This window comes from Staurois parvus, unplaced genomic scaffold (assembly GCF_062004578.1).
Source record: "Staurois parvus isolate SC_StPar_1 unplaced genomic scaffold, SC_StPar_1.0 ptg002753l, whole genome shotgun sequence".
Lineage (NCBI taxonomy): Eukaryota > Metazoa > Chordata > Amphibia > Anura > Ranidae > Staurois > Staurois parvus.
In genome coordinates this window covers 3,585,334-3,687,232 of record NW_028320549.1, presented here as the reverse complement: position 1 = coordinate 3,687,232, position 101,899 = coordinate 3,585,334, and the positions used below count along the sequence as shown (strand labels likewise).

Genomic DNA, 101,899 nt, shown 5'->3' with positions numbered 1-101,899 from the left:
GAGCTGTGCTGAGGTCAGACCCCACAGCCAAGGTCCCGCTGAATCCCCGTTAGCCTGATGTTGTCCCTAGAAAGCTGTGTTGGAGCTGTGCTGAGGTCAGACCCCACAGCCAAGGTCCCGCTGAGTCCCCGTGAGCCTTATGTTGTCCCCAGAAAGCTGTGTGGGAGCTCTGCTGAGGCCAGACCCCATAGCCAAGGTTCTGCTGAGCCCCTGTGAGCCTGATGTTGTCCCTAGAAAGCTGTGTGGGAGCTGTGCTGACCCCACAGCCAAGGTCCTGCTGAGTCCCCGGGAGCCGGATGTTGTCCCTAGAAAGCTGTGTGGGAGCTGTGCTGAGGCCAGACCCCATAGCCAACATCCCGCTGAGTCCCCGTGAGCCTGATGTTGTCCCTAGAAAGCTATGTGGAAGCTATGCTGAGGTCAGACCCCTAGCCAAAGTCCCGCTGAGTCCCCATGAGCCAGATGTTGTCCCTAGAGAGCTGTGTGGGAGCTGTGCTGAAAGTCCCGCTGAGTCCCCGTGAGCCCGCTTACCGTGAGTGTCCGTACAAGCCGTATGTTGTGGAGTGCCATGAACTGTTCTGATTGAGTGCCTTTCATAGTTCAATAAAGCTTTGTGTGTTTACCATCTTCTTTGTGCATTCTGTCCTGCCTACGCTTCTGTTCCATGTACACTATGTCTTTTACAGACAGTTGAGTTTACAGTCGCTTTTTTAAATGCAGCAAACTTGCGTTCAGGAGTAGATTTTATTAGCGTTTCAAATGCTTGTAAACGTGGCTAACTGCATTTAAAAGCATTTTTTGACAGGTCCATATCCAGGGCACAATGCACTAAGCGGTATCCTACCGCATCTGAGTATGCGGTAGGAGACCGCATAGCATTTTTTTTTCAAAACAAATTTGAATCCACTAAAAAGGACTACTAAAATACCGCAGGAGTTATTTTATCAAGTCATGCGGTATTTTAGTAGTGAAAAGCATGCATCACGTTTCAGCTGTTAGCGGGATTCCCACTGACAGCTGAATGTAAGAAAGAATTGCCGGCAATTAAAAAATAATTTAAAAAACCGGCGTGGGGTCCCCCGTCCTGTGCACACCAAGCCCTTCGGGTCTGGTATGAATTTTAAGGGGAAGTCCCACGCAAAAAAAAAAAATGGTGTGGGTTCCCCCCCAAAATCCATACCAGACCCTTATCCGAGCATGCAGCCCGGCAGGTCAGGAAAGGGTGAGGGGGCGAGTGAACGCGAGTGCCTCCCCTCCCAACCCATACCAGGCCACATTCCCTCAACATGGGGGGTGTTTTGTTGATGGGGACAAGGGCCTCTTCTCCACAACCCTGGCCGGTGGTTGTGGGGGTCTGCGGGCGGGGGGCTTATCGGAATATGGAAGCACCCTTTAGCCCCCAGATCCTGCCCCCCACGTGAATGATGTTGGATCTACTTCGGGGAACATTCTTTTATTAAAGGGCTTGTCAAAGAATGACTCCTTTTTTCCCACACTACAGCTTTTTTTTTGTGAATGGGTAGCGGTACCATGTACCCCATACTCATTCATGTGGGGGGGGGGGGGCGGGATCTGGGGACCTCCTTGCTAAAGGGGACTTCCAGATTCTGATAAGTCCCCCACCCGCAGACCCCCACAACCACCGGCCAGGGTTGTGGGGAAGAGGCCCTTGTTCCCATCAACATGTTGAGGGCATGTGGCCTGGTATGGTTCGGCCCCTCTCCTGACCTGCCGGGTTGCATGCTCGGATAATGGTCTGGTCTGGTATGGATTTTGGGGGGAGACGCACGCCATTTTTTTTGTTTTCATTTTGGCTTTGGGCTTCCCCTCAAGATCCATACCAGACTTGAAGGGCTTGGTATGGACTGGAGGGGGGACCCAACGCTGTTTTTTTAATTATTTTTTAATTGCCGGCAATTCTTTCTTTTTACATTCAGTTGCAAGTGGGAATCCCGCTGACAGCTGAAACATTAATGCATGCTTTTCACTACTAAAATACCACATGACTTGATAAAATAACTCCTGCAGTATTTTAATAGCCTTCTTTAGTGAATTTACTATTTTTCAGTGCATTCTGGGCATTTGGGTACGTCTCCTGAGGTTATCTTTTAAAAAGCTTCTAAATGCAAACGTGCATAAATGCAGCTAAATGCGTTATGCAAATGCAGCAAAACTGATGTTTTTTAACCTACGTTTTCCAGCAGTCAGTTTCCATCATTCAAAAGAGTTTTGCAAACGCCCCATGTACATGACCCCTTAGCTTCAGGGACACCGGGGTAGCTGTGCCCCTCCACTTTTGGCTTGTGCTGTTACCATGAAGACAGAAAGGATGCTGTACTGGAGCTCAGAGAAGAAGAGCCCAACATCCCATATATCCAATCTAGAATACCGTCGCAGCCATCTGCCTGAGCCTCTCATTCACATTAGGATCCATTCACACTTCATCATGTTAACCACTTGCCCTCCAGAGGATTTAACCCCTTTAATGACCAGGCCTCTTTTTTCTATTCGGCGCTGCACTAATTCAACTGATAACTGCGTGGTCATGCCATGCTGCAGCCCAACAAAATTTACATCCTTTTTTTTTTTACACAAATAGAGCTTTCTTTCAGTGGTATTTGATCACCTTGGTGCTATCCTGGCATTTCAGGGCCTCCGAAACTGTGATAGGTAGTCAGGAAGTGTACTGAGGAAATAAAGCCCTTTGAAAACCTGAAGGTGCTTATTGGATTTTGGGGTCCTGTACTTGGCTAGACTGTCAAGATGTTTCTCACATGTGGTACTCCAATACTCGGGAGAAGTAGCAGAATGTATTTTGGGGGGTGATTCCACATTTATTCATGGCATGTGTGAGCAGTAAATCATTTGAATGACAATTTTGTGTAAAAAAAAAATAAAACTTTTATTTTGTCATTTTCCAAAAACTTGTGGTAAAAAAATAAATTCATCTATTGAGTCAACATGCCTCTCAGCAAATAGATTGAGGTGTCTACTTTCCAAAAAGGCCACACATCACTCACTCTTCTAACCACCTGAAGATCAAGCCTTTTCTGACACTTTTTGTTCACATGAAATAATCTGAATTTTTGCTAGGAAATTAATCAAAACCCCCAAACATTATATATTTTTTTAAAGCAGACACCCTAGTGAATAAAATGGTGGGTGCTGCAATTTTTATACTAGAAATTCTGAAGGACCCTCTGCACACTGGTATATACCCTTTCAAGCAATCTATGCAATAAATAGGGATATTTAGTTCACACATATTGCAATACATGCTGGTTACACAGCTTTAGCACCTGATGGATAAATACATGCACTAGCTGTTGGGATTTGAGCACAGGGATCTCTTGTTTGCTGCAATTTTTTATGTCACATAGTACTCTCACAGCAATTTTTCAAAAGCAAATTTTTTAAAAATACACTTTTTTTTACTTTTAATGCACAAAAACACAATATATTGGCCAATTATTTGGTAAAATATAAAAGATGATGGTATGCCAAGTAAATAGATACCAAACATGACATTATTTAAAACTGTACATGTGCCGCGCAATGGCAACAAACTGCATACGTTTTTAATATCCATAGGCAACATTTTAAAAGCCTTTACAAGCTACCATTTTAGATTTACAGAGGAGGTCTAGTGTTAGAATTACTGCCCTTGATCTGACGTTCACGGCGAAACCTCACATGCATGGTGTCTACATACTGGCACAGGGTCAATGCTCGTGCACACAGGTGTGCGCGCGTGGGAGGGCAAGGGTGCTTTTCCCTAATAAATCCAAAACTTATAAGTATAGCCTGTTGCCCTCTCACAGGTCTTCTACATCTTGACCCCATTACTGGCACGCTTGCTGGGGAGAAATTGTTGAAATGCACGGCGGCCAGAAAAATTAATCAGGGACTCATCAACGCAGATGTTTTGCTGGGTAGTATAGACATCTGCAAATTTTTGGTTAAGGTGATTTACGAAGGGCATAATTTTGTGGAGCCGGTCAAATTCAGGGTCACCTCGAGGATGACAGAGTGTATTGTCATTGAAATGCATAAAACACATTATATTCTCATATCTATGTATGGCTATGGCAGCAGAGAACACGGGCATATGATGAATCGGGTCTGTGGACCAATACAACCACAATTAATTTTTTTATTAATGCCCATGTTGAGGGTTAGGCAGGGTTTGTGGAGCCGGTCAAATTCAGGGTCACCTCGAGGATGACAGAGTGTATTGTCATTGAAATGCATAAAACACATTATATTCTCATATCTATGTATGGCTATGGCAGCAGAGAACACGGGCATATGATGAATCGGGTCTGTGGACCAATACAACCACAATTAATTTTTTTATTAATGCCCATGTTGAGGGTTAGGCCCAAAAAAAATGTAAATTCGGAAACCGTAATGGGTCATCAAAATTTACCGGCAAGTGCCAGCAGAGATCAGGCCTGATTCTGCGAACACTGCTGTTTTGTGTGCAATGTATCAAGAGACAGTGACCTACTGACATTGCACTTGCTGGGGGAGAAGGGGGGTAAGAGTAGAGGCTAAACGCAGGTGCTGCAAGGTGCCGCGGCTGATCCCGCTAACGCTGCATTCTTGGGGACACAATACTAATGTGAACGCTGGTATAGTGCTGATCTGATCAAAGATATTGATCCGTTCAGACACTATACTAGCAATGGAGGTTTATTGTGTATGAGCGTGTTCCTGGCAATCAAGGGGTTAAATGTGATTACTGGTGTACTGAGGGGCAATCTGACGCTATCTGGGAGGGGTGTGAAAACCAAGGCAGTGAGAATCACATATATATATGTAATTTATTTCTGCTATAGGTTGGTCAGGAAGTGGTTACAGAAGCGGATTGTGTTATGGCACTGCGTTACTTTAACTAACAATTGTGCAATCATGCAATGCTGCACCAAAATAAAATTTACGTCCTTTTTTCCCCACAAATTGAGCTTTCTTTTGGTGGTATTTGATTGCCTGTGCGTTTTTTTATTGTTTGCGCTATAAAAAAATAGGCTGACAATTTTGAGAAAAAAAACTATATTTTGGACTTTTTGCTCTAAAACATGTCCAGTAAAAAAATGTAAAAATCAAATTTCATCATAAATTTAGACCAAAATGAATTCTGCGACATGTCTTTGCTAAAAAAAAAAATCCCAATACGTGTAAATTAATTGGTTTATTGGAAAGTTATAGCGTTTACAAATGACGGTATATATACTGGAATTTTTTTTTATATACTAATAATAACAATCAGCGACTTATGGCGGCGATCAGCGACTTATGGTGGGACTGCGGCGAACATTCTGACACTGGGGGGGAACTGACTTGCGGTCACTGACATCCCCAGTGACACCAATACAGTGATCAGTGCAAAAAAAAAAAACACAGACACTGTACTAATGGCACTGGGGAAGAAGGGGTTAACTTTTGGAGGCAATCAATGGGTTAACTGTGTGAGGGTAGGGCTTTACTAGGGGGTGGGGTGTGTGTCCTTCACATAACACACTGATCCAGAAAAGTGTGCTGGAAACTGACAGGGAGGAGAGCTGCAGTGTAAGCACTGCAGCCTTCCTCCCTGTCAGTGTTTTCTGGTAATTGCCAGGCTCTGGCGGGTAATCAACAGATGGGACCCACTGACTGACACCCACAGCCGCGATTGACGGCGCGGGTAGGGCGGTCACGCGCTTCCTACCCGAAATGCAAAATCATGTATATATGATAAATGAAATGAGGAGGAACAGCGAAAATCGGACACTGCCATTGCCCCACTAACAGTGCGAAAATCGGCCAATTATTCTTTCGGACGAAAAATCGGCTGATAAACAAACCGTCTATAGCCTGCATAAGACTACTATGCACAGCTGTGCCAGATTTTACACTCTCCAATTTAATCAATCCCATGGTGTTCCTGTGCATAAAACAATTCCTGCCCTAGAGCGGCTGCGCTCACTCCTCCACTGTATTTATGGAAGGAGTCATGGTTGCCACCCACGCTGGACTTCAATTACTACTGCTTTTGTTCATCTCCATTACATAGAGCATGGGAGTGCGATTTGAATTGCCCGACACCCGGGACATGTAGTTCTGAGCGCCAGGTATGTGGATTTTTTTTGTTTGTTTGTTTAGCCCTGCAGCGGGCAAGCAGGTTTCTTTTTTTTGGGCCCTGCATGTCTTAATAAAGAGAACCTGTCATGAAAAATAATCACAGAGGGAACTTTGTCCCCTATGTGATGCAGAAAAAAAAGTTAAAGTGGATACATTTTTTTTGGATTGTAAACAAATGAAAGTTACATCCAAGCACATAACCCCCTCCTCCCTGAAAGTTTTGAGGCCCCCCCAACATATACAGTTTGCACATATGGACATAAACGCACACGTCGGACACCTACGAATGAAAACATCACTTGTGACACACGTTACACATCGCCGGGCACGCCGGATTGAGAGCAATAATTCTAGCACTAGACCTCCTCTGTAACACTAAACTGATGACCTATAAGGGGCTTTAAAAGTGTCACCTATAAAAAATATAGGGTACTAATGTTTGTCGTCATTTCTCAAGCACATGCAAATTTAAGGTTTGCCATGTTGGGTATCTATTTACTTGGTGCAACCTCATCTTTTATATTCTACCAAAAAAATGGGTAATACCGTATATTGCCTTTTTGTCCACTAATACTAACTTAAGTGTGTTTTTTACTAAAATTTTGCATTTCCTAGACCTCTGTGGTAATAACGTGTGGCATAAAAAAATTGGAACTACCAATATTTTATTCTCTAAGGCATCTGCTTTCAGAAAATATATAATGTTTTGTGTAATCTTCAGGCCTAAAATGATTTTTTAAATGGGTGCACAAAACACAAAAACGGCTCTTACAGCAAAAGGGATAAAAGATAAGCTGATAGCGGCCTGTAGTACTCTACAAACGGCTCTTGAAACGGCATTACAGCAGGCAATAGCATTCATTGAGTGGGCCTGTGCTTTGCCTTGCAATATGTTACGGATGGTGTCTCTTTTGAGCTTGTACAGGACTCTGCTGCTGAGATGATACTGCCATCTTGTGTTTAATCAGTGCATCACCGGATCTTCATCATACCTGGTGCAAAATACACCTCCGGAACATGTATTTCATATGTTTTAATTGATGAATAAAAGTTTAAAAGGAGTTCTTTTTAATGAGGAATACAGCTGATGCAAAGACGCTCATCAGGAGGGAGCATACTTTGCAGTCTTCATTCAGCAAGCTGATCTTCTGAGTCCATATGGGACCAAAAGTGCTTTTAGACCGTAACATTGTATAATGTGAGGTCACACTGCGTGAGGTGAGCAGATATATGGTGAAGGATGTCTTTGCATGGGAATTGATGACAGATGCACATATTTTTTGTTATCCAAAGGAGGGTACACTGAACGAACACTTTATTGATTGAACTTGATTTTTGGCTTTTATTTGATTCATACTAAATATATTCTGTATTTTTATATTTTATTTTTGTGTGGTTATATATTTATTTTTTATTTCAATAATATTTTTTCTACTACTAGTTTTTCTTCTAATAATTCTTTATTATTTTTGCACTTTGTTTTTTTGGTAATATAATGGTTTGTACCATTGGTTTGTGCAGAGCAGCATTTTTTCACGTCACTTCATGATTCCTAAAAGTACCTCAGATTTACAATGCCTTGAAATAGTATTCATACCCCTTGAAATTTTCCACATTTTGTCATGTTACAACCAAAAACGTAAATGTATTTTATTGAGATTTTATGTGATAGTGGAAGGAAAATGATAAATGATAAGTGTGGCGTGCATTTGTATTCGGCCCCCTTTACTCTGATACCTCTAACTAAAATCTAGTGGAACCAATTGTCTTCAGAAATCACCGAAGTAGTAAATGGAGTTCACCTGTGTGTAATTTAATCTCAGTATAAATACAGCTGTTCTATGAAGCCCTCAGAGGTTTGTTAGAGAACATTAGTACAAAATAGCATCATGAAGGCCAAAGAACACACCAGACAAGTCAGGGACAAAAATTGTGGAGAGGTTTAAAGCAGGGTTAGGTTTAAAAAAATATCCCAAGCTTTGAACATGTCATGGAGTACTGTTCAATCCATCATCCGAAAATGGAAAGAGTATTGCACAAATGCAAACCTACCAAGACATGGCCGTCCACCTAAACTGACAGGCCGGGCAAGGAGAGCATTAATCAGAGAAGCAGCCAAGAGGCCTATGGTAACTCTGGAGGAGCAGCAGAGATCCACAGCTCAGGTGGGAGAATCTGTCCACAGGACAACTAGTAGTCATGCACTCCACAAATATAACCTTAATGGAAGAGTGGCAAAAAGAAAGCCATTGTTGAAAGAGAGCCATAAGAAGTCCCATTTGCGATTGCTAGAAGCCATGTGGAGAGGACAGTAAACACGTGGAACAAGGTGCTCTGGTCAGATGAGTCCAAAATTGAACTTTCTGGCTTAAAAGCAAAACGTTATGTGTGGCAGAAAACTAACACTGCACATCACCCTGAAAACACCATTCCTACTGTGAAACATGGTGGTGTCAGCATCATGTTGTGGGGATGCTTTTCTTCAGCAGGGACAGGAAGCTGGTCAGAGTTGACGGGAAGAGGGATGGAGCCAAATACAGGGCAATCTTAGAAGAAAACCTGTTAGAGTCTGCAAAAGACTTGAGACTGGGGCGGAGGTTCACTATCCAGCAGGACAATGGCCCTAATCATACAGCCAGAGCTACAATGGAATGGTTTAGATCAAAGCATATTCATGTGTTAGAATGGCCCAGTCTAAGTCCAGACCTGAATGCAATTGAAAATCTGTGGCAAGACTTGAAAATTTCTGTTCACAGACACTCTCCATCCAATCGGACAGAGCTTAAGCTATTCTGCAAAGAAGAATGGGCAAAAATGTCACTCTCTAGATGTGCAAAACTGGTAGAGACATCCCCAAAAAGACTTGCAGCTGTAATTTCAGCAAAAGGTGGTTCTACAAAGTTTTGACTCGGGGGCTGAATACAAATGCACACCACACTTTTCAGATATTTATTTGTAAAACATTTTGAAAACCATTTATCATTTTCCTTCCACTTCACAACTATGTGCCACTTTGTGTTGGTCTATCACATAAAATCCCAATAAAAAACATTTAAATTTTGGGTTGTAACATGACAAAATGTAGAAAATTTCAAGGGTTATGAGTACTTTTTCTAGGCACTGTAAATATGGCTTGCTTACAATTTTTTTTTTTATCTGGACAAGTAGATTGGGACCCCGATTTAGTCCCTGGACAAGTAGTTTTTAAAAAACTTCCCACACCCCTGATAGAGGATGGGTATAGTTTACAGAAAAAAAGTAGACTGTTTTGTCTGCAATCCCAAAGTGCTCTACAAAAATGACAAATCACACAATGCCTGTTTGGGTGCCATTCATTTTTAATGGCACCAAAATGCAGTGCAGTTGTGCCATGATTGTCAAGCGATAAACTGCACTGCAATTACAGCAAACTGCATCACACGAAGCTTGTCAGCTGACTCTGTCACATCCTCTACAGAATGACTACTGGCAGGATTTTCAAATATGAAGAAGCATACCTATAGAAACCTAATTGTACATCCGTTTGGGTGACTCTTACATTTCATGTATTTGTGTCTTCAGCTTTCTTGCCAACCAAATGGAAGAAGATGACCACTTCTACTATTCCATCTACACCGTGGTCAAGAAGTTCATCGAGATCCCACAGTTTAAAGCTGCAGCAAGGGAGTGCATCAGGAGGATGAGGATGAAGGCCTGGGTCTCCCTGGAAGAATGCCAGCAAGACAGTAAAAAGTCTAAACTCTTAGAATAGCTCTGACAAATAAAACAACCCTCCAAAAGTCATATAATGTTCCCAAAATTGCCCACAAAATGGAAACACTTGTTCAGTGCTGTTATAGACTAACTTTGCCCTAGATTACAATGGCCAAAAATGGATCCCCTGATTCCACAAAGGCCCCATGACGTGTTGTTAGAATACCCAACAATGTAGATTTTAGTGCATTGTGCAACTGCCTAAGATCAATGTCTGGATGCCATGTTCAGAGGGTTCATTTACACTTGCTGTAAACAGTTGGGGAGGAGGCAACCTAACACCTCCTTGCCATCTGTCAAACATCCTCTGACAAGCAAACCACTGTGGATCACTTTTCAGAGGGTGACACAGGCGTACACTAGCCCTAAATTCGCTATCCACCTAGTACAGCTTGAATCAGAATTTGGCAAACTAGGTAGCAATGATCATCAAGAGTCCACTGAGTGTATATGAAAAATATCTTCACAGCCATAGCACAAAATGTGAACTTGCCATATATGATATGGAGCATAAAAAGGTAAGACAGATATAGCATGATGGAGGCTGTATCATGTAGTGGTGAATAGATCTGTCATGCATTTGTAAAAAGGGGTGATGTAGGTGTGGCTTTATTACCAGACTTTCATCATTTGTATATGGTTTCTTGTGATATTTCCAATTTAATGAACAGAAAACCATTGCATTGGTAAAGTAAAGGGAGAATGATATTTATGAAGCACCCTAAGACAGATATAAGTATGTAAGTTAGCCAATGTAATAAAATAAAAGTTGCTGAGTTGTCCCAAGTGAATGGCAGTAGCGGTTTCAAATTTCCATCTGTACCTTGAAATCCATCATCCTGAATGTTTCTGCGGCCAATTGATGTTACAATCATTTCTACAGACTGCATTATACTGAACACATTTATGGTTTTACAGGTCATGGAAGGACAATCCCACAAAGTTTGGAAAAGAGAGAGTTTGAAGAACATCTCGGGTAAGACTTGAAGACCTGCAAGTATGCAGCCTATGTAAGATCACCAGGGCAACAATTATTTTCAGCATATTGCAGATAATGTCAACTCCAGCAACTGCCATCCGGACATGTCAAAAATACTATTTTAAGTCAGCAACTATTTTATACATGTTAGTGATTACATCACCAATTTACTGGCTGCCTGGCTGTAAAATAGTGTATAGTAGTGTAGTATAGTGTAGTGATGCGTAGCGTAGTGTAGTATAGTGTAGAGTAGTGCAGAGCAGAGCAATTTAGTGTACTGTAGTGTAGAATAGAGTACAGTTGTGTAGTATAGAGTAGAGAAGAGTAGTATAGAGAATAGTAGAGAACAGTAGAGTAGTGTAGTGATTGTGTACAGTACAGTAGAGGAGAGGAGAGAAGAGTAGTGTAGTGTAGTGTAGTGTAGTGAAGAGTAGAGTTCTGTAGTGACTGTGTAGTGTCATGTAGAGTAGATTAGTATGGAGTATAGTAGTGTAGTATAGAGTAGCGTAAGCTAGTGTAGTGATGTGTAGTGTAGTGTAGTGTAGTGTAGGGCCTTGCCAGAAAGGGATTACTTTGACACAGTTGGCCAGCTTAAACATGTATTGAAATGCATGTCAACTAAAAATCCATGTTATTAGTCAAAGGCTGCTAGAAAGGGTGTATATTGGTGTCTATTGTATAGTGCAGGTCAGTGACCAGATCTGAAACTGTCGCTCGCCTGCAGTCTGTGTCCATTTGCCCTATATTGGAACTATATCTACTGTAGTACATGAAGTATTTTGAATTTTGCAGAGCAGAGTAGGGGCTGGCCAGAAGGGGATTACTGTGACACGACTGGCCAACCTAAACATGTATTGCAATGTATGTGAACTAAAAATCCTGGTTTTTTATACATAGATGGCTAGAAAGGCTGTATAGCAGCGTTCAGCAGGTGCATTCAAATTTTTTTGTGTTAATATGTAGCCACACCCCTTTATCACCTGATGGTAGGACATATATGCAGTATATCGATTTGTTCATCTTATTTCTATTGTATAGATTTTCTAGGGGACCGCACACTTTTTTTTTTTTTTTTTGCATGAGGGACCCCCTTAAAATCTATACCAGACTGAAAGCATCTGGTACGCATTTTGTGGAGACTCTCCGCAAATTTCTTTGCATTCTTGCCATAGAAGAGCTACAGCTAAAGTGGTATGTACAAAGAAAAAAAAATGATACAGTTCAAATTGCAGACATTTTCTTTTTACAGAAAATAATAGAACACACAAACCACTCCCATGTTCCACACAATACATAACAGACCCTTAAGGGACTGCTATGTATTTTGGGGGACCTTTGGGGTCTGTGTGTAGGAGAGAGATGCAGAAGAAGCAGGAGAGAGATGTCATTTGCCTGTATTTTGTTTTCTTCCTTTGTAAATGTCAGCCTTAAAAAAAAACAAAAGAAAATCACTGCTTTTGGACACCCCTGTGCATAAACCTAGGATGTACTTGTATATAAGAGTGTTAAGGTAAAACATATTGGTTATCACCACGCTTGCTAGCATGAGAGGAATATTCTAGGGCCTTTTTTCATGGGTAATGCTAAACCAATGAGCTGTAAAGATTTTAAAGCATTGCCTATGATAAATTTTGAGTATAATTTTTGAGGACAATTTATATTCCACACAGTCTCTTCTTTTAAACATTACACAAATTGGGAATTATATTGTGTTGGTGAATATTAAACTTATTATAGTGTAATGCTACTCCCAAAGGAGCTGCTGATTGAGATGGGTCCTCTGATGCTGGCCTCAACCTAGTCAAAACCCCCAGCCTCTCTGACTCAACCGGCTGAGTACACAAACACTAGTCCTCACAAGAAAATCACTAAAGTTAATCTTGCATTCAGCAATAATGCTACTTTGAAAGAATAGACAGCAAAACAATCATTAAAGGCAAACTTTGTGTATTGATGTACAGTAAGGGGTAAACAATGTAACATGAGAGTAACAAAAGAAAAAGGCATTAAATGACAGAGATAATAGTACAATTAACATACAGAGCAGTAAACAATGCTCTGTATGTCAATGGTCTGTCAAACGGTCATGGTAGAAAACCAGCATCCAACCGGTATCCAATGGCTGCCAGTGCTGATCAGTGTGTTTCATGAGGGGGGGTCGGAGCAGTCCCTCTGTCAGAATACAATAGCACAGCGGGGGAGATCTGCACACTAACATGGCTTGTGCTAGTACAGCAATCTCTCAGGTTTTTTTTTTCGTTCAGCCTGCTGGGTTGAACAAAGAAAAACGTATAGTGTATATCCATCTTAAATTTATACCAGCCACCCAGGGCAGCTTGTGTTAGTACAGCGATCTCTCAGGATTGTTTTTCGTTCACCCTGCTGGGTTGAACAAAGAAAAACATATAATGTGTACCCAGCTTAAATTGATACCAGCCACCCAGGGCAGCTTAAACAGTAACGCCATCCCCTGAAGTGCAACAACGAGCCGCAGTAAAACCAGATGTGTATAAGACCCCATAGCTATACTGCCCAGATGCACAAGGCTGGCTATGCTAAACCAAGAATGCCTGAAGGACACTGTCCAGGCCTAGGCGGTCCAGGGTAAGTAACAGAAGGTGGTATATGGGCAAATTTGAGTGTAGTAGGGGGCAGTCCTTAAATTGTTTCTTCTTCTGGCTACCATTGGGTAGCATCCAGTTAGGGTATGCTAGCGAACCAGTGTAGTATTTGGCTCAGTTGCAAGATAGTTAGGGAACAGAGACTGAATAAAATCAAGTCAGATATAAGAGCAGTTTTAAGAAGTATTTTGTTATCTTGAATATGAGAGCTGTATGAGAGCCTGCTGCAAGATGTATGTAGCAGGTCTGAGTGTATGTGCAAAGTGTATGGTGGATGGCGGCTTTCTGGATAACTCAGTTCCTACCAAACAGTACAGATAGCAGCCTGACAGCCCTCTCCCCAGTGCTACGGAACAGCATTTGTGGCAGAAGGTCTCTTTCTGTGTCTCTGGCGATCAGAGCTGTGGGTGGTGTTGTGTGGTCTCTTTATCTCCCTCTCTCTTTGACTATTCTGCAGTGGCAAGGTGAACAGTGCGGCTGTAGACCACCCTCAGGTAGTGATGGTTTAGGGCATAGGCTTTCCCATTGGCTGGGATCCCGAACAGCTAACTCTCCATCGTCCCAGCGCCAACTGCCATGACCTTTCCTGGGCAGTTTGGTATGTATGCCTCTGCCCCACCCTCAGTGTCCTGTGGCTCCTTGGGAACGGTAGTCTTCTCCCTGCTCCACACAGTACAATATCACCTTCACGGGACTACACGTTCCAGAATGCCATTCGTGGCTGTGTCTTTCCCTTGGCTGCCCTTTGGGCTTAGCAGCAGCTGGATGGAAGGGAGGAGGAGAGAGAGAGGGAGCAGGCATAAGTGAGACCTACAGCTCCCTGTACTAAGTGGCTCCAAGTATTGAGTGGGAACAGACCTGCCAGCACCTGGTTACATTCAAAATTTAGGTTTGACAAAAAATTGCGGAAATATAGTGCAACATAAAAATTGCAACTAGCTATTCTTTCATTCTACAGGTTCTCTGCTTTATATATAATATTTTGGGGTATTAGGTCATTTTTTGTCTCAAAATGCACATTATAACATGAAAAGAATTGTAAATGTAAATTGTTTTGTATGTTTTACTAGGAGAAAACAATAACTGGGTTAGAAGAAACCTGTCATGTCTAATAAAAATTCACAACTAAGCAGGCTGAATGAGGTAAAGCCCAGATGAATTTTCAGTTTAAATCTTAATACATTATTATTATTATTATTATTATTCAGTATTTATAAAGCGCCAATAGTTCGCTCAGCGCTGTACATTACAAAGGGGGACAGAACATGTGACAGAACAATACCAATACAATGCAAAACATGAGGGGATCGAGGGCCCTGCTCTTTCGAGCTTACAATCTAGGAGGGAGGGGATGGTGGCACAGGAGGAGATAGCTGTGGGGGATGGAGTGGTAGGAAGAGTGGAGGAGGTCGGCAAGTTAGCAGGGGGCGGGGTAGGCTTCCCTGAAGAGATGGGTTTTCAGGGTGCGCCTAAAGGAGAGGAGAGTAGGTGATAATCTGATGGGTTGGGGCAGGGAGTTCCAGAGGATGGGTGACACCCTGGAGAAGTCCTGGAGGCGGGCATGGGAGGAGGAGACCAGGGAACTAGAGAGAAGGAGGTCTTGTGAGGAGCGGAGTGTGCGTGCTGGGCGGTACTTGGATATTAGGTCAGTGATGTAGTTCGGGGCAGTATGGTGGACAGCTTTGTACGTCAGCGTTAGGATTTTGAATTTGATCCGTTGCGCAATCGGAAGCCAGTGGAGGGATTGGCAGAGGGGGGTGGCGGAAACGGAGCGGTTGGAAAGGTGAATGAGTCTGGCAGCCGTATTCAGGATGGACTGAAGCGGGGATAGCCAGCGGCGAGGCAGGCCAGTGAGGAGGGAGTTGCAGTAGTCGAGTCGCGATATGATGAGGGAGTGGATGAGCTGTTTAGTGGTTTCTGGAGTTAGGAACGTGCGGATTTTGGCGATGTTGCGGAGGTGGAGTCTGCATGAGTTTGTTAAAGAGTGGACTTGGGGCTGGAAGGATAGGTTGGAGTCCAAAATGACACCAAGTACTCTGGCCTGCGGGGCGGGTTTGATGGTGGCGTTGTTGGACATGATGGAGAAGTCAATGGGGGGTGGTGTCCGGGCTGGAGGGAAGACAAGAAACTCGGTTTTGGAGAGGTTCAGTTTAAGGAAGTGGAGCGACATCCAGTCTGATATGTCGCTCAACAGGTGTGTGATTCGGGCGGAGACCGAGGGGGTGAGGTGGGGGGTTGAGAGATAGATTTGTGTGTCGTCGGCATAGAGGTGGTAGTTGAAGCCGTGAGAGTGTATGAGTTGGCCAAGGGAGGAGGTGTAGATGGAGAAGAGAAGGGGCCCGAGGACAGAGCCTTGGGGGACCCCAACAGAGAGGGGGAGTGAGAGGGAGGTGGTGGCATTATAGGTAACGCTGAAAGAGCGTTGTGACAGGTAGGATGAGAGCCAGGAGAGAGCAGAATCTCTGAGGCCGAGGGAGTGTAGTTTTTTGAGGAGGAGGGGGTGGTCGACTGTGTCAAAGGCCGCAGAGAGGTCAAGGAGTAGGAGCACTGAATAGTGGCCATTAGCTTTGGCGGTTAGCAGGTCGTTGGAGAGTTTGAGTAAGGCAGTTTCGGTGGAGTGTAGGGGACGGAAGCCGGACTGTAGGGGATCGAGGAGGTTGTTGTCGTTGAGGTGAGAGCATAGGCGGGTGTAGACTAGGCGCTCGAGGAGTTTAGATGTAAATGGGAGCAGGGAGATGGGTCTGAGGTTGTTCGGGTCATTGGGGTCCAGGGAGGGCTTTTTAAGTATGGGGGTGATGTGTGCATGTTTCAGAGGGGAAGGGAAAGTGCCGGAGGAGAGGGAGAGATTGAAGATGTGGGTGAGGGAGCGTAGGATGGAGGGGGAGGGAGGTTGTAGGAGTTGTGTGGGGATAGGGTCAAGGGGGCAGGTGGTGAGGCGGGCATCAGAGAGGATCTTGGAGACTTCTTCGATGGTAGTAAGGTCAAAGGTGCGGAGTGTTGGGGGAGCTTCAGTATGAGGAATGTAGGGTGGGGTGGGAGAGGAGGTCAGAGCAGTGGTGGGGCCGTGGGAGAGGGGTGTAGAGGGGGTAGCTGAGTGAGGGGGAAGGGGGTTGGAGGGAGTTTGAGCAGCGACGAAGTCCCTGTGGGTTATGTCGAGGGGGAGGGGGGATGAGGGGGTAGCTGTGTGAGAGGGGACGGGTTGAGAAGGCGTGTGAGTTGCGGCAATGTCCCTGCGAATTGTGTCAATCTTGTTTTTGAAGTGATTGGCAATCTCAAGGGCAGTGAGTGAGGTGCTGGGTGGAGGTGGGGGTGGCGAGAGTAGAGAGTTGAAGGTGGAGAAGAGTCGGCGAGGATTGGAGGAGAGGGCCTTGATGAGGGTCAGGAAGTAGGCTTGTTTGGCAGTATGGAGGAAGGAGGTGTAGGTGTGGAAGGCAGATTTGTATCGGGTGAAGGCTTGTTGGGATTTGGTTTTGCGCCATAGTCGCTCCAGGGCACGACTGTGTCGTTTGAGGGTTTTGGTGTGATCAGTCTGCCAGGGCTGGAGCGGTCGGGGTCTGATGTTGCGTGTGGTTAAAGGCGCTAGTGAGTCAAGGGCTGTTGACAGCGCATTGTTGTAGGCGGTCATAGCCAAGTCGGGGCAGGACAGGGGGAGGATGCTGTCATGGAGTTGATCAACTGCGGAGTGGAGGGAGGCAGGGTTAAGGTTGCGGAGGTTACGGCTGGTAGTAGTGTGACATTTGGAGGGGTAGGCGTTGGAGGATGAGGAGATAGAGAAGGTGATCAGGTTGTGGTCAGAGAGAGGGAAGGGGGTGTTAGTGAGGTTGTGGGGAGCGCAGCGGTTGGAGAAGACAAGATCAAGGATATTACCGTCGGAGTGGGTGGTGGATTGTATGCACTGTGCAAGTGCAAAGGAGGAGGTTAAGTGGAGGAGACGGGCTGTGTCCGGGTTGTCGAGGTTGACAGGGATGTTGAAATCCCCAAGGATGATAGTGGGTAGCTCAGAGGAGAGGAAGAAGGGTAGCCAGGAGGAGAAGTCTTCCAGGAAGCGGGTTATGGATCCAGGAGGCCGGTATATCACAGCAATCTTCAGGGGGGTTGGGGAGAATAGTCGGACGCAGTGGGCCTCGAAGGAGGAGAAGGATAGGGAGGGGGGGTTTGGGAGGACTCGGAAGGTGCTCAGCGGTGATAGGAGCAGGCCAACCCCACCACCTTTACGACCGTTGGGCCTGGGTGAGTGGGTCCAGGTGAGACCGCCGTAGGAGAGTGCAGCAGGGGAGGTAGAGTCAGTGGGCTGGATCCAGGTTTCCGTAATCGCCAGGAGGTTGAGGGAGCGGGAAACAAAGAGGTCGTGGATGGCGGTAAGCTTGTTGCACACCGATCGGGCGTTCAGGAGTGCACATGAAAACGGGGGGGAGATTTTAGGGAGCAGGGGGATAGATACTAAGTTGCGGGGGTTGTGGCAGGACGTGGAGGTGGGAGGGTTTTGTGCGGGTGAGGGAGGTGGTGGAGGGCCAGGATTCGGGGAGATGTCCCCCGCGGTTATGAGGAGGAGAAGGGTGAGAAAGGTGGCATGGGAGCGGGATGTGCAGGAGCGTGAGAAACTACTAGTGGAGGTGTTGGGGTCAGTGGGAGAGTGGAGTAATAGGAGGAGGTGGTGGGTGCCATAAATGGGTGAGGGAAGCAGTGAGGGCACAATATACAAATGTTTGGGAGGAGCAGAGGGATATAGTGAATGGATTTTGGGAACAGAGGAGAGGAAAATGAGAAGGAGGAGTGGAAGAGGCATTTTGGGGAGGTGATGAAAGCAATAGTAGGGAGATGATAGCAATGAGGGGGAGATGTACAAGTTTTGGGGTGGAGCAGAGGGGTAAAGAAATGAGATTTGTGAACAGAGGATAGTAATATGAAGAGCAGAAGAGGGGTGTATTATATAAAGGTACACGGAGTGGGACTCAGGTGTGTAAGAGATGTTTCCCAGGGTGTTTCCTTGCAGTCTGTCCAGCATGCAGTAGAGTTTCTTGCTGTTGTTGTGTCTTTCAAATGCATCAACTATGTGGGGTTTCATTGTGTTAAGGGAGGGAATGATCTGGCATCTGAATTTTAAGGGGGCATATCTGGGGGCTTAATATGCAAAAGGTTGCTGACCTGGGGTCTGCATGTTAAGGGAGCTTATCTGGGGTCTGAATATCTTACGAGGGACTGATCTGGGTTTGGAATATGTTAAGGGGGGTGATCTGGGGTCTGCATATGTTAAGGAATCTGACCAGTGGTCTGATAATGTTAATGGGGCTTATTTGGAGCAAGAATATGCCAACAGGATTTATCTGGGGCCAGGATACGTTAATGGAGTTTATCTTGGTTCTGCATGTAAAGGGGGCTGATCAGAGGTCTGAATATGTTAAGGGAACTAATCTGGGGATTGAATAGAATAGGGGGATTGCATGAGTCTGCTTTACATGAGCCTGTGATTCTCTGTTATTTTGTGAGTGTATTTTTATGAATTTTATTAATATTTCATAAATGTTACAGCTCTATGGGAAACCTTCTCCTCTCTTTGAGCACACATCAGTCCAAGTACTTTAAAGGGTGCACACATCTTGAGCCTGTGAGATCCTGGGTGCCTATAAGCAGAAGATTTCTTATGTACAGCGCATCCAGAAAGTATTCACAGTGCTTAACTTTTGCCACATTTTGTTATGTTACAGCCTTATTCCAAAATGGATTCAATTCATTTTTCCCCTTAACATTCTACAAACAATACCTCTTAATGACAACATGAAAGAAGTTCATTTTGAAATCTTTGCAATTTATTAAAAATAAAAAACAAAAAAACCCATGTACATAAGTATTCACAGCTCTTGCCATGACACTCAAAATTGAGTTCTGGTGCATCCTGTTCCCACTGATCATCCTTGAGATCAGGGGCGTATTTGCCGCGAGGCAAACAAGGTGTTTGCCTAGGGCGGCACATTTTAGGGGGGTGGCACGGCGGCGGCTCCGCCGCCCCCCCCCTTTCCAACAGAAGGGATACTTAGTACATGGGCGGGCTGCTGTGTCTTACTTGGGTCCGCGACTCCATGTCCCAGTCCCACGTCAATCCGGTCCACGAAGTGCTGCTGGAGGAGGGGTAAAGAGGTTATCCGGTGTCTTCATTTCCCTGGATTGCGATGTGTGAGCGGGATGACATGCCGCCCCTGTCATCTGGCCACACCCCCAGGATCACTCAACAGCCTAAGGCAGCTTGTCCCTCCCTCTGCAAGCTCTGCCTCCTTGCCGGTGATTAGCTGCCTAAATTGTAGCTCAGGAAAGGCACACAGGTGGCCAATCACCAGCGAGAAGGTGGAGCTTGGAGAGGAGGAGCCGAGCGGCAGCGCAATGATCAAAGAAGGTCTAGTGAGGGAGCAGCCGAAGTGAGTGAAGAGAGTGGCCGGAGAAGGAAGACAGCTGACCGGTAAGTGTCTGTCCCGTGCAGATGGTGCTGCTGCAGCCAGGTATGCTGGCTGTAGATGGGAGAGAGAGGGAGTGAGCCCAGGCTGGAGCAGGGGTCAGCAAGGTAAGTATCATTGGTGTCAGCAGGAGGAATAGTGCCCCATCATTGGTGTCACTGATACCAATGATGGGGCACTATTCCTCCCACTGACTCCAATGATGGGGTGCTATTTCCCCCCCCCACTGACACCAACAATGGGTCACTATTTCTCCCCCCACTCACACCAACGATGGGTCACTATTCCTCACCCCACTGACACCAACAATGGAGCACTATTCCTCCCTTCACTGACACCAACGATGGGGCACTATTCCTCCCTTCACTGACATCAATGATTATTATTATACAGTATTTATAAAGCGCCAATAGTTCGTTCAGCGCTGTACATTACAAAGGGGGACGGAACATGTGACAGAACAATAACAATATAATGCAAAACATGAGGGGATCGAGGGCCCTGCTCTTTCGAGCTTACAATCTAGGAGGGAGGGGACAACAATGATGGGGCACCATCGTTTGTGTCAGTGGGAGGATTAGTGCCCCATCATTGGTGTCAGTGGGAGGAATAGTGCCTCATCATTGGTGTCAGTGGGAGGAATAGTGCCCCATCATTGGCGTCAGTGGGAGGAATAGTGCCCCATCATTGGTGTCAGTGTTGGAGGAATAGTGCCCCATCATTGGTGTCAGTGTGGAAGTAATAGTACCCCATCGTTGGTGTCAGTGGGAGGAATAGTGCCCCATCATTAGTGCCAGTGTGGGAGGAATAGTGCCCCATCATTGTTGTCAGTGGGAGGAATAGTGTCCCATAATTAGTGCCAGTGTGGGAGGAATAGTGCCCCATCACTGGTGTCAGTGTGGAAGTAATTGCACCCCATCATTGGTGTCAGTGGGAGGAATAGTGCCCCATTGTTGGTGTCAGTGGGAGGAATAGTGCCCCATCATTGATGTCAGTGGGAGGAATAGAGCCCATCGTTGTCAGTGGGTGGAGCTCTAATAGGAAGAGGTGGAGCCTAAATAGGAAGGGGTTGGGGTTACAGATGAAGGGGTGGATCTTAAACAGGAAGGGGTGGGACAAATTTAGATGCGGGTTGGGTGTCCGATTTTAGTCTTGCCTAGGGCAGCACAAAACCAAAATACACCACTGCTTGAGATGTTTCCACAACTTGATTGGACATGATTAGGAAAGGCATAAACATGTCTATTTAAGGTCCCACAGTTAGCAGGGCATGTCAGAGCACAAACCAAGCCAAGAAGTCCAAGGAATTGTCCGTAGACCTCCGAGACAGGATTGTATCAAGGCACTGATCTGGGGAAGGGTACAGAAAAACTTCTGCAACTTTGAAGGTCCCAATAAGCACAGTGGCCTCAATCATCTGTAAATGGAAGAAGTTTGAAACCACCAAGAATCTTCTTGAGCGGGTCGCCCAGCCAAAATGAGCGCTCGAGAGAGAAGGGCCTTAGCAAGGGAGGTAACCAAGCCCCCAATGGTCACTCTGAAAGAGCTCCAGTGTTTCTCTGTGGAGAGAGAACCTTCAAGAAGAGCAACCATCTCTGCAGCACTCCACCAATCAGGCCTGTATGGTAGAGTGGCCACATGGAAGCCACTCCTCAGTAAAAGGCAAATGGCAGCCTGCTTGGACTCTCAGACCATAGAAACAAAACTCTCTGGTTTGATGAAACAAAGATTGAACTCTTTGGCCTGAATGCCAAGCGTCATGTTTGGAGGAAACCAGGCACCACTCCCCACCTGGCCAATACCATCCCTACAGTGAAGCATGGTGGTGGTAGCACCATGCTGTGGAGATGTTTTTCAGCGGCAGGAACTGGGAGACTAGTCAGGATCGAAGGAAAGATGAATGCAGCAATGTACAGAGACATCCTTGATGAACACCTGCTCCAGAGCACTCTGGACCTTAGACTGGGGCGACGGTTCATCTTTCAACAGAACAACGACCCTAAGCACACAGCCCTCATAACAAAGGTGTGGCTACGGCTAACTCTGTGAATATCCTGGAGTGGCTCAGACTTGAACCCGATTGAACATCTCTAGAGAGAATTGAAAATGGCTGTGCACCGACGCTCCCCAACCAACCTGATGGAGCTTGAGAGGCACTGCAAAGAAGAATGGGAGAAATTGCCCAAAAATAGGTGTGCCAAGCTTGTAGCATCATACGCAAAACGACTTGAGGCTGTAATTGGTGCTAAACGTGCTTCAACAAAGTATTGAGCAAAGGCTGGGAATACTTATGTACATGTGGTTTTTTTCATTTTTTATTTTTAATAAATTGCAAAGATTTCAAAACAAACTTCTTTCACGTTGTCATTATTGGGTATTGGTTGTAGAATGTTGAGGAAAAAATGAATTTAATCCATTTTGGAAGAAGGCTGTAACATAACAAAATGTGTCAAAAGTTAAGCACTGTGAATAGTTTCTGGATGTAGTGTATGCTGGTTCTACATATATTGGTCATAAATCACTGGTCACACCGCTGCGATTTAAAATCACACGATTTGTGTGCAATTTCAGAAGACTTTATTGCTACTTGTGAAGATCAATGATTTCTTGCAATTGGCAGTGCAATTTCCATTATATTCTATGTATGTGAAATCGCAACAAAACTGCAGAAATAGTAATGCAAGAACTACTTTAGAAATCGCATTGCAGCAAATTGCAAACGTTAAGACGCTGACATTCACCAGATGCGATCTCAATTCCCATATCACACTGGTATGTCCGGGCACTAAGGTGAGCGTGCACACCTGATGGTGAAGGAGCACAGTGGTGTAGTATATTGAAGATTCATGGGTGTCATATTAATTGAAGGTCTACCTATCCTTTTTGAGAAGTGGGATTATCTTATACACTTGGATCCAACACATAGGGATGGGCTCACTGTCTTTGGATTTTTTTTTAACTATATGATCTGTATATTTATCTTCTACTTATTCTAGTACACCTTTTGTTTTTACTTGCATGTGTGTTAGTAGGACAGCATGTTGGTATTTATATGTCTTTGATTTACGTATACATACATATGCTTTATATAGTAGGGTAGCACTGTGTTGATATACATACTTTTGCATACCTGGTATTAGTGATTATATTGTGTCACATTGTCATACTGTGCTAGTAGGGCAGCAAGTTGTTTATGTTTTATTTATGCCTTATAGATCCTGGTGGCACTGTGTTGATATATTTATTTTACATAATTTTATATCTTCTATCACATTTTTATTGGGGAAGGTATTAGCAATCCAGCATTGTTTTCATTCATTTTTGACATTTTTTTTTCGATGTGGGAATACATTTGGGTGTGTGCTCAGCTTAAATTGGCAATTCTTATCATTTAGATATTTTTTGAGATTAAATTCTTTTTTCTCAGGCTCACATCATTGCTTGTCCCAGCTTGATACTCTACACTAGTGGTCTCCAAACTGCAGCCCTTTGCTTGCTTTTATCTGTCCCTTGGGGCACTATTTCTCCCACTGATACCAACAATAGGGAATTATTCTTCCTACTAACATCAGTGATGGGGTATTATTCTTCCTACTGACATCAGTGATGGGGCACTATTTCTTCCATTGACACCAATGATGGCTCACTATTCTTCCCACTCATACCAATGATGGAGCACTATTCCTCTCACTGACACCAATGATGGAGCACTATTCCTCTCACTGACACCAATGATGGGGCACTATTCCTTCCCTTTATACCAACAATGGGGCATTATTTTTCTCACTAATGCCAATGATGGGGCATTATTTTTCTCACTAATGCCAATGATGGGGCATTATTTACTCCCATTAATGCAAGGGCACTTTCTACTTACAGTGGCCACAGTCCAGCCTCCTCAAAGTCTGACAGACAGTAAACTGGCCCTTTTTGTTTAGAAGCTCATGCTCTACACCATACAAATAAGACCATGTGAGCCACACACCCATTCTAGTCCCAAAAAAAAAACCTTTATTTAGACCACCTGGATTTCTTGCACAAAGCTTAGCACACCTTCCTTAGAGAGGAACTGGACCTCACCAGTTTTGTGATTATGTACTTCAAACTGCGGTGAACTGTCCAAAGCCTTTTTGCCCACTATAATTATATATGGATAGCCCATTATATGGGCTTCCCTTAACCTTTTTCCTATAGTCAAATGGTCCCGATTATCTAGAACTACCTCATCTCTCAAATGATGGACTGAACATAAAACGTCATAGAGCTTATCTGCTACTGGTAATGCTGCAATCTCTTTGCTTCCTTTTTTGGGGGAAATTAAACAGATCTGATATGGGGCAATTAGACCCGGCCAGTGAACATCCTCCTCAGTGGAAAGGACTTCTATAGATGCTGCCAAAAGTCTTGATATGCCAACGCCATAACATCCCATTTGTGCAATGGTGGGTTTGCTCTGTGAATCATAACAGACTGCATTAAACATAAGTGAGTATTTGGTTCCCAGGTAGAATGTGTGCCTAATCTCAATGCCTTTGCTCTCCACCAATTTTCCTGAACATACCGGACAGTCCTCCTCCTCGACTTTCAATGTCTCCACATTTGCTGCAAAGTCACAACTTCCACACAACATTAACCTGTCTTCGCCAATGCTGGCAGGTAGGTGGAATCAATGTGTATCTGCCTGTACTTTCACATACTGTAGGCCAAGAGTGTGGAAAATCTTGCAGTAAGCGTTGCACATGTTGTTGTACGTTTGGTAGGCAGCTTCTTCAGTCATGTCAAACGTATACAGTTGTGTTCAAAATAATAGCAGTCAGACATCACTAACCAGATCAATCACTGTTTTTGGTAGAAATGATACTTCTACATGGCAAATAATTTACTAGCAGGTGTAGTAGACTAATAGAAATCCAACAGACCCAACAGTCATGACATGGATGCTGCTGATTCTGTGTAATTGAATCACTAATTGAAAGGGGCATGTTCAAAATAATAGCAAAATAATAGCAGTGTGGAGTTCTATTAGTGAGGTCATTCATTCTTTGAAAAACAGGTGGCAATTATTGCCCTTATTTAAAGAAGGAAGGCAGCAAATGTTGTACATGCTGGTTACAGTGCATTTCTCTCTGAAATTCTGAGGAAAATGGGTCGTTCCAGACATTGTTCAGAAGAACAGCGTACTTTGATTAAAAATTGATTGGAGAGGGGAAAACATATAAAAGAAGTGCAGAAAATGATAGGCTGCCCAGCTAAAATGATCGCAAATGCTTTAAAATGGCAACCAAAACCTGAAAGACGTGGAAGAAAGCAAAAAACTACCATTCGAATGGATAGAAGAATAGCCAAAATGGCAAGGACTCAGCCAACAATCAGCTCCAGGAAGATCAAAGAAGGTGTAAAGTTACCTGTGAGTACTGTTACAATTAGAAGACGCCTACGTGAAGCCAAGCTATCTGCAAGAAGCCCCCGCAAAATCCCACTGTTGAAAAAAAACACATGTGCTGAAGAGGTTACAATTTGCCAAAGAGCACATTGACTGGTCTAAAGAGATATGGCGCAACATTTTGTGGACTGTAAGTAAGATTGTTCTTTTTGGGTCTAGTGGCCGGAGACAGTTTGTCAGACGACCCCCAAACACTGAATTCAAGTCACAGTACACTGTGAAGACAGTGAAGCATGGTTGCGCAAGCATCATGATATGGGGATGTTTCTCATACTACGGTGTTGGGCCTATTTATCGCATACCAGGGATCATGGATCAGTTTGAATACATCAGAATACTTGAAGAGGTCATGCTGCCTTATGCTGAAGAGGAAATGCCCTTGAAATGGGTGTTCCAACAAGACAAGGACCCAAAACACACCAGTAAACGTGCAACATCTTGGTTCCAGACCAACAAGATTGACGTTATGGAGTGGCCAGCCCAATCCCCGGATCTTAAGCCATAGAAAACTTGTGGGGTGACATCAAAAATGCAGTTTCTGAGGCAAAACCAAGAAATAGAGAAGAACTGTGGAATGTAGTCCAATCATCCTGGGCTGGAATACCTGTTCACAGGTGCCAGAAGTTGGTTGACTCCATGCAACACAGATGTACAGCAGTTCTCAGAAACAGTGCCTACACAACTAAATATTCATTAAGTGATTCAAAGGAAAGCAAAATTTTCAAACATTTTTCAGTTTATATAGTGAATGTTTGAGTTTGTAAAAAAGAATACAAACACTGCTATTTTTTTGAACAGTCTAATATTCACTTTTCTTCCATTTTTTTAGAGGAACAACACAAATTTGATATATTTTTCTTCATGTTTTGATTTGGAATAGAATGTGTAGTGTTCCCAATGCATTTGTGTGTATGGAAATAAAAGCTATTAGAAGGATTTTGAGCTTTATTCACTTTTTTCAACACACTGCTATTATTTTGAACACAACTGTACATGTCCTTCATGTAAAACTCCCTGCCTCGCAGCAAGCCAAAGCATGGCCTCTTCTCATCTCTAAATTTCCGAGTAATCTGGTAGAGCAGCAGAGGAAGCTGTTTTTGGCTAATGCCCCCTTCTGTGGCAACAAGTTGGGTAACAGACTCTTCATGTGTTGGCCCCAAGCAGTATTCCTGGTTGTGTCTGTCCATCAGACAGAACAGTTCCTTTGCAACTAAATCCCAGCGTCCACTTTGTCTCCAAAGCGCAGCAGAGCAAAGAGTGGTCATGTCCATCTTCTGTCCTCCAATCTCTTGCATGGCATGATCGACAAGGCAAATTAGCTTCTCCATGGCTCGTACTGTGTATGGCATGTAATGGAAACAGCCAGGGCTAGAGGGATGTATTAAGCCAGCTTTTGTCATGAGTCTTTGACTCCTGCTGGTGGGCTCATTGGATTTTTGCTGCAGTTCTGAAGAACTTTCTTTCCACAGATTTCCTGGATTATAAATCTTAGAGATTAAGTGGTGCCTTCTTTCACCCGCATTGTGGCAATAATATCTGCTGGCCACAAGGTGGGAAAATGATATTCTCAGCAGTCTCACCATTGTGGGTTCCCTGTGAAAGACAAGCATAACATTTAATTTTGCTATTTCTCAGCACAGTATACAATTCATGTTTTTGCAGCTACAAAGTTTACGCCTAAAATGTAAACTGAACTCCGAGAGCTAAACACCACAGTCCAAAAACATATACTGAACTTGCTTGCCTGCCGAAGGATGTGTAATTCTGCCCTATCTTTTGATCCAGGCATATATCAGAGCTAGTTCCTTAACTTCTGCTGCAGCAGCACTGCTTAAAGTGGTTTTAAACCTCAGAAATGAAACATGAACAAATCACATCCTTCTATAGTGTGTACTTGCCTCTGTCCAAAGCACTGAGTGTGATTCCTCTCTGTTGACTCGTTCCTCAGTTATTAGCAGTCACTTCTGACAGGTTTTCCCGACCCCAAGAGATACAAAAGTGATGGGGAGTAAAGCTTCGGCACACAGCCTGTGATTCATATCCTTAGCTCTGCATGTTTTCTGTGTGCTGTGTGAAGGGGGATGTGTCCCTTCCCTACAATCAGGATTCAGGGCTCTATTCACTGAGATCTGCAATGTGAGACTTCAGATCCCCACTGATAGCGCTGAGAAAAAAATTATTTAATCGGTGTGTTTTTAGAACAATCTACAGAAGAGAGGGCTGAAAATGAGCAAGTACAACTTGTGTAGGAGGATTGGTTTCATCTTGGTGTATCATCTGAGGTCAGTCACTTCATGGAAGGGTTTTCAACCGCTTTAATCATGAACATAATCCCTGCCTGCTGATTGGATAATGAAGGCACAGCAGCAGAATAATGAGCTCACCTCTGTGTTCCTCTATAACATGTTCCCAAAGATGAACTTATCCTTTAACCTTAACCACTTCCTGTCTGGCCTATTGCAAAATGGCGATTGGGTGGGACTTTTGTCGATCTGGGTTGACATCTTCCCGAAACATGTCATGCGGGCACGATCTATTAACGTGTGACAGATCACTGTGCTGGGCCGCTGCTGTTACCATGTGATTGCTGTGACCAATCACAGCAGATCACACGACAATTGTAAACAATCAATGGCTTTGATTTTGCGTGGGCACGATAGCCCATTCATTTGAATGGACTCCCGTGCCCCGGGACATGCAGGGAAGAAGTCCCTGCACTTCTTCGGAAACCGCAGCCCACACAGGAGTCTCAGTTCCCAATGTCGTCGCAATTTCTAGTGCGGGCAGCGTGCCATTAGAATTAATTGCACCCGTCCGCGGGTCTGCATTCTTCTGTGTGGGTGATGCAGCTCCATGGATTTTTGTGTGGATCCGCAGCGGCACCACCCGCACATATGTGAACCAAGCCTTAAGGAAGAGATACCAGCAGAGGTGTGTTCTATTGACCTTAGTAGTAGATGCCAAATGTTGTATTCCTACAAGCTCCAGTGATGGAAATACAACCAAGAAATATCACTAGTCCAATAAATCCTTTTTTGAATGTTAATAAATATAATACACAGAGTTAGTTTTAAAACCCAGAACAAATATTTGAACATTGCGTTTGCTGTTTATTTTATAGATCTCATTGGAAGAGAAAAGGAGCTGGTATTTCACAATGGCCTCTCTCTGTATGCGGTAAGTCACTTCCAAGTAAGACTACATTTTGGTATGGGTGGGTTGGTTCCATAGCAAATGTAGGATCTAGCTTGTAAAAAGATTCCAAGACATCGAGTAAGTGTACCTTGTGGAGTCATTTTGGAGGGCCTGGTATTCCATAGTTGGCACAACCAATATGCCAGGTCTTTGTGACTAGTATTTTGCAGGGGAGTATGGGGGCGGGGGGGAGGGGGGATATATGAATTTAGAGCTATAGGTAAATGTTTTCTTAGAGGGTACCTCAGGTTTTGGGCTCCCAGGTCAGAAAAACTACAAGAAGTTTTCAGTGCCTGATTTTGACTTTTAGGCCCGACTTCACACCTATGCATTTCAGGAAATTACATCAGCATGCAGTACTTTGTGTGATGTGTTGCAATGTCATTAATTTAGAATGGCACCCCAACACACATGTACAGTAGTCTCCAAGCTACTTACATGCCATGCATTGTAGTGCACTGCGTTAACATGCTGTAAAGTTCTTTCATTGCTATGCTTTGATGGCCCATTCTAAATAAAAATAGGATGCCTTAAAGAATATGTAAACCCAACATTTCATATTACTGATACGTGCCTGCTGTACCATGTACATGTGTGAAAAGGTATCCTGTTCTCTTTGTATTGCTTCCTTTGCATAAAATTCCTGGTGTTCCTGCCAGTCCCTCTGCTTTCCTATTAAAAACTGACTACACTAGGCATGAGAGCACAGCGTGGTCAGCTTTCTAGCTGTGCTGGGAACTGAGCTGCCTGCTCTCCTCCAATGATCAGACTTGTCCTGTACCCCCCCTCCCCTGCACAACCATTCACTGAGAAGATCAGTGTGATGCTGTTTCTCCTTTCCCACCTCTCTGTGCAGCTGAGAACAGACAGCATGTGATCACTTATAAAAAAGAGAAAGAAAGATATTTGTTTTTTTATATCTATACAGAAATGTTTTGCCTTTCATTTCAATTGTAAATTGAGTTTACAAGGTGAGGGTTTACATATACTTTAACACTATGCATGTTAACATGACTAATACTACACAATGAAGCCAAAATAAACTTGTATTTTAAATCAGCTAAATACATGCCAGAGCATCAAAAAAGGTGTACAAAGTCTTACAAATATTTTCTTTAGATAACAGTCACAGCCTACGCAGAAAGGTCTGGTCCCTGGTAGCATGCTGTAGGGAAAAAAACTCTTGCATGCTGCCTGAAAGCAGTGGGCAAAGCCCCTGCAAAGTCACAGCTAGCACTTTCCCATCAGCAGGGAGCATGAGCTTTGCTGATTTTAGAACTTTATTTCTGACTCAATAGGGGGAACGTTGGACATCCGCAGAGAGACCACTGCTTCTACACAGAGAGCAAAGGGCATTTTCTGTAATATGCTCACAGGGGAGATGCTCTTGTGCTCAGGCTGTAATTACCTTACAGAAAAAAAACCAAAGCAGGATGGGCTGTACACCATTTTCATTGATGCACCTGGAACATCATTTAGGTCATTTACACTGAAGGCTTATCTGGGCTTTAAAATGTATGCAGTAATGCACTGCAACAGAATGGACAAGTGTGAAGTCTCAATACCCGATTTACACACCCAGCCACTAGGCTGTACTGTAATCATTGCCATTTGCTGGAGGAGATTGGTGCAGTCACATAGTATTTAAAGGTTCTAGGACTCTGAAAGCAAAGTTCATATTAGTGCTTATTGATTATACTTCCTGATATAAACTCATTTTAATTTTAATTATTTTGCAGTATTTTTAATAGAGTATTTCCATTTTTAGGTTGGATGAAATCTTCTTGAAAAAACTAGAACCTGAACAAAGCCGACTGTTATTTTTTAACAAAGCATTGATGCTGCTCCGTGAAGCTGTGAAGTCCTCCCAAAGTCATTACAGAGGTAGTGGGAGCTTTGTCTGTCTCACAATGGACACAGTGTCTGTTATGACAGCGGCAGGTTTCTCTTTATATAGATCCTTTTGTTGTGTTACATTAGGCTATTTGAGGTCAGATTAATTCTTTCTTTCAGTATAACAAAACCAAACCTCCAACTGATAACAGAATTTACACAGACAAGGGCAGTCAGGGCTGGTGAGGTGGAGTGGTCAGGCAGGCTGAGCCCACAGCAGGGATTTCCTCAGGGCGCGGGGTCTAAGTCCCAGCCTGCTGTTCACCAGGGCCCCTGATGGTGGGGATGGACTTGGTGCAGACTGGAACCAGTGATCCGTGCGGGATGGATGGATCGTCGGGTGAAGTGAGCGTAGTCAGGCAGGCCAGGTCGGTATCGTGCGGGCAGCGAGGTACAAGGAGCAGGCGGAAGCGGAGTCAGGAATAGCCGAGGTCAGGACAGGCAGAGTTCATGCAGAATCAGGATTAAGCAGGATCAGGAAGGAAGCAGACAGGGTACAGGGGCTCATGGGAAACATACACCAAGGCCCTGAACACAGGCCTGGCCATTCCTTAAATACACCTGTGTAATCAGTTTCAGGTGCTGGCTCATTGTAGGAGTGAGCCTCTGGTTGCTGAGAGCACCCGCTGGCCAGCCCTGGTACTGCAGCCAACAAGGCAGGTGCGTCCCACCACTATTGGTGAGTCCATTCCTGACAGATCTCTTGTTAAGCATGATGAATAGACTGGTTCCAGAAAAGGCGCTGAAGCGCCCACATTGGAGACCATCCTGGGATGGGAACAGTTTGGGTACATATATATACAGTAGCAATCACATTTGAGCCTCATTTAGGAGTGTGTCAAAAGGGAATTGTCTATTTTGGCTCACAGTAAACTTTTTTTTATCCAATTATCATATTTGAATGCAGGTTTTAATTTGATTTGTTCCTATAGAACAGGGGTCTCCAAGCTATAGCCCACAGGTTGGATGTGGCCCTTTGCCTGCCTTTATTTGGCCCTTGGAGCATTATTCATTCCACTGATATAAGGCACTATTCCTTCCACTGACACCAAAGATGGAGCACTATTCCTCTAACTGATACTAACAATTGGGTATTATTCCTCCCGCGGACACCAGAGATGGGGAATTAATACTCCCACTGCACATAATATAATTTGATATTCATTGTATATTGAATATTCATTTGTAAAGTTGATCCAGGAAATATCTGATTGCCTCTTAATGGATCAGGAAGGAATTTTTTTCCCCACTTGAGCAAATCGGACCATGCTTTATTGGGTTTTATGCCCTGCCTCTGGATCAACTGCAGGTATTGGATAGTGTATATAAAGGATTTCTATTTGTGTGTGTGTTGTGTTTTTTGTTTTCTTCTGGTTGAACATGATGTATCTTTGTTCAACCAGATTAACTATGTAACCAATGATGGGGCGCTATTCCTTCCACTGATACCAATGATACATAGTTTTTTTTTACTCCCACTGACCACCAAGCCTGTGCCATTATTTACTCCTACTGGCCACAGTCCACCCCCATAAAGTTTGAAGCACAGTAAACTGGCCCTTTGTTTTGAAAGTTTGGAGACCCCTGCAGCCAATGAAAATGTATGCAAAGTGCAACAGTGAACTTCACTTTTTTGGTCCCTCTTGGGGGGGGGGGGGTTGTAAAATGGTAAAATATGGGTAGTTGAGCCACAGTTTTACCACCTGACTGCCCACCTAAAGCCTACCATACAGCAGGAGCAGTGCCTGTCAACCTTAGGACAAGTTTGTTGTCCCTTGTGACAACAATACCCCTCTCCTCTATCTTATGGAAGACAGGGGGAAGGGTCTGTAGTCCTGTCTTAAAGTGACAACACTGCTGCATAGATACTGTAGAGTGATTGAATGTTGTCACCCTAGAACAGAAAGTTTATTGCTGGCAGGATCACAAGCTGAAAATAAAGGGAAAAGCCTTGAAAATACAAGCACAGCTAAGGATGTGGTGAAGTTCTTCCACAACCATTACAGAGTTAGTGTGAGCAGCTTTGTCTCTCTTACAATGGACACAGTGTCTGTTGTGACAGCAGAAGATTTCTGTTTGTATAGAACCTTTTGTTATGTTGTATATATATATATTTCTTTGAGGTCAGATGAATTCTTTCTTTCATACTTTCCATTCATACAGTATTATCTAGTTGATCTCTTCTCAAAGTGGTTCTGAAGTCTAAGCAGTTTGTAACCTTGAAGTGATACTAAACACACAATATTGGATTTACATGATCCCTTCTCTTTAAGTATATGGATGATGACACTACACTTATTTTAATAAAAACACTGTGACCACAATTATACCCACTAATGCGAATCGCATTTCAGAAGGCAAAGCTTGTATGAATGAGCCCTTAGATCTTCAAAATTAACCTATGCTTGCCCGATGTAGCACAGGAGATGAACGTGAGAGAAATTTGTTCTTTTAACCATAATAATTATGTAAATATTGTATACTATACATTATCCAGCATGCAACCCATACATGGCCCAAAGAACTCTAGGTGTGTTGACACTACTGCAGATATCAGAGTTCTTTCTACACCCGCAACCAAAGTGGGCTGCTCTTTAACCCCTTGGCACCGGCGCCTCCTGACCCTTTAAGGGTTTCAGAAGTCGGGAGGCGGGGCGGGGTTTTAGGGTCATGTGACCGCCATGATTCGCAGTCACATGATCGGGAAAGGTCCCGATCGTAAGAGGAGAACGGGACCTTTCCGTGAGTAACAGACATGTGTGCTGGTAGAGCGCAGGGCGCACGCTCTCAGCACATGTTTTTCTTAATTGCACGCAAATGCGCGGCCGCTTGGCGTCAAGGCCCAGATGTCGGGAGGCCGCACATTTGCATGCAGCCGGCGCCAAGAGGTTAAAAATGTGCAGGGCTCATAGTCCAAAAGCACCATATTATTTTCCTATTGCTGCATTTTCTTAAAATGGAGCAGGAACTTATTTCCTGCATGAAACGCAGGCACAGCAGCCAATTCAGTGCCCGTTCGCATATATGCGGATTGGATGCAGTTTGAACGGCATCTAATCCGCATGACATGTGGAAACACATTGCTTCCTATGGTGCCTGTTCACATATGTCCGGTGCACTGGTGGTGCAGATTCAGTGCAGTTTTAAAGAGTCCTGTACAATTTCTGAGCAGTGCAGTCTGGTACAGGTGTGGATTACAGGCTATTGACTTCTACGGGAACCGTTTCTAAACCGCATATGTGTGAACAGCTAATCCTGTCCTGAACCTGACGTGAACAATTACTGTATCAATTAGCTGTGAAACCTGAGCTTCAATCCGCACCACATGTGTGAATCAGCTCTCAAATTAATGGGCTACCATGCTTGTGCAAATGGGGCTTGAAGAGCTGCAATAATGTGAACCTAGCCTTAGGATGGATCACTGTCAAAAAATGGCTTGTTGTTGTATTAAGTCGACAAAAACATTCATACTTGTGCAGAGATGTTTGTGAGCTGCTGCAGCCATGCCTGGAACCTGCTGCTTATTAGTTTTACAATGTGTAGGTCAGTGACACTATGAAGGTACAATGAGTTGTCATATGTTTTTTACACATAGTTCTAATTCTTGTTTAGCTTTGTCATGGTGCTACATTGGGATGATGCTGGAAAAACAACAAACATTCTCCATCACGCCGATGGGACTGCTTTAGCAAGGTTTGATGAATATGGTTTTCTAAATTTTATGTATTTATATTCAAATTCCAATTTTTTTTGTTCCTTTATCTTGGTTTGGTTTGCAAAGAGAAGGACAAGAGATTTTCAACACTCAACAAAATCTAAAAGTGGAATTCCAGGCTATAGCCTAAACCTCTGAACCTGTAAAATGAGCCCTTCACCATTAACTGCCAAACACCCCTCTCCAACGCTTACCACCAAGTATCAGTCCATCCAAAATGATTTCAGCTTTTCATAGACACTAGACAGCTGAACCACCTGAGAGCTTCTTAAGCTGGGTACACACTGAGAGAAAATCAGATGAAAAATTACGAGGAACGATCATTCGATTATCTTATAGCCCAAAAGGCTTCATCTATAAGTAAAATATCTTTTTTGGGCAGCACAGTGGCTAACTTCCACCTGGCAGTACTAGGGTCATCGGTTCGAATCCCAACCATGGCACCACCTGTCAGGAGTTTGCATGTTCTCCCTGTGCCTGCGTGGGTTTCCTCCGGCTACTGCGGTTTCCTCCCACCCTCCTAAGACATGCTGGCAGGTTAATTGGATCCTGTTTAAATTGGCCCTAGTATGTATACGTATGAATGTAAGTTAGGGACCTTAGATTGTACACTCCTTGAGGGTTTGGGACTGATGTGAATGTACAATATATGTATGTAAAGTGCTGTGTAAATTGAAGGTGCTATATAAGTATATGAAATTTATAAATAGCGTACACACAACTTTCTACATCTGATTCAGACTTTCCAAGCAAAAATTTCCAAATGGACAAACTCCAAATTTTTTTTCTTACAGAACTAATGATTTTTGTTTCATGCGTTCTGTTTTCATATCAGAAAAATGGGATATGAAAGACTGCACATGATCATAAATAAACAACAAAAAAAAGCCTTTGACGTTTGAGAATTTTCATACAATTAAAACCAATCCTTAGTTTTGACTTGCTGTGAAACATCGAGGAAAACCAGAAGATCGTTTGTCCAGTTTTCTTATAGTGCATACTGGGCTTTAGGCAGGCCATACATGATCATTTTTTTTTCCGTTCAACCAGCTCGTTGAGCGAAAAATAAAAAAAATGATCTGATTCCCCAGTCCACACATTCGAAAAGGATGGGGGAGTCACACCCACTGAGCTATTGTACAGGTGAAACTCAAAAAATTAGAATATAGAATAAAAATATAAATAGAATAGAATATCGTGCAAAAGTTCATTTATTTCAGTAATGCAAACTAATATTTGAGACTCATTACATGCAAAGCAAGATAGGTCAAGCCGTGATTTGTCATAATTGTGATGATTATGGCTTACAGCTCATGAAAACCCCAAATCCACAATCTCCAAAAATTAGAATATTGTGAAAAGGTGCAATATTCTCGGCTCAAAGTGTCCCACTCTAATCCGCTAATTAAGCCATAACACCTGCAAAGGGTTAGTGAGCCTTTAAATGGTCTCTCAGTCTGGTTCAGTAGGATTCACAATCATGGGAAAGACTGCTGACCTGACAGTTGTGCAGAAAACCATCATTGACACCCTCCATAAGGAAGGAAAACCTCAAAAGGTAATTGAAAAAGAAGTTGGATGTTCCCAAAGTGCTGTATCAAAGCACATTAATAGAAAGTTATGTGGAAGGGAAAAGTGTGGAAGAAAAAGGTGCACAAGCAGCAGGGATGACCGCAGCCTGGAGAGGATTGTCAGGAAAAGGCCATTCAAAAGTGTTGGGGACTTTCACCAGGAGTGGACTGAGGCTGGAGTCAGTGCATCAAGAGCCACCACACACAGAGGGATCCTGGACATGGGCTTCAAATGTTGTATTCCTGTTGTCAAGCCGCTCCTTAACAACAAACATCAGAAGCGTCTTACCTGGGCTAAAGAAAAACAGACCTGGTCTGTTGCTCAGTGTGATTTGGGGAGCCATGTCATCTGCTGGTGTTGGTCCACTGTGCTTCATTAAGTCCAGGGTTAACGCAGCCGTCTACCAGGAGATTTTGGAGCACTTCATGCTTCCTTCCGCAGACGAGCTTTATGGGGATGCTGACTTCATTTTCCAGCAGGACTTGGCACCTGCTCATGTCAGGATCGCAAGATCGCCACCACCAACATGCGACAATCTCACGATCGCGACGTCCAATATGTCACTGTCGCAGCGTCAGACCCCAGACCTTCTCACCAAACTGGTGACCAAAGGACTAGCCAATCTACAACCGCGATGTGACGTGCGTAACAATGCCACGCCCAGCTGCACCTTGCACAACGATTTTCCAGCTAATGGATACAGATTGATGTACCGACAGCCTGAGCGATTGTTACTGGGTCGGGTTAATTATGCAACTAACCCGCCACACTGCCACCACCTCCTTCTTGTACAGAGAAAGAAGAAACTCGCGTTATCAGTTATAACACTATATTGATTGAAATAATCGTCTGTATAAAGCGGTCCGCAGGCCGGTTATAGAGGTTTAAACAAACAGTAGCGTCTCTTCAAAGGCAGGGATTCGTAAATTGCAATTAAGAGCTGAAGAAACAGTTCAACACTTTCAGAAAGAAAGATTTATTACTAAAAGAGTCACACAGGTGCAATAAAATTATTTACAGAGAAGATGTAACTAAGATATATATACCCACATGGGTGCCAATACCAGAACCCTAAGACCAAAAGAAGGGTCCCGATGCCTGCACCCTCAGACCCCTAGAAGAGTCTCACTGCCAGAACCCTCAGACCCCTAGAAGGGTTCCGATGCCTGCACCCTCAGACCCCTAGAAGGGTCCCGATGCCTGCACCCTCAGACCTAAAGAAGGGTCCCGATGCCTGCACCCTCAGACCCCTAGAAGAGTCCAGATGCCTGTACCCCAAGACCCCTAGAAGGGTCCCGATGCCTGCACCTTCAGTCCCCTGAAAGGGTACCGATGACTACACCCTCAGACCCCTGGAAGGGTCCCGATGCCTGCACCCTCAGACCCCTAGAATGGTCCCAATGCCTGAACCCTCAGAACCCACGTGGGTCCCAATGCCTGCACCCTCAGAACCAACGTGGGTCCAGATGCCTACCCCCCAGACCCCTTGAAAGGTCCCCATGACTGCACCCTCAAACCACTAGAAGGGACCCTAAGCCTGCACCCTAAGATCTCACGTGGATCCCGATACCTGCACCCTCAGACCCCTAGAAGGGTCCCGATGCCTGCACCCTCAGACCCAAAGAAGGGTCCCGTTTCCTGCAGCCTCAGACCCAAAGAAGGGTCCTGATTCCTGCACCCCCAGATCCAAATAAGGGTCCCGATGCCTACACCTCCAAACCCCACGTGGATCCTGATGCCTGCACCCTCAGACCCCTAGAAGGGTCCTGATGCCTGCACCTTCAGGCCCCTAGAAGGGTCCTGATGCCTGCACCTTCAGGCCCCTAGAAGGGTCCTGATGCCTGCACCTTCAGGCACCTAGAAGGGTCCTGATGCCTGCACCTTCAGGCACCTAGAAGGGTCCTGATGCCTGCACCCTCAGACCCCTAGAAGGGTCCCGATGCCTGCATCCTCAGAACACACGTGGGTCCCGATGCTTGCACCCTCAGACCCAAAGAAGGGTCTCGATGCCTGCACCCTCAGACCAAAAGAAGGGTCCCGATTCCTGCACCCTCAGACCCCTAGCAGGGTCTCTATGCCTACACCCCAAGACTTCACGTGGATCTCGATGCCTGCACCCTCAGACCCCTAGAAAGGTCCCGATACCTGCACACTCAGACCAACAGAAGGGTCTTGATGCCTGCACCCTCAGACCCAAAGAAGGGTCCTGATGGCTGCACCCTAAGACCCAAAGAAAAGTTCCGATGCCTACACCCTCAGACCGCTGGAAAGGTCCCGATCCCTGCACCCTCAGACCCAATAAAGGGTCCCAATGCCTGCACCCTGAGACCCAAAGAAAGGTACCGATGTTTGCACCCTCAGACCCAAAGAAAGGTCCCAATACCTGCAGCCTAAGACACAAAGAAGGGTCCCAATTCCTGCGCCCTCAGACCCCTAGCATGGTTCCGATGCCTACACCCCCAGACCCCATGTGGATCTCTATGGCTGCACCCTCAGACCCCACGTGGGTTCCAATGCCTTCACCCTCAGACCCCATGTGGGTCCCGATGCCTGCACCCTCAGACTCCTCTTGGGCCCTGATGCCTACACCCTCAGACCCCTAGTAGGGTCCCGATTCCTTTCACCCCCAGACCCTAAGAAGGATCCCGAGGCCTGCACCCTCAGATCCCAAAAAGGGTCCTGATGCCTGCACCCACAGACCTCACATGGGTCCTGATGTCTGCACCCTCAGACCCAAAGAAGGGTCCTGATGCCAGCATCTCAGACCCCACATGGGTCCAGATGCCTGCACCATAAGACCCAAAGAAGGATCCCGATATATGCACCCTAAGAACCAAAGAAGGGACCTGATGCCTGCATAATCAGACCCAAAGAAGGGTCCCGATGCCTGCATCCTCAGACTTAATGTGGGTCCCGATGCCTGATCCCCCAGAACCCTAGAAGAGTCCCGATGCCTGCACCCTCAGACCCCTAGAAGGGTCCCAATACCTGCACCCTCAGACCTCTAGCAGGGTCCCAATTCCTACACCCCCAGACACCATGTGGGTACCGATGCCTGCACCCTCAGACGCCTAGAAGGGTCCCAATGCCTGCACCCTCAGACCCCTAGCAGGGACCTAATGCCTAAATCACCAGACCCAACGTGGGTACCGATGCCTGCACCCTCAGACCCCTAGAAAGGTCCCAATGCCTGCACCCTCAGACCCCTAGAAGGGACCTGAAGCCTGCACCCTCAGACCCCAAATGTGTCCCAATGCCTGCATCCTCAAACCACTAGAAGGGTCCCGATGCCTGCACCCTAAGACCCAAAGAAGGGTCTGGATGCCTGCACTCTCAGAACCTAAGAAGGGTCCCGATGCCTGCACCCTAAGACCCAAGGAAGGGTACCGATGCTTGCATCCTCAGACTCCTAGAAGGGTCCCAATGCCTGCACCTTCAGACCCCATGTGGGTCATAATGCGTGCACCCACAGACCCCTAGAAGGGTCCTGATGCCTGCACCCCCAGAACTCAAAAATGGTCCCTATACATGCACCCTAAGACCACTAAAAGGGTACCGATGCCTGCACCCTCAGACTCCTCGTAGGTCCTAATGCATGCACCCTCGGACCCCTAGAAGGGTCACGATGCTTGCACCTTCAGAACCCTAGAAGGGTCCCGCTGCCAGAACCCTCAGACCACACGTGGGTCCTGATGCCTGCACCCTCAGACCCCTGGAAAGGTCCCGATGCCTGCACCCTCAGACCCAAAGAAGGTTCCCGATGCCTGTACCCTAAGACACAAAGAAGCATCCAGATGCCTGCACCCTCAGACCCAAAGTAGGGTCCCGATGCCTGCACCCTCAGGCCCAAAGAATGGTCCCGATGCCTGCACCCTCAGGCCCAAAGAAGGGTTCTGATGCCTGCACTCTCAGACCCAAAGAAGGGTCCCAATCCCTGCACCCTAAGACACAAAGAAGGGTCCCGATTCCTGCACCCTAAGACCCCTAGAAGGGTCCCGATGACTACACCCCCAGACCCCACGTGGAGCTCGATGCCTGCACCCTAAGACCCCTAGGAGAGTCCCCATGCCTGCACCCTCAGACCCCACATGGGTCCCAATGCCTGCACCCTCAGTGCCCACGTGGGTCCTGATGCCTTCCCCCCGTCAGAACCCTAGAAGGGTCTCGATGCCTGCACCCTCAGACCCAAAGAAGGTTCCCGATGCCTGCACCCTCAGACCCAAAGAAGGGTCTCGATGCCTGCACCCTCAGACCCAAAGAAGGTTCCCGATGCCTGCACCCTCAAACCCAAAGAAGGGTCTCGATGCCTGCACCCTCAGACCCAAAGAAGGGTACCGATGCCTGCACCCTCAGAACCAAAGTAGGGTCCCAATACCTGCAGCCTCAGACCAAAAGAAGGGACCCGATTCCTGCACCCTCAGACCTGTAGCAGGGTCCCGATGCCTACACCCCCAGACTCCATGTGGATCTCGATGCCTGCACCCTCAGACCCCTACAAGGGTCCCAATGCCTGCACAGTCAGACCACTAGAAGTGTACAGATGCCTGCACCCTCAGACCCAAAGAAGGGTCCCGATGCCTGCACCCTCAGACGCAAAGATGGGTCCCAATACCTGCACCCTCAGAGCCAAACGAGGGTCAAAATACCTGCACCATAAAAACCAAAGAAGGGTCTTGATGCCTGCACCCTCAGACCCCAAGAAGGATCCCGAAGCCTGCACCCTCAGATCCCAAAAAGGGTCTTGATGCCTGCACCCTAAGACCCAAAGAAGGGTCCCGATGCCAGCATCCTCAGACCCAACATGGGTCCAGATGCCTGCACCAAAAGACCCAAAGAAAGGTCCCGATATATGCACCCTAAGAACCAAAGAAGGGACCTGATGCCTGCATAATCAAACCCAAAGAAGGGTCCCGATGCCTGCATCCTCAGACCCAAAGTGGGTCCCGATGCCTTCACCCCCAGAACCCTAGAAGAGTCCCGATGCCTGCACCCTTAGACTCCTCATGGGTCCCGATGATTAAACCTCAGACCCCTAGAAGGGTCCCAATGCCTGCACCCTAAGACCTCTAGCAGGGTCCAAATTTCTACACCCTCAGACCCCACGTGGGTACCGATGCCTGCACCCTTAGACCCCTAGAAGGGTCCCAATGCCTGCACCCTCAGACCCCTAGCAGGGTCCTAATGCCTACATCCCCAGACCCAACATGGGTACCGATGCCTGCACCCTCAGACCCCTAGAAAGGTCCCAATGCCTGCACCCTCAGACCCCTAGAAGGGTCCCAATGCCTGCACCCTCAGACCCCTAGAAGGGACCTGAAGCCTGCACCCTCAGACCCCACGTGTGTCCCGATGCCTGCACCCTCAGAACACTTAAAGGGTCCCGATGCCTGCACCCTCAGACCCAAAGAAAGGTCCCGATGCCTGCTCTCTCAGAACCAAAGAAGGGTCCCGATGCCTGCACCCTAAGACCCAAGGAAGGGTACCGATGCTTGCATCCTCAGACTCCTAGAAGGATCCCGATGCCTGCACCCTCAGACCCAAAGAAGGGTCCCGATGCCTGCACCCTCAGACCCAAAGAAGGGTCCCGATGCCTGCACCCTCAGACCCAAAGAAGGGTCCCGATGCCTGCACCCTCAGACCCAAAGAAGGGTCCCGATGCCTGCACCCTCAGACCCAAAGAAGGGTCCCGATGCCTGCACCCTCAGACCCAAAGAAGGGTCCCGATGCCTGCACCCTTAGACCCAAAGAAGGGTCCCGATCCCTGCACCCTAAGACACAAAGAAGGGTACTGATGACTGCACCCTCAGACCCAAAGAAGGGTCCAAATACCTGCAGCCTCAGACCCAAGGAAGGGTCCCGATTCCTGCACCCTAAGACCCGTAGCAGGGTCCCGATGACTACACCCCCAGACCCCACGTGGAGCTCGCTGCCTGCACCCTAAGACCCCACATGGGTCACAATGCCTGCACCCTAAGACCCAAAGAAGGGTACCGATGCTTGCACCCTCAGACTCAAAGAAGGGTCCTAATACCTGTAGCCTCTGACCCAAAGAAGGGTCCCAATTCCTGCACCCTCAGACCCCTAGCTTGGTCCCGATGCCTACACCCTCAGACCCCACGTTGATCTCTATGGCTGCACCCTCAGACCCTACGTGGGTCCCAATGCCTTCACCCTCAGACCCCATGTGGGTCTCGAAGCCTGCACCCCCAGAACCCTAGAAGGGTCTCGAAGCCTGCACTCCCAGAGCCCTAGAAGGGTCTCGAAGCCTGCACCCTCAGACCACTAGAAGGGTCCCGACGCCTGCACCCTCAGACTCCACGTGGGTTCCGATGCCTGCACCCTCAGACCCCTAGAAGAGTCCCAAAGCCTGCACCCTCAGACGGTACGTGGATCCCGATGCCTGAACCCTTAGACCCCTAAAAGGTTTCTGATGCCTGCACCCTCAGACCCCTAGAAGGGTCCCGATGCCTGCACCCTCAGACCCCTAGAAGGATCCCGATGCCTACACCCTCAGACCCCAAAAAGGGTCCTGATGCCTGCACCCTGAGACCCAAAGAAAGGTACCGATGTTTGCACCCTCAGACCCAAAGAAAGGTCCCAATACCTGCAGCCTAAGACACAAAGAAGGGTCCCAATTCCTGCGCCCTCAGACCCCTAGCATGGTTCCGATGCCTACACCCCCAGACCCCATGTGGATCTCTATGGCTGCACCCTCAGACCCCACGTGGGTTCCAATGCCTTCACCCTCAGACCCCATGTGGGTCCCGATGCCTGCACCCTCAGACTCCTCTTGGGCCCTGATGCCTACACCCTCAGACCCCTAGTAGGGTCCCGATTCCTTTCACCCCCAGACCCTAAGAAGGATCCCGAGGCCTGCACCCTCAGATCCCAAAAAGGGTCCTGATGCCTGCACCCACAGACCTCACATGGGTCCTGATGTCTGCACCCTCAGACCCAAAGAAGGGTCCTGATGCCAGCATCTCAGACCCCACATGGGTCCAGATGCCTGCACCATAAGACCCAAAGAAGGATCCCGATATATGCACCCTAAGAACCAAAGAAGGGACCTGATGCCTGCATAATCAGACCCAAAGAAGGGTCCCGATGCCTGCATCCTCAGACTTAATGTGGGTCCCGATGCCTGATCCCCCAGAACCCTAGAAGAGTCCCGATGCCTGCACCCTCAGACCCCTAGAAGGGTCCCAATACCTGCACCCTCAGACCTCTAGCAGGGTCCCAATTCCTACACCCCCAGACACCATGTGGGTACCGATGCCTGCACCCTCAGACGCCTAGAAGGGTCCCAATGCCTGCACCCTCAGACCCCTAGCAGGGACCTAATGCCTAAATCACCAGACCCAACGTGGGTACCGATGCCTGCACCCTCAGACCCCTAGAAAGGTCCCAATGCCTGCACCCTCAGACCCCTAGAAGGGACCTGAAGCCTGCACCCTCAGACCCCAAATGTGTCCCAATGCCTGCATCCTCAAACCACTAGAAGGGTCCCGATGCCTGCACCCTAAGACCCAAAGAAGGGTCTGGATGCCTGCACTCTCAGAACCTAAGAAGGGTCCCGATGCCTGCACCCTAAGACCCAAGGAAGGGTACCGATGCTTGCATCCTCAGACTCCTAGAAGGGTCCCAATGCCTGCACCTTCAGACCCCATGTGGGTCATAATGCGTGCACCCACAGACCCCTAGAAGGGTCCTGATGCCTGCACCCCCAGAACTCAAAAATGGTCCCTATACATGCACCCTAAGACCACTAAAAGGGTACCGATGCCTGCACCCTCAGACTCCTCGTAGGTCCTAATGCATGCACCCTCGGACCCCTAGAAGGGTCACGATGCTTGCACCTTCAGAACCCTAGAAGGGTCCCGCTGCCAGAACCCTCAGACCACACGTGGGTCCTGATGCCTGCACCCTCAGACCCCTGGAAAGGTCCCGATGCCTGCACCCTCAGACCCAAAGAAGGTTCCCGATGCCTGTACCCTAAGACACAAAGAAGCATCCAGATGCCTGCACCCTCAGACCCAAAGTAGGGTCCCGATGCCTGCACCCTCAGGCCCAAAGAATGGTCCCGATGCCTGCACCCTCCGACCCAAAGAAGGGTTCTGATGCCTGCACTCTCAGACCCAAAGAAGGGTCCCAATCCCTGCACCCTAAGACACAAAGAAGGGTCCCGATTCCTGCACCCTAAGACCCCTAGAAGGGTCCCGATGACTACACCCCCAGACCCCACGTGGAGCTCGATGCCTGCACCCTAAGACCCCTAGGAGAGTCCCCATGCCTGCACCCTCAGACCCCACATGGGTCCCAATGCCTGCACCCTCAGTGCCCACGTGGGTCCTGATGCCTTCCCCCCGTCAGAACCCTAGAAGGGTCTCGATGCCTGCACCCTCAGACCCAAAGAAGGTTCCCGATGCCTGCACCCTCAGACCCAAAGAAGGGTCTCGATGCCTGCACCCTCAGACCCAAAGAAGGTTCCCGATGCCTGCACCCTCAAACCCAAAGAAGGGTCTCGATGCCTGCACCCTCAGACCCAAAGAAGGGTACCGATGCCTGCACCCTCAGAACCAAAGTAGGGTCCCAATACCTGCAGCCTCAGACCAAAAGAAGGGACCCGATTCCTGCACCCTCAGACCTGTAGCAGGGTCCCGATGCCTACACCCCCAGACTCCATGTGGATCTCGATGCCTGCACCCTCAGACCCCTACAAGGGTCCCAATGCCTGCACAGTCAGACCACTAGAAGTGTACAGATGCCTGCACCCTCAGACCCAAAGAAGGGTCCCGATGCCTGCACCCTCAGACGCAAAGATGGGTCCCAATACCTGCACCCTCAGAGCCAAACGAGGGTCAAAATACCTGCACCATAAAAACCAAAGAAGGGTCTTGATGCCTGCACCCTCAGACCCCAAGAAGGATCCCGAAGCCTGCACCCTCAGATCCCAAAAAGGGTCTTGATGCCTGCACCCTAAGACCCAAAGAAGGGTCCCGATGCCAGCATCCTCAGACCCAACATGGGTCCAGATGCCTGCACCAAAAGACCCAAAGAAAGGTCCCGATATATGCACCCTAAGAACCAAAGAAGGGACCTGATGCCTGCATAATCAAACCCAAAGAAGGGTCCCGATGCCTGCATCCTCAGACCCAAAGTGGGTCCCGATGCCTTCACCCCCAGAACCCTAGAAGAGTCCCGATGCCTGCACCCTTAGACTCCTCATGGGTCCCGATGATTAAACCTCAGACCCCTAGAAGGGTCCCAATGCCTGCACCCTAAGACCTCTAGCAGGGTCCAAATTTCTACACCCTCAGACCCCACGTGGGTACCGATGCCTGCACCCTTAGACCCCTAGAAGGGTCCCAATGCCTGCACCCTCAGACCCCTAGCAGGGTCCTAATGCCTACATCCCCAGACCCAACATGGGTACCGATGCCTGCACCCTCAGACCCCTAGAAAGGTCCCAATGCCTGCACCCTCAGACCCCTAGAAGGGTCCCAATGCCTGCACCCTCAGACCCCTAGAAGGGACCTGAAGCCTGCACCCTCAGACCCCACGTGTGTCCCGATGCCTGCACCCTCAGAACACTTAAAGGGTCCCGATGCCTGCACCCTCAGACCCAAAGAAAGGTCCCGATGCCTGCTCTCTCAGAACCAAAGAAGGGTCCCGATGCCTGCACCCTAAGACCCAAGGAAGGGTACCGATGCTTGCATCCTCAGACTCCTAGAAGGATCCCGATGCCTGCACCCTCAGACCCAAAGAAGGGTCCCGATGCCTGCACCCTCAGACCCAAAGAAGGGTCCCGATGCCTGCACCCTCAGACCCAAAGAAGGGTCCCGATGCCTGCACCCTCAGACCCAAAGAAGGGTCCCGATGCCTGCACCCTCAGACCCAAAGAAGGGTCCCGATGCCTGCACCCTCAGACCCAAAGAAGGGTCCCGATGCCTGCACCCTCAGACCCAAAGAAGGGTCCCGATGCCTGCACCCTTAGACCCAAAGAAGGGTCCCGATCCCTGCACCCTAAGACACAAAGAAGGGTACTGATGACTGCACCCTCAGACCCAAAGAAGGGTCCAAATACCTGCAGCCTCAGACCCAAGGAAGGGTCCCGATTCCTGCACCCTAAGACCCGTAGCAGGGTCCCGATGACTACACCCCCAGACCCCACGTGGAGCTCGCTGCCTGCACCCTAAGACCCCACATGGGTCACAATGCCTGCACCCTAAGACCCAAAGAAGGGTACCGATGCTTGCACCCTCAGACTCAAAGAAGGGTCCTAATACCTGTAGCCTCTGACCCAAAGAAGGGTCCCAATTCCTGCACCCTCAGACCCCTAGCTTGGTCCCGATGCCTACACCCTCAGACCCCACGTTGATCTCTATGGCTGCACCCTCAGACCCTACGTGGGTCCCAATGCCTTCACCCTCAGACCCCATGTGGGTCTCGAAGCCTGCACCCCCAGAACCCTAGAAGGGTCTCGAAGCCTGCACTCCCAGAGCCCTAGAAGGGTCTCGAAGCCTGCACCCTCAGACCACTAGAAGGGTCCCGACGCCTGCACCCTCAGACTCCACGTGGGTTCCGATGCCTGCACCCTCAGACCCCTAGAAGAGTCCCAAAGCCTGCACCCTCAGACGGTACGTGGATCCCGATGCCTGAACCCTTAGACCCCTAAAAGGTTTCTGATGCCTGCACCCTCAGACCCCTAGAAGGGTCCCGATGCCTGCACCCTCAGACCCCTAGAAGGATCCCGATGCCTACACCCTCAGACCCCAAAAAGGGTCCTGATGCCTGCACCCTGAGACCCAAAGAAAGGTACCGATGTTTGCACCCTCAGACCCAAAGAAAGGTCCCAATACCTGCAGCCTAAGACACAAAGAAGGGTCCCAATTCCTGCGCCCTCAGACCCCTAGCATGGTTCCGATGCCTACACCCCCAGACCCCATGTGGATCTCTATGGCTGCACCCTCAGACCCCACGTGGGTTCCAATGCCTTCACCCTCAGACCCCATGTGGGTCCCGATGCCTGCACCCTCAGACTCCTCTTGGGCCCTGATGCCTACACCCTCAGACCCCTAGTAGGGTCCCGATTCCTTTCACCCCCAGACCCTAAGAAGGATCCCGAGGCCTGCACCCTCAGATCCCAAAAAGGGTCCTGATGCCTGCACCCACAGACCTCACATGGGTCCTGATGTCTGCACCCTCAGACCCAAAGAAGGGTCCTGATGCCAGCATCTCAGACCCCACATGGGTCCAGATGCCTGCACCATAAGACCCAAAGAAGGATCCCGATATATGCACCCTAAGAACCAAAGAAGGGACCTGATGCCTGCATAATCAGACCCAAAGAAGGGTCCCGATGCCTGCATCCTCAGACTTAATGTGGGTCCCGATGCCTGATCCCCCAGAACCCTAGAAGAGTCCCGATGCCTGCACCCTCAGACCCCTAGAAGGGTCCCAATACCTGCACCCTCAGACCTCTAGCAGGGTCCCAATTCCTACACCCCCAGACACCATGTGGGTACCGATGCCTGCACCCTCAGACGCCTAGAAGGGTCCCAATGCCTGCACCCTCAGACCCCTAGCAGGGACCTAATGCCTAAATCACCAGACCCAACGTGGGTACCGATGCCTGCACCCTCAGACCCCTAGAAAGGTCCCAATGCCTGCACCCTCAGACCCCTAGAAGGGACCTGAAGCCTGCACCCTCAGACCCCAAATGTGTCCCAATGCCTGCATCCTCAAACCACTAGAAGGGTCCCGATGCCTGCACCCTAAGACCCAAAGAAGGGTCTGGATGCCTGCACTCTCAGAACCTAAGAAGGGTCCCGATGCCTGCACCCTAAGACCCAAGGAAGGGTACCGATGCTTGCATCCTCAGACTCCTAGAAGGGTCCCAATGCCTGCACCTTCAGACCCCATGTGGGTCATAATGCGTGCACCCACAGACCCCTAGAAGGGTCCTGATGCCTGCACCCCCAGAACTCAAAAATGGTCCCTATACATGCACCCTAAGACCACTAAAAGGGTACCGATGCCTGCACCCTCAGACTCCTCGTAGGTCCTAATGCATGCACCCTCGGACCCCTAGAAGGGTCACGATGCTTGCACCTTCAGAACCCTAGAAGGGTCCCGCTGCCAGAACCCTCAGACCACACGTGGGTCCTGATGCCTGCACCCTCAGACCCCTGGAAAGGTCCCGATGCCTGCACCCTCAGACCCAAAGAAGGTTCCCGATGCCTGTACCCTAAGACACAAAGAAGCATCCAGATGCCTGCACCCTCAGACCCAAAGTAGGGTCCCGATGCCTGCACCCTCAGGCCCAAAGAATGGTCCCGATGCCTGCACCCTCCGACCCAAAGAAGGGTTCTGATGCCTGCACTCTCAGACCCAAAGAAGGGTCCCAATCCCTGCACCCTAAGACACAAAGAAGGGTCCCGATTCCTGCACCCTAAGACCCCTAGAAGGGTCCCGATGACTACACCCCCAGACCCCACGTGGAGCTCGATGCCTGCACCCTAAGACCCCTAGGAGAGTCCCCATGCCTGCACCCTCAGACCCCACATGGGTCCCAATGCCTGCACCCTCAGTGCCCACGTGGGTCCTGATGCCTTCCCCCCGTCAGAACCCTAGAAGGGTCTCGATGCCTGCACCCTCAGACCCAAAGAAGGTTCCCGATGCCTGCACCCTCAGACCCAAAGAAGGGTCTCGATGCCTGCACCCTCAGACCCAAAGAAGGTTCCCGATGCCTGCACCCTCAAACCCAAAGAAGGGTCTCGATGCCTGCACCCTCAGACCCAAAGAAGGGTACCGATGCCTGCACCCTCAGAACCAAAGTAGGGTCCCAATACCTGCAGCCTCAGACCAAAAGAAGGGACCCGATTCCTGCACCCTCAGACCTGTAGCAGGGTCCCGATGCCTACACCCCCAGACTCCATGTGGATCTCGATGCCTGCACCCTCAGACCCCTACAAGGGTCCCAATGCCTGCACAGTCAGACCACTAGAAGTGTACAGATGCCTGCACCCTCAGACCCAAAGAAGGGTCCCGATGCCTGCACCCTCAGACGCAAAGATGGGTCCCAATACCTGCACCCTCAGAGCCAAACGAGGGTCAAAATACCTGCACCATAAAAACCAAAGAAGGGTCTTGATGCCTGCACCCTCAGACCCCAAGAAGGATCCCGAAGCCTGCACCCTCAGATCCCAAAAAGGGTCTTGATGCCTGCACCCTAAGACCCAAAGAAGGGTCCCGATGCCAGCATCCTCAGACCCAACATGGGTCCAGATGCCTGCACCAAAAGACCCAAAGAAAGGTCCCGATATATGCACCCTAAGAACCAAAGAAGGGACCTGATGCCTGCATAATCAAACCCAAAGAAGGGTCCCGATGCCTGCATCCTCAGACCCAAAGTGGGTCCCGATGCCTTCACCCCCAGAACCCTAGAAGAGTCCCGATGCCTGCACCCTTAGACTCCTCATGGGTCCCGATGATTAAACCTCAGACCCCTAGAAGGGTCCCAATGCCTGCACCCTAAGACCTCTAGCAGGGTCCAAATTTCTACACCCTCAGACCCCACGTGGGTACCGATGCCTGCACCCTTAGACCCCTAGAAGGGTCCCAATGCCTGCACCCTCAGACCCCTAGCAGGGTCCTAATGCCTACATCCCCAGACCCAACATGGGTACCGATGCCTGCACCCTCAGACCCCTAGAAAGGTCCCAATGCCTGCACCCTCAGACCCCTAGAAGGGTCCCAATGCCTGCACCCTCAGACCCCTAGAAGGGACCTGAAGCCTGCACCCTCAGACCCCACGTGTGTCCCGATGCCTGCACCCTCAGAACACTTAAAGGGTCCCGATGCCTGCACCCTCAGACCCAAAGAAAGGTCCCGATGCCTGCTCTCTCAGAACCAAAGAAGGGTCCCGATGCCTGCACCCTAAGACCCAAGGAAGGGTACCGATGCTTGCATCCTCAGACTCCTAGAAGGATCCCGATGCCTGCACCCTCAGACCCAAAGAAGGGTCCCGATGCCTGCACCCTCAGACCCAAAGAAGGGTCCCGATGCCTGCACCCTCAGACCCAAAGAAGGGTCCCGATGCCTGCACCCTCAGACCCAAAGAAGGGTCCCGATGCCTGCACCCTCAGACCCAAAGAAGGGTCCCGATGCCTGCACCCTCAGACCCAAAGAAGGGTCCCGATGCCTGCACCCTCAGACCCAAAGAAGGGTCCCGATGCCTGCACCCTTAGACCCAAAGAAGGGTCCCGATCCCTGCACCCTAAGACACAAAGAAGGGTACTGATGACTGCACCCTCAGACCCAAAGAAGGGTCCAAATACCTGCAGCCTCAGACCCAAGGAAGGGTCCCGATTCCTGCACCCTAAGACCCGTAGCAGGGTCCCGATGACTACACCCCCAGACCCCACGTGGAGCTCGCTGCCTGCACCCTAAGACCCCACATGGGTCACAATGCCTGCACCCTAAGACCCAAAGAAGGGTACCGATGCTTGCACCCTCAGACTCAAAGAAGGGTCCTAATACCTGTAGCCTCTGACCCAAAGAAGGGTCCCAATTCCTGCACCCTCAGACCCCTAGCTTGGTCCCGATGCCTACACCCTCAGACCCCACGTTGATCTCTATGGCTGCACCCTCAGACCCTACGTGGGTCCCAATGCCTTCACCCTCAGACCCCATGTGGGTCTCGAAGCCTGCACCCCCAGAACCCTAGAAGGGTCTCGAAGCCTGCACTCCCAGAGCCCTAGAAGGGTCTCGAAGCCTGCACCCTCAGACCACTAGAAGGGTCCCGACGCCTGCACCCTCAGACTCCACGTGGGTTCCGATGCCTGCACCCTCAGACCCCTAGAAGAGTCCCAAAGCCTGCACCCTCAGACGGTACGTGGATCCCGATGCCTGAACCCTTAGACCCCTAAAAGGTTTCTGATGCCTGCACCCTCAGACCCCTAGAAGGGTCCCGATGCCTGCACCCTCAGACCCCTAGAAGGATCCCGATGCCTACACCCTCAGACCCCAAAAAGGGTCCTGATGCCTGCACCCTGAGACCCAAAGAAAGGTACCGATGTTTGCACCCTCAGACCCAAAGAAAGGTCCCAATACCTGCAGCCTAAGACACAAAGAAGGGTCCCAATTCCTGCGCCCTCAGACCCCTAGCATGGTTCCGATGCCTACACCCCCAGACCCCATGTGGATCTCTATGGCTGCACCCTCAGACCCCACGTGGGTTCCAATGCCTTCACCCTCAGACCCCATGTGGGTCCCGATGCCTGCACCCTCAGACTCCTCTTGGGCCCTGATGCCTACACCCTCAGACCCCTAGTAGGGTCCCGATTCCTTTCACCCCCAGACCCTAAGAAGGATCCCGAGGCCTGCACCCTCAGATCCCAAAAAGGGTCCTGATGCCTGCACCCACAGACCTCACATGGGTCCTGATGTCTGCACCCTCAGACCCAAAGAAGGGTCCTGATGCCAGCATCTCAGACCCCACATGGGTCCAGATGCCTGCACCATAAGACCCAAAGAAGGATCCCGATATATGCACCCTAAGAACCAAAGAAGGGACCTGATGCCTGCATAATCAGACCCAAAGAAGGGTCCCGATGCCTGCATCCTCAGACTTAATGTGGGTCCCGATGCCTGATCCCCCAGAACCCTAGAAGAGTCCCGATGCCTGCACCCTCAGACCCCTAGAAGGGTCCCAATACCTGCACCCTCAGACCTCTAGCAGGGTCCCAATTCCTACACCCCCAGACACCATGTGGGTACCGATGCCTGCACCCTCAGACGCCTAGAAGGGTCCCAATGCCTGCACCCTCAGACCCCTAGCAGGGACCTAATGCCTAAATCACCAGACCCAACGTGGGTACCGATGCCTGCACCCTCAGACCCCTAGAAAGGTCCCAATGCCTGCACCCTCAGACCCCTAGAAAGGACCTGAAGCCTGCACCCTCAGACCCCAAATGTGTCCCAATGCCTGCATCCTCAAACCACTAGAAGGGTCCCGATGCCTGCACCCTAAGACCCAAAGAAGGGTCTGGATGCCTGCACTCTCAGAACCTAAGAAGGGTCCCGATGCCTGCACCCTAAGACCCAAGGAAGGGTACCGATGCTTGCATCCTCAGACTCCTAGAAGGGTCCCAATGCCTGCACCTTCAGACCCCATGTGGGTCATAATGCGTGCACCCACAGACCCCTAGAAGGGTCCTGATGCCTGCACCCCCAGAACTCAAAAATGGTCCCTATACATGCACCCTAAGACCACTAAAAGGGTACCGATGCCTGCACCCTCAGACTCCTCGTAGGTCCTAATGCATGCACCCTCGGACCCCTAGAAGGGTCACGATGCTTGCACCTTCAGAACCCTAGAAGGGTCCCGCTGCCAGAACCCTCAGACCACACGTGGGTCCTGATGCCTGCACCCTCAGACCCCTGGAAAGGTCCCGATGCCTGCACCCTCAGACCCAAAGAAGGTTCCCGATGCCTGTACCCTAAGACACAAAGAAGCATCCAGATGCCTGCACCCTCAGACCCAAAGTAGGGTCCCGATGCCTGCACCCTCAGGCCCAAAGAATGGTCCCGATGCCTGCACCCTCCGACCCAAAGAAGGGTTCTGATGCCTGCACTCTCAGACCCAAAGAAGGGTCCCAATCCCTGCACCCTAAGACACAAAGAAGGGTCCCGATTCCTGCACCCTAAGACCCCTAGAAGGGTCCCGATGACTACACCCCCAGACCCCACGTGGAGCTCGATGCCTGCACCCTAAGACCCCTAGGAGAGTCCCCATGCCTGCACCCTCAGACCCCACATGGGTCCCAATGCCTGCACCCTCAGTGCCCACGTGGGTCCTGATGCCTTCCCCCCGTCAGAACCCTAGAAGGGTCTCGATGCCTGCACCCTCAGACCCAAAGAAGGTTCCCGATGCCTGCACCCTCAGACCCAAAGAAGGGTCTCGATGCCTGCACCCTCAGACCCAAAGAAGGTTCCCGATGCCTGCACCCTCAAACCCAAAGAAGGGTCTCGATGCCTGCACCCTCAGACCCAAAGAAGGGTACCGATGCCTGCACCCTCAGAACCAAAGTAGGGTCCCAATACCTGCAGCCTCAGACCAAAAGAAGGGACCCGATTCCTGCACCCTCAGACCTGTAGCAGGGTCCCGATGCCTACACCCCCAGACTCCATGTGGATCTCGATGCCTGCACCCTCAGACCCCTACAAGGGTCCCAATGCCTGCACAGTCAGACCACTAGAAGTGTACAGATGCCTGCACCCTCAGACCCAAAGAAGGGTCCCGATGCCTGCACCCTCAGACGCAAAGATGGGTCCCAATACCTGCACCCTCAGAGCCAAACGAGGGTCAAAATACCTGCACCATAAAAACCAAAGAAGGGTCTTGATGCCTGCACCCTCAGACCCCAAGAAGGATCCCGAAGCCTGCACCCTCAGATCCCAAAAAGGGTCTTGATGCCTGCACCCTAAGACCCAAAGAAGGGTCCCGATGCCAGCATCCTCAGACCCAACATGGGTCCAGATGCCTGCACCAAAAGACCCAAAGAAAGGTCCCGATATATGCACCCTAAGAACCAAAGAAGGGACCTGATGCCTGCATAATCAAACCCAAAGAAGGGTCCCGATGCCTGCATCCTCAGACCCAAAGTGGGTCCCGATGCCTTCACCCCCAGAACCCTAGAAGAGTCCCGATGCCTGCACCCTTAGACTCCTCATGGGTCCCGATGATTAAACCTCAGACCCCTAGAAGGGTCCCAATGCCTGCACCCTAAGACCTCTAGCAGGGTCCAAATTTCTACACCCTCAGACCCCACGTGGGTACCGATGCCTGCACCCTTAGACCCCTAGAAGGGTCCCAATGCCTGCACCCTCAGACCCCTAGCAGGGTCCTAATGCCTACATCCCCAGACCCAACATGGGTACCGATGCCTGCACCCTCAGACCCCTAGAAAGGTCCCAATGCCTGCACCCTCAGACCCCTAGAAGGGTCCCAATGCCTGCACCCTCAGACCCCTAGAAGGGACCTGAAGCCTGCACCCTCAGACCCCACGTGTGTCCCGATGCCTGCACCCTCAGAACACTTAAAGGGTCCCGATGCCTGCACCCTCAGACCCAAAGAAAGGTCCCGATGCCTGCTCTCTCAGAACCAAAGAAGGGTCCCGATGCCTGCACCCTAAGACCCAAGGAAGGGTACCGATGCTTGCATCCTCAGACTCCTAGAAGGATCCCGATGCCTGCACCCTCAGACCCAAAGAAGGGTCCCGATGCCTGCACCCTCAGACCCAAAGAAGGGTCCCGATGCCTGCACCCTCAGACCCAAAGAAGGGTCCCGATGCCTGCACCCTCAGACCCAAAGAAGGGTCCCGATGCCTGCACCCTCAGACCCAAAGAAGGGTCCCGATGCCTGCACCCTCAGACCCAAAGAAGGGTCCCGATGCCTGCACCCTCAGACCCAAAGAAGGGTCCCGATGCCTGCACCCTTAGACCCAAAGAAGGGTCCCGATCCCTGCACCCTAAGACACAAAGAAGGGTACTGATGACTGCACCCTCAGACCCAAAGAAGGGTCCAAATACCTGCAGCCTCAGACCCAAGGAAGGGTCCCGATTCCTGCACCCTAAGACCCGTAGCAGGGTCCCGATGACTACACCCCCAGACCCCACGTGGAGCTCGCTGCCTGCACCCTAAGACCCCACATGGGTCACAATGCCTGCACCCTAAGACCCAAAGAAGGGTACCGATGCTTGCACCCTCAGACTCAAAGAAGGGTCCTAATACCTGTAGCCTCTGACCCAAAGAAGGGTCCCAATTCCTGCACCCTCAGACCCCTAGCTTGGTCCCGATGCCTACACCCTCAGACCCCACGTTGATCTCTATGGCTGCACCCTCAGACCCTACGTGGGTCCCAATGCCTTCACCCTCAGACCCCATGTGGGTCTCGAAGCCTGCACCCCCAGAACCCTAGAAGGGTCTCGAAGCCTGCACTCCCAGAGCCCTAGAAGGGTCTCGAAGCCTGCACCCTCAGACCACTAGAAGGGTCCCGACGCCTGCACCCTCAGACTCCACGTGGGTTCCGATGCCTGCACCCTCAGACCCCTAGAAGAGTCCCAAAGCCTGCACCCTCAGACGGTACGTGGATCCCGATGCCTGAACCCTTAGACCCCTAAAAGGTTTCTGATGCCTGCACCCTCAGACCCCTAGAAGGGTCCCGATGCCTGCACCCTCAGACCCCTAGAAGGATCCCGATGCCTACACCCTCAGACCCCAAAAAGGGTCCTGATGCCTGCACCATAAGACCCCACATGGGTCCTGATGCCTGCACCATAAGACCCAAAGAAGGGTCCCGATGCCTGCACCATAAGACCCAAAGAAGGGTCCCGATGCCTGCACCCTCAGACTCCTAGAAGGGTCCTGATGCCTGCACCCTAAGACCCCACATGGGTCTCGATGTCTGCACACCCAGAACCCTAGAAAGGTCTCGAAGCCTGCACCATCAGACCACTAGAAGGGTACCAATGCCTGCACCATCAGACATCTAGAAGGGTACCAATGCCTGCACCATCAGACCCCTAGAAGGGTACCAATGCCTGCACCATCAGACCCCTAGAAGGGTCCTGATGCCTGCACCATCAGACCCCAAATGGGTCCTGATGCCTGCACCATAAGACCCAAAGAAGGGACCCGATATATGCACCCTAAGAACAAAAGAAGTTTCCCGATGCCTGCATCCTCAGACCCAAAGAAGGGTCCCAATACCTGCACCCTCCGACCCAAATAAGGGTACCGATGCCTGCACCCTCAGACCTAATGTTGGTCCTGATGCCTGCAACCCCAGAACCCTAGAAAAGTCCTGATGCAAGAACCCTCAGATCCCTAGAAGGGTCCCGATGCCTGCACCCTCAGACCCCAGGTGCGTCCCGATGCCTGCACCCTCAGACCTCTGAAAAGGTCCCAAATCCTCACCCTCAGACCCAAAGAAGATTCCCGATGCCTGCACCCTCAGTCCCAAAGAAGGGTCCCGATGCCTGCACCCTCAGACCCAAAGAAGGGTCCCGATGCCTGCACCCTCAGACCCAAAGAAGGGTCCCGATGCCTGCACCCTCAGACCCAAAGAAGGGTCCCGATGCCTGCACCCTCAGACCCAAAGAAGGGTCCCGATGCCTGCACCCTCAGACCCAAAGAAGGGTCCCGATGACTGCACCCTCAGACCCAAAGAAGGGTCCCGATGCCTGCACCCTCAGACCCAAAGAAGGGTCCCGATGCCTGCACCCTCAGACCCAAAGAAGGGTCCCGATGCCTGCACCCTCAGACCCAAAGAAGGGTCCCGATGCCTGCACTCAGAACCCAAAGAAGGGTCCCGATGCCTGCACCCTAAGACTCAAATAAGGGTCCCGATGCCTGCACCCTCAAACCCTAAGAAGGGTACCGATGCCTGTACCCCAAGACCCAAAGAAAGGTTCCAATGCCTACACCCTAAGACCTCTGGAAAGGTCCCGATGCCTGCACCCTCAGACCCAAAGAAGGTTCCCGATGCCTACACCCTCAGACCTCACATGGGTCCCGATGCCTGCACCCTCAGACCTAAAGAAGGGTCCCACTGCCAGAACCCTAAGACCCCTAGAAGGGTCCCGATGCCTGCACCCTCAGACCCCTAGAAGGGTCCAGATGCCTGCACCCCAAGACCTCTAGAAGGGTCCAGATGCCTGCCCCCCAAGACCCCTAGAAGGGTCCCACTGCCAGAACCCTCAGACCCCTAGAAGGGTCCAGATGCCTGCACCCTCAGACCCAAAGAAGGGTCCCGATGCCTGCACCCTCGGACCCAAAGAAGGCTCCCGATGCCTGCACCCTCAGACGCAAAGATGGGTCCCAATACCTGCACCCTCAGACCCAAATGAGGGTCAAAATACCTGCACCCTAAGAACCAAAGAAGGGTCTTGATGCCTGCACCCTCAGACCCCAAGAAGGATCCCGAAGCCTGCACCCTCAGATCCCAAAAAGGGTCTTGATGCCTCCACCCTCAGACCCAAAGAAGGGTCCCGATGCCAGCATTCTCAGACCACACATGGGTCAAGATGCCTGCACCATAAGACCCAAAGAAGGGTCCCGATATATGTACCCTAAGAACCAAAAAAGGGACCTGATGCCTGCATAATCAGACCCAAAGAAGGGTCCCAATGCCTGCATCCTCAGACCCAATGTGCATCCCGATGCCTTCACCCCCAGAACCCTAGAAGAGTGCCGATGCCTGCACCCTTAGACTCATCATGGGTCCCGATGCTTCAACCTCAGACCCCTAGAAGGGTCCCAATGCCTGCACCCTAAGACCTCTAGCAGGATCCCAATTCCTACACCCCCAAACCCCACGTGGGTACCGATGCCTGCACCCACAGACCCCTAGCAGGGTCCTAATGCCTACATCCCAAGACCCAACGTGGGTACCGATGCCTGCACCCTCAGACCCCTAGAAGGGTACCAATGCCTGCACCCTCAGACCCCTAGAAGGAACCTGAAGCCTGCACCCTCAGACTCCACGTGTGTCCCGATGCCTGCATCCTCAGACCACTAGAAGGGTCTCGATGCCTGCACCCTCAGACCCAAAGAAAGGTCCCGATGCCTGCACCCTCAGACCCAAAGAAGGGTCTGGATGCCTGCACTCTCAGAGCCAAAGAAGGGTCCCGATGCCTGCACCCTAAGACCCAAGGAAGGGTACCGATGCTTGCATCCTCAGACTCCTAGAAGGAACCCAATGCCTGCACCCACAGACTCATAGAAGGGTCACAATGCCTGCACCTTCAGACGCCATGTGGGTCATAATGCGTGCACCCACAGACCCCTAGAAGGGTCCTGATGCCTGCACCCCCAGAACTTAAAAATGGTCCCTATACATGCACCCTAAGACCACTAAAAGGGTACCGATGCCTGCACCCTATGACTCTTCGTGGGTCCTAATGCATGCACCCTCGGACCCCTAGAAGGGTCCCGATGACTGCACCCTCAGACCCCTAGAAGGGTTCCAATGCCTGCACCCTCAGACCCCTAGAAGGGTCCCGCTGCCAGAATCCTCAGACCACACGTGGGTCCCGATGCCTGCACCCTCAGACCCCTGGAAAGGTCCCGATGCCTGCACCCTCAGACCCAAAGAAGGTTCCCGATGCCTGCACCCTCAGACCCAAAGAAGGGTCCCGATGCCTGCACCCTAAGACCCAATAAAAGGTTCCGAAACCTACACCCTTAGACCCAAAGAAGGGTAACGATGCTTGCACCCTCAGACCCAAAGAAGGGTCCTAATACCTGCAGCCTCAGACCCCACGTGGGTCCTGATGCCTGCACCCTTAGACCCAAAGAAGGGTCCCGATCCTGCACCCTCAGACCCCAAGCAGGGTCCCAATGCCTACTCCCCCATACTCCATGTGGATATCGATGCCTGCACCCTCAGACCCCTAGAAGGGTCCCAATGCCTGCACAGCAAGACCACTAGAAGGGTCCAGATGCCTGCACCCTCAGACCCAAAGAAAGGTCCCGATGCCTGCACCCTCAAACCCAAAGAAGGGTCCCGATGCCTGCACCCTCAGACGCAAAGATGGGTCCCAATGCCTGCACCCTAAGACCCAAATGAGGTCAAAATACCTGCACCCTAAGAACCAAATAAGGGTCTTGATGCCTGCACCCTCAGACCCCAAGAAGGATCCCGAAGCCTGCACCCTCAGATCCCAAAAATGGTCCTGATGCCTGCACCCTCACACCCAAAGAAGGGTCCCGATGCCAGCATCCTCAGACCCCACATGGGTCCAGATGCCTGCACCATAAGACCCAAAGAAGGGTCCCGATATATGCACCCTAAGAACCAAAGAAGGGACCTGATGCCTGAATAATCAGACCCAAAGAAGGGGCCCGATGCCTGCACCCCCAGAACCCTAGAAGAGTCCAGATGCCTGCACCCTTAGAATCCTCATGGGTACCGATACCTGCACCCTCAGAACCCTAGAAGGGTCCCAATGCCTGCACCCTAAGACCCCTAGCAGGGTCCTAATGCCTAGATCCCCAGACCCAACGTGGGAACCGATGCGTGCACCCTCAGACCCCTAGAAAGGTCCAAATGCCTGCACCCTCAGACCCCTAGAAGGATCCCGATGCCTGCACCCTCAGACCCCTAGAAAGGACCTATAGCCTGCGCCCTCAGACCCACATGTGTCCCGATGGCTGCACCCTCAGACCCAAAGAAAGGTCCCGATGCCTGCACCCTCAGACCCAAAGAAGGGTCTGGATGCCTGCACCCTCAGACCCAAAGAAGGGTCCCGATGCCTGCACCCTAAGACCCAAGGAAGGGTACCGATGCTTGAATCCTCAGACTCCTAGAAGGGACCCAATGCCTGCACCCAAAGACTCATAGAAGGGTCCCAATGCCTGCACCCTCAGACCCCCATGGGTACAGATGCCTGCACCATCAGACCCCACATGGGACCTGGGTCATAATGCGTGCACCCACAGACCCCTAGAAGGGTCCCGATGCCTGAACCCCCAGAACTCAAAAATGGTCCCTATACATGCACCCTAAGTCCACTAAAAGGGTCCCGATGCCTGCACCCTCAGACCCCTAGAAGGGTTCCAATGCCTGCAGCCTCAGACAACTAGAAGGATCCCGCTGCGAGAACCCTCAGACCACACGTGGGTCCCGATGCCTGCACGCTCAGACCCCTGGAAAGGTCCCGATGCCTGCACCCTCAGACCCCTAGAAGGGTCCTGATGACTGCACCCTCAGACCCCTAGAAGGGTCCTGATGCCTGCACCCTCAGACCCCACATGGGTTCTGATGCCTGAACCCTCAGACCCCACATGGGTCCAGATGCCTGCACCATAAGACCCAAAGAAGGGACCCGATATATGCACCCTAAGAACCAAAGAAGGGTCCAGATGCCTGCATCCTCAGACCCAAAGAAGGGTCCCAATACCTGCACCCTCAGACCCAAAAAAGGGTCCTGATGCCTGCACCCTCAGACCCAAAGATGGGTCCCGATGCCTGCACCCTCAGACCTAATGTGGGTTCCGATGCCTGAAGCCCCAGAACCCAAGAAAAGTCCCGATGCAAGCACCCTCAGACCCCTAGAAGGGTCCTGATGCCTGCACCCTCAGACCCCACGTGGGTCCCGATGCCTGCACCCTAAAACCCCTGGAAAGGTCCCAAATCCTCACACTCAGACCCAAAGAAGGTTCCAAATGCCTGCACCCTCAGACCCAAAGAAGGATCCAGATGCCTGCACCCTCAGACCCAAAGAAGGGTCCCAATGCCTGTACCCTCAGACCAAAAGAAGGCTCCCAATGCCTGCACCCTCAGACGCAAAGATGGGTCCCAATGCCTGCACCCTAAGACCCAAAGAAGGGTACCGATGCCTGCACCCTAAGACCCAAAGAAGGGTCCAAATACCTGCACCCTAAGACCCCTAGCAGGGTCCCGATGCTTACACCCCCAGACTCCATGTGCATCTCGATGCCTGCACCCTCAGACCCCTAGAGGGGTCCCAATGCCTGCACCCACAGACCCAAAGAAGGGTCCCGATGCCTGCACCCTCGGACCCAAAGAAGGCTCCCGATGCCTGCACCCTCAGACGCAAAGATGGGTCCCAATACTTGCACCCTCAGACCCAAATGAGGGTCAAAATACCTGCACCCTAAGAACCAAAGAAGGGTCTTGATGCCTGCACCCTCAGACCCCAAGAAGGATCCCAAAGCCTGCACCCTCAGATCCCAAAAAGGGTCTTGATGCCTGCACCCTCAGACCCAAAGAAGGGTCCCGATGCCAGCATTCTCAGACCCCACATGGGTCAAGATGCCTGCACCATAAGACCCAAAGAAGGGTCCCGATATATGTACCCTAAGAACCAAAAAAGGGACCTGATGCCTGCATAATCAGACCCAAAGAAGGGTCCCAATACCTGCATCCTCAGACCCAATGTGCATCCCGATGCCTTCACCCCCAGAACCCTAGAAGAGTCCCGATGCCTGCACCCTTAGACTCATCATGGGTCCCGATGCTTCAACCTCAGACCCCTAGAAGGGTCCCAATGCCTGCACCCTAAGACCTCTAGCAGGATCCCAATTCGTACACCCCCAAACCCCACGTGGGTACCGATGCCTGCACCCACAGACCCCTAGCAGGGTCCTAATGCCTACATCCCAAGACCCAACGTGGGTACCGATGCCTGCACCCTCAGACCCCTAGAAGGGTCCCGATGCCTGCACCCTCAGACCCCTAGAAGGAACCTGAAGCCTGCATCCTCAGACCACTAGAAGGGTCTCGATGCCTGCACCCTCAGACCCAAAGAAAGGTCCCGATGCCTGCACCCTAAGACCCAAGGAAGGGTACCGATGCTTGCATCCTCAGACTCCTAGAAGGGACCCAATGCCTGCACCCACAGACTCATAGAAGGGTCACAATGCCTGCACCTTCAGACGCCATGTGGGTCATAATGAGTGCACCCACAGACCCCTAGAAGGGTCCTGATGCCTGCACCCCCAGAACTTAAAAATGGTCCCTATACATGCACCCTAAGACCACTAAAAGGGTACCAATGCCTGAACCCTATGACTCTTCGTGGGTCCTAATGCATGCACCCTCGGACCCCTAGAAGGGTCCCGATGACTGCACCCTCAGACCCCTAGAAGGGTTCCAATGCCTGCACCCTCAGACCCCTAGAAGGGTCCCACTGCCAGAATCCTCAGACCACACGTGGGTCCCGATGCCTGCACCCTCAGACCCCTGGAAAGGTCCCGATGCCTGCACCCTCAGACCCAAAGAAGGGTCCCGATGCCTGCACCCTCAGACCCAAAGAAGGGTCCCGATGCCTGCACCCTCAGACCCAAAGAAGGGTCCCGATGCCTGCACCCTCAGACCCAAAGAAGGGTCCCGATGCCTGCACCCTCAGACCCAAAGAAGGGTCCCGATGCCTGCACCCTCAGACCCAAAGAAGGGTCCCGATGCCTGCACCCTCAGACCCAAAGAAGGGTCCCGATGCCTGCACCCTCAGACCCAAAGAAGGGTCCCGATGCCTGCACCCTCAGACCCAAAGAAGGGTCCCGATGCCTGCACCCTCAGACCCAAAGAAGGGTCCCGATGCCTGCACCCTCAGACCCAAAGAAGGGTCCCGATGCCTGCACCCCAAGACCCAATAAAAGGTTCCGAAGCCTACACCCTCAGACCGCTGGAAAGGGTGACTCTTCGTGGGTCCTAATGCATGCACCCTCGGACCCCTGGAAAGGTCCCGATCCCTGCACCCTCAGACCCAAAGAAGGTTCCCGATGCCTGCATCCTTAGACTTAAAGAAGGGTAACGATGCTTGCACCCTCAGACCCAAAGAAGGGTCCTAATACCTGCAGCCTCAGACCCAAAGAAGGGTCCCAATTCCTGCACCCTCAGACCCCTAGCATGTTCCCGATGTCTACACCCCCAGACCCCACGTGGATCTCTATGGCTGCACCCTCAGACCCCACGTGGGTCCCAATGCCTTCACCCTCAGACCCCATGTGGGTCTCGAAGCCAGCACCCCCAGAACCCTAGAAGGGTTTCGAAGCCAGCACCCCCAGAACCCTAGAAGGGTCCTGATGCCTGCACCCTCAGACCCCTAGTAGGGTCTCGATGCCTACACCCCAAGACCCCACGTGGGTTCCGATGCCTGCACCCTCAGACCCCTAGAAAAGTCCCAATGCCTGCACCCTCAGATTCCTAGAGGGGTCCAAATGCTAGCACCCTCAGACCGTACGTGGATCCCGATGCCTGCACCCTCAGACCCCTAAAGGGGTTCTGATGCCTGCACCCTCAGACCACTAGAAGGGTCCCGATGCCTGCACACTCAGACCCCTAGAAGGGTCCCAATGCCTGCACTCTGAACCCAAAGAAGGGTCCCAATGCCTGCACCCTAAGACCCAAAGAAGGGTCCCGATGGCTGCACCCTAAGACCCAAAGAAGGGTCCCGATGGCTGCACCCTAAGACCCAAAGAAGGGTCCCGATGGCTGCACCCTAAGACCCAAAGAAGGGTCCCGATGGCTGTACCCTAAGACCCAAAGAAGGGTCCCGATGGCTGTACCCTAAGACCCAAAGAAGGGTCCCGATGGCTGTACCCTAAGACCCAAAGAAGGGTCCCGATGGCTGCACCCTAAGACCCAAAGAAAGGTTCCGATGCCTACACCCTCAGACCGCTGGAAAGGTCCCGATGCCTGCACCCTCAAACCCAAAGAAGGGTCCCGATGCCTGCACCCTCAGACCCAAAGACGGGTACCGATGCTTGCACCCTCAGACCCAAAGAAGGGTCCCAATACCTGCAGCCTAAGACCCAAAGAAGGGTCCCAATTCCTGTACCCTCAGACCCCTAGCGGTCCCGATGCCTACACCCCCAGACCCCATGTGGATCTCTATGGATGCACCCTCAGACCCCACGTGGGTTCCAATGCCTTCAACCTCAGACCCTATGTGGGTCTCGAAGCCTGCACCCCCAGAACCCTAGAAGGGTCTCGTAGCCTTAACCCCCAGAACCCTAGAAGGGTCTCGAAGACTGCACCCTCAGACCAGTAGAAAGATCCCGATGTCTGCACCCTCAGACTCCTCTTGGGTTCCGATGCCTACACCCTCAGACCCCTAGTAGGGTCCCGATGCCTACACCCCCAGACCCTACGTGGGTTCCGATGCCTGCACCCTCAGACCCCTAGAAGAGTCCCAATGCCTGCACCCTCAGATTTCTAGAAGGGTCCAAAAGCCAGCACTCTCAGACCGTACGTGGATCCCAATGCCTGCACCCTCAGACCCTTAGAAGGGTTCTGATGCCTGCACCCTCAGACCCCTAGAAGGGTCACGATGCCTGCACCCTCAGACCCCTAGAAGGGTCACGATGCCTGCACCCTCAGACCCCTAGAAGGGTCTCGATGCCTGCACCCTCAGACCCCTAGAAGGGTCTCGATGCCTGCACCCTCAGACCCCTAGAAGGGTCTCGATGCCTGCACCCTCAGACCCCTAGAAGGGTCTCAATGCCTGCACCCTCAGACCCCTAGAAGGGTCTCAATGCCTGCACCCTCAGACCACACGTGGGTTCTGATTCCTGCACCCTCAGACCCAATGTGGGTCCTGATTCCTGCACCTTCAGACCCCACATGGGTCAAGATGCCTGCACCATAAGACCCAAAGAAGGGTCCCGAGATCTGCACCCTCAGAACCAAAGAAGGGTCCCAAAGCCTGCACCCTCAGACCCCTAGAAGGGTCCCGATGCCTGCCCCCTCAGACCCCTAGAAGGGTCCCGATACCTGCCCCCTCAGACCCCACTTGGGTCCTGATGCCTGCACCCTCAGACCCCCATGGGTCCAGATGCCTGCACCATAAGACCCACAGAAGGGTCCAGATATATAGAACCCCAAGAACCAAAGAAGGGTCCCGATGCCTGCACCCTAAAACCCAAAGAAGGGTACCGATGCCTGCACCCTCAGAACCAAAGAAGGGTACCGATCCTGCACCCTCAGACCCCAAGCAGGGTCCCGATGCCTACTCCCCCATACTCCATGTGGATATCGATGCCTGCACCCTCAGACCCCTAGAAGGGTCCCAATGCCTGCACAGCAAGACCACTAGAAGGGTCCAGATGCCTGCACCCTCAGAACCAAAGAAAGGTCCCGATGCCTGCACCCTCAAACCCAAAGAAGGGTCCCGATGCCTGCACCCTCAGACGCAAAGATGGGTCCCAATGCCCTAAGACCCAAATGAGGTCAAAATACCTGCACCCTAAGAACCAAAGAAGGGTCTTGATGCCTGCACCCTCAGACCCCAAGAAGGATCCCGAAGCCTGCACCCTCAGATCCCAAAAATGGTCCTGATGCCTGCACCCTTAGACCCCACATGTGTCCTAATGCCTGCACCCTCACACCCAAAGAAGGGTCCCGATGCCAGCATCCTCAGACCCCACATGGGTCCAGATGCCTGCACCATAAGACCCAAAGAAGGGTCCCGATATATATGCACCCCAAGAACCAAAGAAGGGACCTGATGCCTGAATAATAAGACCCAAAGAAGGGGCCCGATGCCTGCACCCCCAGAACCCTAGAAGAGTCCAGATGCCTGCACCCTTAGAATCCTCATGGGTACCGATACCTGCACCCTCAGAACCCTAGAAGGGTCCCAATGCCTGCACCCTAAGACCCCTAGCAGGGTCCTAATGCCTAGATCCCCAGACCCAACGTGGGAACCGATGCGTGCACCCTCAGACCCCTAGAAAGGTCGAAATGCCTGCACCCTCAGACCCCTAGAAGGGTCCCGATGCCTGCACCCTCAGACCCCTAGAAAGGACCTGAAGCCTGCACCCTCAGACCCCACATGTGTCCCGATGCCTGCATCGTCAGACCACTAGAAGGGTCCCGATGCCTGCACCCTCAGACCCAAAGAAAGGTCCCGATGCCTGCACCCTCAGACCCAAGGAAGGGTACCGATGCTTGAATCCACAGACTCCTAGAAGGGTCCCAATGCCTGCACCCTCAGACCTAACGTGGGTCCCAATGCCTGCACCCTCAGACCCCCATGGGTACAGATGCCTGCACCATCAGACCCCACATGGGACCTGGGTCATAATGCGTGCACCCACAGACCCCTAGAAGGGTCCCGATGCCTGAACCCCCAGAACTCAAAAATGGTCCCTATACATGCACCCTAAGTCCACTAAAAGGGTTCCAATGCCAGCACCCTCAGACAACTAGAAGGATCCCGCTGCGAGAACTCTCAGACCACACGTGGGTCCCGATGCCTGCACCCTCAGACCACTAGAAGGGTCCCAATGCCTGCACCCTAGGACCCCTAGAAGGGTCCCGATGCCTGCACCCTAGGACCCCTAGAAGGGTCTCGATGCCTGCACTCTCAAGCCCAAAGAAGGAACCCGATGCCTACACTCTCAGACCCAAAAAAGGGTCCTAATGCCTGCACCATCAGACCCCACATGGATCCTGATGCCTGCACCCTCAGACCCCACATGGGTCCAGATGCCTGCACCCTCAGACCCCACATGGGTCCAGATGCCTGCACCCTCAGACCCCACATGGGTCCAGATGCCTGCACCCTCAGACCCCACATGGGTCCAGATGCCTGCACCCTCAGACCCCACATGGGTCCAGATGCCTGCACCCTCAGACCCCACATGGGTCCAGATGCCTGCACCCTCAGACCCCACATGGGTCCAGATGCCTGCACCCTCAGACCCCACATGGGTCCAGATGCCTGCACCCTCAGACCCCACATGGGTCCAGATGCCTGCACCCTCAGACCCCACATGGGTCCAGATGCCTGCACCCTCAGACCCCACATGGGTCCAGATGCCTGCACCCTCAGACCCCACATGGGTCCAGATGCCTGCACCCTCAGACCCCACATGGGTCCAGATGCCTGCACCCTCAGACCCCACATGGGTCCAGATGCCTGCACCCTCAGACCCCACATGGGTCCAGATGCCTGCACCCTCAGACCCCACATGGGTCCAGATGCCTGCACCCTCAGACCCCACATGGGTCCAGATGCCTGCACCCTCAGACCCCACATGGGTCCAGATGCCTGCACCCTCAGACCCCACATGGGTCCAGATGCCTGCACCCTCAGACCCCACATGGGTCCCGATGCCTGCACCCTCAGACCCCACATGGGTCCCGATGCCTGCACCCTCAGACCCAAAGAAGGGTCCCGATGCCTGCACCCTCAGACCCAAAGAAGGGTCCCGATGCCTGCACCCTCAGACCCAAAGAAGGGTCCCGATGCCTGCACCCTCAGACCCAAAGAAGGGTCCCGATGCCTGCACCCTCAGACCCAAAGAAGGGTCCCGATGCCTGCACCCTCAGACCCAAAGAAGGGTCCCGATGCCTGCACCCTCAGACCCAAGGAAGGGTCCTTATGCCTGCCAACTCAGACCCCACGTGGGTCCCAATTCCTGCACCCTAAGACCCCACGTGGGTCTCGATGTCTGCATACCCAGAATCCTAGAAAGGTCTCGATGCCTGCACCCTCAGACCACTAGAAGGGTACCAATGACTGCACCATCAGACCCCTAGAAGGGTCCCAATGCCTGCACCCACAGACCCCTAAAAGGGTCCTGATGCCTACACCATCAGACCCCACATGGGTCCTGATGCCTGCACCCGTAGACCCCACATGGGTCCAGATGCCAGCACCATAAGACCCAAAGAAGGGACCCGATATATGCACCCTAAGAACAAAAAAAGGGTCCCGATGCCTGCATCCTCAGACCCAAAGAAGGGTCCCAATACCTTCACCCTCAGACCAAAAGAAGGGTCCCGATGCCTGCACCCTCAGACCTAATGTGGATCCTGATTCCTGCAACCCCAGAACCCTAGAAAAGTCCCGATGTAGGAACCCTCAGACCCCTAGAAGGGTCCTGATGCCTGCACCCTGAGACCCCAGGTGGGTCCCGATGCCTGCACACTCAGACCTCTGGAAAGGTCCCAAATCCTCACCCTCAGACCCAAAGAAGGTTCCCAATGCCTGCACCCTCAGACCCAAAGAAGGATCCAGATGCCTGCACCCTCAGACCCAAAGAAGGGTCCCGATGCCTGCACCCTCAGACCCAAAGAAGGGTCCCGATGCCTGCACCCTCAGACCCAAAGAAGGGTCCCGATGCCTGCACCCTCAGACCCAAAGAAGGGTCCCGATGCCTGCACCCTCAGACCCAAAGAAGGGTCCCGATGCCTGCACCCTCAGACCCAAAGAAGGGTCCAAATGCCTGCACCCTCAGACCCAAAGAAGGGTCCAAATGCCTGCACTCTGAACCCAAAGAATGGTCCCAATGCCTGCACCCTAAGACCAAAAGAAGGGTCCCGATGCCTGCACCCTAAGACCCAAAGAAAGGTTCCGATGCCTACACCCTCAGACCGCTGGAAAGGTTCCGATGCCTGCACCCTAAGACCCAAAGAAGGGTACCGATGCTTGCACCCTCAGACCCAAAGAAGGGTCCCAATACCTGCAGCCTAAGACCCAAAGAAGGGTCCCAATTCCAGCACCCTCAGACCCCTAGCATGGTCCCAATGCCTACACCCCAAGACCCTACGTGGATCTCTATGGCTGCACCCTCAGACCCCACGTGGGTTTGAATGCCTTCAACCTCAGACCCCATGTAGGTCTCGAAGCCTGCACCCCCAGAACCCTAGAAGGGTGTCGAAGCAATCACCCTAAGACCACTAGAAGGGTGCCAATGCCAGTACCCTCAGACCGTACGTGGATCCCGATGCCTGCACCCTCAGACCCCTAGAAAGGCTCTGATGCCTGCACCCTCAGACCCCTAGAAGGAACCTGAATCCTGCACTCTCAGACTCCACGTGTGTCCCGATGCCTGCATCCTCAGACCACTAGAAGGGTCTCGATGCCTGCACCCTCAGACCCAAAGAAAGGTCCCGATGCCTGCACCCTCAGACCCAAAGAAGGGTCTGGATGCCTGCACCCTAAGACCCAAGGAAGGGTACCGATGCTTGCATCCTCAGACTCCTAGAAGGGACCCAATGCCTGCACCCACAGACTCATAGAAGGGTCACAATGCCTGCACCTTCAGACGCCATGTGGGTCATAATGCGTGCACCCACAGACCCCTAGAAGGGTCCTGATGCCTGCACCCCCAGAACTTAAAAATGGTCCCTATACATGCACCCTAAGACCACTAAAAGGGTACCGATGCCTGCACCCTATGACTCTTCGTGGGTCCTAATGCATGCACCCTCGGACCCCTAGAAGGGTCCCGATGACTGCACCCTCAGACCCAAAGAAGGGTAACGATGCTTGCACCCTCAGACCCAAAGAAGGGTCCTAATACCTGCAGCCTCAGACCCAAAGAAGGGTCCCAATTCCTGCACCCTCAGACCCCTAGCATGTTCCCGATGTCTACACCCCCAGACCCCACGTGGATCTCTATGGCTGCACCCTCAGACCCCACGTGGGTCCCAATGCCTTCACCCTCAGACCCCATGTGGGTCTCGAAGCCTGCACCCCCAGAACCCTAGAAGGGTCTCGAAGCCAGCACCCCCAGAACCCTAGAAGGGTCCCGATGCCTGCACCCTCAGACAACTAGTAGGGTCTCGATGCCTACACCCCAAGACCCCACGTGGGTTCCGATGCCTGCACCCTCAGACCCCTAGAAAAGTCCCAATGCCTGCACCCTCAGATTCCTAGAGGGGTCCAAATGCTAGCACCCTCAGTCCGTACGTGGATCCCGATGCCTGCACCCTCAGACCCCTAAAAGGGTCCTGATGCCTGCACCCTCAGACCCCTAGAAGGGTCCCGATGCCTGCACCCTCAGACCCCTAGAAGGGTCCCGATGCCTGCACCCTCAGACCCCTAGAAGGGTCCCGATGCCTGCACCCTCAGACCCCTAGAAGGGTCCCAATGCCTGCACCCTCAGACCCCTAGAAGGGTCCCAATGCCTGCACCCTCAGACCCCTAGAAGGGTCCCAATGCCTGCACCCTCAGACCCCTAGAAGGGTCCCAATGCCTGCACTCTGAACCCAAAGAAGGGTCCCGATGCCTGCACCCTAAGACCCAAAGAAGGGTCCCGATGGCTGCACCCTAAGACCCAAAGAAGGGTCCCGATGGCTGCACCCTAAGACCCAAAGAAGGGTCCCGATGGCTGCACCCTAAGACCCAAAGAAGGGTCCCGATGGCTGCACCCTAAGACCCAAAGAAGGGTCCCGATGGCTGCACCCTAAGACCCAAAGAAGGGTCCCGATGGCTGCACCCTAAGACCCAAAGAAGGGTCCCGATGGCTGCACCCTAAGACCCAAAGAAGGGTCCCGATGGCTGCACCCTAAGACCCAAAGAAGGGTCCCGATGGCTGCACCCTAAGACCCAAAGAAGGGTCCCGATGGCTGCACCCTAAGACCCAAAGAAGGGTCCCGATGGCTGCACCCTAAGACCCAAAGAAGGGTCCCGATGGCTGCACCCTAAGACCCAAAGAAGGGTCCCGATGGCTGCACCCTAAGACCCAAAGAAGGGTCCCGATGGCTGCACCCTAAGACCCAAAGAAGGGTCCCGATGGCTGCACCCTAAGACCCAAACAAGGGTCCCGATGGCTGCACCCTAAGACCCAAAGAAGGGTCCCGATGGCTGCACCCTAAGACCCAAAGAAGGGTCCCGATGGCTGCACCCTAAGACCCAAAGAAGGGTCCCGATGGCTGCACCCTAAGACCCAAAGAAGGGTCCCGATGGCTGCACCCTAAGACCCAAAGAAGGGTCCCGATGGCTGCACACTAAGACCCAAAGAAGGGTCCCGATGGCTGCACCCTAAGACCCAAAGAAGGGTCCCGATGGCTGCACCCTAAGACCCAAAGAAAGGTTCCGATGCCTACACCCTCAGACCGCTGGAAAGGTCCCGATGCCTACACCCTCAGACCGCTGGAAAGGTCCCGATGCCTACACCCTCAGACCGCTGGAAAGGTCCCGATGCCTACACCCTCAGACCGCTGGAAAGGGCCCGATGCCTACACCCTCAGACCCAAATAAGGGGCCCGATGCCTGCACCCTCAGACCCAAAGAAGGGTCCCAATACCTGCAGCCTAAGACCCAAAGAAGGGTCCCAATTCCTGTACCCTCAGACCCCTAGCGGTCCCGATGCCTACACCCCCAGACCCCATGTGGATCTCTATGGCTGCACCCTCAGACCCCACGTGGGTTCCAATGCCTTCAACCTCAGACCCTATGTGGGTCTCGAAGCCTGCACCCCCAGAACCCTAGAAGGGTCTCGAAGACTGCACCCTCAGACCACTAGAAAGATCCCGATGTCTGCACCCTCAGACTCCTCTTGGGTCCCGATGCCTACACCCCCAGACCCTACGTGGGTTCCGATGCCTGCACCCTCAGACCCCTAGAAGAGTCCCAATGCCTGCACCCTCAGATTTCTAGAAGGGTCCCAAAGCCAGCACTCTCAGACCGTACGTGGATCCCAATGCCTGCACCCTCAGACCCCTAGAAGGGTCACGATGCCTGCACCCTCAGACCCCTAGAAGGGTCTCGATGCCTGCACCATCAGACCACACGTGGGTTCTGATTCCTGCACCCTCAGACCCAATGTGGGTCCTGATTCCTGCACCTTCAGACCCCACATGGGTCAAGATGCCTGCACCATAAGACCCAAAGAAGGGTCCCGAGATCTGCACCCTCAGAACCAAAGAAGGGTCTCGATGCCTGCCCCCTCAGACCCCTAGAAGGGTCCTGATGCCTGCACCATCAGACCCCACTTGGGTCCTGATGCCTGCACCATCAGACCCCCATGGGTCCAGATGCTTGCACCATAAGACCCACAGAAGGGTCCAGATATATAGAACCCTAAGAACCAAATAAGGGTCACAATGCCTGCATCCTCAGACCCAAAGAAGGGTCCCAATACCTGCACCCTCAGACCCCACGTGGGTCCTGATGCCTGCACCCTAAAACCCAAAGAAGGGTCCCGATCCTGCACCCTCAAACCCCAAGCAGGGTCCCGATGCCTACTCCCCCATACTCCATGTGGATATCGATGCCTGCACCCTCAGACCCCTAGAAGGGTCCAGATGCCTGCACCCTCAGACCCAAAGAAAGGTCCCGATGCCTGCACCCTCAAACCCAAAGAAGGGTCCCGATGCCTGCACCCTCAGACGCAAAGATGGGTCCCAATGCTTGCACCCTAAGACCCAAATGAGGTCAAAATACCTGCACCCTAAGAACCAAAGAAGTGTCTTGATGCCTGCACCCTCAGACCCCAAGAAGGATCCCGAAGCCTGCACCCTCAGATCCCAAAAATGGTCCTGATGCCTGCACCCTCACACCCAAAGAAGGGTCCCGATGCCAGCATCCTCAGACCCCACATGGGTCCAGATGCCTGCACCATAAGACCCAAAGAAGGGTCCCGATATATGCACCCTAAGAACCAAAGAAGGGACCTGATGCCTGAATAATCAGACCCAAAGAAGGGGCCCGATGCCTGTACCCCCAGAACCCTAGAAGAGTCCAGATGCCTGCACCCTTAGAATCCTCATGGGTACCGATACCTGCACCCTCAGAACCCTAGAAGGGTCCCAATGCCTGCACCCTAAGACCCCTAGCAGGGTCCTAATGCCTAGATCCCCAGACCCAACGTGGGAACCGATGCCTGCACCCTATGACCCCTAGAAGGGTCCCAATGCCTGCACCCTAGGACCCCTAGAAGGGTCCCGTAGCCTGCACCCTCAGACCCAAAGCAGGGTCTCGATGCCTGCACCCTCAGACCCAAAGAAGGGTCCCGATGCCTGCACCCTCAGACCCAAAGATGGGTCCCGATGTCTGCACCCTCAGACCCCACGTGGGTCCCAATGCCTGCACGCTAAGACCACTAGAAGGGTACCAATGCCTGCACCCTCAGACCACTAGAAGGGTACCAATGCCTGCACCCTCAGACCACTAGAAGGGTACCAATGCCTGCACCCTCACACTCCTTTAAGGGTCTCAATGCCTGCACCATCAAACCCCTATAAGGGTCCTCATGCCTGCACTCTCAAACCCCTAGAAGGGTCCTGATGCCTGCACCATCAGACCAGACATGGGTCCAGATGCCTGCACCATAAGACCCAAAGAAGGGTCCCGATATATGCACCCTAAGAACCAAAGAAGGGTCCCAATACCTGCACCCTCAGACCCAATGTGGGTCCTGATGCCTGCGCCCTCAGACCCAAAGAAGGGTCCCGATGCCTGCACCCTCAGACCCAATGTGGGTCCCGATGCCTGCAATCCCAGAATCCTAGAAAAGTACCGATGCAAGCACCCTCAGACCCCTAGAAGGGTCCCGACGCCTGCAACCTCAGACCCCACGTGGGTACCGATTCCTGCACCCTCAGAGCCATGGAAAGGTCCCGATCCCTCACCCTAAGACCCAAAGAAGGTTCCCGATGCCTGCATCATCAGACCCAAATGAGGGTCCAAAATACCTGCACCCTCAGACCCAAAGAAGGGTTCCGAAGCCTGCACCCTCAATCCCAAATGAGGGTTCAAAATACCTGCACCCTCAGATCCCAAAAAGGGTCCTGATGCCTGCACCATCAGACCCCACATGGGACCTGATGCCTGCACCACATGACCCAAAGAAGGGTCCCGATGCCAGCATCCTCAGACCCCACATGGGTCCAGATGCCTGCACCAAAAGACCAAAAGAAGGGACCCGATGCCTGCATCCTCAGACCCAAAGAAGGGTCCCGATGCCTGCATCCTCAGACCCAATGTGGGTCCCGATGCCTGCATCCTCAGACCCAATGTGGGTCCCGATGCCTGCATCCTCAGACCCAATGTGGGTCCCGATGCCTGCATCCTCAGACCCAATGTGGGTCCCGATGCCTGCATCCTCAGACCCAATGTGGGTCCCGATGCCTGCATCCTCAGACCCAATGTGGGTCCCGATGCCTGCATCCTCAGACCCAATGTGGGTCCCGATGCCTGCATCCTCAGACCCAATGTGGGTCCCGATGCCTGCATCCTCAGACCCAATGTGGGTCCCGATGCCTGCATCCTCAGACCCAATGTGGGTCCCGATGCCTGCATCCTCAGACCCAATGTGGGTCCCGATGCCTGCATCCTCAGACCCAATGTGGGTCCCGATGCCTGCATCCTCAGACCCAATGTGGGTCCCGATGCCTGCATCCTCAGACCCAATGTGGGTCCCGATGCCTGCATCCTCAGACCCAATGTGGGTCCCGATGCCTGCATCCTCAGACCCAATGTGGGTCCCGATGCCTGCATCCTCAGACCCAATGTGGGTCCCGATGCCTGCATCCTCAGACCCAATGTGGGTCCCGATGCCTGCATCCTCAGACCCAATGTGGGTCCCGATGCCTGCATCCTCAGACCCAATGTGGGTCCCGATGCCTGCATCCTCAGACCCAATGTGGGTCCCGATGCCTGCATCCTCAGACCCAATGTGGGTCCCGATGCCTGCATCCTCAGACCCAATGTGGGTCCCGATGCCTGCATCCTCAGACCCAATGTGGGTCCCGATGCCTGCATCCTCAGACCCAATGTGGGTCCCGATGCCTGCATCCTCAGACCCAATGTGGGTCCCGATGCCTGCATCCTCAGACCCAATGTGGGTCCCGATGCCTGCATCCTCAGACCCAATGTGGGTCCCGATGCCTGCATCCTCAGACCCAATGTGGGTCCCGATGCCTGCATCCTCAGACCCAATGTGGGTCCCGATGCCTGCATCCTCAGACCCAATGTGGGTCCCGATGCCTGCATCCTCAGACCCAATGTGGGTCCCGATGCCTGCACCCTCAGACCCAATGTGGGTCCCGATGCCTGCACCCCCAGAATCCTAGAACAGTCCCGATGTCTGCACTCTCAGACCCAAAGAAAGGTCCCAATGCCTGCATCCTCAGACCCCTAGAAGAGTCACGATGCCTGCACCCTAGGACCCCTAGAAAGGTCCCGTAGCCTGCACCCTCAGACCCAAAGAAGGGTCCCGAAGCCTGCACCCTCAGACCCAAAGAAGGGTCCCGATGCCTACACGCTAAGACCCAAGGAAAGGTACCAAAGCCTGCACCATCAGACCCCTAGAAGGTTCCCGATGCCTGCACCCTCAGACCCCACGTGGGTCCCGATGCCTGCATCCTCAGACCCAATGTGGGTCCCGATGCCTGCACCCCCAGAATCCTAGAACAGTCCCGATGTCTGCACTCTCAGACCCAAAGAAAGGTCCCAATGCCTGCATCCTCAGACCCCACGTGGGTCCCAATGCCTGCACCCTCAGACCCAAAGAAGAGTCACGATGCCTGCACCCTAGGACCCCTAGAAAGGTCCCGTAGCCTGCACCCTCAGACCCAAAGAAGGGTCCCGAAGCCTGCACCCTCAGACCCAAAGAAGGGTCCAGATGCCTACACGCTAAGACCCAAGGAAAGGTACCAAAGCCTGCACCATCAGACCCCTAGAAGGTTCCCGATGCCTGCACCCTCAGACCCCACGTGGGTCCCAATGCCTGCACCCTAAGACCCCATGTGGGTCCCGATGTCTGCACACCCAGAACCCTAGAAAGGTCTCAATGCCTGCACCCTCAGACCATTAGAAGGGTCCGGATGCCTGCACCCTCAGACCACTAGAAGGGTACCAATGCTTGCACTTTCAGACGCCTAGAAGGGTCCCGATGCCTGCACCCTCAGATCCCTAGAAGGGTCCTGATGCCTGCACCCTCAGACCCCACATGGGACCCGATACCTGCACCCACAGACCCAAAGGAGGGTCTCGAAGCCTGCACCCCCAGAACCCTAGAAGGGTCTCGAAGCCTGCACCCTCAGAAAACTAGAAGGGTCCTGATGCCTGCACCCTCAGACCCCTAGTAGGGTCCCGATGCCTACACCCCCAGACCCTACGTGGGATCCGATGCCTGCACCCTAAGACCCCTAGAAGAGTCCCAATGCCTGCACCCTCAGAGTTCTAGAAGGGTCCCAATGCCAGCACCCTCAGACCGTACGTGGATCCCGATGCCTGCACCCTCAGACCCCTAGAAGGGTCTCGATGCCTGCACCCTCAGACCCAAAGAAGGATCCCGAAGCCTGCACCCTCAGATCCCACATGGGTCCTGATGCCTGCACCCTCAGACCCAAAGAAGGGTCCCGATGCCAGCATCCTCAGACCCCACATGGGTCCAGATGCCTGCACCATAAGACCCAAAGAAGGGTCCCGATATATGCACCCTAAGAGCCAAAGAAGGGACCCGATGCCTGCAAAATCAGACCCAAAGAAGGGTCCCAATACCTGCATCCTCAGACCCAATGTTGGTCCCGATGCCTGTACCCCCAGAACCCTAGAAGGGTCCCGATGCCTGCACCCTCAGACCACTAGAAGGGTCCCTAGGCCTGCACCCTCAGACCCCTAGAAGGGTCCCAATGCCTGCACTCTAAGACACAAAGAAGGGTCCCGATGCCTGCCCTCTCAGACCCAAAGAAGGGTCCCGATGCCTACACCTTCAGACCAAAAGAAGGGTCCCGAGAGAGCTCTGTGCGATGCCTGCACGCTCAGGCCCCGAGAGGGGTCTGTGCGATGACGGCACCCACTGGCCCCGAGAGGGGTCTGTGCGATGCCTGCACACTCAGGCCCCGAGAGGGGTCTGTGCGACGCCCGCACGCTCAGGCCCCGAGAGGGGTCTGTGCGATGACGGCACCCACTGGCCCAGAGAGGGGTCTGTGCAATGCCTGCCCCCTCAGGCCCCAAGAGGGGTCTGTGCGATGCCTGCACGCTCATGCCTTGGGTAGAGAACGCACACACCATCCTACCTGCGCTGCCATTCACTGGGTCCCGGCTGGCACTTGGTGATCACCGCTAAAGGTGAGAGGGGAGAGATCTGTGTGTAAACAACATAGATCTTTCTCCTGTCAGCATGGACATGAAGCATGTTCCCCTAGTGAAACAGCACAGTGCAGGAGCAACAGGATACAACTGATTGGCCCAGATGTTAGCCCCTTCCTGCCCAGTGTCATTATCACAATGTCAGCGCTTTTTATTACCACCGATCACAGTGTTGGTATCTCTGGGTTTGTCAGTGGCCATTAGTTCCCACCCAGCGTCAGAATGCCCACCGCAGTTCCGCTAGAAGTTGCTGATCGCTGCAATTACTAGTATAAAAAAAAAATAATAATTCCAGTATCTGTACTGCCATTTGCTATAACTTTCATGTAAACCAATACATTTACACCTAGTGGGATTTTATAGCAAAACACATGCAGCAGAATATTTTTTGGCCTAAATGTATGAAATTTGACTTTTTACATTTTTTTTATTGAATGTATTTTATAGCAAAAAGTCAAAAAAAAAAATTTCCCCAAAATTGACGGTCTTCTTTGTTTATAGCACTGATTACAGGGAAATGCAATTGCTGGCGTAGCGGCAAGATGAGTCCCAATGAAGATGTGTCTCCGAGCGAGCGTCGGCTATTGATCTGCGGCATCAGCTTCAGCGGTGCGTGTACTCAGCAGTGCAGCCTAAAAGGGGTTAACTGTGGCAGTTCTGTGCTATGGATGGCGATCGGCTACTTCTGCAGAAAACAGTGACATGGGGATACTCACCTCTGCCACTACAAACAGGTGCCTGAGCGCCGCCATGGTGGAAACCGAGGTGACCGGGAAGTAGAAAGGAGGGCAGCCTATCACATCTGTTTATGGAGCTGAAAGCCACGCCCCCTAAAATGTTCAATGGGAGGACATAGGGATGCCGCCCTAAGGCTTTGCCGCCCCGCCCCCATGCACTGCTGCCACGCCCCCGTTTTCTGATTGGTAGTCTCCGCCCATCTCATTTACATAAATGTCGCAGAGGATTGTGGGTATGCCGGTGTATGATCCGGGGGTGAAGGCTGAGCGGTTGTGTGTCATGTATGAGTATGGTATTCGGTGTAGGAGGTATACATCTACACATACATCAGAGCAGACATGTCTAGGAATAAAGGGAATGAGATTGATAGGCTCTCAGCTCTCCGTGAGCTGAACCTCACAGATTGTGGAGCACTATATAAAGAGTCGGAACACTATAGAATTAAGGTGAGGAGAGAGTCTCTACTAGGTTCCGTACATATGTCATTCCCACTTGCAGATGTGGGGGGTCACTCTGTCTGCTGAGGGGTCTTGAGCAAAAAGCCAATCACCACACGTATAAAATTGAGGAGTGCGGCTAGCCAGGTTCGCCCTCCCAGTCTGATCCTGCCCATTGGGTGGTGTGGCATATGTCAGCATAAGGAACTTGGTAGAGAGGGGCCTAGGATGTCTCTCCTCACCATATGTTTTATGTTGCCACGGTATGTGAGCGTGCTAAACGACCCAATTCAGAGTACTCTCTCCTCCTCTCCGCCACGGCCCGCGGGGGCGCTACACGACCCAATTAAGACCACTTGGGGGGGGAGGCAGAGGCATGGGGAGTGCATTGACATTGGGGGGACAGTGACATGGGGAGGACAGTGGCATTGGTGGGAGCGATGACATGTGGGGGGGGGGGTCAGTGACATGGGGGGCCATAACATGGGGGTGGGGCAGTGACATGGGTGGGCATGACATGTGGATGACAGTGACATGTGGGGGGGGCAGTAACGTGAGGGGGGAATGACATGGGGTGGACAGTCACATGTGGGGGGAGGAGAGGGGGGCGTGACATGAGGAGGAAAGTGATATGGGGAGGACAGTGACACGAGAGTGGGAAGTGACATGGGGAGGACAGTGACATGTGCGGGGGGTCAGTGACATAGGGGGGCCGTGACATGGGGAGGCCACTGATGTGGGGGGGTTCAATGACATAGGGGGGCATAACATGTGGGGGTGCAGTGACATGTGGGGATATGACAGGTCACTGCCCCCCCAATGTCACTGTCCTCCCCATGTCACTGCCCCCCAAATGTTACTGTCCTCCCCATGTGAGGCCCCCCATGTCACTGCCCCCTTTATGTCACTGTACTCTCCATGTCAGTGCCCCTACTCATGTCACTGTCCTCCCCATGTCACTGCTCCCCCCTCACGTTACTGTCCTCCCCATGTCACTGTCCTCCCTATGTCAGTGCCCCCCATGTCACTGTCCTCCCCATGTCATGTCCCCCCTCCAATGTCACTGCCCCCCCACATGTCACTGTCCTCCCCATGTCATGCCCCCCCCCCATGTCACTGTCCTCCCCATGTCAGTGCCCCCCCATGTCATGGCCAACCCCAATGCCACTGTTCTCCCCATATCACTGCCCCCCCCCCAATGTCACTGTCCTCCCCCAGTCATGGCCCACCCCAATGCTACTGTCCTCCCCATATCACTGTCCCCCCAATGTCACTGTCCTCCCCATGTCATTGCCCCCCCATGTCACTGTCCTCCACAATATCACTGTCCTCCCCATGTCACTACTCCCCAAATGTCACTGTCCTCCCCATGTCACTGCGCCCCCAATGTCACTGACCTCCCCCATGTCAGTGCCCCCCCATGTCACTGTCCTCCATTTCACGGCCCACCCCAATGCCACTGTCCTCCCCATGTCACTGCCCCCCAATGTCACTGACCTCCCCCAGTCATGGCCCACCCCAATGCCACTGTCCTCCCCATATCACTGTCCCCCCAATGTCACTGTCCTCCCCATGTCACTGCCCCCTCCCCATGTCACTGTCCTCCACAATATCACTGTCCTCCCCATGTCACTACTCCCCAAATGTCACTGTCCTCCCCATGTGAGGCCCCCAAAGTCACTGCCCCCCTTCATGTCACTGTTCTCTCCATGTCATGGCCCCCACCAATGCCCCACTGTCCCCCCAATGTCACTCTCTTCCCCATGTTACTGCCCCCCCCAATGTCACTGTCCTCCCCATGTCACTGCCTCTCAAATGTCACTGTCCTCCCCATGTCATGCCCCCCATGTCACTGCCCCCTTCATGTCACTGTCCTCTCCATGTCACGCCCCCCATCCTCCCCCCACATGTCACTGTCCTCCCCTTGTCTTTTTTCCCCTCTCATATCACTTGCACCCCACATGTCACTGCCCTCCGCATGTCATGCTCCCCCCATGTCACTGCCCCACCCCCATGTTATGGCCCCGCCATGTCACTTACCCCCCAAGTCACTGTCCTCTCCATGTCATGGCCCCCACCAATGCCACTGTCCTCCCCATGTCACTGCCCCCCCAATTTCAATGTACTCCCCATGCCACTGCCCCCCATGTCACTTACCCCCCCAAATGTCACTGTCCTCCCCATGTCACTGACCCCCCCCCCCCCACATGTCACTGTCCTCCCCATGTCACTGACCCCACCAAATGTCACTGTCCTCCCCATGTCAGTTTCCTCCCCATGTCATGCCCCCCCCCTGTCCTCGCCCCACATGTCACTGTCCTCCCCATGTCACTGTCCTCCCCATGTCAGTGCCCCCCATGTCACTGTCCTCCCCATGTCATGCCCCCCATGTCACTGTCCTCCCCATGTCACTGCCCCCCAATGTCACTGACCTCCCCCAGTCATGGCCCACCCCAATGCCACTGTCCTCCCCATATCACTGTCCCCCCAATGTCACTGTCCTCCCCATGTCACTGCCCCCTCCCCATGTCACTGTCCTCCACAATATCACTGTCCTCCCCATGTCACTACTCCTCAAATGTCACTGTCCTCCCCATGTGAGGCCCCCAAAGTCACTGCCCCCCTTCATGTCACTGTCCTCTCCATGTCATGGCCCCCACCAATGCCCCACTGTCCCCCCCAATGTCACTGTCCTCCCCATGTCACTGCCTCTCAAATGTCACTGTCCTCCCCATGTGAGGCCCCCCATGTTACTGCCCCCTTCATGTCACTGTCCTCTCCATGTCAGTGTCCCCCTCATGTCACTGACCTCCCCCATTTCACTGCCCCCCCCAATGTCACTGTCCTCCCCATGTCACTGCCTCTCAAATGTCACTGTCCTCCCCATGTGAGGCCCCCCATGTCACTGCCCCCTTCATGTCACTGTCCTCTCCATGTCAGCGCCCCCCTCATGTCACTGACCTCCCCCATGTCACTGCCCCCCCCCCAATGTCACTGTCCTCCCCATATCAGTGCCCCCCCTCATGTCACTGTCCTCCCCATGTCAGCCCCCCCAGGTCAATGTCCCCCATGTCACTGTCTCCCCATGTCACTGACCCCCCACATGTCACTGTCCTCCCCATGTCACGGCCCCCCCATGTCACTGACCCCCACCACATGTCACTGTCCTCCCCATGTCATGCCCCCCTGTCCTCCCCCCACATGTCACTGTCCTTCCCATGTCACGCCCCCCATCCTCCCCCCACATGTCACTGTCCTCCCCTTGTCATTCCCCCCCTCATGTCACTGCCCCCCCACATGTCACTGCCCTCCGCATGTCATGCTCCCCCCTTGTCACTGCCCCACCCCCATGTCACTGACCCCCACAAGTCACTGTCCTCTCCATGCCATGGCCCCCACCAATGCCACTGTCCTCCCCATGTCACTGCCCCCCCAATTTCAATGTACTCCCCCATGCCACTGCCTCCCCATGTCACTTACCCCCCCCAAATGTCACTGTCCTCCCCATGTCACTGTCCTCCCCATGTCACTGACCCCCCCACATGTCACTGTCCTCCCCATGTCACTGACCCCACCACATCACTGTCCTCCCCATGTCACTGACCCCACCATGTGGCACTGTCCTCCCCATGTCACTGACCCCACCAAATGTCACTGTCCTCCCCATGTCACTTTCCTTCCCATGTCACGCCCCCCCTGTCCTCCCCCCACATGTCACTGTCCTCCCCATGTCACGCCCCCCCTGTCCTCCCCCCACGTCACTGTCCTCCCCATGTCACGCCCCCCCGTCCTCCCCCCACATGTCACTGTCCTCCCCATGTCATTCACCCCCCCATGTCACTGGCCCCCCACATGTCACTGTCCTCCGCATGTCATGCCCCCCCATGTCACGGCCCCCCCACACATGTTATGGCCCCCACATGTCACTGATCCCCCCACATGTCACCCCCCATGTCACTGTCCTCCCCACATGTGACTTTACTTCCCATGTCACAATCCCCCTCCCCTATGTAACTGTCCTCTCTCCGATCCTTGATGCTCCCCAATACGCAGCTTAGAACCATCTTGCGGGAGCATCGTCGGCTCCTAGTGATCCGAGGGATCAGACTCAGCGGTGCGTGTAAGTGTAATCCAGCCTAAAAGGGGTTAACTGTGGCAGCTCCGTGCTACAGACCGCGATCGGCTTCTTATGCCTAAAACCGGGACATGCGCAGTCGCTTCATGGGAGACAGATCTTCATGGGAGACAGATCTTGCCGCTACAGGTTCTCGGCTGCACTTTCCTCACACTGTCAGAGCATGAGGAAAGTACTGCCGAGAACTGGCAGTTGTCAGAGCAGGGATCGGCAACGATCATCAGGGCAGTGATGATCAGTGCCCTGATGATCAGTGCCCAGCAGTGCCAACCACTAGTTTTGCCTAGCAGTGCCACCTACCTGTGCCCAGCAGAGCCACCTACCTGTGCCTATCAGTGCAGCCTCGCAGTGCCATCAGTCTGTGCTGCCAGTCAGTGCCCAGCAATTGCACCAGTCAATGCCCAGCAGTGCTGCCAGTCAGTGCCAACTATCCGTACCCATGTCTCATGCCAGAGACAAAGGCTGCGCTCTCGAGAGCGTGGCCCGTGTCAAGGGGGCGTGCCTTATCGCCCCGGCAACGATGCTCGATCCCCCCTCGGGACAGGGTGCTGTGCGGGGTCTGTGCTGAGGCCAGACCCCACAGCCAAGACCCTGTTGAGCACCTGCAAGCCTGTGTTGATCCCCTGCGCTCGGGAGAAGTGCTGTGTGGGGTCTGCGCTGAGGCCAGACCCCACAGCCAGGACTCCCGCTGCTGTCCCTGGCAAGCTGGCCGCTGTGAGGGCCCCTGTCTACTAATCGCTGCAGGCCCTGGAAAGCTGGCCACTGCGAGGGTCCCTGTCTACTGACCGCTGCTGTCCCTGGAAAGCTGGCCGCTGCGAGGGTCCCTGTCTACTGATCGGTGCTGTCCCTGGAAAGTTGGCCGCTTTGAGGGCCCCTTCCTGCTAATCGCTGCTGTTCCTGGAAAGCTGGTCGTTGTGAGGGCCCCTGTAAGGGATCCGGGTATGACCAGAGATGTGTGGACTGACACAGGGAACAGCAGGCTTCAGGAATGATGTAATAATAATATAATTTTTTAAGAGCTGCACAAATATTCAAAAACGCACAGTGCAAACAAAAACCAAACCTTCAACTAATATCAATATGTTCAAGAACACAGGCGTAGTCAGGGCTGGAGAGGTGGAGTGGTCAGGCAGGCCGGGTCAGGAACAATCGGGCAGATATGGCACAGAGGGGCAGGCAAACAGACAGTCAAAAAGGAGAGCTAGGTCATCAACAGGCGGGCAGCGTGGTACAGAATCAGTAGGAAAAGCCAAAGTCAGGAGCAGAGCAGAGTACAGTTGTGGTCAGAATCGAGCAGGAGAGTCAAGCAGGTAGAACACAGGATACAGGTTCAGGGCTCATGGGAAAACACCAAGGCACTGATTGCAGGCCTGGTACTGCTTAAATACACCTCTTGCAATCAGCCTCAGGTGATGGCTTGATTGCAGGAGTGAGATCCTGGCTGCTGAAAAGCACCTGCTGGTGAGAACTGATACTGCAGCCCACACGGCAGGTGAGCCCATCAGCACCACCAGCAGTGAGTCTTTTCCTGAGAGAGGTTGTGCTGGTGAGCTCCAGGAAGGCCCGAGAAGCCTGGGGCTAAAGTGCTCTGCTCAAGACCAGGGAGGATGGCGGATCCTGGGCTTGGGCCCAGCGTTGATATGCCCCTGGAGTTCCGCAGAGTCCCCGTGAGCCTGATGTTGTCCCTAGAAAGCTGTGTTGGAGCTGTGCTGAGGTCAGACCCCACAGCCAAGGTCCCGCTGAATCCCCGTTAGCCTGATGTTGTCCCTAGAAAGCTGTGTTGGAGCTGTGCTGAGGTCAGACCCCACAGCCAAGGTCCCGCTGAGTCCCCGTGAGCCTTATGTTGTCCCCAGAAAGCTGTGTGGGAGCTCTGCTGAGGCCAGACCCCATAGCCAAGGTTCTGCTGAGCCCCTGTGAGCCTGATGTTGTCCCTAGAAAGCTGTGTGGGAGCTGTGCTGACCCCACAGCCAAGGTCCTGCTGAGTCCCCGGGAGCCGGATGTTGTCCCTAGAAAGCTGTGTGGGAGCTGTGCTGAGGCCAGACCCCATAGCCAACATCCCGCTGAGTCCCCGTGAGCCTGATGTTGTCCCTAGAAAGCTATGTGGAAGCTATGCTGAGGTCAGACCCCTAGCCAAAGTCCCGCTGAGTCCCCATGAGCCAGATGTTGTCCCTAGAGAGCTGTGTGGGAGCTGTGCTGAAAGTCCCGCTGAGTCCCCGTGAGCCCGCTTACCGTGAGTGTCCGTACAAGCCGTATGTTGTGGAGTGCCATGAACTGTTCTGATTGAGTGCCTTTCATAGTTCAATAAAGCTTTGTGTGTTTACCATCTTCTTTGTGCATTCTGTCCTGCCTACGCTTCTGTTCCATGTACACTATGTCTTTTACAGACAGTTGAGTTTACAGTCGCTTTTTTAAATGCAGCAAACTTGCGTTCAGGAGTAGATTTTATTAGCGTTTCAAATGCTTGTAAACGTGGCTAACTGCATTTAAAAGCATTTTTTGACAGGTCCATATCCAGGGCACAATGCACTAAGCGGTATCCTACCGCATCTGAGTATGCGGTAGGAGACCGCATAGCATTTTTTTTTCAAAACAAATTTGAATCCACTAAAAAGGACTACTAGAATACCGCAGGAGTTATTTTATCAAGTCATGCGGTATTTTAGTAGTGAAAAGCATGCATCACGTTTCAGCTGTTAGCGGGATTCCCACTGACAGCTGAATGTAAGAAAGAATTGCCGGCAATTAAAAAATAATTTAAAAAACCGGCGTGGGGTCCCCCGTCCTGTGCACACCAAGCCCTTCGGGTCTGGTATGAATTTTAAGGGGAAGTCCCACGCAAAAAAAAAAAATGGTGTGGGTTCCCCCCCAAAATCCATACCAGACCCTTATCCGAGCATGCAGCCCGGCAGGTCAGGAAAGGGTGAGGGGGCGAGTGAACGCGAGTGCCTCCCCTCCCAACCCATACCAGGCCACATTCCCTCAACATGGGGGGTGTTTTGTTGATGGGGACAAGGGCCTCTTCTCCACAACCCTGGCCGGTGGTTGTGGGGGTCTGCGGGCGGGGGGCTTATCGGAATATGGAAGCACCCTTTAGCCCCCAGATCCTGCCCCCCACGTGAATGACGTTGGATCTACTTCGGGGAACATTCTTTTATTAAAGGGCTTGTCAAAGAATGACTCCTTTTTTCCCACACTACAGCTTTTTTTTTGTGAATGGGTAGCGGTACCATGTACCCCATACTCATTCATGTGGGGGGGGGGGGCGGGATCTGGGGACCTCCTTGCTAAAGGGGACTTCCAGATTCTGATAAGTCCCCCACCCGCAGACCCCCACAACCACCGGCCAGGGTTGTGGGGAAGAGGCACTTGTTCCCATCAACATGTTGAGGGCATGTGGCCTGGTATGGTTCGGCCCCTCTCCTGACCTGCCGGGTTGCATGCTCGGATAATGGTCTGGTCTGGTATGGATTTTGGGGGGAGCCGCACGCCATTTTTTTTGTTTTCATTTTGGCTTTGGGCTTCCCCTCAAGATCCATACCAGACTTGAAGGGCTTGGTATGGACTGGAGGGGGGACCCAACGCTGTTTTTTTAATTATTTTTTAATTGCCGGCAATTCTTTCTTTTTACATTCAGTTGCAAGTGGGAATCCCGCTGACAGCTGAAACATTAATGCATGCTTTTCACTACTAAAATACCACATGACTTGATAAAATAACTCCTGCAGTATTTTAATAGCCTTCTTTAGTGAATTTACTATTTTTCAGTGCATTCTGGGCATTTGGGTACGTCTCCTGAGGTTATCTTTTAAAAAGCTTCTAAATGCAAACGTGCATAAATGCAGCTAAATGCGTTATGCAAATGCAGCAAAACTGATGTTTTTTAACCTACGTTTTCCAGCAGTCAGTTTCCATCATTCAAAAGAGTTTTGCAAACGCCCCATGTACATGACCCCTTAGCTTCAGGGACACCGGGGTAGCTGTGCCCCTCCACTTTTGGCTTGTGCTGTTACCATGAAGACAGAAAGGATGCTGTACTGGAGCTCAGAGAAGAAGAGCCCAACATCCCATATATCCAATCTAGAATACCGTCGCAGCCATCTGCCTGAGCCTCTCATTCACATTAGGATCCATTCACACTTCATCATGTTAACCACTTGCCCTCCAGAGGATTTAACCCCTTTAATGACCAGGCCTCTTTTTTCTATTCGGCGCTGCACTAATTCAACTGATAACTGCGTGGTCATGCCATGCTGCAGCCCAACAAAATTTACATCCTTTTTTTTTTTACACAAATAGAGCTTTCTTTCGGTGGTATTTGATCACCTTGGTGCTATCCTGGCATTTCAGGGCCTCCGAAACTGTGATAGGTAGTCAGGAAGTGTACTGAGGAAATAAAGCCCTTTGAAAACCTGAAGGTGCTTATTGGATTTTGGGGTCCTGTACTTGGCTAGACTGTCAAGATGTTTCTCACATGTGGTACTCCAATACTCGGGAGAAGTAGCAGAATGTATTTTGGGGGGTGATTCCGCATTTATTCATGGCATGTGTGAGCAGTAAATCATTTGAATGACAATTTTGTGTAAAAAAAAAATAAAACTTTTATTTTGTCATTTTCCAAAAACTTGTGGTAAAAAAATAAATTCATCTATTGAGTCAACATGCCTCTCAGCAAATAGATTGAGGTGTCTACTTTCCAAAAAGGCCACACATCACTCACTCTTCTAACCACCTGAAGATCAAGCCTTTTCTGACACTTTTTGTTCACATGAAATAATCTGAATTTTTGCTAGGAAATTAATCAAAACCCCCAAACATTATATATTTTTTTAAAGCAGACACCCTAGTGAATAAAATGGTGGGTGCTGCAATTTTTATACTAGAAATTCTGAAGGACCCTCTGCACACTGGTATATACCCTTTCAAGCAATCTATGCAATAAATAGGGATATTTAGTTCACACATATTGCAATACATGCTGGTTACACAGCTTTAGCACCTGATGGATAAATACATGCACTAGCTGTTGGGATTTGAGCACAGGGATCTCTTGTTTGCTGCAATTTTTTATGTCACATAGTACTCTCGCAGCAATTTTTCAAAAGCAAATTTTTTAAAAATACACTTTTTTTTACTTTTAATGCACAAAAACACAATATATTGGCCAATTATTTGGTAAAATATAAAAGATGATGGTATGCCAAGTAAATAGATACCAAACATGACATTATTTAAAACTGTACATGTGCAGCGCAATGGCAACAAACTGCATACGTTTTTAACCACTAGCCGACCGCGCATAGCCGAATGACGGCTGCACCGCGGCCGGCCAGTTCTGAGTGGACGTCATATGACGTCCTCCCAGAACGCGCTCTCCTGCGCGCCCCAGGGGGCGCGCACCCGGCGATCTCCGTGATCGCTGTGTCCTACGGACACAGCTGATCAGGAGATGTGGTGAAAGGCCGAGCCCACCGGCCTTTTACCACGTGATCAGCGGTGTCCAATGACACGCTGATCACAGGAAAATGCAAGTGCCGGTTCTCGGCTGCACTTTCCTCACGCTGTCAGATCGTGAGGAAAGTACTGCCGAGAACCGGCAGTTGTCACAGCGGGGATCGGCACCGATCATCAGGGCACTGATGATCAGTGCCCTGATAATCGGTGCCCAGCAGTGACCCCCGCATTTCCGGTCAGCAGTGCGCCCACTAGCCCCGCCCACCCATTCCCAGCAGTGCCCCCACCTGTGCCCAGCAGTGCCCCCACCTGTGCCCAGCAGTGCCCCCACCTGTGCCACTCTGCAGTGCCACCTACCTGTGCCCAGAAGTGCCACCTACATGTGCCCAGAAGTGCCACCCACCTGTGCCCACCCACCTGTGCCCACCAGTGCCACCCACCTGTGCCCACCAGTGCCACCCACATGTGCCCACCCACCAGTGCTGTCCACCAGTGCCACCCACCAGTGCCACCCACCAGTGCTGCCAGTCAGTGCCACCAGTCAGTGCCCAGGGGTTGTGCCAGTCAGTGCCCAGAAGTGATGCCAGTCAGTGCCGTCTATCAGTACCCATCATCAGTGTCACCTATCAGTGCCGCCTATCAGTGCTGCATATCAGTGCCGCCTATCCGTGACCCCTAATTAGTGCTGTCTATCAGTGCCGCCTATCCATGCCACCTCATTAGTACTGCCTATCAGTGCCCTTTAGTGCTGCCTATCAGTGCCCATCAGTGCCGCCTATCAGTGCCCATCAGTGCCGCCTCATCAACGCAAATCAGTGAAGGAGAAAAAATACCTGTTTGAAAAATTTTATAAAAGAAACAAATAAACTTTTTTTTTTTTTTCAAATTTTTTGCACTTTTTTTAATTTATAGCACAAAAAGTAAAGCGCCCAGTGGCGATTAAATACCACCAAAAGAAAGCTCTATTTGTGAGAAAAAAATGATCAAAATTTCATATGGGTACAATGTTGCATGACCGCGCAATTTTCAATCAAAGTGCGGCAGCGCTGAAAGCTGAAAATTGGCCTGGTAAGGAAGGGGGTATAAGTGCCCGGTAGGCAAGTGGTTAATATCCATAGGCAACATTTTAAAAGCCTTTACAAGCTACCATTTTAGATTTACAGAGGAGGTCTAGTGTTAGAATTACTGCCCTTGATCTGACGTTCACGGCGAAACCTCACATGCATGGTGTCTACATACTGGCACAGGGTCAATGCTGGTGCACACAGGTGTGCGCGCGTGGGAGGGCAAGGGTGCTTTTCCCTAATAAATCCAAAACTTATAAGTATAGCCTGTTGCCCTCTCACAGGTCTTCTACATCTTGACCCCATTACTGGCACGCTTGCTGGGGAGAAATTGTTGAAATGCACGGCGGCCAGAAAAATTAATCAGGGACTCATCAACGCAGATGTTTTGCTGGGTAGTATAGACATCTGCAAATTTTTGGTTAAGGTGATTTACGAAGGGCATAATTTTGTGGAGCCGGTCAAATTCAGGGTCACCTCGAGGATGACAGAGTGTATTGTCATTGAAATGCATAAAACACATTATATTCTCATATCTATGTATGGCTATGGCAGCAGAGAACACGGGCATATGATGAATCGGGTCTGTGGACCAATACAACCACAATTAATTTTTTTATTAATGCCCATGTTGAGGGTTAGGCCCAAAAAAAATGTAAATTCGGAAACCGTAATGGGTCATCAAAATTTACTGGCAAGTGCCAGCAGAGATCAGGCCTGATTCTGCGAACACTGCTGTTTTGTGTGCAATGTATCAAGAGACAGTGACCTACTGACATTGCACTTGCTGGGGGAGAAGGGGGGTAAGAGTAGAGGCTAAACGCAGGTGCTGCAAGGTGCCGCGGCTGATCCCGCTAACGCTGCATTCTTGGGGACACAATACTAATGTGAACGCTGGTATAGTGCTGATCTGATCAAAGATATTGATCCGTTCAGACACTATACTAGCAATGGAGGTTTATTGTGTATGAGCGTGTTCCTGGCAATCAAGGGGTTAAATGTGATTACTGGTGTACTGAGGGGCAATCTGACGCTATCTGGGAGGGGTGTGAAAACCATGGCAGTGAGAATCACATATATATATGTAATTTATTTCTGCTATAGGTTGGTCAGGAAGTGGTTACAGAAGCGGATTGTGTTATGGCACTGCGTTACTTTAACTAACAATTGTGCAATCATGCAATGCTGCACCAAAATAAAATTTACGTCCTTTTTTCCCCACAAATTGAGCTTTCTTTTGGTGGTATTTGATTGCCTGTGCGTTTTTTTATTGTTTGCGCTATAAAAAAATAGGCTGACAATTTTGAGAAAAAAAACTATATTTTGGACTTTTTGCTCTAAAACATGTCCAGTAAAAAAATGTAAAAATCAAATTTCATCATAAATTTAGACCAAAATGAATTCTGCGACATGTCTTTGCTAAAAAAAAAAAATCCCAATACGTGTAAATTAATTGGTTTACGTGAAAGTTATAGCGTTTACAAATGACGGTATATATACTGGAATTTTTTTTTTATACTAATAATAACAATCAGCGACTTATGGCGGCGATCAGCGACTTATGGTGGGACTGCGGCGAACATTCTGACACTGGGGGGGAACTGACTTGCGGTCACTGACATCCCCAGTGACACCAATACAGTGATCAGTGCAAAAAAAAAAAACACAGACACTGTACTAATGGCACTGGGGAAGAAGGGGTTAACTTTTGGAGGCAATCAATGGGTTAACTGTGTGAGGGTAGGGCTTTACTAGGGGGTGGGGTGTGTGTCCTTCACATAACACACTGATCCAGAAAAGTGTGCTGGAAACTGACAGGGAGGAGAGCTGCAGTGTAAGCACTGCAGCCTTCCTCCCTGTCAGTGTTTTCCGGTAATCGCCAGGCTCTGGCGGGTAATCAACAGATGGGACCCACTGACTGACACCCACAGCCGCGATTGGCGGCGCGGGTAGGGCGGTCACGCGCTTCCTACCCGAAATGCAAAATCATGTATATATGATAAATGAAATGAGGAGGAACAGCGAAAATCGGACACTGCCATTGCCCCACTAACAGTGCGAAAATCGGCCAATTATTCTTTCGGACGAAAAATCGGCTGATAAACGAACCGTCTATAGCCTGCATAAGGCTACTATGCACAGCTGTGCCAGATTTTACACTCTTCAATTTAATCAATCCCATGGTGTTCCTGTGCATAAAACAATTCCTGCCCTAGAGCGGCTGCGCTCACTCCTCCACTGTATTTATGGAAGGAGTCATGGTTGCCACCCACGCTGGACTTCAATTACTACTGCTTTTGTTCATCTCCATTACATAGAGCATGGGAGTGCGATTTGAATTGCCCGACACCCGGGACATGTAGTTCTGAGCGCCAGGTATGTGGATTTTTTTTGTTTGTTTGTTTAGCCCTGCAGCGGGCAAGCAGGTTTCTTTTTTTTGGGCCCTGCATGTCTTAATAAAGAGAACCTGTCACAAAAAATAATCACAGAGGGAACTTTGTCCCCTATGTGATGCAGAAAAAAAAGTTAAAGTGGATACATTTTTTTTGGATTGTAAACAAATGAAAGTTACATCCAAGCACATAACCCCCTCCTCCCTGAAAGTTTTGAGGCCCCCCCAACATATACAGTATGCACATATGGACATAAACGCACACGTCGGACACCTACGTATGAAAACATCACTTGTGACACACGTTACACATCGCCGGGCACGCCGGATTGAGAGCAATAATTCTAGCACTAGACCTCCTCTGTAACACTAAACTGATGACCTATAAGGGGCTTTAAAAGTGTCGCCTATAAAAAATATAGGGTACTAATGTTTGTCGCCATTTCTCAAGCACATGCAAATTTAAGGTTTGCCATGTTGGGTATCTATTTACTTGGTGCAACCTCATCTTTTATATTCTACCAAAAAAATGGGTAATACCGTATATTGCCTTTTTGTCCACTAATACTAACTTAAGTGTGTTTTTTACTAAAATTTTGCATTTCCTAGACCTCTGTGGTAATAACGTGTGGCATAAAAAAATTGGAACTACCAATATTTTATTCTCTAAGGCATCTGCTTTCAGAAAATATATAATGTTTTGTGTAATCTTCAGGCCTAAAATGATTTTTTAAATGGGTGCACAAAACACAAAAACGGCTCTTACAGCAAAAGGGATAAAAGATAAGCTGATAGCGGCCTGTAGTACTCTACAAACGGCTCTTGAAACGGCATTACAGCAGGCAATAGCATTCATTGAGTGGGCCTGTGCTTTGCCTTGCAATATGTTACGGATGGTGTCTCTTTTGAGCTTGTACAGGACTCTGCTGCTGAGATGATACTGACATCTTGTGTTTAATCAGTGCATCACCGGATCTTCATCATACCTGGTGCAAAATACACCTCCGGAACGTGTATTTCATATGTTTTAATTGATGAATAAAAGTTTAAAAGGAGTTCTTTTTAATGAGGAATACAGCTGATGCAAAGACGCTCATCAGGAGGGAGCATACTTTGGAGTCTTCATTCAGCAAGCTGATCTTCTGAGTCCATATGGGACCAAAAGTGCTTTTAGACCGTAACATTGTATAATGTGAGGTCACACTGCGTGAGGTGAGCAGATATATGGTGGAGGATGTCTTTGCATGGGAATTGATGACAGATGCACATATTTTTTGTTATCCAAAGGAGGGTACACTGAACGAACACTTTATTGATTGAACTTGATTTTTGGCTTTTATTTGATTCATACTAAATATATTCTGTAGTTTTATATTTTATTTTTGTGTGGTTATATATTTATTTTTTATTTCAATAATATTTTTTCTACTACTAGTTTTTCTTCTAATAATTCTTTATTATTTTTGCACTTTGTTTTTTTGGTAATATAATGGTTTGTACCATTGGTTTGTGTAGAGCAGCATTTTTTCACGTCACTTCATGATTCCTAAAAGTACCTCAGATTTACAATGCCTTGAAATAGTATTCATACCCCTTGAAATTTTCCACATTTTGTCATGTTACAACCAAAAACGTAAATGTATTTTATTGAGATTTTATGTGATAGTGGAAGGAAAATGATAAATGATAAGTGTGGCGTGCATTTGTATTCGGCCCCCTTTACTCTGATACCTCTAACTAAAATCTAGTGGAACCAATTGTCTTCAGAAATCACCGAAGTAGTAAATGGAGTTCACCTGTGTGTAATTTAATCTCAGTATAAATACAGCTGTTCTATGAAGCCCTCAGAGGTTTGTTAGAGAACATTAGTACAAAATAGCATCATGAAGGCCAAAGAACACACCAGACAAGTCAGGGACAAAAATTGTGGAGAGGTTTAAAGCAGGGTTAGGTTTAAAAAAATATCCCAAGCTTTGAACATGTCATGGAGTACTGTTCAATCCATCATCCGAAAATGGAAAGAGTATTGCACAAATGCAAACCTACCAAGACATGGCCGTCCACCTAAACTGACAGGCCGGGCAAGGAGAGCATTAATCAGAGAAGCAGCCAAGAGGCCTATGGTAACTCTGGAGGAGCAGCAGAGATCCACAGCTCAGGTGGGAGAATCTGTCCACAGGACAACTAGTAGTCATGCACTCCACAAATATAACCTTAATGGAAGAGTGGCAAAAAGAAAGCCATTGTTGAAAGAGAGCCATAAGAAGTCCCATTTGCGATTGCTAGAAGCCATGTGGAGAGGACAGTAAACATGTGGAACAAGGTGCTCTGGTCAGATGAGACCAAAATTGAACTTTCTGGCTTAAAAGCAAAACGTTATGTGTGGCAGAAAACTAACACTGCACATCACCCTGAAAACACCATTCCTACTGTGAAACATGGTGGTGTCAGCATCATGTTGTGGGGATGCTTTTCTTCAGCAGGGACAGGAAGCTGGTCAGAGTTGACGGGAAGAGGGATGGAGCCAAATACAGGGCAATCTTAGAAGAAAACCTGTTAGAGTCAACAAAAGACTTGAGACTGGGGCGGAGGTTCACTATCCAGCAGGACAATGGCCCTAATCATACAGCCAGAGCTACAATGGAATGGTTTAGATCAAAGCATATTCATGTGTTAGAATGGCCCAGTCAAAGTCCAGACCTGAATGCAATTGAAAATCTGTGGCAAGACTTGAAAATTTCTGTTCACAGACACTCTCCATCCAATCGGACAGAGCTTAAGCTATTCTGCAAAGAAGAATGGGCAAAAATGTCACTCTCTAGATGTGCAAAACTGGTAGAGACATCCCCAAAAAGACTTGCAGCTGTAATTTCAGCAAAAGGTGGTTCTACAAAGTTTTGACTCGGGGGCTGAATACAAATGCACACCACACTTTTCAGATATTTATTTGTAAAACATTTTGAAAACCATTTATCATTTTCCTTCCACTTCACAACTATGTGCCACTTTGTGTTGGTCTATCACATAAAATCCCAATAAAAAACATTTAAATTTTGGGTTGTAAAATGACAAAATGTAGAAAATTTCAAGGGTTATGAGTACTTTTTCTAGGCACTGTAAATATGGCTTGCTTACAATTTTTTTTTTATCTGGACAAGTAGATTGGGACCCCGATTTAGTCCCTGGACAAGTAGTTTTTAAAAAACTTCCCACACCCCTGATAGAGGATGGGTATAGTTTACAGATAAAAGTAGACTGTTTTGTCTGCAATCCCAAAGTGCTCTACAAAAATGACAAATCACACAATGCCTGTTTGGGTGCCATTCATTTTTAATGGCACCAAAATGCAGTGCAGTTGTGCCATGATTGTCAAGCGATAAACTGCACTGCAATTACAGCAAACTGCATCACACGAAGCTTGTCAGCTGACTCTGTCACATCCTCTACAGAATGACTACTGGCAGGATTTTCAAATATGAAGAAGCATACCTATAGAAACCTAATTGTACATCCGTTTGGGTGACTCTTACATTTCATGTATTTGTGTCTTCAGCTTTCTTGCCAACCAAATGGAAGAAGATGACCACTTCTACTATTCCATCTACACCGTGGTCAAGAAGTTCATCGAGATCCCACAGTTTAAAGCTGCAGCAAGGGAGTGCATCAGGAGGATGAGGATGAAGGCCTGGGTCTCCCTGGAAGAATGCCAGCAAGACAGTAAAAAGTCTAAACTCTTAGAATAGCTCTGACAAATAAAACAACCCTCCAAAAGTCATATAATGTTCCCAAAATTGCCCACAAAATGGAAACACTTGTTCAGTGCTGTTATAGACTAACTTTGCCCTAGATTACAATGGCCAAAAATGGATCCCCTGATTCCACAAAGGCCCCATGACGTGTTGTTAGAATACCCAACAATGTAGATTTTAGTGCATTGTGCAACTGCCTAAGATCAATGTCTGGATGCCATGTTCAGAGGGTTCATTTACACTTGCTGTAAACAGTTGGGGAGGAGGCAACCTAACACCTCCTTGCCATCTGTCAAACATCCTCTGACAAGCAAACCACTGTGGATCACTTTTCAGAGGGTGACACAGGCGTACACTAGCCCTAAATTCGCTATCCACCTAGTACAGCTTGAATCAGAATTTGGCAAACTAGGTAGCAATGATCATCAAGAGTCCACTGAGTGTATATGAAAAATATCTTCACAGCCATAGCACAAAATGTGAACTTGCCATATATGATATGGAGCATAAAAAGGTAAGACAGATATAGCATGATGGAGGCTGTATCATGTAGTGGTGAATAGATCTGTCATGCATTTGTAAAAAGGGGTGATGTAGGTGTGGCTTTATTACCAGACTTTCATCATTTGTATATGGTTTCTTGTGATATTTCCAATTTAATGAACAGAAAACCATTGCATTGGTAAAGTAAAGGGAGAATGATATTTATGAAGCACCCTAAGACAGATATAAGTATGTAAGTTAGCCAATGTAATAAAATAAAAGTTGCTGAGTTGTCCCAAGTGAATGGCAGTAGCGGTTTCAAATTTCCATCTGTACCTTGAAATCCATCATCCTGAATGTTTCTGCGGCCAATTGATGTTACAATCATTTCTACAGACTGCATTATACTGAACACATTTATGGTTTTACAGGTCATGGAAGGACAATCCCACAAAGTTTGGAAAAGAGAGAGTTTGAAGAACATCTCGGGTAAGACTTGAAGACCTGCAAGTATGCAGCCTATGGAAGATCACCAGGGCAACAATTATTTTCAGCATATTGCAGATAATGTCAACTCCAGCAACTGCCATCCGGACATGTCAAAAATACTATTTTAAGTCAGCAACTATTTTATACATGTTAGTGATTACATCACCAATTTACTGGCTGCCTGGCTGTAAAATAGTGTATAGTAGTGTAGTATAGTGTAGTGATGCGTAGTGTAGTATAGTGTAGAGTAGTGCAGAGCAGAGCAATTTAGTGTACTGTAGTGTAGAATAGAGTACAGTTGTGTAGTATAGAGTAGAGAAGAGTAGTATAGAGAATAGTAGAGAACAGTAGAGTAGTGTAGTGATTGTGTACAGTACAGTAGAGGAGAGGAGAGAAGAGTAGTGTAGTGTAGTGTAGTGTAGTGAAGAGTAGAGTTCTGTAGTGACTGTGTAGTGTCATGTAGAGTAGATTAGTATGGAGTATAGTAGTGTAGTATAGAGTAGCGTAAGCTAGTGTAGTGATGTGTAATGTAGTGTAGTGTAGTGTAGGGCCTTGCCAGAAAGGGATTACTTTGACACAGTTGGCCAGCTTAAACATGTATTGAAATGCATGTGAACTAAAAATCCATGTTATTAGTCAAAGGCTGCTAGAAAGGGTGTATATTGGTGTCTATTGTATAGTGCAGGTCAGTGACCAGATCTGAAACTGTCGCTCGCCTGCAGTCTGTGTCCATTTGCCCTATATTGGAACTATATCTACTGTAGTACATGAACTATTTTGAATTTTGCAGAGCAGAGTAGGAGCTGGCCAGAAGGGGATTACTGTGACACGACTGGCCAACCTAAACATGTATTGCAATGTATGTGAACTAAAAATCCTGTTTTTTTATACATAGATGGCTAGAAAGGCTGTATAGCAGCGTTCAGCAGGTGCATTCAAATTTTTCTGTGTTAATATGTAGCCACACCCCTTTATCACCTGATGGTAGGACATATATGCAGTATATCGATTTGTTCATCTTATTTCTATTGTATAGATTTTCTAGGGGACCGCACACTTTTTTTTTTTTTTTTTGCATGAGGGACCCCCTTAAAATCTATACCAGACTGAAAGCATCTGGTACGCATTTTGTGGAGACTCTCCGCAAATTTCTTTGCATTCTTGCCATAGAAGAGCTACAGCTAAAGTGGTATGTACAAAGAAAAAAAAATGATACAGTTCAAATTGCAGACATTTTCTTTTTACAGAAAATAATAGAACACACAAACCACTCCCATGTTCCACACAATACATAACAGACCCTTAAGGGACTGCTATGTATTTTGGGGGACCTTTGGGGTCTGTGTGTAGGAGAGAGATGCAGAATAAGCAGGAGAGAGATGTCATTTGCCTGTATTTTGTTTTCTTCCTTTGTAAATGTCAGCCTTAAAAAAAAACAAAAGAAAATCACTGCTTTTGGACACCCCTGTGCATAAACCTAGGATGTACTTGTATATAAGAGTGTTAAGGTAAAACATATTGGTTATCACCACACTTGCTAGCATGAGAGGAATATTCTAGGGCCTTTTTTCATGGGTAATGCTAAACCAATGAGCTGTAAAGATTTTAAAGCATTGCCTATGATAAATTTTGAGTATAATTTTTGAGGACAATTTATATTCCACACAGTCTCTTCTTTTAAACATTACACAAATTGGGAATTATATTGTGTTGGTGAATATTAAACTTATTATAGTGTAATGCTACTCCCAAAGGAGCTGCTGATTGAGATGGGTCCTCTGATGCTGGCCTCAACCTAGTCAAAACCCCCAGCCTCTCTGACTCAACCGGCTGAGTACACAAACACTAGTCCTCACAAGAAAATCACTAAAGTTAATCTTGCATTCAGCAATAATGCTACTTTGAAAGAATAGACAGCAAAACAATCATTAAAGGCAAACTTTGTGTATTGATGTACAGTAAGGGGTAAACAATGTAACATGAGAGTAACAAAAGAAAAAGGCATTAAATGACAGAGATAATAGTACAATTAACATACAGAGCAGTAAACAATGCTCTGTATGTCAATGGTCTGTCAAACGGTCATGGTAGAAAACCAGCATCCAACCGGTATCCAATGGCTGCCAGTGCTGATCAGTGTGTTTCATGAGGGGGGGTCGGAGCAGTCCCTCTGTCAGAATACAATAGCACAGCGGGGGAGATCTGCACACTAACATGGCTTGTGCTAGTACAGCAATCTCTCAGGTTTTTTTTTTCGTTCAGCCTGCTGGGTTGAACAAAGAAAAACGTATAGTGTATATCCATCTTAAATTTATACCAGCCACCCAGGGCAGCTTGTGTTAGTACAGCGATCTCTCAGGATTGTTTTTCGTTCACCCTGCTGGGTTGAACAAAGAAAAACATATAATGTGTACCCAGCTTAAATTGATACCAGCCACCCAGGGCAGCTTAAACAGTAACGCCATCCCCTGAAGTGCAACAACGAGCCGCAGTAAAACCAGATGTGTATAAGACCCCATAGCTATACTGCCCAGATGCACAAGGCTGGCTATGCTAAACCAAGAATGCCTGAAGGACACTGTCCAGGCCTAGGCGGTCCAGGGTAAGTAACAGAAGGTGGTATATGGGCAAATTTGAGTGTAGTAGGGGGCAGTCCTTAAATTGTTTCTTCTTCTGGCTACCATTGGGTAGCATCCAGTTAGGGTATGCTAGCGAACCAGTGTAGTATTTGGCTCAGTTGCAAGATAGTTAGGGAACAGAGACTGAATAAAATCAAGTCAGATATAAGAGCAGTTTTAAGAAGTATTTTGTTATCTTGAATATGAGAGCTGTATGAGAGCCTGCTGCAAGATGTATGTAGCAGGTCTGAGTGTATGTGCAAAGTGTATGGTGGATGGCGGCTTTCTGGATAACTCAGTTCCTACCAAACAGTACAGATAGCAGCCTGACAGCCCTCTCCCCAGTGCTACGGAACAGCATTTGTGGCAGAAGGTCTCTTTCTGTGTCTCTGGCGATCAGAGCTGTGGGTGGTGTTGTGTGGTCTCTTTATCTCCCTCTCTCTTTGACTATTCTGCAGTGGCAAGGTGAACAGTGCGGCTGTAGACCACCCTCAGGTAGTGATGGTTTAGGGCATAGGCTTTCCCATTGGCTGGGATCCCGAACAGCTAACTCTCCATCGTCCCAGCGCCAACTGCCATGACCTTTCCTGGGCAGTTTGGTATGTATGCCTCTGCCCCACCCTCAGTGTCCTGTGGCTCCTTGGGAACGGTAGTCTTCTCCCTGCTCCACACAGTACAATATCACCTTCACGGGACTACACGTTCCAGAATGCCATTCGTGGCTGTGTCTTTCCCTTGGCTGCCCTTTGGGCTTAGCAGCAGCTGGATGGAAGGGAGGAGGAGAGAGAGAGGGAGCAGGCATAAGTGAGACCTACAGCTCCCTGTACTAAGTGGCTCCAAGTATTGAGTGGGAACAGACCTGCCAGCACCTGGTTACATTCAAAATTTAGGTTTGACAAAAAATTGCGGAAATATAGTGCAACATAAAAATTGCAACTAGCTATTCTTTCATTCTACAGGTTCTCTGCTTTATATATAATATTTTGGGGTATTAAGTCATTTTTTGTCTCAAAATGCACATTATAACATGAAAAGAATTGTAAATGTAAATTGTTTTGTATGTTTTACTAGGAGAAAACAATAACTGGGTTAGAAGAAACCTGTCATGTCTAATAAAAATTCACAACTAAGCAGGCTGAATGAGGTAAAGCCCAGATGAATTTTCAGTTTAAATCTTAATACATTTCAAATGCATCAACTATGTGGGGTTTCATTGTGTTAAGGGAGGGAATGATCTGGCATCTGAATTTTAAGGGGGCATATCTGGGGGCTTAATATGCAAAAGGTTGCTGACCTGGGGTCTGCATGTTAAGGGAGCTTATCTGGGGTCTGAATATCTTACGAGGGACTGATCTGGGTTTGGAATATGTTAAGGGGGGTGATCTGGGGTCTGCATATGTTAAGGAATCTGACCAGTGGTCTGATAATGTTAATGGGGCTTATTTGGAGCAAGAATATGCCAACAGGATTTATCTGGGGCCATGATACGTTAATGGAGTTTATCTTGGTTCTGCATGTAAAGGGGGCTGATCAGAGGTCTGAATATGTTAAGGGAACTAATCTGGGGATTGAATAGAATAGGGGGATTGCATGAGTCTGCTTTACATGAGCCTGTGATTCTCTGTTATTTTGTGAGTGTATTTTTATGAATTTTATTAATATTTCATAAATGTTACAGCTCTATGGGAAACCTTCTCCTCTCTTTGAGCACACATCAGTCCAAGTACTTTAAAGGGTGCACACATCTTGAGCCTGTGAGATCCTGGGTGCCTATAAGCAGAAGATTTCTTATGTACAGCGCATCCAGAAAGTATTCACAGTGCTTAACTTTTGCCACATTTTGTTATGTTACAGCCTTATTCCAAAATGGATTCAATTCATTTTTCCCCTTAACATTCTACAAATAATACCTCTTAATGACAACATGAAAGAAGTTCATTTTGAAATCTTTGCAATTTATTAAAAATAAAAAACAAAAAAACCCATGTACATAAGTATTCACAGCTCTTGCCATGACACTCAAAATTGAGCTCTGGTGCATCCTGTTCCCACTGATCATCCTTGAGATCAGGGGCGTATTTGCCGCGAGGCAAACAAGGTGTTTGCCTAGGGCGGCACATTTTAGGGGGGTGGCACGGTGGCGGCTCCGCCGCCCCCCCCCCCTTTCCCACAGAAGGGATACTTAGTACATGGGCGGGCTGCTGTGTCTTACTTGGGTCCGCGACTCCATGTCCCAGTCCCACGTCAATCCGGTCCACGAAGTGCTGCTGAAGGAGGGGTAAAGAGGTTATCCGGTGTCTTCATTTCCCTGGATTGCGATGTGTGAGCGGGATGACATGCCGCCCCTGTCATCTGGCCACACCCCCAGGATCACTCAACAGCCTAAGGCAGCTTGTCCCTCCCTCTGCAAGCTCTGCCTCCTTGCCGGTGATTAGCCGCCTAAATTGTAGCTCAGGAAAGGCACACAGGTGGCCAATCACCAGCGAGAAGGTGGAGCTTGGAGAGGAGGAGCCGAGCGGCAGCGCAATGATCAAAGAAGGTCTAGTGAGGGAGCAGCCGAAGTGAGTGAAGAGAGTGGCCGGAGAAGGAAGACAGCTGACCGGTAAGTGTCTGTCCCGTGCAGATGGTGCTGCTGCAGCCAGGTATGCTGGCTGTAGATGGGAGAGAGAGGGAGTGAGCCCAGGCTGGAGCAGGGGTCAGCAAGGTAAGTATCATTGGTGTCAGCAGGAGGAATAGTGCCCCATCATTGGTGTCACTGATACCAATGATGGGGCACTATTCCTCCCACTGACTCCAATGATGGGGTGCTATTCCCCCCCCCCACTGACACCAACAATGGGTCACTATTTCTCCCCCCACTCACACCAACGATGGGTCACTATTCCTCACCCCACTGACACCAACAATGGAGCACTATTCCTCCCTTCACTGACACCAACGATGGGGCACTATTCCTCCCTTCACTGACATCAATGATTATTATTATACAGTATTTATAAAGCGCCAATAGTTCGTTCAGCGCTGTACATTACAAAGGGGGACGGAACATGTGACAGAACAATAACAATATAATGCAAAACATGAGGGGATCGAGGGCCCTGCTCTTTCGAGCTTACAATCTAGGAGGGAGGGGACAACAATGATGGGGCACCATCGTTTGTGTCAGTGGGAGGATTAGTGCCCCATCATTGGTGTCAGTGGGAGGAATAGTGCCTCATCATTGGTGTCAGTGGGAGGAATAGTGCCCCATCATTGGCGTCAGTGGGAGGAATAGTGCCCCATCATTGGTGTCAGTGTTGGAGGAATAGTGCCCCATCATTGGTGTCAGTGTGGAAGTAATAGTACCCCATCGTTGGTGTCAGTGGGAGGAATAGTGCCCCATCATTAGTGCCAGTGTGGGAGGAATAGTGCCCCATCATTGTTGTCAGTGGGAGGAATAGTGTCCCATAATTAGTGCCAGTGTGGGAGGAATAGTGCCCCATCACTGGTGTCAGTGTGGAAGTAATTGCACCCCATCATTGGTGTCAGTGGGAGGAATAGTGCCCCATTGTTGGTGTCAGTGGGAGGAATAGTGCCCCATCATTGATGTCAGTGGGAGGAATAGAGCCCATCGTTGTCAGTGGGTGGAGCTCTAATAGGAAGAGGTGGAGCCTAAATAGGAAGGGGTTGGGGTTACAGATGAAGGGGTGGATCTTAAACAGGAAGGGGTGGGACAAATTTAGATGCGGGTTGGGTGTCCGATTTTAGTCTTGCCTAGGGCAGCACAAAACCAAAATACACCACTGCTTGAGATGTTTCCACAACTTGATTGGACATGATTAGGAAAGGCATAAACATGTCTATTTAAGGTCCCACAGTTAGCAGGGCATGTCAGAGCACAAACCAAGCCAAGAAGTCCAAGGAATTGTCCGTAGACCTCCGAGACAGGATTGTATCAAGGCACTGATCTGGGGAAGGGTACAGAAAAACTTCTGCAACTTTGAAGGTCCCAATAAGCACAGTGGCCTCAATCATCTGTAAATGGAAGAAGTTTGAAACCACCAAGAATCTTCTTGAGCGGGTCGCCCAGCCAAAATGAGCGCTCGAGAGAGAAGGGCCTTAGCAAGGGAGGTAACCAAGCCCCCAATGGTCACTCTGAAAGAGCTCCAGTGTTTCTCTGTGGAGAGAGAACCTTCAAGAAGAGCAACCATCTCTGCAGCACTCCACCAATCAGGCCTGTATGGTAGAGTGGCCACATGGAA

At 50.3% G+C, this 101,899-nt stretch overlaps 1 pseudogene; it reads right to left on the bottom strand.

The window, feature by feature from the left end:
- Positions 1 to 23,907: 23,907 nt before the first annotated feature.
- Positions 23,908 to 76,907, bottom strand: LOC149429323 (putative proline--tRNA ligase, mitochondrial; annotated as a pseudogene).
- Positions 76,908 to 101,899: the final 24,992 nt, after the last annotated feature.